A 144,179-nucleotide genomic window follows, 5' to 3' on the forward strand; every position below is an offset into this window, starting at 1 on the left:
AAGTGCTGGAATATTAAGTTACCTACCTAATCTTGAAAAACTTAAACTTTGACCTTTCCATAGAGATAAACACAAATTTGTGCAATAAAAGATAAACTTAATCAGTTCTTTTTAAATTATTCATATGTAGATTTATTTGTTTCAATTACTTTTCATTGTCCACCCATGTCTAGGTATTATAAGGTACGAATATCATAATAAATTTGTATGATGCTGCTTATATGGTTTTTATATTTTAATTCCCATATTTGCTTAAAAACCAGTATGTCAAGGTTATTTTTTATTATTTCATAATAAATTGCTTTTCTAGTAAAAAATTCGGTAAAAAACGAAAAAAGTTGGAAATAAAGTGTTTTTATATAAAAAAAAGAATGCAAAATGAATTAAAGAATTAAATAAATAAAAACCCTAAGGTATGTATAAAAAGTTAGAGTACTACTGTATATGTATATTAAGGTGGCCCTTATTTTGCACTTTTTGGATTTTCGATATATATTGTATTTAATTGTTTTTCAATAATTGATTCTTTAAAGAAGTAGCATGTTGAATTCAAGTAGAGTAATTGGAAACATTTTTTTTCTTTTAATCGAAACAAGGCACTCCCAACTTTCATTTTATTAAAGAAACAGCTTGGGGGAAAGTGGGGCTACATTTTTTATCTCCATGGAAAATGAAAAATATAATAATTTTTAGAGATTTATAAATTTGGGCATATCTTCATAACGGTTTATGGTATCCCCATAATTTTTCTTAAAACTATAAGTGTACATTTCATCTTAAAACATTTCTCTACAAAACTGCATCATTTGATTTTTAAAATTGAGTGTTTGAAAAATTTACTTTTTGACACCAAAATCCCTCTGTAGAGCGTAGCCGAGGATTATTCGAATTTTAGTTATTAAAATGGGCCCTTCAAACGATCCAGGGGCAGGGGCTCAAAGAAGGGTACTTTCGACACGTAAAATTTTTAAACACGTGCCATTTTTTTCGCTTCCCATCCGATTTAAATATTTTTCAAAAGCGCTCGGTTAGGCCTTGAAAAAACAAAAACATATTTATTTCTTATAATTTCCGAGTTATAGGCATTTCAAAATTGAAAATTAAATTTAGCCATACCTTGAGAGTAATATCAATTATGAATCCAAAAATAAACGATTTTCAATTTTAAATTTAAAAAAATAGTAGATTTTTGCAGTTTTTGGGTAAAAATTCTTTTTATTAAAAAACAACTTTCTTTAAGAACATACAACAATTTTATATTTTTCTGTAAGGTATCCTTACGGAGAAGATTTCTGTTTAATAAACATGTCCTATTTTTCGAATATGTCCCCATACGTACTTTGGAATTTTACCTATTTTTTATAAAAATTTCAACTTCGGGCCACATGTTCTAAAATCTCAAAGCTGGGATCAGAAAACGGAAAGCAGCTTTGGAAACCTTGACATATTCTCTACTTATATCCAAAGTATTTTCCCAGCTCCGAAGGAAATATGGACCCTATAGCAAAATTGTAAAAAATAAAATTTTTCCCAAGTTATTTTGACTTTATTATTTAGAATGACAAATTTAAAAAAAGTTGAAAATTTCATAGAGTTTTGTTAATAAATAAAGATTTTATTACATATTATAAATTTTTATAAGATTTCAAATATTAGGAACAGTAAGCAAATTTAAAACTCCGTACTTCAAAATACTGCACTTTCCAAAAAAATAAAAATCTTTTAAATCGGATGGGAAACAAAATAAAATGTTTAATTTTTAAAAAATTTACATGATGAAGGTACCCTATTTAGAGTCATTTTCCAACAAATTTTGATTCTGCCTCAATGTGCGCTGTTATTAACATTGTTTGTAAGTATAACAACATTAACTGTTAATGCTACTAACATATTAATATTGCTAAAAGTTCTAGAAATAGAACATTCTAGTTTTGTCCTTTAGATAGTTAATTCATGAAACTACTAGAAGATGGCACTGTGTATATAAATAGTAACAGACATTGTATTGTAGGCGATGTTAGATATAATATGAACTGTGTGTTCCGTAAGTGTGTATATTAAAACCAATCAAATGTTTATGTAAATTTGAATAAATAAAGAGTTGTTACAATTTTAAACTACTAAACTGCTTTATTTGCAATTAAAAGAATTAGGTTTATTTAAAGGAAATAATATCCACGGTTTTAAATAGGCAATTTACATCTACTAATAGTTTTGTGACCACAGATAAAGTGTCCTTGACATTTTAAATTACAAAACATAAATAACTGTTAAGCATTTTTTAGAAACAAAAACTAATTTTTTCAGTTTTTTTTTTAAATTGGTATAAAAACAAATTTTGAAAATGTAGAATTTGAGAATGCATGAAATTTTGTGATGTTTTTTTTTTGTATCATAATTTTATAACAATTTGTAAAACTATTTTAAATTGTACCCAAAACTCGAAATTTCAAATAATATTTGCCATTTTTAAACATTGTCCGATTTTGCTCCAATTTTTAGTATTTGGTTTTTAGATAACGAAAAACAATTTTAGACTTTGGGAGCATCGAATAAGTGCAAAATAAGGGCCAGCCTAATGTACATGGAAATGTATTTATACACAGCATTTGTATCATTGTTTTATTCATTTGTTAATACGTATGTAAAGTATTGAATTTTTATTTAATTTAATTTCTTTGTTTTGTTTTATTATATTTTATTTCTTTTATGTTTAGAATTTCAACAATTACTTGTCGCATAGAAACGGCTTTTTGTTTTGTTTGTAGGACGGTTGTTATAAAAAAGAAGGAAAATCAGGAAACTATAATTGTGTGTGTAATATCTGTGTGAAAGTAAGTGTTTTTTTTTTGTTATTTTATACCATAAATTCTTAATTATATTAAGAAACTAAATTATTTTAGAAATTCTTTTCTTTTTTACATTTTAATTTATTTAAATTTAGTTTAATTTTGGTTTCTTTGTTTGTTATTAAATTTATACTATTTTAATTTGTTTATTTTTAAGTTATTTGTATTTATAATATTTATAATTTTGTTTCTTTATTTCAATATACCCTGATATAATTATGAGTGTTTTTAACTTTTGATTAATTATATTGATTTATTATTTCATTCATATAATTAGACTAGATTTTTCTTTTGTTACTTAATTTTAAATAAGTTTTATATATTCTGATTATTTGTTTTAGTTGTTGTTGTTTTAGTTTTTCCTAATAAGTCCCATTTAACTAAATTTATTTATTTCATTTAATTTTATCATTTGTACAGTTAATTTATTTTATTTTATATTTTTCATAACTTAAATCTACTACTCTACTGTTAGTGTGTGGATGTGTGTTTCATTTGAAATATTCTAGTATTTACAAAATGTTCAGTTAATTTAATTTTATTTTTTATTTTTCATTATTTATTATTTTGCTCTTGATTTTTTCTCAGATATAAATCTTTATTACCAAGACAGAAAACATTTTTATTATTATAATTTTTTCATTTTTTTTTTTTTTTTTGAGAAGGAATGAAAAATCTAGAAAAGAAAATTCTATTAAAATCTCTGCATGGGGCTCATTAAAATGTTTGTGGTTTTTAGGTTTAAGTTGTTGTTAACGTTTAAAATTTTCCTGAAATTGAGAAAGATTGTTTGTACTCAATCTTCTGTCAATTTCATAAAAATCAATTTTGGTTTTTTTCTCTCTTTTATGCATCATGCTGAATATGGTGATGATGATGATTTAATTATGATGCATAAATTGTTAAACTTTTCATCATTTTTCTTTATTATAAGTAGTTTCTCTTTTTAATGCAGAGATTTTTAAAAGTTTTCTTTTCATTTTCATTTTTCCTAGATTCAATATTATTAAAATAAACAACAAAATAAATCAAGTAGTAAAAGTTTAATAGTCATTATTAAATTTAGCTTTTCTTTATGCACTCACTCACTCTCTTTTATGTTTGAAAAATGTTATTTATTTTCATATTACTTGATATCGCAGCAGACTTCTTGCAGTTTCGTAGGCAACAGTTAGTTCAGCCTTCATTTTTATTATTTGTTTTTTTTTTTTTTGTAAAAAATCCTTTTAAAATATTTATGGGAAATAAATATTATTAAAACAATAGTAAAAGATTACGTTGTCTCAGTGTGGTAGTGGATAGCTTACCACACCGAGTGGAACGTTCACTAGAGTGCACCTTAATTACCAAAAAATTGTGTACCTAGGTAGGTTAACTTAAAACATTTTTATTGAAGAAGAATTTAAAAACTATTTAAAAAAAATTAAGGTTTTTTGCTCATTGGGGCCACACTCAAACCGAGGATATAATGCTTATATGGCATAATCAAAACATATTTTGCGATTTTCATCATAATCCATGCTTTGGGATTTTGCAACAAATCTGCTAAATAGGAAAATTTAACACAAAATTTGTTATATTTGGAAGCATCTGTGACATTTCTTATGTTAAAACATTTCTTATGTTAAAATAATCTCTGTACTTTTGTCCAGGGGCTAACATTTTTATGGGGTTTTTAAATAAAAATCGATCAAATTCAAAACTCCTACAAAATCTGTCAATTCCCAAAAACAAGAAATAAGGCGTTATATAAACAAATAAAAATTATTGATGTCTAGTAGAATAATAAGTAGTCTTTTCGTAAATTTCTCATTATTTTTCAAATAGTTATGACCGATAAAGTCCAATTTCGGGAGTACATTTGTATGGGGGCTAGGTGAAATAATGGACCGATTTCAGTCAGTTTCAATAGGCTTCATACCTAGGCTGAAACAAATATATGTACCAAATTTTATCAAAACTGCGACCTGGTCTTTGCGCACAAAGTTTACATGAACAGCCAGACGAACGGACATCTTTTAATCGACTCAGAAAATGATTCTGAGTCGACCGGTATACTAAAGTATTTATGGTGGGTGTTAGACCTCCACACTATTCTGGCGTAGGGTATAAAGAAAATTTTTGGTTTGGGCTTCTATTTTATTTGAAATTTTAACAGAAATTATTAACATACGTTAGAACCCGAAATCAAAAAAACAAGTACGAGAGCTATATTCGGCTGTGCCGAATCTTATATACCCTTCACCAAATTATACTTCAAAATACAAATTTTAAATAACTTTAGGTAAACAAAATTTATTTTTTCCAAAGTTGTTTTTTTTAATTTTTTGTATGAACAAATTTTTCGAATTGTTATTTAAAATTTTTTTTTTTAAATTTACATATTTTTTTAAAAAATTTGTTTTTTTTTTTATTTTTTTTCTTCTTGTAAAAATAGGAAATTTTTCGAAAGCATATCTGACAGAATTATTGAAGATTTGGATCCCGAAAATATCTGGGGTCTTCAGATGGACAGACGGACATGGCTTAATCGGAAAACTATATTGTGGAAATTACAATCGGAATGACAAACATATATATATATCCTTCTCACGAAGATGAAGGGTATAAAAATCTACCAAAAATTAATAAGAGATATTTTATCTCTCTGTAAATATTTTCATGTGCTATCTAATTATAAAATTCTTGACATTCATTGAGTTTGGTAGGTCCGAGGTGAGCAAATTTCGGGGGCCGCCCACTAGCCACCATTCCAACCAAAAATCCATGTAAATGCAACTCAGTATTTATTATGTGAAATATTGCCAAAAGCTAAAATTTTCTGTAATTTTTAGAAAATATATTTCGTTAAGACCTGTTAAAAAACCTGTTTGTCAATAAATCGAAAAGTCAAAGAAAACCCTGATATAACCTATTTCAGAATTCCTAATTAATGAAGATGGCTAAAATTAATTCTCATCCACTTGTTATACCCTACACCACTATAGCGGGGATTGTATTATGCATTTGTGATGATGTTTGTAACTCCCAAAAATATTAGTCGCTCTGTGGGATAGGCACCAAAGTAGTCGCAGTTTCTTTCCACAACAAGTGAACTCATGGAATCAGTTCTCAGCGTTCTGCTATCATGGGCCAGGGAAAACAGTCTAGTTGTCAACCCTGCCAAAACCGAACTGGTTCTTTTCACCAGGAGATATAAAATTCCAGAATTCACTGATACTTTTCTGATGACTTCAAGCCTAATTTTGGACTCTAAGATATCGTGGAAACGTAATGCTGAGAGTATAATGAAGAAGGCATTATGCATATGTAAGAAAACCTTTGAGAAGAGATGGGGTCTTAAACCATATATTGTACGCTCGGTCATAGGACCTATTTTGAACTATGGGGCTCTTGTTTGTTGGAGAGTGGTGGACATTACGACTCACCTTTCTATTCTAAACAAGGTACAAAGACTAACATTTCTTGCAATTACTGGTTCTATGAATTCCACCCCTCAGGCCAGTCTAGAGACGATTTAAACAGTAGAGCGGACTGAAGAATGATCGTATTGGTCACGGCACAATCCTACAAAAGATAGGCAGGCCAATCATGGGGCAAGAAATGGACTACTACATAGTACTTACACCGAATTTTGATAGAACATTTAAAATCAGAATACCGATCGCGAACTCTGTCTTAAGGGACGACATGATCTCAATCTACAGTGATCGTTCAAAGAAGATGGGCTGGGTAATTTTCTCAGATGAACTGGCCCTTTTGTTGTCTCTTCGATTACCCGATACCTGCACAGCCGCGAGAAGAATCCGGGAACTGAATCTCGAAAAGTTGATATAGGTTCCAGAACATGATTGCATCCGGGGAAATAAAGTAACTGATGAATGTGCAACCAACAGGTCGTCTCTAGACGTAACTCCTGCGCAAAAGGATATTCACACTCCCTTGGTGACCGTATCGAAATTAATAAATGAATGGGCTTTGAGAGAGACGGAACTCATCATCACTTGTAGAATATCCAGAATGCTCTGGCCCACTCTGACAGAGGATAGGACCAGGACACTTTTGTCTCTTAAGGTAGGGTCACACATGGCAAATATTTGCTCAAAAAAGCGTAACCACTTTTTTTAGCACAAATTTGTTTGACGTGTTTACTAGAGTTGGGTTGTTCATGAACGAACAAATTCAATTGAACAATTCAGTCAAATTAACAATGTGAAGTTGTTCAATCATTTTGTTCTTTTTATTCACTTTATTCCTTTTGGACATCTGTCATTACTGTACATATTTGAAATTTATATTTTGAAAATGCTTTTAAATGGGATTTATGTTGTTTGAATTTTGTATAATTCCTTCTTCTTTTATTTATTATTAAAATCAAATTCTTTTTCGTTTTGTTTACTGCAAAAATATTAAGAGAGCATTAAGAGTGCATTCACTTAGTTCAGTCAAACACCACAGAATAGAAGTGAACAACTGAACAAAAAGAACGAACTTGTTCATTTATCCATTATCTCTCCTTGCACCCAAACAAATGTCCTCCCAAAATTGGACTTTATCGGCCATAAATGCTTGATATATTTAGATATCCACACAAATTTTTCCACAAATAAGTTCTATATACAAAGAAATCATTGTGTGGGGATCGATTCATAAGGGATCATAGCTCCAATATAAGGCCCATTTTCGAAAATTACGTTAACGAGCATAAACTCTTAAAAATGTTGATATGCTAATAAAATTCAACAAAAATAAGCGATCACCATGAAGATCGGTCCATAAATGAACATAGCTCCCATATATGGTCCACTTCCGTAAATGACTTTAACGAGCATAAACTCTTAAAAATGTTGCTATGAAAATAATATTCAACAGAAATAAGTTTCATATAGAAATCAATCACATATAGGACGCACTTCTGAAAATCACTCACGAAAATATATTATCAAAATTTTACAACAAAAATGTTTTTGCTTATTAACTCAGAGTAGGGTATTTTATGGTCGGACTTCACCGTCTATACTTTCTTACTTATTATAATTTAGGTCAATAGTAATCCTTCAAGGCTAAGAATAATTAATACCACAGAAGAGTTAAATCTGTTCTGTGGTTTTCTTTAAAATAAATTATTTGGATTTTTTAGGGTGTTTTATGCAACAGTAAATATATTCTAAATGCAATTATGAGACATAATCGCCCAGAAGTTCTTAGCTATACTGTCATAGTTTAAGTAACCAGCTGGAAAATTGGTCTAGAAGATGTCTAATTAAACACTCAAAAAAATGTACTCTAGCAATGAAGGAAAGGGAAAAGGAATTTAAAACAAAGAGCGGAAACTAGAAAAAAAATCTCAAACATAAAAATTACTCAAAATAATGACACATACGAGTGCGGTTTTTGTTTTCATATAGATTTTTTACTAATGTATTCTCAAGCATTACGTTTTAGACAACTGAGTTAGGTCTTTGGCAAGAGAGTTTGCGATGTTTGTGCATTGATATATGAATTTAACTATAGAATATGAGTTGAAATAATAATCACTGACTTGTGTTTATAGCTAAATACTATTTAAATATATAATAAGGATATTAACGAATGATTCGAAATAAAAAAATTAAATAACTTAATCAAACATATTAAAAGTGAGTGTGCATACATATTTTTACATTGAAATTCATTTTCCATAAATTATAATAAAAATCATAAGTAGTTTAGTGGTTTATTTAGATATGATAAATCAATCGTTGGTTTCATTATTATTCTTATTTTCATTTACGAGTATTATTAGATCATAAATGACTTACGTTGGGTCAAATGATATGTATAAATTTATATTGCCACTGAATAACCAAACTGCTTGCATCTACGGTATCATAAAATAAAATATAAATTGTAATTTAAATGTACGAAATACATATAGAAATAAAAAGGCGATTTTAATTTATGGTCCTCTCTATGAAAAGAGGAAAACTAACTAAACACTTTAAAGCATACTGTAAGGGGTTATCATAGTAAACTTAATAATTGTATTTGAAATTGTTTGCCGAAATGTTTCCTTTGATAACAACTGCAATGAAATTAAAATAAAAATATTCTATTCCCCTATTTCAGGCCTTGATAGAAACTAAACTCAACTCTCTCATTGAATGAAAGTTGAAATGAAAAAAATATCTACATAAAAACAGTTTAGTTTCTTATTGTAAGACTCGTATATATTTGATTTAAATACATAAATAACTTGAATGCAAAATTAAAAATTAGGGGACTTATAGATTTATTTAGTCTACTTTGTAGGTTCTTCATTTCTTTCCAGAAAAGCCCAACCCCTTAAGTATGCTTAAACATAAACTTTAAGAAAATGCTAAAATATGTTTAATGAATTTATTTTATAAATATTGTACTTGTATACAAATTCATAGTTTCTATGCTGTATTGATTATATTTTTAGATTTCTTTTCGCTATTTATGATGTTTATAAAAAAGTTAATAATTTTTTTTTTTTTTAAAGATTTTGAATGTAATTATTATTTTGTTTGAACATTAGAGTTTGGCACAATTACCATAATTTTCTTTTTATTTTGTTAGTTTTTTTTTCTTTTGTTTTTCATATATTATTTAACGGACTATAAAATTGCATTCAATTCTGAATTTGAATGCAATCATCATTTAGTATAATTTTATTTTATTTTATTTGATTTCTTTTTACAAATTACATACATTTATACGAGTAAGTATATTGTACATTTTGCATGTCTTTAGACCATATTTTCTAATAGAAATAGAAAATAAGAACCAAAAAGTTGCACAGCAAAGTAAGAGCAGACTGAATTTATAAATATTTGAATGAAATAAAAAAATGTACCTTAAAAATATGCCATGATTTGATATCGATTTGTTGTAGCAATTGTAGTACTAGTGGTATTTGTAGAAAAGGTAAAATATCGTTTTTTTGTTGCGGCTTGTTCGTTCTGTATGCTGATGACATCCGTTGGAATGTTAATCACCCTATATGCATGATTTTCTTAAAAGCCTTACGAAACTCCGGATTGAAGATGGTGTAAATGACGGGATTCACAAAACTATTGATGTAGCCCAGCCAGGTGGTGAATATGAAGGCTGTTACGCCGGGACTACAATCTTTGTCGAATTTTGAACACATTGCATCCATGATGTTGCAGGAGAAGAATGGCAGCCAACAGAAGAGAAAAACACCTTTTAAGGAGAGAGAGAAAAAAATTGTTATCACAAGAGTAAATAATTGTATAATTTAGTTATACTGGTTTTAGAGTGAGAGCATTACTAATAAAATGTAAATTAGGGTGGAACTTATTTTGCAATTTTTAGATTTTCTATGCTCCTAAAATTGTTGTTTACAGGCAGCAGATTTAATATGAAGTTTACAGTTTTGGTTAAAATTTGCAATATTTTCCAAAAAATTAAATTAATTAAATGAAACACAAATAAGTATCATAAAGCAAGAAATCACGCGAACTAATTCCATGGTGAGCAGTCAATAAATGGTCGTAGCTTCCATACAAGGCCCTCTTCCGAAAATAAATGAGCAAAAATCTCATAAAAATTTTGCTTTCCAAATAAAATTCAACACAAATAAGTTTTATATAGAAATAATCACACAACCATATATCCCATATAAGCCCCATTTCCGGAAATAAATTATTGAACTTTTTAAAGAAAAAAATCTTTCTGTACGGAATTATATGCTTGAGCTTGACCGATTGTACTTTTTTACAGGTTTTGACTACCGCTTGATACTTTAGTATATGGAGGATTTAATGTTAAGTGTACCAACTTTTGAAATCGATGTCTTCCGGCAAGGTTAGTCCTACTGGACAGTAATTCAGACACAAACAAAAGTCAAAAATTATTACAAAACATTTATTTTGATAGATATCCCAATCGCATCCCACTCAGCAAGAAAAAAGCTCTTAATGGAAAAGACTTTCTTTTGAGCAAAAAAAAAAATTAAAAAAGGGTAAAATTTTGAAAAAAAATGCAACAAAGGTTTTGATTTTGCAACACAAATCAAAAATTTAATATCTTGAGTTACAAAACATTGTATTTTGATATAAATCCCACTCGCATTACACTAAGCAACCAAAAGGCTCTTTAAGGAAAAGACCTAAGTTTTCTTTTGAGAAAAAAAGTCCATATTTGAAAAAAACCTCAAACATTTTGGTTTTTGTTACAATTTTCGTTACAATAACAAAACTCATGTAAAATTTATACATAAAGCACATACAATTATCTGAATAGGAGCGAATTCACTTAATCGTGTATAAATTCGAAAAGGATCCTTCGATTTTTATGACGGATATCTCATTTTGTTCCTATTACATGTGGCTTTGCGATAAAGCTATAAATCTGAACAATTTCTGTCCTTTTCGATTTTTCATAATTTTTTTAAAACAAAAAATAGCTATTTTCACTTAAAAAATATATTTTTTGCTTCAATTTGTTATTATAACTCAGAAATTACTGAGCCGATTAAAACGTAATATATATGTATGTGAAAATTTGTACATAGCATGGGGAAAACATTTTCAAAATGCAATCATTCAAAAGAAGAACATTAACTAGTTAATTTTATATATATATAAAAAAAAAAATTAGTGAAAAGAAGCGAATTCACTTAATTGTGAATAAAAACAAACGATCGATTTCTAGGATCGATATATAATTTTGTTGATATTACATGTAACTTTCGACAAAGCAATAAACCTGAACAATTTCTGCTATTTTCACGTAAAAAATATAATTTTTGCTTCAATTTGTTATTATGACTCCGAAACTACTGAGCCGATTAAAACGTAATATATAAACAGATTGAAGGTTATATAAATTTGAACTTTTCTAAGTTTACTTTAATAATATCGGACTAACCCTTTTAGAGTTATCATAAATTATGTGGAAAAACATCTAAAAAAATTTTAGAAAAAACTTCTCCATAGAATTTAAAATTTGTATCATATTTGTACTACTGGAACCACAATACATCAAAATTGTGTAGTGGTTTAAAAAGCCTCTCAATTTTTTTCTATTTTGTTGCCCTGTGTTATAGATCAATTTAATCGAAAAAAATTGTCTGGCTTTTGGTTTAATTTTGTGATAAAAAATTCCTGGGAATGAAACGATTTTTTAATTTCCTCCCGGGAAAGAAAAAAGTCCTGGAACCCTATTAGATAGTCATGATGCATTAAATCTATATAATGGTTAGTCAAGCCATTTTTTTCTGTTGACCTGTGTAATTAATATTACAAAATAAAATTAAATTAGACTTTTGCATATTCATAGCTATTAACCATTCCTGACTGCTAAAAAATATTAATTTTAAAGCAATGTATACTTTATTGGCTATTGTATGTTTTTTTTTTTTAAATTTCCTTTCAATGTCGGTTAACCGGTTTTTTCGAAGTCGGTTAACCGAAAAACTGGTTTTATAAAAAGTCTGGCCCAGAATATCAAGAGCGTCCGATTCTACAATATTTACACCATCCATAAATACAGATGCCCTATTCGCACAACACCTTTCAGAAATTGTCAGAAGGTCCCGATTAAGGGAATCATTCATGTTTTTCCTCATTGCCAAAATCTCTCACAGGCTTCGACTGTAACTTAATGAATATGAATGACAAACGTTGCTGTCATCTGCTAAATAATAGATATGGTTGATAGTTTGGCGTAGAAGGTCGTTTAGAAAAATAAGGAATAGAGTAGGAGAATAAATAAGTAAAAGATATTTGAAATTTTTGAATTCCTTGCTCTATCACTTGCATGATTTTAAATAGCTTGAAAACAATTACCTTAAAGTTAAGTCTTACAAAAAGAAAATACTTTTGCTAATCTACTTAAACGTTTATCGTTATCGTTTCCAGTTTAATTGAGTTGAAAAATTATGCAAACACCAACAATAACTTTTCTGTAGAAACTTTCGCACATCATGACCAATATCCACAGTTTTCATAAATAGAAACATACTTAAGAACAATGTCGACCGACTTTAAAACTGTTTCTTTAATCTATCCCATTAGCATATTTTCAAACATTAAAGGTAAAAATAGCCTGCAGGACAACAAAAAATACCAGCCAGCTAATGTGTCCTGAATTTCAATTTTAAATATGCACAAAGATCCTATTTTCGCTTCAAATAAATTCCATTTTCTGCCACTTAAGCATCATCGTCATGGCAACAGAAGTTGAAGCATCCTGTTTAATCTATTTGAAAGTTGACAAAACAACAACAACAACAACAACAAAAATAAGAAAATAATAACAATAAATAAATAAAACAATTAATAATTTATATTGTCATCCCGTAATGGTGTTACCGTCAAGTGTCAACATGCAATAAAGACTTTTCATTTCGTTTCACTTCAATTTTCTATTTCTTGACATTTCACTCCACCCCACTTTCATTCATTCATTTTGTCCATTTCACTTTACATTTGTTGTTACATTTCAACTTCAACTTTAATTTCCTTTTGGCAAAAAAATTTACTCATTTCTTTGTAGGAGACACGATTTCTTTGTTATGCGCTTGTATGGGTGTTTAACGAAGGCGTTTTTAAAATTAATTTGATCAGTAACCAAACATCCAAGATTTCGAACAACATTTTATTTGAGGAGCCGCAGAACAATAGTTCTTATCTACGGATACATCTAACTGACATAAGACCACATTAAATGTTAGGGATGTTTGATATAAAACCACTTTTATATCGGAAAAGAACCTTTTGTTAAAGAATAAAAAAGTACGTTTTGTTAAAAAAGTAAGTTAATTTAGCTTTCTTCAGATATGGGCCTATGACATATTAAGAGACAATCGTCATAAAATATCGTGCTTTGATAACTATGTATTTCATATTTAGTTTGGTTTAAATTCGTCTTAATAACGATATTTACAAGAGTTTTATGGTAGTTGTAGTTATTCTCGGAAGTGGATATTATATGGAAGCTATGGGAAATTATGGACTGATCGTCACAAAATCCAGTAGTATGATTTTTTAATACTGAAGTGTGTAAAATTTTGGTCCGATATCGATATTTTTAAGACACTTATCTAGGATAATGTCTTTTTCGGCACCCAAACATAGCAGAGTTTAGTGATTTCTTTTTACAATGAACTTATTTTTGCTGAATTTTGTATGGCTACTGATATTCTATAGGCATTTATGTACTAAAGAGACATATTTCGGAAAGTAATTTGTGTGATTTCTGGGAGAAGTCATGAACTGATTTTGATCTAATTCAGCTTATACAGCTGATCCTTCTACCATAAAAACTATGTGTGCAGCATTTCATGGTATTATCAAATGTTGGTCCACTTGACTGATTTTCCAGTTTTTATAAGTTTGTCATTCCGTTTGAAATTTCCACAATATAATTTTCCGACCCTATAAAGTATATATATGTCTGTCCTGTCCTGCCTGTCTGTTGAAATCAAATTTCCGAAGCCCCAAAATAACTTACATACACGATTCATACATCAATATCTCCGGAATTCTTCCGGCTTGGTCGCTATTTAAAATAGAGAAAATCTGTCCACAAATGGCTGAGATATAAGGAAAAAACCAGGACAACCACGATTTTTGACCTACTGAGTCATTAATACAGACAATATGGATATCTAATGATAGATATATCATAGACCTTTGCAACGACGTATATAAGACCATAGTAAGTTGGACCTACAATGAGTCAAAATCGGAAAAAATATTTTTTAATCAAAATTTGTTCCACCAAAATTTTTTTTTCGCAAATACACTGTTCAACAGCATAGCGACGCAGAATAGCGACGCTATAATTCTGAAAGGGCATGTTGAGTAGATCATTTTTGTAGAATAAACTTATATTCCAGCTGGTCTGATTTTTTTTTTTACAGTTGGTCAAAGTTTTAATTTTTTGATCGAAGGTAGCTTTATACTAACTGAAAAAAATGTTGTAAGATAATATCTGAGAGAATTCTTATTATCAGAGTTATATTGTGGAATTTTATGGGAAAGATCTTGAACTCCTATCTCCTCTCTTTAGGGGTTAATTTGACCTTTTTTTTCGAGAAAAAAAGTCCTTTTAAAAAGGACATTTAAGGAATAAAATATTTTATGAAAATTTTTGTCGGAAAATTTCAGTGGGGGTCACCAAAGATACAAAGTCGTAAATAAAGCTTTTACGCTTAATTAGCAAAAATACACGGGTCTCACATTTTTTAAAAAAATCCAAGTAGGATCTGAATTAGCTGAAATTTAAAATATAAATAGTCCTTAAGGAAATCTGCAAACTATGTAAGTTATCTCTTTCAGTCAAGAGATATTTAGGTTTATTTATTTTTTTAATTCTGCGGGAGTACAGAGGTTCGAATATTTTTTTTTAAATATCATCTATATTTGCGAAAAAATTTTGAATACAATAAAAACAACTTTCTAACAGATATCTTGTCCCTATAAAAAGTTACACGCATCCAAATTTGGAACATGAACAAAATGGCCATATTTTTCACGTTTTTTCCAAAACACATTTTGCATGGAATGTATAAAAAAATCTTAAAATTTTTCAAAAGGGAGCAAGGTTTGTGGAGCTCCTGATGAATAAATGTAAGCTTTTTGTATGAGTAGTTGGTATTGGTGAAAACTTTAGGGCTTGAGGCTTTACCTTAGAAACTAAAAAAATTATAATATAGGGATTTTTCATGAACAAAAATACAAAATTTGAAATTATGTATAATTTTAACAGTTAATGATATTACAACTTCCTTTAATCAATGGCATTATAATTTTCTACGCCTTTTATTTTCAAATACCAAAATTCCTAAAACGGGGAAAATGTGTTCCATAAACTGAGCATTTTTAAAATCATCATTTATTTATTGTATCTTCATTATTTAATGAACTAACAATAAGTGGTTCAAATCGTATATCTAATAATTATTATTTAATTAGTCCAACCAGTGCCGGACGAAAAAATTTTGTATTCATGGTTGTTTTGGTTAAATTGGAATTCTTCCTTCTAGATTAGGTCTGCTGTGTCCCTCCTTCTTAATCGAGTGTGGCCACGGTTATCTAATATGTTGCGGGCCAGCGGGTTTGGGTGAACTTCAAGTTTTTTTAAAATATTTTTGTACGTTTTTCGAGATTTCAGTTTTTACAATGGGCACGTTTAGATCTTTGTGTATATTCGCGTTTTTGATATACCAGGGGGCAACTGTGATCATTCTTAGAAACTTGTTTTGGCGTCTTTGGATTTTTTCTTCATTTGACGCTGAGGCCGTGCCCCATAACTGTATGCCATAACACCATATCGGTTTTATGATCATGTTATAAAGTAGAAGTTTACAATCTAAACTAAGCGTAGAGTTTCTGCCAATAAGCCAATTAATTTGAATTGATTTCAATTTCATTTGAGTCAACTTTGCATCTATATGACTTTTCCATGTAAGGCGACGATCGAGATGTATTCCGAGGTATTTCACTTCCGATTGTTGAATTATTGTTTGGTTATTGATATGAATAAGGGGGCATGATTCTCTACGCAATGTAAATGTAATGTGTGTACATTTTTGCTCGTTGACTTTAATTTTGCATTGTTTTAACCATTTTTCTAATTCAAATATGTGGTTTTGTAAGTAACGAGACGCTTGTTGAGGGTTTTCATGAATGCTTAGAATAGCAGTATCATCAGCAAATGTTGATGTATGAGTGCGATTGTTAGTTGGCATATCAGATGAATACATCAAATATAAAAAAGGTCCCAGGATACTGCCTTGGGGGACTCCAGCTTCAATGGGTTGTGCAGTACTTAAAAAGTTTCCCTCTTTAACCTTAAAAGTTCGACCAGTTAAATAGCTTTCCAACAGCTTATGTGTGTTTGCGGGGAAATTTTCACTCAGTTTGTATATTAATCCAGCATGCCATACCTTATCAAACGCTTGAGAGATGTCGATGAAGAGTGCGGAACAGTACTTCTTTTCTTCAAACGCTTTTCTCACCATATTTACAAGTCTATGGGTTTGTTCGATAGTACAGTGTTTTCTTCTAAGAGTAGCTCCATAAGCATCTTGTTGCTGATCTTGTCCATACCAGGCGCTTTCTTGGGATTTAAATCAACAATAGCATTTTCGATATCTCGAATCTCAAAACGAATCGAATCTCATGTTGGAGCAGCCGTACCCCGCTGCTCCAACATGGGGTGCAATAGGTGGCAACTCAATTGCCTCGTTTGATGTGTTCGGTGTAAATACTTTTTTTAAATGATTAACAAACAGATTACCTTTTTCTTTATTATAAAATAACTTTGAACGTATTTAAATAAGATTAGTCCTATACTAACGTGGAGCTTATTTGAGGATTAGTGCTTTGTCTTTGTAGATTTTTTTACTCAAATGTAAAATTTATTTTTTAAATTGACAAAGTTTGGATAAATCTGGGGGCGTTTAAATTCGTTTAGGTGAGCCAAGTTTTACTTTATACGCTTTTGCATTAGGTTCTCTTTTCGGATTATATTCATATTTTATATTGTCCCGAAGAACATTTTTGTTTACAAAAGAAAAAATATAGGGACTTTTTGGGAAAAAACTTAAAAAATTCGGCCATTTTGACATGTTGCTACATTTGATGCATGTAAGTTTTTATAGGTACGAGATAAATGTTATTAACTTGTCTTCATTTTATTCAAAATTTTATAGCAAAGATAATTGATATTTAAAAAAAATTTAACCGTCCGTAGGCTCGCCATAGCTAAGAAACCAAAAAAAGACCGAGCATAATTAAAAAATAAATAAAACTAAATATCTCTTGAATTAAAAGAGATGTTATGTGTATGTTTTTTGTAGATCTCCTTAAGGACTTTTATATTTTAAATTTCAGCTCATTCGAATCATTCTTGGATTTTTGACGATTTTTTTAAAAAGTGTGGGACCCGAGATGGCTAATTAAGAGTAAAGCGCTATGTTTACAACTTTTCTATCATTGGTGACCCCCACTGAAATTTTCTCGAAAAAATTTTCGTAGAATATTTTAATCCTTAGATGTCCTTTTTGAAAGGACTTTTTTTGATTTTCTCGAAAAAGGGTCATATTGACCCCTAAAGAAAGGAGATAGAGGGTTAAGACCTTCCACAAAAATTATCCCTATAAAATTCCACAATTCAACTCTGACAATAAGAATTCTCTCAGATATGAACTTAAAACATTTTCTTCAGTTTGTATAATGTTACCTTCAAACTAAAATTAAAACTTTGACCCTCTGTTAAAAAAAATTCAGACCAGGTGGACTATAAGTTTATTCTACAAAAATGATCTCTCAACATGCCCTTTCAGAATTATAAGGTCGCTATTCTGTTCCAAACAAAAAGTCTGAATTTGTTGGACAGTGATATTAAAAAAATTTAAAAAAAAAAACAAAAAATTAATTTTTAAAATTAAAAAAAACTATTCGAAAATTTTTTTTTCCAAAAAATTAAAAAAACATCTTTGGAAAATAAATTTTGTTTACCTAAAAATATTTAAAATTTTTATTTTGAAGTAAAATTTGGTGAAGGGTATATAAGATTCGGCGCAGCCGAATATAGTTCTCTTACTTGTTAATACCAATCTTTTCGGGAAGATTGTATCCTCCTACGTCCTTTATTCGAGACCCTATCGTGCCTTTAACAGACAGATGGACGGAAATAGCTAGATCGACGTAGAATTGTATAAGGACCCAGAATACGTATAAATTTTAGTTGTACTACCAATATTGCGATGACAAAATTATTAATGCAAAAGTTTCCCATAGCTCTAGATGATCTACTAAAATTCTACATATGAAAACTTTAAAATATTGTTACGAAACTGCATTATCAAATCGAATTTAACGGTTTGGAATATTTATTAGGTTTATCAACATTTCCATTGCTATAAACTTCTGTTTATCCACAATGTTGATAACACATTAACATTGAAGCATTAACATTAACATCTAGAAATAGAACGTTCTAGTTCTGTCCGTGAAGATAATTCATGCAGCTGCTGGAAGGTGGCGCTGTACACAAATAATGGCAGCGGTTGCATTCGGTTTAGCTTATCATAGACGCTGTTAGAATTAAAATCAACTGTATTACCAGTGTATTCTTGGACCTTTAAAGGAAATAAACAACCCTTTTCAAAAGGTAAAAACGTAACAATATGTAGTTAGTCATACAAAAACACTCTTCATTAAATTAATTTCATGTATTTTCATTAATTAGACATTTAAAAATTAACAAAATTGATCATATATCCCTCGTACTCGCACACAAGCGTAATGTTGCAAATACGAGTAAATACTCGTACATACATAAACAAGTATTGTCATTAAACTTACCCAAAACAATAGCTAGAGTTTTTGTTGCTTTTCTTTCCTTTTTGGCTGACGTTTTTTCACGTTTCTTTTTTGATGCTTTATGTACCTTGTATATCGTAAATCTGCTTTATTAATTTTTTGTAGATGTGTTTTTTTGTTGTTGTCGTCGTTGTTGTAGTTTGAATACCCAAGACCAAGTCATTCACAAGGAGATGTCAGGAATGCGGAAAATTATGTTGAAGAAGGCGGCAGCGTATTTAATGTCAAAGCCAAACAGATTATTTTACCAAAACAAAACATGGATGAAAAAAATAGACAGAAAAAGAAACCAGAAAGAAACACACAAAACAGATGAAAATTAGACAAACAAAAATTGAAAATACTAAACAACACAAAAAAAGTTTAATCATTTAAAAATAGAACAAACTTTTTTGTTGTGGTTTGTTTGTTTTCTTGAGAGGAGGGATGGGGGGAAAGAAATGTTACAAGAGAGATGATGATGACATGCGGTTAAGATGGATTTGTGTAAAACCATATACCCACTGACATTACCATTGCCGCTCTACTACACAAACCCCTACCACCCTAATTATCATCGTCATCATCATCTCCTGCCTTCTTAACCCTCGTCAGTGGCACTAAACCACCAGGTATGTAACTTGGCGTATACGTAACGATAGTTACTTAGTTACACACACATTTATTATAATAATTTTTTTCATTTCATTCGGATTTTATTTTATTTTTTTTTGAAAAGAATTTCAGTTTCATTTTCTTGTTTTCTGTTTTCTATTTTACCTGGATGCCTGAGTATTTTTCTTATCCTTGCGAGAGGATGTTTTCGATGTTGTTGATAGGGTGGAGTCGTTGCGTGCCAGCGTCATGGCTTCCTGTACACCGTACCGCATAAAAGATAACGGTTTCATGGCAGCACTGTAAAAATAACAACAATAACGAGAGAATAAAACAAAATTCATTAAATACTCAGGCAGCAAAATTCAACTAAAAACACGTTGATTATTCACATAAAAATAAAAACTCATAATAAAATGAAATAAAGCAAAATACCCCCGTACCCGTACGTAGGTACGTACATTCGTACACCTACTAAAAGTCGTTACATTTTCTGTTTGGTTTAAAGTTAATACGAAATAATTGTTGTGGTAAGCAAATTTAATTACGCGAAATAAGTAAAATACTACGGATGCTGCTACCATCCTTCTACCCTTACCACTGCTACTGTGCTACATTAAATAAGAAATTAACTGGAAGCATTCTTATCAGTCTGCAACTTGATAAGATTTCAAATTATTATTATTTGCTAAATCTACACGACTTAAGTATATTTGCGTTGCTATAAGGGAGAGTATTAACTCTAACTCTCTCCTTTTCTTTTTTTTAACAGATTATCGGATGTTTCTTAGTGAGATGAAAGAAATTCTATAGGTATCTTTAAAATACAATAGGAATTGACAGATTAACGTATAAGCAGAAAATTTATTTGTGGTGATGTTTGTTGACAGAAGTCAAAATTCAACAATGTTAATTATTCTGCTAATAGATGTGTGATGTGATGATAACACTACAGAATAGTGTAGCAGTTCTAAATGGTTCTAAATCAGAGATAACCAAAGCTAAAACTGTATTTGTGTTGGTGAGCGAAGGAGAGCTCCACTGAAAGAAAAATTTAGTGAACTAAATAAAAGATGTCAATATTTTTAAATAAATATTTAAATTGTGTAAAATATTTTTTTTTGCTATAAAAATATTAATACACCCGCTTAGCATGTTCATTCGTCCCTGTCTCAGTGACTAATAAATCAATGACAATAAGCTAAACGTATTGTTAGCTTGAACAATTGTGCTATGAAATGGGCATCTCTGTTCTAAATGAAAATAAGGGATATAATGTCTCTATACACGCAGAGAAAAAAATATAGTTGGGCATGGTTACTGTAACCATTTCAATATTGTTACAAGTTTTTTAACAATATTATAGTCACAGTAACCATTTATATGATTGTGGTAACCATAATATGGTTAATTTACGATTCACATGGTTGTATCAACCTTATATATGGTTACAGTAAACAAATATATGTTTGTGACAACCATTCATATGATGAAGGACTTATCATATTATGGTGCTCTCGGCTTAAGGCTTATCATAATCTGAGAACAACATATTATGATAAAATTATTCATCATAAATATGGTTGCCACAAACATATATTTGTTTACTGTAACCATATATATGGTTGATACAATAATGTGAATCGTAAATTAACCATATTATGGTTACCACAATCATGTAAATGGTTACTATGACTATAATATTGTTAAAAATCTTGTAACACTATATAAATGGTTACAGTAACCATGCCCAATTATATTTTTTCTCTGCGTGTATAAAATTAAAAACCGAAAAGGTTTTTTTTTAGAAAACCGGTTTATTCGCATAATCGCATTTTCTAGCTGAAGAAACCGATTAACCGGGTTTCTATTATATGCGGTATTATTTCAGTTTTTCTTTATTTTAACTAGAAAAAAATCGATTGTAAATAATGTGTATGCATTCGTACATTAACCGACATTGATACGATTTATTTTAGAAATTTCATAATGCATTTTTATATTGTCACCTAAAATGCTAAACAACGTACCATCAAAAAATTCGAAATTTATTTTATTATTGATTACGATTAACTACATATTACATATGGGCAATTCAATGTCATCGTACGTGACATTTGTATGCCTATGGAGTGGAATGGAATTTCAAAAAATAAGAAAATTTGAAAAATAATTTGGTCTTTATGTTCCAATCCGAGAGTACTTTATTTTAAAAAAATAATAAGAACTTTTGAAACACTGTTGTCCAAAGTATCGAACGAAATAAGGGTGGATCGCACGTGACATAAAACGGAAATAATTTTGATGTACATGTAGAAATATGCGATAATTTGTGAATCGTGCGAGGAGAAATATACATACAGTGCTGGCCATCAATTTAAGACAAATACTTGAATTTTTTTCATCAACTGAATTTTAAGTGCGATAGAGCCAAAATAAAAGGATCTCTAAGGGTATGAAATTTATTATCAATGTTTCTAGTTTCTGAAAAATGTTTGGAAAAATCGGTAAAACATATATGGACAAAGATATGTAGAAATACGTTGACCCACCTCAGCGAACATCCGCTGTTAATAGCATGATATGACCGAAACTAATGGAACTAAAAATACGAAATTTGGTCCGAATATTTTATAATAATAAAATTATAATGATATAAATGTGAGAAAATATGTTTATTTAAAAAAAAATTTTTTGTTCAAGTTGTAGAAAAATTGTATGTGTTCGTGGTGAATATGTATGAATTGACACAGTCGAATAAAACACACTTGTGTGTTAAAACAGTCCTCATGCATACATATTTGTGGAAATATTTGAAAAAATAATTAACAATCACGTAGAATTTAGCAAACAATTTTTGTCTTAAATTCCTGGCCACCACTGTATATTAGGATGGCCCTTAATAAACTAAACTTGGATTTTGGCCAGTCTTGTGAATATTGGTAAACAAAATTATCCTCAAAATTTTTTTTTTGTAAATCGGTTGGTGTTAAGTCGTGCCCAAGCCCTCTGAAGTTTTGAAATGCATTTACATGGAAAAACATTTTTTTTCAGGTTTTGTAAAAAATTCTACTAAAAAATTACTTTTGCAATTTAATTTAAAATAATAGAAATGTGTACCTACTTAACGTTCCAATGAGACATTAAAAACAGAAATTGGTTAAAAATTGTTTTTAAAATATTCCCAGGCCACTAGAACAAGAAATGTAGGAACTAAATTAACATATTTTGAGAAATATTAAAACTAAAAGCATATTTTTACTTAAAAAATATCCATATTTACTTGTATATGAGTTTTTGGCTTCGTAGGATACCGTTAACCTGTTCGCAGGTATTACCAAAAAAAATATTTTTTTAAAATTTTTAAAAATTTTGTTTTTATATTGAGAATGTAATAGAGAATAAAAATATGAAAATATCTCCTATAGTTTTCCGTACCTGCGATTTAAATTTAGCAATTTTCAAAAAAAAAAAAAAAAATATTTGGCCATATTTAAGCGATGAGCTCAATTTCCTTACTGTTATTAATTTTAAGTAGAACCTATTCAGAATATTATAGTCCAGATAATTCTAAATATACTCAAACCTTAAATCGTGAAGGTCAAAGGTAAAATTTTTCAATATTAGGAATTCCTAATTAAAATATAGCGAAAAATGTAAATTAAACCTTAATGGCACTTGGGGTTTAAATGTTCTAAACTTTTGAAATCATAAAAAAACTAGCCAATTACAATAGTGCTGATCAAAATTTGATTTTTAAAGGAAGCAAACATAAGAATATTGTAGTAGTAGTAAGTTAACCCATTTTAAAATTTTGATAAAATATTGTGTTTATACCTGATTTTTGCCCTAATAACGTAATTAATATTTCGTTTTTAATTTTTGAAGAATAAAATTGATTTTAACCCTTTTGTCTACTTTTGATTTATTAAATTTAAAAAATATCTTCAGTTTATTCACATTGATTGTATTTGCCATTAAGGGTTAATTTCCATTTTTGTGCTGTTATTATAAATACTAGACTTCATGTTATATTTCTCTTAAGTTCCATAAAAATCGGCCCAAAATATATAACATTTCGCTATCTTTCCTAAGAAATTCCTAATATTGAAAAATTTGACCTTCACGATTTAAGGTTTAAGGTTTTTTAACTTTTGTAAAACTTTCAGGGTATATTTAAAATTATCTGGACTATAATATTCTGAATAGGTTCTACTTAATATTAATAACACTAAGGAAATTGTGCTCATTCGCTTATATATGGCCAAATAATTAATTTTTCTCGAAAATTGAAAAATTTAAATCGCATGTACGGAAAAACTATAGGAGGTATTTACATAATTTTATCATATTTTTATTCCCTATTATATTCCCAATAAATCATTGATGAGATGACTGAAAATTTCTGAAATTTGTTTAACAAAATTTTTAAAAATTTGAAAATGTAGTTTTAAAACTGTTGCTAAAAAAAATATTTTTTTTTTTGGTCATACCTGCGAATAGGTTAACTGTATCCTACGAAGCCAAAAACTCATATACAAGTAAATATGGATGTATTTGAAGTAAAAATTAGATTTTATTTTAATATTTCTCAAAATATGTTAATTTTGTTCCTACATTTCTTATTCTAGTGAATATTTAATAACTTTAAATTTTTTTAACCAATTTCTGTTTTTTATGTCTCATTAGAACCACAATTACGAACACATTTCTATTATTTTAAATTAATAACAAAATTTTTACAAAAACTAAAAAAATTTGCAAATGCATCTCAAAACTTCAGCTTGTCTTTACCCCAACCGATTTACCTAAAATTTGTTCAGTATGTTTTTCTTACCAATGTTCACCAAACTGGAGAGGGGGTGAGACTGGCTAAAATCCAACTATAGTTTATTAAGAGCCACCCTAATATATATACACAAAACCTAAAAAAATACCAAATATATATTCGGTTTCAATAAACAAGTCAAAATCACGAGTCTTGTTTATTTCATACTACATGCTAATTGGGAGATTAGTTTTCACCAACATCTTAGCCTAAAACATACCAATTAAATTTAAAAATTAAATGTAGTCAGTTTAAACTATTAGTTATCTTGAAAAAAGTTTCAAGAGTTTTTGGTTTTTCAGTCGTGGTTGTCATTCTCGTGGAATTATCCATATGTTATGATGAAGTTAGCACTATTAAAAGTTTCTAATAAAATATTTCATTATTTTTGCTATCACTAAGATGTAGCTAAATTTAACTACACAAGTTTTTATGGTTAAATTTATAATTTCTAACATTATCACCTATAGTTATTACTACTTTCAACTTAAGTTTTATTGTTAATTTTATATAAAATGAAAAGAAAATGTTTTTAGCTAAAACAGTTTTTAATAGTCAATTGCATACCTTAAAGCATGTTCCCTTTTTGGCGAGACATCTCCCGTGTTACGCCTACTGCTAATGGCCGATCGTTGAAGGGTCCCACTAGCCACCGGACTGTCTGGAGGTGTTGAGTCTTCCGCGATTCCTGCAAGGACATCGTCAACGTTTGATGGTGCATAACCAGAATCATGATTACCATTTGAATCCGCTACCATTAGTTGGGGTTGGGATGTTATTTGGGCCACCACACTGCACCGCCAATACATGGGCCAAGGCAAAGAAAGAGTCATCATTAACATCAACACCGCATCGTCATTGAACAGCCAGAGCGAGTCATTCATTCAAACAAACAAGCAGTCATCATGACATCAAGGATAAATGTATAGAATTAAAGTGAAAATAAAAAAAACGAAAAGGAAGCGGAAACGGAAATACACGGAAAAATATAAATAAAAATTAAATATATATTTATTTCAATGTTGTTGTTGTTTACATACATATATTCCTATTTCTGTTTACACACAATAACAATTCAATAGGCAACGAAAAATAAAAAAAAAAACAGACATTCATCATCTGCACCAATTCAATGAATTGAATATTCGTGCAATAAAATATACACATACACTGACTCACGTGCATATACATTCACACAAATAGAAACGCACACAACTACCAAGTAGTATTTGCGCGTGTATTGAGTATTAATAAAAGCAACTTACTTTCCCGTCTCCTCCACAACGGTGGCAAGCATAAATTCGGTGGATTTGTCATTGACAATCACATGGCAATCGTCAATGTCAGGCGATATGGCATTTTCGTCCTCTTCTTCATTTGAACCTGAACCTGTATTCGTTGCCGGTTCATCGGGCATTATTCGCACACCACCCTGCCTACTGCTATCCAATGCAGTTTCCGCTAATCTTCGTGTTTGTGCAATATTTTCAATTACACTTCCGCCCGTCAGCTCAGAAATGTGAGGTTTTCGTGCAGCACGTTGTTTACGGGCACGACTACGCAAGGCCTAAAAACACAAAAATGTTCATTGACAAACAAAATGGAAAAAAAAACTTATTTCAAGAAAAACACACAAGTATTTTATTTGCCTGTATGTTACAGAATGTTCGAATGCCTGATTTCACAGAAACACTTCATGCCAAAAGATTACACATGTTCGTTCGTTCAAATGCAACCAAACCAAAAATAAATAACAACAAGTAAATATAATGTAAAATAAAACCGGAAAATAATCTTTTCTACACGCAGTCTGACATTCAGATTTAAATTTAAACGTTTCTACTTTATATACAAAAATATAAGAAGTGAAAAGGAAAGTGTATAAATTTTATATCTATTACAATTAAATTTTTGGAATATTACAGTTTCTGGACAATAATACTATACTATAATAATACTAATACTATTTCTTTATATGAATTTTAAATTCACCACATATATAGATCATACTGTGAAGATCTCCATGATGTCTTTTTCACCATTTTGACCTTTCATCAAACTGTCAAGATTATACCATTTGAAAACATTTGAATATCTAGATATATTCCAGGAGTCTTACTTATATAAACATACAGTGAGCCTCAAAAGTGAGTCAACCCAAAAATTATTTGACTTTTTTAAGATAATGAAAATCCTAAAATCAATTAAAATTTAAAGGTTTCGGTTTATTAGAGATTGGGTTGAATAATAGATGTCAATAGAAGAGATAGTTACTTGGAATAAGGTAGCTAAGCAGTTAATAACTTCGATTCGTTTAAGTCGCTGTATCCGGATGGAATTTCACCGGCAAAGTTACAGAACATACGGAAATCTTCTTACTCATATTAATATGAATGTTTTCTTTCGTGGTTGGAATTAAATTTGTCAGAAGGAAAAAAGATTTGAGTTTGATTGTAGTTTTTATTCGAGATTCCTAACGGATTTCAATATAAACAAGCCTCCTGGGTCTGATGGTATACCAGCACTGGTCTTGAAGCAGTGTTCTTCGACACTAGCTCGACCTTTTCAGCACTTTATACCGTGTCGGCAAATTTCCTGTATGTTGAAAGGTTGCTAATGTAACGCCAATTCCTAAAATGGAAGAGGGTAACAACCCAGTAAATTATCACCCAATAGCAATTTTTTGATATTGGGCTATAATTTGATAGATATTGATTTTGATGTCAGTAATAACTTCTCAAGTTCAAGATTAATTCAGGAGTACCGCAAGGTTCAGTTCTTTCTCCTACTGTTTTTTATCTTTCTAAGCGACCTTCTAAGTCAAACTGCCAACACTATCTATTCTTCTATTATAGACCACACCTGTCGGAGATTGTGGCAATGACGCAAAACATGAATTAATCCATTAATAGGGACCTTGTGACAATATTTGAATGGGGTTGTTCGAACTGAATTTACTTTAGTACACGCAATACTCAATGTTGTATATTAACACACGACAGATCATTTTGCTTCATCTGTTTTTATTGGTGGTGTAAATATAAAAGAATCAGATGCTCTTGTTGTTCTAGGCATGAGTATTCAGTGTGATGTCCGATGGACAAAACAAATTTGTAGAAGGAGTGTAGAAGGAAGCATTCAAGTGCCTTGGTTTTCTAAAACGGTGTAAGAAATACTTCACTCCATCTGATCTCCTTATTATTTACACCACTTATATCCGACCGAAAATGATATACAACTCTCATGTATGGGCCGGTGCTTCGAAGTCTATTTTAGAGCTATTCGACCATGTACAGGAGAGGACGAGACTGTTCTACTGATACTACAATGGAATGTGTTTTGCAGAAATTAGGGAATTCGTTCCCAAACTCGTACTTTTTTACGCAATACACGTTCTTCTTCGCAGGCGCATCCATTCGTGGTCGAATGGACAGCGGATCGAACAACGCATTATAGGGAACATTCGTTCTTTAGCTGTAGTGTATGTATGTCTTTCCTGTATATCCTCCCTATTTACCTAGTTCCAATACAATACAATGTATTGCATAAGTTGTGCTGGTCCAAGCAAAAAAACTACAGCCTCAAAGATACTCTTGGTGCGAATTTTGGGCCAACGGCATCATCATCATCGATCTCAGCCAATTTCAGCAGAACTGCGCTACGTACCGCACTATTTAACCTCGCTAGACTCGTTCTTGCAGGACTTTTTAAAATTGGAGGTCTATGAAAATAAGCCGTAATCGGCCAATATCCTAAAAGTCAACCTACCATAGAATATTGCTTAGATTCTGTCGGATCTACACTGCAGATTCTCTGAAGATTGGACCTCTGATATACGAAGGCGCAGCGGATATTATTTTCTATATATAATTTCATGCATGGGGCTTTCAATTAGAAAATGAATTGCGTTGATACTCACAAGCAGCTTATTTTATTCCCTTTCAAATTCGAAAACATACAAAGTAGAAATTAAACGTTAAAGTAATTTAGATATCGACTTTCAGAGTTTTATTGAAGGAATTTATGGCGAAAGATTTCTTGTTGAAATTTTTAGTTAAAATGACAAACTTCTTTATTTTACATAAAATAAGGGACTGGGAGTCAAATGGTATAATACAGATCAAGTTCATTTCACCGGGTACAAAAAAGTGCTTGCACTTAATGTTTATATTCATGGACACTGGAATATGTTAGGCTATATCGTTCCCAGACTAGTTTGGAAACTGATCGAGTATGTGAGGGATCGGAGAAACACATATTATTCACTACTGCACTTCCCAAAGTATCAAAAGCTCTGTTGCTCAAGTTAGAAATGGATGGCACCATACTGCTCTTGGCGTAGGAAGAACCTAGTGTGAGCATAATTTTAGGGATGGTAACTGTTTGGTATGGCCCACAGAGGGATGTCTTCATACATTTTAGTGCAAAAATTATAAGGAGTGGTCGTAGAGCATTAAAATTTGGCACCAATAATTATATGGACCAAATTAAGAAAAAAATTTAATTTTATCAAAATGGTCCACGCTCACTGCCCATACAATCCAAATCGACTTTTCCGCATATAATTTTTTCTATTCAAGCAAAAGTATAGAAATTTGGCACATACATTTTTCGGTTACGCCCACCGCCCACGAAAACCATACATATATAAAAATTTTTTTGATATTTCGTTTATTATTCGACAAAATATGTTAAGTTTTCATCCTGTTCCGAAAACTTCCGAGAACTATTTTTTTTATTGAAACAAGATACTCCCATCTTTCATTTTATTAACACAACAGCTTGAGGGAAAGTCCCACTTTCATTATTTTTTTCCATGGAAAATTAAAAATATAATAATTTTTAGAGGCTTTAGATATGGCCATATCTCCGTAACGGTTTATGATATCCCCATATTTTGTTTTTGTATTTATGGAGAAATGTTCGCTATTTTTCAAATATGTTAAAGGTAAATTGTATTATCAGGAAAATTATATACAGTGTAAGACAAAAATGTGTAAATGATGGTCATATATTTACACTTTGTGACACCATTTTTAAAGTGCAATGTTTATAAAGAAACGTTTTGTGTTTTTTTAAACAATATTTATTAAGGATATTTTAGGACTAAATAAATAAAATATTTCCTTAATTATACTCCAGTAATCTAAAAAAATAACTGCAACCCATTTACACACTTTTGGCGCAGATTACTAAAGTAACTTTTTTAGTACTTCGAATAACCTGCTTTCGCGTCAATGGCAGCCTGAATTCTGGAGGGCATACTCTCCACCAGTTTGCGACACTCTTCTTGCATTATAGATCCCTAGATATCATGGGAGCGCTCCTAGAGCTGAGTTGTGTTTCTAAATGCATTTTGATAATTATAAACGCGACGTTTTAGAATTCGCACCAAATTCTCAATCGGATTTAAATTCTGAGATTGTGGGAGTCAATCTAGCAATGTAATTTTGGCGGTTTTTAAAAAATTAAGCGTCTTTTTAGACTGATGTTTGTTGTCGTTATCTTGTAGTATCACAGTGTTTTCAATTTGTCCACGCCAATCATTCAGACTATCCACATCTGTTGTCTTGATAATGTCTATATACATTTCTGCATTCATATTACTACCAATTTTATGGAGTTTTCCTACACCTTTCGCAGAAAAACAACCACAAAATGGCAATATTCCACCACCATATTTCATAGTCGTCATAAAATCACGGTCTTTTAATGGCGCATTTCGTTTTGGTAGTCATATTTTGGTCCATCAGTTCTAAAATGGTTAATTTTCGATTCATCTGTACAGATAACTTTTTCTCAATCATCAAAGGTCCATTTCTTAAAAAAATTTACAAATGTTAGTCGAAGAGACTTGTGTCTTTCAGTTAAACGAGGTTTTTTAACAATCTTTATTGCATAAAAACCACATCTTTTGATTTCTCTAAGAGATGCACGTTTTGAAATCTTAATTTGGTAGCATGAAGATAGTTTTGGTTGTACCTCACGGGGACTATTTTCTTCTCCTGATGCAACTAGACGTTATACAGTGAGACCATCTTTTAACAATAGAATTGAATTCCGTCCACAAATTGGTGCTGGAAAAGCCAAACCACATATATTCGCTATGTTCTCAACAGATTAAAAGAAATATTGAATTTGGTGGATATTTTTCGATGGGAGATACCATTTTTCAGCTGCTCGGTAACAGAATTTGCAACTTCGGTGATAATCTTCTTCATATTCAATATTCCTTAAAGAATTGTAAATTGTTAACTAGTAACATGTTTTAACTAACTGTCATTAATGAAATTGATTAAAATTGTTCTTTTTCTAAATAATAATAACAAGTTTATTTATCTTTAAAGAAAATGCGACAAAATTGTGTAATTCAGTTTTTAACTTTTTGATATCCTGGTATTTAAATGCCATTACTTGAAATTAATTTTTTTGTATTGCTATACTTCACTAATCATGATCTTCATATTGTGTAAAAAATATTGTCAGATTGGTAAATGTTGAGCATAAAAATTCAAATTATAGATATTTCCAAATTTATTTACACATTTGTGTCTCGTACTGTATATATATAAACCACTGACTTGCGTGAAAATATAAGTAAATTTTTTATTTTTAAAAATAAAATAAAATTTTTCTTAAAACTATAAATGCACATTTTATAGTTTTAAACATTTTAAATTGAGTGGTCGAAAATTAGGGTTTTTGACACTAAAATGCGTCTTTGTGGTATTTTAGTGTCTTTTCTGTACGACAATTAATTTTCCATTGTACAAGTTTAAAATGCCTGATTAAACTAATCCACGTCGAACTGCCGGATATCAGGGTTTGAAAACCGGAAACACGCGAAAACTTTGTTACAGAAACAAATCTTAAAAGCCGTATAGGATTCGGTATCGTAGTTGCTTAAATAAATATATTATGACCTATGGTTCCAAGGACTTATAGTTTAAATTTCACAAAAATTATAAACAAATAGTCATTTAAATTTCTTGCGAATGTGTCCACCTCATTGATACCCATATGCCAGCTGGTTTTGCGGTATTGTTTTATATTTTGTTGGTTTCGTTTAGTACTTACTCGTATATAAATTTATAGAAGCTTGTGAAATGTGTTTCCATAGAAATACAGATCCTGTACAGAGTACGATATTGTTGTTATTGTTAAATTCATTGTTGTTTTACTAAATACAATATAAATTGTACTTGGGTATGGGCTTTGTTTGCAACTAAACCAAAATAAATGTATATTTTTGGTAAATATTTTTCTCGTTGCAGTCAGATTTGTTATGCAAACATAATTTATAGATAATAGAATTTGGTTTTGAATATTAAAAGAGAAATAGAAATAGACATACCCATGCACACACTGTTACATGTTAAATATTTATTTGCAATATTGGGTTTTGCGGTTGTCACATTGGGCTGCACATAAAATATGTTTTGGGTAGAGTTGTTTGACAATGACAGGTAATGTTGTTTACGTTTTGATTTGTAACACTTGAGATAGCATTGATTTCAATACCAACATATAAATACAATATATGTACATATTTTCAAATATTATGGTATCAAACCGAAAAGGTCTTCTGAATTAAGGAGATGCAAATTCATTTTCGAAATCAAATAAAGAAAATCAATTTTATCTCTTAAAGCTCAATTTGAACAGGCACTACATTAGGGAAGATAAGTGCTTTAGTTAGGATACCAACACGTTCTTATTCTAATTGCATGAATGTAACATTGAAATTCACATGAAATGCTCCAAAATAAGTACTCAAGTGTTAGAGAGTGGTGGCAATAGCTACCTGTCAATTTTAATCATCCTGTTGATTACACGATACCTAAACCCGTTATCGACTTAGGCTTTATGACGAATATATCGGAAAGATGCAATTATGACATAGGCTACCAGACTACTGTACACAATTCAAGCTCAAATAAGCTATAAAAGTAGCCTCGAAACAAATTCAGTATCAAGCTATATCAAACAGGGATATCCACATAATTACCGGAGATCGTCCAGGAGATAACGAAACATTCATCGATTACCCTTATATGGGTTCCTAGACATGGAGACATGGAAGGAAATTACTGACCGAAAAACGTACAAGAATGCCTGATGTCTCTAGAGGAGATATCGGTGCATTCATTGATTAATTCATATGGGTTCCTAGACATGGAGACATGGAAGATTATAACAGAGCTGATGCAATTGCGAGATGTGATATTGGCTTTCCGCTCTTGAGGGGTAAACCACTAATTTCCCATAAACTTAATTTAATTGGAAAAGCGAATCCACTTACAAGGAGACAAGAAAAATCTGGTTCTATATTGATTTGCAGAGAACACGACTTGCAATAAATCTGCCTATAATCCATGTATGAAACCTCAAAGCAGTCATTGCTAGACAATGGAATATTCATCAGCTGGGATCTCTGTCCGGAATTTGAGGATATGCGTAACAAACACTTATTGACAAAACCTATATATTCCAATTTAGATTAGATCCACACCTTTATTAAAACAACAGGATGACTATTGGATGACGGCGGATAAGAGATATTGGTCACATGGTTATCATAAGAATTTGACATGCGCAAAGAAGATGTGTTGCCGAGGCCAAGCAGGGGTGCGACCAGGGCTCCCCAAATTAGGACACCTCGAGTATGTTAAATTTTTAAAACGATCAAATTTCTTCGTCTGATTGCATAAAATTTCCTAAATTATATATTAATTTCCAGCAATCGCACAGTGTGGTAGATCGCAAATCTAACTGGACAAAATTAATAAATCACGTTGGGTTCACTTCTCACTTATGAATCATATAAAAAATGAGTTCAAATATATAAACGATTATAAAAAACCAACTTTTTTTCGCAATGTATTTTGGGAGTTTTTACCCATTCTTCAAAAATTTTCTTTCGTGAAAAAGTAGATGTCATACTGGAAAAGTGAAAAAATGTATGGCGGTCGCAAAAATGCGCAAGATGTTTTTGATTTACCTTAAAGTGAACACTTGACAAATTAACCCAAATATAGTTTTACAGCGGAACTATGCGGAATAAACAGCTCTAACTCTACTTGAAAAAAGGAAATATTTTATTTTTTCCAATTTCTGATCTTTTCACAAAAAATAGTAATAATGGAAATAATTAAATGAGAATTGTTGAATATTTCCTTGAAATAAAGCTTAATAATAATATAAAAAATTTATGACAATAAAATCACCGTAGCCTTTTTAATCATAAACCAAAGTCACACAAAAAATACACTTCTCTTTGAAATCTTAATGTACCTGTTGACAACAACTGAATTTAAAGCTTAGTTTTTCCTAATCGGAGCTAAAAACCAAAAAAACAAAACATGAATTACAGTTCCCTATTGTATTGAGAAGCTCATTAAATGATCAGAAGGAATGTTGCCAGACATTTATTTTTTAATTTTGTCCAGCTAGATTTGTGATTTACCACAGTGTGAATCGGTTGCATTAATAACAAATTTCTATAGAGATTTCAAATGTTTTATGGCTTGGTACTAAATCAGTGGTCCGCACAAAGAGAAGAACACTAAACATTAGCAAGTGTACTGTAATGGAGCATAACATGAACTTTCCCTTTTTAATAATTCAAAAGAATTTCGATCGCGTTCCTGTGGACTATGTGTACCAACCACGGTACTAAATGGTTTTAAAAGTACTTTTCAACGTTCCCTCGTACATAAACAATGGGGCTAATAGTCAGTCAAAGTGACAGACAGACATAAGGTTATAAGGACGCACTTAGTTGTTATACAAACACAGATTATCATGCAACAACGACTACAACCCAATGTGTATATTACACAATGTATGTAAATGCTTTTACAAAACAACAACTACAACACAACAGTTACAATGAGAGGAAGGCGGGGAGAGATATAGAGAGATGGAGCTGTGTTAATGTGGTTTATGTCAGAATCATTGTTACTGTGATGATGTTGCTGTTTCTGTGCTAATCTTATTACTTGACTTTGCCAGTAATTGTATCAATATTTATGGCAGTCAATAAAAGCTAAACAAAACTCAACAATAACAACAAAATAAATAAATTGAAGCTGAGAATAAAAGCAACAATTTGCCTAATTTACTATCAATACAAATATTTTCATTTCACTTCCTTTCCTTAAGCTCATCATCAACAATACAATACATTACACCTCAACTTATATCTAAGGTTTTATATACAATAGAGTAAAAATATCCATACATACATAGTTAGTATAAAGAAAAAATATAACAATTTTACATGTAATAATGGTTGATGGCGGTGTAGATGTCAGCACATCCTTCACAATAGAACAGCAAACTTACCTTAAATATATTCCAATATAAAAATACCATGATTATGCAGGGTATATAGAATGAACTTAACGATGAGTAGACTATAAAGTCTGTGTTGTAAAACATACACAGACTGGGATCACGATCTGGTGTATTGTTGAGACCTAAAACTATGGGTGAACCAATGGCGGCTGATATTGCCCACACCATGACAATGGTTAAACAAACACGTCGACTATTCCGGTGTTTGGCATATTTTATTGGTTGTGTCACAGCAATATATCTGTCAAATGATGAAAAAATAAAACGAAAACGCAATTACACAAACATACTACATAACTTTACAAACACAAAAAATAAAAGGTGACAGTTTATAAAAAAACAAAAAAAAAAAATGTGAAATAAGTGGAAATTATTTTCATAAACACAGACTCATCATACACACAGCAATGTTTACACAACTCTCATTCATCAGTTTGATGTCCTTGTTATGGAATGCATGTCTATTTGTGTTTTTGTATCTTGTCATAAAATACATTTAAATGCGTATAAAAAAACTTGTTTCATACAGTGAGTGTCAATATTGGAAAAAGAAAATTATGCATTAAAGACTACCTATTGTCGCAGGCCGAACCCCCGATAGAGCAGGGCAAAGACAGATGTTCAACTTTTTCTTCCTGGTTTTCATCATCGTTGTATGAAGTGTTCAGTCTCCTAGCATGCGCACCTATAATCACAGATATCAAAACTCGCAGCCTAACCCGTGATATCCCTGTGAGGTACATTGACCTACGGACCATGTGAGCCTCGATATCGAGCAATTTGTCAGATTAGACCATCTAAGCTGAGCAGACTCAAAAATTTTTCGCTGTATGAGTGATTTACAGCAGGGTAGCGGTGAACCGACCAGAAATCGATCTCATCAGCTTGCAGATGTGAGCTTTTTTGATCAGTTCATCTGCAATAGCATTGCCAAACACACCAGAGTGACCCCCAGGTTAGAATGTCTCGCCATATCGTTAAGAGATAACCGGAATTCATGTACTAATCTGAATGTCGAGTAGACACCAGAATGTCGAGACACAAAATAACCTATATAGTCTGTGTTGTAAAACATACACAGACTGGGATCACGATCTGGTGTATTGTTGAGACCTAAAACTATGGGTGAACCAATGGCGGCTGATATTGCCCACACCATGACAATGGCTGAAATCTCAGCATGAATTACACAACATTGATTCTGTAGCCTAAAAGACACCCCCTTTGAAAACGGGGAATATAGAAGACATCATCCACCCCACCCACAGACTTGGAGCCATCTGTATAGATGGCAAACGTGTCCCTAGTGGAAGGTAACTCGGCCGCATCAATATAGAGAAGTATCTATCAATAAAGGATAAGGGAGTGCTGTAGTCAATGTTCACAGGGAAATAAGATACACATCCCAAAATAGATACATGGCCGGTACAACCAGACCACCATATTCCTACAGTGCTTTGTGCTTTGCCTGACCGCCGAATTTATGGCCAATTGTTTGGCCATGAGTTCAGCCGGTAGCCAGTGCACCATAACAAATAAAACACATTTAGTGTTTTATTCGTTATGATGTGCATAGATTCGCAGGATTCTCTCAATCATCCTATAGTAGGTGGATTTACTTAGAGACTTCCACCATACTAGTGCTCCATACATTAGTATGGGCTATTTCGCATTCCTAGCGCTTATTCCCCAGGTCTTTCCAATGGCCCATCTGCAGGCATAAATAACGATAGCCGCCTTGGACACTCTCGCTTGGATATTCGGGCTCCAGGATAGCTTAAAGTCTAAAATGATTCCTAGATACTTCCCACTATCCAAGAGCTTAAGTTCCACTCCGTTAAGGAGAGATGTTCTCGAAAAGCGCACAAACTTCGTTTTCCTATGATTCACACAAAGTCCACTAGCAGTGTTCCACTAGCTAAGTGTACTAAGTGACGTTTATAGGCATTATTATAATATATCAAGATGTTTCCCAGAAACGTCTACAGCAACATCATCAGCATATGCTACAGTTTTACACTTCATGGAGTCTAATTTCATGAGTAGTATATTAATGTGGCGAAAAACCCCTCCCTGTGGAGTACAACGGTTCGCTAGAAGAAATAATGACTCTATTGGTCAGAAGTTTACCTAAAGATAGTAGCAGTCTCCATAGAAGAAATAATGACTCTATTGGTCAGAAGTTTAGCTATGAAGCAGATAATAGACTGATCTATATCCGGTCCACCTTAAGTCGAAAGAATCGTCTCTGGCGTCACATTGTTGAAGGCCCCTTCAATGTCCAAGAAGGTCACCAATGCAAATTCGTTGTGCTCGATTGATTTTTATACAAATCCCAGATCTACCCTTCATGTAGGAATGCTCAGACAAAGAAAGTCAGTCAGGATCAACCAATAAGCGAAGGTGCAGCTCAATTTACCTCTCCATGGTCTTCAAGAGGATGAACGATAGACTAATAGGCCTTAGTGTAGTATGACAAGCCTTCCCTAACATACAGTACAGTACATCTGGTCCAGGACTCCGGAATATATGGCCGTATATATACGAGTCAACCAAGGTATGATTAAATCTCCTTCCGTTGCATATCAGCGGTATTTTATCACTCACTGTACTTGCAATTGTGCCAGTGTATGTTTGTGTGGGTTCACATTTCATTTTTTTTTCCTTTCAATTTCCATTTTATGCATGAATGTGTAAATATTTATTTACAAGCACATTTTTTATTCTCTAGTATCCACAATCACACACCTACAGACGCATTTAAATGTTTATTCAACAAGACTGAATAAATAAATAACTAAATATGAAAATACATACATAAATACATATAAATTAATATGAACATGAACGTACCTGTCGACTGATATTGCAACTAAATTAAAAATCGATGAAGTGGAACATATCACATCCATGGCTATATAAAAATCACACGCAAAATATGGTAAGCCCCATGTAACATTTACCTGTAAAATACAATAGAAAAGAAATTTCACAAATAAAATATCAGAAAATATTTTAATTTATTACTTATGTGAATGTGAACTATGTGAACAATATGAAATAAAATATGAAAAATACTAAATTCAATAATAAAGAGATACAGATATGAAAGTATGTAAATATGTATATATAAATTTATGTGTTTATATTAAGTAGTATTGCTTGCATAAATATACCTATACATAATGCAATTTTATGCAAAATATCTCATATTTTCTTTTTAGTTTTATACTTATGGAATAAATTTTTAATTTAAGTCATTTAAAATGAAAATAATAACCTGTAGTTTACGTAAAGCAATGTAGACAATAAATTGTCTTAATATAGACAATTTTCATTTAAAACTTTCAATTTTTCTAGAAATCCCTAATTAATTGTTAAATGTTAAATTAATTTGTGTAATTCTTCAACAGAAATTTCAAAAAGTAAGAACCACGAAATATTATGATATTATGACACAATGACATGATAGGAAGAGACCTTGTGAATTGACCAAATATATTTAATTTCAATGTGTAATTTGTTTATATATTAGATCACGAATAAAAACATTCATTCAAAATATCGATTAAAAAAAACGCACAAAAAACGTACTTTTGAATTTTGTTTTTAAAAAAAATGTACTTTTTTTGCTTTATTTTTTAACAAAGGTTATTTTTTCGATATAAAAATGGCTTTATATCAAACAGTTAGATGTATCGATTAATAAGTAAAAAACTTGTTGCCATTTTCTGGTTCATATTGTTTCTTGAGGGTGTGGAATAAATAAAACTCAATTTCCCAAAAATTTAAATGAGCAAAAAAGTACCTTTGTTCTGCTCTGCGGCTGCTCAATTAAGGACTGATCGTTGCAAAATCTCGTAGTATAATTTTTGCATAAATATATCAGATTTATAAGATATTTATATATGTATCTTTGTTCGAAGGTGGACCTTATATGGATGCTGTGAGCAATTATGTACCGATCGTCAAAAAATTCGGTTCGTCGATTTTAATCAGGGAAGCGCAAAAAGAGAAATTGTAGTTTGTGTGCATGTATGGGTTAAAAATAAAAAATTCGCAACAACATCAAGCAACAGAATGAAATATTTGTATTTTTACGCTCTATTGTTTGCAACTAAATGAGTTATTTGTATTTTTTACGCTCTTGCTGTGTGTTTTGTTTACTTTCGGGTTGTGTACGTGTAAATTCACGAAAATGTTCGTAATCTCAACAATATGAACGCCCACCAATGATTTTAATATATATGACGACTACAGATGTAAACTTGATAGTGATATTCATAAGAAATTTATCCGTATTTTAGTGAAAAAAACACATAAATGGTATTGGCTCCTATAGAAGGTTCACTTCTCAGTGAATAGTATTATATGGTATAGGCTTGACCGAATAAGATTGGTTGGTTCGTTTACGTTTTACTGCTTGCGAACAATCAAGATGAGTCGAAGGGACAAGACCAAACTAGTCGTCATATGTAATGTCGTAATGTATATCAGAATATCGAGTTTGTTAGACCCAACCTGTAGCAGTAAGATATCACTTTAGGTCATTAAGGTTAGACCCGGCTACCACACCAATGTTGGTCAATATGTAGTTGCTCATGAATTTATGCCTCTTGACACTCAGTGCTGGACATTCGCAGAGAAGGTAGAAAATCGTTTACTATTTTTCCCTATCCTTACAGCTACGACAGTGGTCGTTAAAAGGGAGTCTCATCCGATTTGCATGCTTGCCTAGCGTCCAGTGCCCCGTTAATACTGCGCCGTTAATACTAAGTCTAAGTTACGCCATTGGAAGAAAGTGTCTGAGATCCATAAGTAAGAGTTGGACATACTATAGCCGTATATATACACATTTAACTATGCAGGGACTAAGTCCCCATTTTTTACCAAACATCTTACGAAAGATGTATTAGGCCACCGTTGCCCTCTTCATCCTATGTTGAGTATTCAGTTTCCATGATAGTTTAGAGTCCAGGATACCTAGATATTTTTCATTATTTAAAAGGGGGATTTCGTGGAACTCACCCCAAGACCACTTTCCGTGGCTCAGTTTTCGAGCAACCCTAAGTGGACATAATATCATTAATTACATCCGGAAACAATCCTGATACGAGTATCACCACATCGTTCGCATAATATAGTTACATTATTGAAAGCATCCCCTATATCCAGGAAGGCTGCCATTGTGTATTGTTTAAATTCGGGAGATCTCTCTACAAATCTTACGGTTAAAGATCTGAAAAATGTATTTTAAATAATTGATGGAATATAAGTCCAAGAAAACTAGAAAATATCGTAATCGCATTCATCACCATCAATTGAATATTTTTTTGATTTAGGGGTTATACGGGGGTCAATTATGGACCGATCCTCACAAAAGTTGGTAGAAAAATTAAGGTTCATACAAAACTTATTTACGTCCAATTTAATCACGATATTAATTACACTATACAACAAAATCAATTTTTTCCAAAATTACAAGATCCGACCAATAAATTTTGATAGAGAAGACAAAAAAAAGACACGTGTATCGGCTTTTTGAAAGTTTACATCTGAATTTCATTTGAGGGGGTTAAAGTTTCCCAACTCTGGCACATTCTTATTATTAATCGACGTAAGAAACCATGTGATACTTACATTTTAGGTATAAAATGTGTTCAGCAAATGTATGTAAAATGTTACAGAGAACATTTTTTTAGAATATATTAACCCTCTAAATCCTCAAGGCATGGGTCTTTGTTGTCTTTCTTTTAAAAAAGAGCAAAAAACACCATTAAAACAGTGATTTAAGGGGTTAAAATGTTCCGCAAAAATATTATCCGTGAAATTTTACTATAATTCCCTGAATACATCAAAACGGAAAATTCAACCAGAAAGTCAGAAATAAGACACAACAAATGAGAAGCCTAGGGTTAATTTCGCATTTATTAAGAATTTTATTTCAAAGTACCCCAAAAATTTGGCAGTAATTTTGGATATGAATATTATATTAATGAATATTAATTACGTTATTTTAACTCTAGGCAATTCCACTTCATTACCATACAATGTCCAGCATATTGCAAGTTGTAATAATGGCCCTAAGAATGTTTAAGTAATTTTTTGAGGGGACCTTGAATGGAAACTATTAACAAATCATGACCGATTTTAAAAGTAACTTGTACAAAATCATGATTGCCGCATAATCAGTATTCCGGGATGAAATTTGTGTTGGTGGTTAAGTGAAGTCATAGCCCGATATTGCATATTTTCAACACAACTAACCTTATCAACTGGGAGTATTTGTGCAAAATTTCAGCTAGCTCCTTTGGATTGGGCCCTATCGAGTTTTTAACAGACAGACGGATGGACATAGTCTTAGAATTTAATAACACCCAGAATATCGTCCCCTCAATAAAACAATAATATATAAGCATATACACCATTATTATTAATCTACATAACTGATTCTATATGTGAGCAAAATTTGGTGAAATTCTACTTCCATAAAGTGGGTCAAAAGATCAATTGAAATAATACTTTTGTTCTAGATGTCTACTAACACACAAATTTTAAACTCAGTTATTTCGAAATGGCAAAAAAATTATACACTTTTGTTTTATTAAGGAGACGATATATACTTTTATAGGTCTGCGAATAATTTGTCGATGTATTACAAACGGAACACATCGTTTGTAAACAAATGGCAGTAATCAAATAAGAGCAAATGAACAACGTTTGAGCAACAAGTATTTTAGGCAATAGTACCAATCAATAACATTTGTATTTTTAGATAAACAGAACGAAAATAATTGACCTTATCATTTTGACACGCACCTTATGTGGGCAATAATCAAATATAGATCGATTTGAGAAATATATGGTCTTTTGTTGTCGATGATCCCATGCAAGCATCATTTATTTAACTCACAACACATTGCAAATTTAAATAACTGTCATCCAATGTCTAATAAAACAATTATAGTATTTAAATTTTAGCATTTTCTATTTAATCCTGCTATATAAATATATTTGAAAATTGAAATTAAACTAAACTAGGTTTATGTAGGATGTTGGCATTATCTGCTTTGCAAATACATATAAAAGATTAATTAATTTCATAGAGGGATTTTCCAGTCGTATTTTAAATTCTTCATGTACATTTATTTACATATTCATACCTAGATATACAATTTCAGCACGTTTGCTAAATGACATTTGAATACCACAAATGGTTATTCATTAGAATAACGTAGAAATGTTGTTTTTATAATCCTATTATCTGGCATTTTTTTCAACATTTGATTTTATAATTTGCAAATGGAAATCCGTTTTTAATCATTTATATAAGACTTTTTTTCTAAATGTTGTAAAGCAGCGTCACAAATTAAGTTTTGCATTTCCATGAGCCCATTTAAATACTAGAGTATTAAGAGCATTTGAAGATATGGAGTAGTTATAATAAGGGAAAATCTATCGTCTTTAATATTGTTTTAGCAAAAACTTATTTTGGAAAAAATAGGATTTATTTCTCCTATGTATGTATATGACGGGTTTGTTGCGGCGAAATTCATCAATTTGATGGATAAACAAATCCGTTAAAACAAAATCAAATATTTTCATCGCAGCGAGTTGAGTTGAAAAAATAGCATAAAATTATTTACACATAAATAAATTCGTTTGAACATGTGGAAAAACTTTGCGTGAAACAAAACGATGATGAAGCATAAAATAATAATTATTAACCAAATGTGATTGACAGTATTTACAATTAACTTTGATTTTTAATACTCTTGTATCATTTTACTTGCAAGTCTGTTGTATGGCGAATAATTAAATTTGTCTTATGAGCTGCTTAAAATTCATTCTTATAATGCACATTTTTAATTGTGCTTGTCTATCAAACAAGAATGAAAAACTTCATAATGATGATGAAGATGAAGATGGAAATTGTGTCTTTTTATCATCAGTTTTCTCTGCCTCGTTAAGAAATATTCGTGTGGAAATTTTTGCAAAGAAGGATAATATGTGGAATTTTGTTCTCTATAGCACTCTTGTATGCTTTTTATATTCGCTGCCACAATATAAAATGTTTTACTAATAAATTTCTTTGGGAATAAAGCGGAAAAATACGTACATTTACGAGGGATGTCTGAAAGAGATTCTTTAAATCTTTGGGATGATGCTTGTCAACCAATACAATAAGATCATCATAATTCTCGTTTTTGTCTCCATTACCACTCATGGGAGCATATGGCTTCCACAAAGCATCTCCATATTATACGATTTCTTGCAGTTGTTTTAGCATCTTTTTTTTAGGATGTTGCCATTAGATCCAGTCTGATGTTATTTTTGACCTGTATCAGTTTCGGTAAACGGTTGGTGTTCCAGCTAAATAGATGATTGGACTGCAATAGCAGGTACTAGATGGTTGCCTAGAAACAACGCACTCTGTGTATTTGGTGTAGTGGTGGGTTAATCTTTGATTCCTACCTTTGCCGTGATGTTATCTTCTTTTCCTGGCAGAGGCGTGGTCAGGGGGCTTCTTGGATAGATAGTTTGGAGGGGAGTTGAAGCCACTTTATTTTTAAAAACTCGAAAACCATGATAAACATTTTTCGTCCTCTGTCAGGGATCGAACCTGAGGTACTCGGTTTTGTACGCAAGCACTTTAAGCATTACTTCAGAAAATACATTAATTTCACAAATAATATTAAATAATTGATGCGGATCAGAATTTTATTACAAATTAAAAATTCTTTTCAGACTGTACTCTTAAATGCAAGTACATAAAATCATGAACTTATTAGTATTAGGGGGGCTCATATTTAGCACTTTTTATACCCTACACCACAATAGTGGGGAGGATATAATGCGTTTGTGCAGATGTTTGTAACGCCCAAAAATAACACCCACTAAGAATCACTTTCTAAGTCGATTATACGTGCGTCTGTCTGGTTGGTTGGTTGATTCTATATGTGGTCAAAATTTGGTGAAATTCTACTTCCACAAAGTGGGTCAAAATATCAATTTAAATAATACTTTTGTTCTAGATGTCTACTAACACAAAAATTTTAAACTCAATTACTTCGAAATGCCAAAAAAATTATACACTATTGTTTTATTAAGGGGACGTTATTACAACATTTGAAGTGCAAAAATAAAAGTTTAAACCAGGGACCCGAAATAACTGTTATTTTTTTAAGTAAGCAATTGGTTATAGAAAAAATAGGTCCGTAATAACAATTATAAATAGTAACTCAAAAAAATGTTAGTCTTTGATAACCATTATGAAAAATTTTAATTTTTTTAGGTCTTTGATAACCATTATAAATGATTTTTATTTTTTTTTTTGGTCTTCAATAACCATTATGAAAGATTTTTATTTTTTTGGACTTTGATAACATTATAAAAAATTTTATTTTTTTGGTCTTCTATAGACTACAGCCATTACAAATATTTATACCCTACACCACCATAGTGATGTAGCGTATAGTGCCCCAAGGACGAAGCCTACTGAATTTGGTTAGAATCGGTCTATTATTTCTCCTAGCCCCCATACAATTGTCCTATAGATATCTATACCAAATTCAGCACAAATAAATTTTGTTACGATTGGTTCATAATTAGTCGTAACTCCCATATAAGGCACACTTCCAAAAATCACTTTAACTAGCTTAAATCTCTTAAAAAGTTTGGCATTCAAATAAAATTTAACACAAATAAGTTTCATATATACAGAAGACATGTCAAATAATTTCATGCCGATTAGTCCATAATTAGTCATAGCTCCCATATATTGCACATTTTAAAAGAAAACTGTTTAGAATCATATATTCTTTGTTCTTAAGAAATTCTGAACCGAATTACCGGTACCGTGAAATAACTCCCAAATAAAATAACTCCCCACGAAAAAATGAAGTAACACCCAACAAATTTTCCGTACAACTTGGGACTTGTGGCGTATATATATTCTAACATTTAAAAATAAAAATTATAAATATTTACTTTACATAATATTACTTTGTTTATAAAATATTTTTATAATCACATATTCATTGAATTTCATGTTTAATATTTTCATTAGTTTTTAAATTTGTTTTTCATTCTTGTAAAAATTTTGAATTGAATTGTCATTGTTAATAAATTAAGTTTTTATAAAAAAATAAAAAATAAGTGTTTGAGTTTTATTTATTCTAACTAACACATTAAACCACTAAAATTGGTGACCCCGTAAAGAAGAACAACAAATTTATCGCTAAATAGTTCCGAAGATGAATTTGCATCGCTTCCACCGGCTAATGAAATAGCTCGAGTTTCAGTCAAGGTTCCGCCGTTTTGGAGGACGAATCCTGCATTATGGGTCAGGCAAGTTGAAAGTCAGTTCATCACCGCTGGAATCACATCAGATTCAAAAAAAATTCATACTATTGTCGGATCCATCGAAGCTAATGTTCTATGTGAGGTAATGCAAGCAATTTTGTCAGTAAGTAGTGAATCTTTAATCTGGCAGACAAAATCGCCGACACGTCAGAATCTTGGGAAGTAAATGCCGTATCCACATCATCTATATTGACAAATAGTGCTATAGAAAAGAAAATTGATGCACTTACTAAACAAGTTGCAGCTTTATCTCAAGGTAAAAGTCGTCCAAAGAGCCGTGCTCGCAGTCAACATTCACGCACAAGAGAACCATCACAAGGTAAGAAAGCAATACCCTACTGCTGGTATCATTTTAAATTTGAAGAAAAAGCAACCAAGTGTGTTCAGCCATGTACATTCTCCACCGCACATTCTCCGGAAAACCACTAGGCTCCTCGTCCACGGTGACAGACGAGGCTAGCCGAGAACTTTGTCGCCTTTTTCTGCAAGATCATATTTCAAAATTTAAATTTCTTGTCGATACTGGCGCCGACGTCTCTGTATTTCCCGTCACTTCTTCTCTACTTCAACAAAGTCCTGCACCATTAAAATTATTTGCAGCAAATAAATCAACAATCAAAACTTTTGGAACAAGATGTCTTACATTGAATTTGGGCTTAAAGAGAAACTTTCGGTGGACTTTTATTGTGGCTGACGTTGAAAAGCCAATAATTGGTGCCGATTTTTTAAGCCATTTTGGATTATTGGTAGACATAAAACACAATCGACTAATTGATAATTTTTCACAGTCACAAAGCAAAGGATCTTTATATACAGAAACTAATCCTTTGACTATCAAATCAATCCAAGAAAACACATATTTTTCATCATTGCTTCGTATAGGGAGTTATTTCATAATTTTTTGTCGGGAGTTATTTCATAATGCAATAACTCCCAATGAAACAACTCCCAATGACATTTTTGTTGGGTTTTATTTCATTTTATTTTGGGAATTAGGAGTTATTTCACTGTATTGGGAGTTATTTAATTTTTGTTGGGTTCTACTTTGCAAAAGCAGAACCCATAAATATCAAAAACTGGCTTCACTCAGAAAAGGTTTTTGCATTTCTGAGTGAAGCCAGTTTTTGACACATCCCAGAGGAGTAAAACTTTGCGCTACGCTATAGGCCCGCAATGCAAAAAATTTTTGGTAAGCGAAGAATAATTTCACTTTTGTAGTTCCTTTTTTTAGATGGCATAAATAAATTGCTTCACATTCGGAATTATTTCATTTCTATTGGGAGTTATTTCTCTTTTTTGGGACTAATATTTTTAAAATTATGAAACCGCCGATTATTGGGAGTAATTTCATTTTACCCTTTGGTAGTTATTTTATATTTCAAGTTTGGGAATTATTTCATTTTTGATGGGAATTATTTCATTGGGAGTTATTTCACTGGGAGTTATTTCATTTGGAAACTATTTCACGGTACCGAATTACCTTTCTCCGTCTATTTTAAAATACAAAAAAACAGGTCCATGCGACCAAAAAACTTTGTTGTTACTCATAAGGTTTACAGAAGACCAAAAAAAAAATTAAAATCTTTATAATGGTTATCAAAGACTTAAAAAAAAAATCTTTTATAATGGTTTTGATAACCAAAATAATATGGGTTATTTTTAACCAATGTCTCTCAGACATTAAGTGTGTTCGCATACTTTCCAGTAAAAATTATCCAGTAACTTTAATTTAGAGCATAAAAATACATTTACTCTCAATCTAAAAAAATATCCAAAAAGTACGCTAACAACAATTTGTAAAAGTTGTATTTTATTATAAATAAATTTAAAACGTTTGTTTTGTGTTCTTTTATTTATTTTCTTTGCAACACTTGTAAATTGTGTTAATTTTCAAGTTTTTAAAAGTAAACGAATGAAAACCAGTAACTTCCTTCCAGTGATAATTTGTACAAATTATTACAAATTAACTTACAACATTTTTTTCGATCAAAAAATTAAAACTTTGATCCACTGTAAAAAAAAGTCAGACCAGTTGGACTATAAGTTTATTCTACAAAAATTATCTAACCAACATGCCCTTTTAGAATTATAGGGCCGCTATTCTGTTCCAATCAAAAAGTCTCAATTTATTGGACAGTGAAATTTCTTAAATGTGTATTTTGAAGTCTCTCAGCCTGCTGACCAAAAAAATTGATCCACCCTAATACATATATTTGAGGAGCCGCAGAACAAAAGGTACTTTTTTGAAAATTTAAAAATTTTATGAAATTGATTTTTTCTAAAAGATTTCAACCCAAATATTATAAAAATACCAAAAAATCAATTTGTAAAAAAAATCGAAAAAGTTCTGCGGCTCCTCATTTACTGAATATATATGGTTTTACTTAAAGAGAAAAATCTGTCACGTACGATATTAAATCTTATTTATTATAAAAATCATTATTTTTAAGAAATTAAAAGAAAACCTAATACCTCTCACGATTCACAAATTATCGCATATTGTACCTCAAAATTACTTCCGTTTTATATCACGTACATATCGTACGTGATATAAAACGATATATACACTTATTTCGCTCGATATTTTGGACAACAATGTTTCAAAAGAACTTTTTATTATTTTAAAATATAGTACCCTCTGAATGGAACATAAAGACCAAATTATTTTTAAGACACTCTTATTTTTGCAAAATCTATTCCACTCTATAGGCGTACAAATGTCACGTACGATGCCATGGAATTGTCCATATATCAAGTATTATCGGATTCACTTAACTTAAACATCTATGACTAAATAAAATGTTGTACAAATTGGATATTTTTTAAAATTTATTTTTTTTGAAAAATGTTATAAACGATGACGGAGAACAATTTTAAAAATTTCAAAAATCGGAAATCGCAAAAGTCGAAAATAAATGCCACCCTAATGAGCATGTATTAGTATGACTATAATTTGTGTGTGCTTGTATGTATTTGAGTTTTATGAAATAAAAAAATAATAATAAAAACAACTAATTAAGTTAAGAAAGTTTTCGTGTATGTTGTGCTTTGTGAATTTTTTGCCTCTTGTTGTTGAAAATGTGCGTGTTTTTTCCTTTTTTCATGGCTTTTACCCGTATAATAACTCACATTAAATACTAAAAACACACACATCCATATAAATATGTATAAGTATGTATTTATATGGATGTATGTATATGAGTGTGTGTTTATAGGTAAGTAGGTGTTGGCCTTGTTCAAGAGCTTCTATAACTTTGAACATTGGCAAAGCTCAAAGGTAAATCCTTAACCTAGACCATATACATACATACTATATAAGACTTAAAGCGAATACTTCAAGTCTGTAGACACACACACACACAGTTACACAAATCTAACACATGTGTATATTTACACCTATATCCGCATTTACTTAGTATGAAAAGAAAATTTTTATCACACAAACACATACAAACTTGTTTATATGTTTGCATGTATAATTTGTATATGATGTTAGATGAACCATGAAAATGTAGTCTCGTACACTCATTATCATAAGTTTGTAATAAAATATAATAAAAGATTTAGAAACAGTTGGCCCCTGAGAATTTACTTTCAAAAAACTCTCGTATCTAGTAATTTTCAATAGCATTCAATTGTTATATTTGCGAATGCTTTAAATTATATGTGTACTTATTTCCATATAGTTTCAAATTTAACAGAAAATACTACATCATTCAGATTTTTATTTCGAAATTTATTGGAATTGTATTTCATTTCTGAACTCATATTAAAGCTAAAGAATCGTAGATTTCAAAGCTAGTTCATTGAACACCGTTATTCACCAAAACAAGATATAACAAAGGCTATCACAGAATGTAAACAAGTTGGTGAACCATCCTACAATGCTAAACAAATAAGAAAGTATGGTACGGAAAGTACCCTACACTAAGTCAAAGTGCAAACATTTTTTCTTTTCAAATTTCAATAATTTATTTCTTTTTGGAAGCGTGTCTTATATGGCAGCTATGACTAATTACACTATACAACAAAATCAATTTTTTTCCAAAACTACAAGGTCCGACCAATAATTTTTGATAAAGCAGACAAAACAAAAGACACGTGTATCGGCGTTTTGAAAGTTTACATCTGAATTTCATTTGAGGGTTGGTTAAAGTTTCCCAACTCTGGCACATTGTTATTGTTTTAGCATAAGAAACCACGTGATCCTAACCTTTTAGCTATAAAATGTGTTCAGTAAATTTATGTAAAATGTTACGGAGAACATTTTTGTAGAATATGTTAACCCTCTAAATCCTCAAGGCATGTTTCTTTTTGTTCTTCTTTTAAAAAAGAGCAAAAAAATCAATTAAAACAGGTATTTAAGGGGTTAAAATATTCCGCAAAAATATTATCCGTGAAATTTTACTAAAAGTCTTTGAATACATCAAACGGAAAATTCAACCAGAAAGTCAGAAATAAGACACAACAAAAGAGAGCCTGGGGTTAATTTTAAAGTTTAGCGTAAAACAAATAGTTCAAATTTAACTAAAAATCTCTAATATCTCTATTATTTTACCTTCGATATAGCACATCTCAGCTATAAGCATTCTTCATGGTCGTACAGACGAACATCACTTAATCGACTCAGAAAGTGATTCGGCATTTTTTTTCCTTGGAAGGGTCCCTCTAGTCATTTATTAGGACTCTCAAATATTTCGATTCATATATCCTGTATATTCAACGTTGCGTTAAGATGGGAATTTTTCTTACTGATAACCAGGTTTTTCATCTTTTTGAAATTTTATCTAGAATCGTTTAAAAAAAATCAAAGCGATTTGACCAATAGTTTAGTTTCTATTGAGATTTAAATGTGTTTAAATCTGAAAAGGTCCCTGGGACCTTTCAAAGCTATCCGACCAATAGTTTAGTTTCTATTGAGATTTAAATGTGAAAAAAACGGGAACGTGTGAAAAGGTCCGCTGGGACTGATACTGAAATTTAACAATAGTTTTTTAGGCTTTTTTCATATAAAACTCATAAAAAATTAATAATGTTATAAAAGAAAAATTTTTTTCTAACATTCATTATACATGTATAATTTAAATTATAATAAATCAAAACAAAAAAATGTTTAAAAAATGTGTTTTCATATAAAATTACCTAATCCATATATCTCACTTATACGTGCAAGTTCTTTCATCAGATTCTGTAGATCGAATTTACTACCAGTTAGTAGCGTGGTATCATCAGCATATGTATCTTATATTATTGATGTATTTCCCATTTACTTTTATCCATATATTTTATACTTCAATTGTCTCTTGGAATAGTTTTTCAGAATATATGTTGAATAATAGTGGGGATAGTATGCAACCCTGTCTGACTCCTCTTGAGATAGATATTTCGTCAGTTTCTTCTCAACAGTCATTAATTCGTGCAGACTGATTCCAACATAGGTTTTAAATGTAGCATAGTTATTTCTCATGTATTCCAATAGAGGTTAGAATTTTCATCAGTTGTTATGTTTGACCTTATTGAAAGCTTTCTCATAATCGACAAACCATATGAAAACATCTTTCTGAGCATCGCGACTGAATCCAAATTGCGATTTTCCTATAGGATTTGATAGCATATTCCAAATCCTACGTGCATATTTAGCAAAACTTCAATTTTCTGACATTTTAGACTTCTTTGTTTATCTCTCAGTATTTATCATAATCCTTATTTGTATGCATACATCTTCCTTCCGTAGCTTTCGAGCATCGTCTGTAATCCATTCTTCTGTTCTTGTTGGCAGTCGATTTCATAGGATGTTCTTTGTTGTTTATAATGTTTTTAACATTGTTCCACAAATTATCTATGTCATCTACGTTCATATCTTCGAGTTGTGTATTAATTCGGTACTGGATTTTGTTTTAAATTGTTGGATCATTAAGTTTTTCGATATCAATTCTGAGCCGAGCTTTCTTATCCGTAACTGCCAGTTTAGTGCGAATATTTGAAACTAAGAGAATATGATATGATGGAACATCTGCTCTTTTATAATTTTCGCATTGAAATCACTCAGTATAAGTGTTAAGGAGTGAGATCGAAAAAACTTTAACACACGGTTTTCCTTAAAACTTATATTTGATTAAGTTACCTTTGTATGTCAGTTATTACGTTTAATGTCAATTATGTTCAAATGAGTGACGAGAAAAAAGTGCATACTAAAATTATTAAATATTTTCAACAAAACCCAACTTGGTACTAAAAAAGTTGGCCAACCAATCAAAGGTCTGCCGTCAAACTGATGCCACTGTTATTAAACAGTATCAGGAGAACTTGTCCGTTTCAAATATTCACACTAAACTGGCAGTTACGGAAAAGAAAGCTCGGCCCAGAATTGATATCGAGAAACTTAATGATACAACAATTAAAACAAAATCCAGTACCGAATTAATATACAACTCTAAGATATGAACGAAGATGACATAGATAACTTGTGGAACAATATTAAAGACATTATAAACAACAAAGAACACCCTAGGAAATCGACTGCCAATAAGAACAGATAAGTGGATTACAGACGAGACTCGAGAGTTACCGAAGGAAGAAGTAAACATAAAAATAAGGATTATGTTAAATACTGAGAGATAAATAAAGAAGTCTAAAATGTCAGGAAATTGAAGTTTTGCTAAATATGCACGTAGGATTTGGAATATGCTATCAAATCCTATAGGAAAATCGCAATTTGGATTCAGTCGCGATGCTCAGAAAGATGTTTTCATATGGTTTGTCGATTATGAGAAAACTTTCAATAAGGTCAAACATAACAACTGATGAAAATTCTAACCACTATTGGAATACATGAGAAATAACTATGCTACATTTGAAACCTATGTTGGAATCAGTCTGCACGAATTAATGATTGTTGAGAAGAAACTGACGAAATATCCATCTCAAGAGGAGTCAGACAGGGTTGCATACTATCCCCACTATTATTCAACATATATTCTGAAAAACAATAGGGATAAAAGTATATATGATATTTATGCTTATGATACCACACTACTAACTGGTAGTAAATCCGATCTACAGAAACTGATGGAAAGACTTGCACGTATAAGTGAGACGTATGGATTAAAAATCAATATGAAAAAGGCGAAATACATGGTTATTAGTAAGAAAAATTCCCATTTCAATGCAACGTTGAATATACAAGATATAGAAATCTAAATATTTGAGAGTCCTAATAAATGACTAGTGGGACCCATCAAAGGAAAATAAATGCCACATAGAGATGGCGAGAGATGACTTTTTTAAATACAACAAAGTATTGAACAGTCACGACATCAACATAGCAACAAAAATACGCTTCAGAAAATGATACATTTGGTCTGTTATATGGAGTAGAAGATTGGACAGTTAAAGACTCGGATGAAAGAAAAAAGGAGACCTTCGAATTGTGGATATACCGCCTAGTTATTAAAATACCATGGACTTTTTTTAAATTTGTTTCTTGTAAATGAGGAAGAATTAAAAGATATATATATGTGACCCTATTATTTTGTCCACAACTGTATACCCTCATTCACCATTGGCAATGGTGGCTGTGAATTGATATGTTTTTTGAGTGTAAGCAAACAATTTGTAAATTTAGGAGAGCACTAGTATGACTTTAATGTTTATTTAGATTTTTAAATTATTTTGTTGTTATTTTCTACCTTATTTTTCTCATTTTACTTTCACATCATACTCGTATTACGTATGAAAGCAAAAAAAAAAACATAAAAACGAGAATAATATTTAAATGAAAAACTTAAAAATAATAATAATAAAGTTTGTTAAAATTTGTAAACGTGAGAGCACATTTGACAGTATGTATGAGTTTTCCTCCATTAAAGTAGTAGGTACTTGTTCATTTTATACTAACACACAAAAAGTATTTATAATAAAAATACAGGCATAAATGCAAATTTACTCATGAGTGTATAATAGGGTGGAACTAATTTTTCAGTTTTTGGATTTTCGATGTATTTTTAAGAAATAAATTTAACACATTTGTGACAAAAAATTAATTTCCTCATACATCTAAGTATTTGAAACAAGAATAAATGTCAGACAATGTTTAACACAAAGCTCGTAACTTCAAATTTAATGTGTAACCTTTAATGTTATTGTCTCAATTGTGATTGTTCTTGTCAACAACTAATGCATTCATGAATTGTTTTTTAAACAAACTGAAGACTAATTCTAGTTGGGAGTACGGACTGATTTTGTTGGGCCATCCTAATGTATATCAGTTTACTTAAAAGGACGTTTTCTAAAAATCTGTTACTCAAACAAACATTCTCACTCATTTGCACACAGAGTCATTTATAATTTTGCGTAGTAACAGACTGGTTGGAACGTTGTTACACAAACACACATATATTTCTGAACATACATATTTATGGATGTACACATTTTTTTTTAATATTTACATATATACATCCTTTGTAATAATTTAAACATGTTGCTTTAAGTAACGGGAGATATATGAGTGGATGTGTATCTTTTATACACTAACAGAAAAATTAATTTTTTTTAATAATTAAGATTTTAAACTAAATTAAAATACCCGTTTCCAATATGATTTCTATATATTTATGACAAAGCAATAGTTTTCTTTAATTCATAAACCTTATCAACTCTTATTTTCTAAACGGAACTCTCATATATTCAGGTGGATGCAGTTCTCATCAATTTCCTTCAGTTTCAAAAACTCCACTCTCCATAAACTAACTTGTCCTTGAAGGACTAAATACTGAGAAAAACTAACTACATCTGCACATAAAATTACTATAATCGGTATTAGTATTACATCAAAATTTTTGCACATATCATATATCACAATTGTTAATTCTTATTTAAAGAATGGGGAAAATAGAAGGAGACTTATAAAACTTGCTAAAATTTACTATTGGAATAATTGGAAAAAATAAAAATTTTTGTAAAATATACGCCCTTTCCTATATTCCGATATTAAAAAATGTAATATTGGCCACCACATTCTGAAATTTTGTCTTTGCTATAAATACTTCCTATTGTGATTTCCTCTTTTTGTCAATCCTTTACATGTATGTGTAGCTTTTCATTTATTTTTTTTGTTAAAAATATAAAACTGTTAAATTCCATTATATTTTAAAATAATTCTACAAATTTTATTTAATTTAACACAGTGCACGGTGGTCAATTCCGCCCAAAAATCCATAACTTCATTATTTCTTCATAAAAATGTTTGAAATTTGGTATTTGTATTAAGAATAACATAACCGATCGATCGAATGTTCAAATACAGGGCAAAAAAGCATGGATGTTCTAAAAGTATCAAAAAAATTGCATGTATGTGGCTGAAATTTAGTCCAAAAATAAAGAATAAAATATGTAATCAAAAAAAAATTGGTCATTCAAATTTTGGATTACATATATAGGGTTTGGCCAAAAAATCATGGACGTTTTAAAAGTATTGAACAAATTAGGTTATTCATAGACGTAAGTTACTCTCAAACTTACGTCTAAAAAAATACCAAAAAAAATTTCAAAAAATGAAGGCACTGAAATCGTTCTGGTTATTGGAATGACAGATAATTGCAGCTGAAATTTATAGTACTTACTCTTGATACTTTACAGTATTAGATGTAATTTACACTTAACCTCTAAAAGTCCCTTTTAATTTGTTCTGGCCTTTAAAACTTTTATTTAATTTAGTTTCTATAGATTTAAAATTAGTTCCTAATCACTTCACTTTTATATAAAAATAACACGCAAAAACTCCGTAATAACTACGTGGAATCGTTAACTGCTAACTGTGTTATAAAAACATGTGTTAGTTTGCAAAAAAAAAAACTTTAAAGAAAAAAGCACAGGCTACTTCGATTCAAAAGTAAAAAAATCACATTTTTCTAATATTAAAATGACAAGAAAAAACCTTTGAATTACAGCACTATAAATAACCATATTTACTTTATCGCCAAAATAATAATGATACTGTATATTCTGAAGTGTTAAGAAAAATTTACCATCAACATTTTTTAAAAATTAAAAAAACAAAAAAAAAATCATTTTTGCCGGAATTTACCACCGTGCAGTGACACAAAATTTTGAAAAAAATTTGTACATTTTTGTTATTTGTATTGCGTATACTTGTTATGAGTGATTAATATTTTCATACGCTCTGTGGTCCTAAATTCATTCGTAATTATTTTGTAGCTTTTTTATATGGAGGGTCTATGCTACGAATTATATATACATATACCTTAGCCAAAATTTGGAACACAATATTAAAATTAAACATTTATCAAAAGTTAATTTAAACAAAATGGGTTTATATTAGAGTTTCTAAAAAAACAACAGATAAAATTCAAAACCGCTGTATCGGTTTAAAAAAATTTAAAACCGATCGATTTCGGTTATTTTCGGGTTTGGGATTGTTTCGAAAATATTATGATATTATAGACACATTAATCATTTGATAATATAAAAAAGCTATAAAATACATTATATTTGAATTCAAATATGTATAACAGTTTTAACGGCTGGTTTAAAGTTATATCATGTTTCTCAACCTTTCAATTTCTGCAAGCTTCTAATTGTGGTCAATGTTGTTTACCGGCCAATTAACAGCATTTAGCATAACTTTGGATATTATTAACATATCTGCGGAACATACAACATTGAATAAAAGCTTTGAGTTGATCATTCTAGAAATAGAATGCTATTAGAAGGAAGATGGCGCTGTATATAAATAGTGGCTACGATTGCAGTCAGTGTTTTAGTTTTTAGAAATAACATCAACTGTATTACCAGTATATACTTGTACATATAAGTTGTGTAATATGAGTGTGTGCATTAAATAAAAGTGACTATTTAAATTGTCGTGTAAATTTTTTACATGAATTGATAACACTTTATAGAAAGCTTTCCAAATATGAATTGCCTCGCATAAAAACTCTGCACTTCGTATTCATAATATCGCTTGTTTCAAAACGTAAAAATATGCCTTCAGAAAATTATATTTTCACAGTTAATTAAATGCTAAATTAGAAGAGTATTGTGTATCGGTGTTTTGAAAGTTTACATCTGAATTTCATTTGAGGGGGGTTAAAGTTTCTCAACCCGGAACATTCTTATTGTTAATCGACATAAGAAACCTTGTGATCCTTTCATTTTAGATATAAAATGTGTTCAGCAAATTTATGTAAAATGTCACGGAGAACATTTTTGTAGAATATGTTAACCCTCTAAATCCTTAAGGCATGGGTCTTTTTTGTCCTTCTTTTAAAAAAGAGCAAAAAACACCATTAAAACAGTGATTTAAGGGGTTAAAATGTTCCGCAAAGATATTATCCGTGAAATTTTACTATAAATCTCTGAATACACCAAAACGGAAAATTCAACCAGAAAGTCAGAAATAAGACACAACAAAAGAGAGCCTATGGTTTTAAAAATTTAGCATGAAAAAATAGTTCAAATTTAACTAAAAATCACTAATATCTCTATTATTTTAAATACGATGGCAAATTTGGATAGGAAGTATTCATTAATTACACTTTTTTAGCTCCAGGCAATTCCACTTCATTATCATGCAACTGAGTGCCTAGGTATGCTGCATGAGAGGGAATTGCTTTCATTCGCGTCACAGTGTGTGCAGTTTCTTCGCGCTGTATTGTCGGGCCATACTTTTTTGAACAGAACGGGCAAAGCGTTACGGTTATTGGAGACCGTAACTTGAGCATGCTAAAAGAAATTTCTCTGTGTGGTTACAACAAGATCAGCTCAGCTGTTCATGGCCAAATTACACAGAAAATTAACACCTTTTTGCTAAGATGCTGCACACGCATCAACGAGTAGAGCGGGCATTTAAATTCAATCATCTTTAAGGCTAATTAAACTATTTTTAATACAATCCAATGGGCTTTCAAATGAAAAAAGATTTAATAAATTTCATGCATTACAAGAAATTTTCTTAATGTAGCAAAATACTCCAGCTAAAATATATATGTAGATATGTATATAGTTTTTTAAATTTATTCCGTGATTTTTAGTTTATAGCTTTATATAGTTTCTAATTTTAATTTCACTGTGCACCATGTTAAATTTTCCATTTGAAAGCCTGTCAAACTGATTGATGAGTATCTTCTCTCAAATTGAAGGAAAAAATATCAAAAAGGGTAAGAACGAAATTATGCATTTAGTTTATACTTATTGTTCCATTTGTAGGAGAATTAAGAAAAAATTTAAAATAAGTACATTTGTAACTGTAATATTGTATGTTCCCCATACATATATGTTAGTAATGTCCACAGTTATGTTAACTGCTGTTAAACGGCCTGTAAACAAAATTCTTCACAATTAGAAGTCTTCAGAAATAGAAAGGTAAACATGATGCAACTTTTAACTAGGAGTTAAAACCGTTATATTTGAATTTCAATACAATTTCGTAACAATAATAATTGGTAAATTATTCTGAGGTCTTTAGTAGTTACAAGGTCTTCGGTTTTAAATTAAGTTCCTTAGTGTTCTGATCTTGCTTCTGCTTGTGTTAATCCAGGAAAATGAATATAGAATTTTATTTCTAATAATACTTTGAATGTAACCAGAATAAACGAGAAACTTTCTCCCTATAAACGTTCTGATAATGCTATTTTTTTAGTTTTCTAAATTATTTAGCTTAGAAACATAAAATTATACTGAATAGACCTAGAATGGCAAAAAATGAAGGCACTTCTAGTGCCTTTTTGTATTTACACCCTACACCACCATAGTGTGGAGAGTGGGTCAGTGCTGATGTTTGTAACATGCTAAAATATTGTCCGAACACCCACCTTAAATTATACCAAACTGCTCAGAATCTCTTTCAGAGTCGACTAAGGGATGTCCGTCCGTCCGTACATGTAAACCTTGTAATCAAAGTACAGGTCCCAATTTCAAAGATAATTCGACAAAATTTGGCACAAGCTTTCCTATTGTCCCAAGGACGGAGCCTATTGAATTTGGTTAGAATCGGTCCATTATTTCTAATAGCCCCTATACGATAAGCCTAACTCGGACCACCAAATTTTTTGATATTCGGTCCATAATTAGTCATAGCTCTAATATAAGGCCCCCTTTCGAAAATTACTTTAAACAGCATAAATCTCTTAAAAATTTTAGTATTCGAATAAAATTTAACACAAATAAGTTGTATATATACAAAAGTCATTACACCAAATTTTGTAACGATCTGTCCATAATTAGTCATAGCTCCCATATAAGACCCTCCTCCGAAAATCATTTTAACGAGTATAGATTTCTTAAAAATGTTGGTATTCAAATAAAATTCAACACAAATAAGTTTCATATTTATAGAAGACATGCCACCTAATTTTAAAAGAAAACTATTCTTCTCGGTGTAGGGTATCATATGGTCGGGCTTGACCGACTATACTTTCTTACTTGTTTTATTATGGAATCATGTAAATGTTTTAAATTAATGTATAAAAATAATTGTACTGCTTGCAAATTTTATAAATCGTGCTTGAATTGTTAAGTTACATTAAATTGCACTATTTTGTTTTATTTTTAAAATTCCTTTAAGTATCGGACTAAATGCTAGCTAAATATACGTAGATGCCTGCATATGGAAATAGTTTTGACATATGGAATTTGATCTAACGTTCGTTGTCGAATTATTTAGTTAGTTGTTCATACATGATTAATTTGGATGGATATGATTTTTAAAATATTTTTTCTACAAATTTCTATTATCGCCATTGTAAAGGTGAAGGACATTCCAGAAATTAAATAAAGTTTCTCAATGACACTCTATGCATTTGAGTTCTATAATGAAACTTTTTTTAATTTCTTTAAGTGTAATAGTGTGAGTTTTTCAAATATTGTACATAATCCTACTGTGTTTTAATGTGTTGAAAACTTTTGTTGCGTGCCATTTAATTATTCTAAATATTCCGGCGGATGTCAGGGCAACACATTTTCTATTGCCTGCCACTCATGTAACAGAAGTAGGTACATGTGGCAGTATTAGCTGGACGTTTATGTGAGTGTGGAAAGTATAACAAGCATTTTATGCAAATTAGTTATTAACGTTGGTTTTAGTTTAAACAATAATAAATATTGTATGTATTTAAAATATGGAAAAAATATACAAAGTAATAATAATAATAACACTATATATAAGGTAATAGTACTTGCTGTTATAATTGTAATTAAATATAATAAAAAACATTTAAGTGGAAACAATGTACGAGCAGCAGTTAAGTTAAACTTTAAACGACGAAACAGTTAAAATATTAAAATGATTTTTAAAAAACTCACAACCATTTAACCGTGTTCGTTCTTTATATTTTGAATACTAATTGTTGTTTAAGTGGCATCTTAATATTTAAATAAATGATTCATTTTATAAGTCTGCATGCATGAATGTATTTTGTTCGCTCACACGGACGGACATTTACGTACGTGAATATGCATGTTTTAGTTTTGACCTTTTCAAATATTCCATTTTCAATGCCAAATTAGTAGATACAATTTATGTGAAATGTGGTTGTTGTTACTCACTGTACAACGAAATACCTCATCACGTTTCGCATATGGATTGAAGGTAAAATGGCAGGTTATTTTTTTTTTTAATTTAAACAGTTTTATTTTGATTAAAATGTATTTTAATTAGATTTTTTTTTGTTAATAATCTATTGTGTAGTCATTTTCATGAGTGATTTTATAAATTTAATCTGTTTTATAAAGTGGCAGCAGTTAATTGACTTAAAGCGAAACATCGATGTGAAATTGAGTGCACTGATGATAATGATGATGCTGATGTTAAAGTGTATAGTGGCAAAATTTGGCAGCATCAATTAAGTTTCGTTGGCTTTATTTAATTGAACATTTTTAGCTGGAGTTTGTAATAAAATGAGAGTGTTGAATTAAGTAGTGTCTTAATTGTAAGGAGACATTACATTTTAAGTAAATTCACTGCTAAGGATTTCATATATTAGCATGCAAAATGTCTATTTGAAATAAATAGTGTAATTAGGTGAAACATTAGTTTAGTAGATGACTACAAATTGAATCCAGAGGAAGTTTTTACACTCTAATTTTATTAACTTTGATCAATAGTTGAATATTAAAATGCACAGTGATGTCAAGACAACTAAAATATTGTAATATATTTATATGTAGGTTTGCACTATAAATGTGTTTGTTAATATGTATCTAATTTGGAAATATATTTATAGTGTAAAACAGGTAAGAATGTTTAGTCGGTCAAGCCCAAACATATGATACACAACACTGAGGTTTTATAAACAGGTTTCATTTAAAATTCAATTTCGGTTAAGAACTTGAAAAATAAATCAAAATAGACTTCCCAAAAAGTAGCACTGTTTCAAAAGTCATTAAACAGTATAAGAATGACATGAACATTGAAAAAAAGAAGAAAAAAAGTCTAACAGATTTTGGTAAGGCAAAATAATTCGAACAACTCTATCGAAGATTACCGAACACTTCTATCAGAAAAGCAGCTCATAAAGTTAAATGCTCTGAAAGTTTTGTGCGCAGAGCCAAAACTAATGCTGGAAGGAAGTAGAATAAAGTTAAGAAAAGAACGAGCGAAAATATTGAAGTATAATTTTATAAAAAAATACACCTGTTGTGGGATGGATGATGAAATTTATGTACTGGTAGACTTTTCACAACATCCGGGTCAAGATTTTTATGTGGCTGATGGGCGACGTAATGTTTAAAAATACTACCAGACAAAAAACAATCAATATTCCCCAACAAGTTTCGTGTTTGGGAAACCACTTGCAGTTGTGGCAACAGAAGTCAATAATTTGTGTCAACATGCACGATAACAAAAGAAATATTTATTATGGAGTGTCTACAAAAATAGCTTTTTTTACCTTTCATAAAACAGCACAGAGTACCTTCGAATTTCTGGCCCGATTTCGCATGATGCCACTATGGAAAAAGGCCCATGGGTGGTATTGAAACAATAATGTAAATTTTGTACCACGGGAGGTAAATCCACCCAACTGCCCAGAACTTCGGAATGTAAAAAACTAATTAATGAACACTGGAAAGTGGGGTTCTGTAGTTGAAATAAAAAGTCGACCTTTTGACTTTTTTTGATTTTTAAAACTTCTTTTCGAATTTTTGACTTTTTAGTAAAATTTTTAGTAAAAATTTTTCGACTTTTCATTTCGATTATTTTCGATTTTCCAACTATTTTCGACTTTATTCAACTTTTTACCATTTCTTGTAAAAAATACATGTTTTCTACATTTAAAATGAAATATACTTATCAAGGCTATACCGAGTAATATACCAATATCTTAATGTTTAATAACACAGACCAACACGAAAAAATATAACCATATACGGACACCAGTACGTGATAAAACACAAAACAAAAAGACCCATGTCTTCCAGTTTTGCCCAAAGTCATGAACTTTTTTATGGGCCCAAAGATTTGGGGCCTCGGTGTCATTTTTGAAAAAAATCATTTTCTCAGTCTCATATATTGATTTACTCTCTGAGGCAAAGTTGTAGCCTTTATCATAAAGAACATATAGAATCAAAAATTCATCCTTAAGATCAAAATCATAAAAAACTTAAAAAAAATCAATTTTTTACCTTTTTTCCCCGGTTCAGGTCCATAGGTAGCAGACCGTTCAAAATTCAAGGAAACAATCAACTACAAAAATGTACCTAAGATCTCAGTAAACAACTTTCTGGAACATATAAACTTCCTAGGAATGATTCTTAACACCGTTTAGGTAGGTCAATATAAGTTAGTAAGAAAAACTAAAGGAATTAAGTATTTTGGGCCATAAACTATTAAATTATTATAAATTAAAGCATATTTTTAGGCAGCTTTAAACAAATTTATTTCGAATTTGATCTTCAAGATGAAAATTTTTGATTTTATATTTTTGTTTTTTATGACAAGGGCAACAACTTTGCCTCAGAGCCCATAAAAAAGTTCATGACTTTGGGCAAAACTGGGAGACACGGTACTTTTTTTCTTGGTCTTTTATCACGTACTGGTGTCCGTATATGGTTATATTTACATGACTTAGAAAATTACACACAGTCGATTTTAACAAATTTCAAAAAGCCTTGCAATGGACCAAACAACGTATGTAGAAAATTTGGTTGAAATATCTTTAAAACTGCTATCAGTACATTGAGTACAATGGACAATCTGTCAGTCAGCCAGCCAGACAGACATCGTTAAAACTACTCAGAAACTGATTCTGAATTGATCGTTTGGGCGTTACAGATAAACGCATAATACTAAATTATTTTGTCCAGATTGATTTTAATTTAGAACCACATTTAAACAGAAAAATCAATACACACAAATATGTATATAAAAGTTGTAAGTATTAAAATCATCCAATTTTTAAACTATGTGCATGCAGACTCAATTTTCTAAACTGGTTTTCAGTAATCTTTATCTATATAATTCCTTTTATGATTGCACCCACTGTGTCAGTTATGTGAAATAGAATACAAAGTTTATATTATTGAAATTTATTACAAAACATTGTTGCGTCTACATATCAATGTAGACGCAAAATAAATAATCATTTGTCTGGCATTGAATTAACTTTTCGTATAACGTTGTACATGAAATGAAATTGACGTTACTTAAAGTCATAAAATGAGATCATTTTCATCACGCACATTTTTAACACTAATCACTGCTACACAAAAATGTCATAGAGAAAATTAACAAAAACAACAAATATTAATGCTCAATATCTATCTAGATTTATTTCTATATACAGCAAGAATTCTACATACAGAGAAAAGACACATAAACATGACAATATAGTAAACTATCTATTTAATAATAATAATAACAATAACATGTTCATGGTCTTAAAGCTGGTGATAATAATTGTCAAACTCATATTTCTAGTATGTATTCTAACGATATTTAATTTGATTTTTCTGTATTTTCCATTATTCGTATCAGTTACCCCAAAGAAAATTTATATCTTTCATAAAAATTTATGAAAATGTCAAAAGTTATACATACACATTGTGTAAATATATGTATTTATGTCTAAAGACTGTTGTTAATTTATACATAGACATGATGTAGATACATACATATTTATTTATACATGTGCAACAGCAAGCATGTTGCATGTCCTGCTGCTAGCTTTTATTCTATATAAATGTACAATCTATAAAGTCAGTTTACTTTATCCAGCAATTTCGAGTTAGATTATGTTGTTAAAGTTCATTTGTATTAAATAACTTTATTTGTTGCTAAAACTTTATTCATAAAAAATTTAAAACAATTTTATAAAAATATAAAAACAACACAAACTTTCTTTCTCAATAACTCTGTGTAAGTATGCAAAAAAAAAAAAAAAACAAATGCAATAATGAAAAAAATTCAATGAAAATTTAAATTAAATCATTGAAAGTTTATGTTTTATTTTAGTCTTTGGTGTTGAAACCGAATAAACAAAACGAACATATTTTTATTTAAAATATTCATCCTCACTTTAACGTTGAATTTAAAAAAAAAAATAAAAGTATAAGAATCATATAAAACTGAATGTATGAGTAAGTATGAGAGTGTATTAGTTTGACGTAAACTACTGTTAGTGCTATCATCTGTCACATATCAAACTGAAAGGATCCCCAACACAACTACTCATTCATATGCACACACTCTCACTAACACATGCCATCAAACATCAAATAACCAAACTAAAGGCATTATTTTATGTGACAAGTGTACACAAAATGCCAAAAAGTTATTTTCACCCCTGCAGAAGTGCAAAAAAACAACGAAATATACAGCACACAAGTACATAAGTTACTATCTGTTGTACATTAGGGCGATACATAGATATCGAAAGTACGCATTTAAATTTTATAAGAAATTTTAGTTTAGCAAAAACTGCTTCACGATTTGACACAATATCAGCAATTGTTTGAGGTCAATTAGGTTAAAAATTATATAATAAACCGATCTATCCACTGGTGTACCTCAGAGAGGCAATCCAAGGCCGCTCCAGTCTCACATCAATGAATTGGAGAAATGGCTTCTCAAATTGAAAAAAAGTTTATGCCACTAAATGTGTTCACGTCACACAGTTTTTTAATATCATATAATGATTGGTCAAAAATAGAAAGAGTTGTCATACAGACATGAAATTTGGCACACTTACTTGAACTGATAAAAGAAATCCAAAATACTAAAAAAATTAAAAAAATAAATAAAAATTTATGAAATTTTCTACAATAAATTTCTGCAACATTTTTAACGTTTTGACCAAATTTGGATGAATTCGGAGCAAGAACACTACAGGATCAAAAATGTCCTTTTTCAAAAAAATGTAAATGAAAAACTTTTAACATTCCCAATATTGTTTCCGAATGGGAGGAAGGCCACACAGTGTTTTGAGCTTAACTAAAAATGGTTAAAACTTATGTAGGAATTTAGTTATTTTTTTTAAACAGAAAGGAAAACTGTTTATTAGTTTTGAAGTTATATCGGCTCAAATTTATAGTTTGTATGCAACATAGTGAATTTAAGGAATAGCATGGAATTTCTACATTTGGTTATGATAGTAAAATTTAATATTTTTTTCTAACGGTCGCTAAAAAAATTATTGAAAATGCATGTCTAATATATAATTAAATTTGAAACGCTGCACAGTGGACGTAGTAATTTTACGCCTACCACCCATACAAATGTTAAAATCAAAATTTGAATATTTATACCATACACCACCAGAGTGGGGAGATTATGTTTGCTGATGTTTGTAACGTGCAAAAATATTGTCGCAACACCGACCATAGGGTATAACAATCTGCTCAATATCACTTTCTGACTCTATTAAGCGATTTCCGTCCGTCCGTCAATGTAAACCTTGCAATCAAACTACAGGTCGTAATTTCAAAGATAGTTCGACAAAATTTGGTTCAAGCTTTTCAATTGCCCCAAAGACGAAGCTTATTGAATTTGGTTAGAATCGGTCCATTTTTTCTCTTAGCCCCCATACGATTGCCTTATCTGAAAATAGTTAAGCTCTCATAAATATCTTAGTTATATAGATATCCAAACCAAATTCAGCACAAATAAGTTTTATATAAGCCGAACTCACACCATAAAATTTTTTTACGATCGGCCCATAATTAGTCATAGCTCTCCGAAAATCCTCCCTTTAAAGATTTTATTTTTATTCCGTTATCATTTTTGACGAGGTGGTCCACTTACCCTTAAAATCGGAAATGCCCTGGGATACCTTTCCTGTGTTCTTTAATTATTTTATTTACAAGAGGGTAATACCTTTCTTCGCGCCGAATGATTTGTTTCCCGTGGTACAAAATTTATAGTGGGATGATGTGAAATTGGGCCAGAAATATGATGGCACTCTGTGCTGTTTTATGAATGGCAAAAGCCTTTTTTGTAGACACTCCGTATTATGTATAATTTCTGTGTTTATCATGCCTTATGTCACAAATGATTGGCTGCTTTTCGCACAAATGCAAATAGCTTTCCACACACGAAGCTTCTTGGCAATTTTGTTTGGTTTTTGTCCGGTATTATTCCCCGTCCATTAACCACATAAAAATCGTGACCCGGAATTTGTGAAATGTCTTCTAGTATATAAGTTTCATAATCCATCACACATCAGGTGTATTTTTTATTAAAATTTTACCTCAATTTTTCGCTTGTTATTTTGCTTCTAAGTTCTTTACCTCATTGCGATCTGAAACTTTATGAATTTTATACGACTTGTCTTTGACTCTGCGCCCAAAAGAATCAGAGCATTTGCGAGGTGCTTTTCCGATATAAGTGTTCGGTGCTCTTCGAAAGAGTTGTTCGACTTCTTTTGCCTTACCAATATCTGTTAGACATTTTTTTCATCCTGATCCAGGTTTTCTTTCAATGTTATATTATTTAATACCTTCTGAAACAGTATGACGGTGAACCAAAACTGTCGATGTGTATACTTTAAGGTAGGTTTTGGACAATAAATTTTGGAAGTTCCAAACATCAGCACAAACGCATACCCCACTATATTGGTGTAGGGTAAAATTTGTTTTAGAAGCAGTCATTTGGGATTATAACATTTATTCCTAAACCAATTTTGGTGATTTTCAATACGAAACTATTTAGAAGAATAAGTAGCCTATACAAGGGAATATTTGCCACATTCAAAAGATATTTATAATGACCCATAAAGTACCAGGAAACAAAATATTCTCCTTCTACCAGTAGATAGTTTCAACCAGTAAAATAGTTTTTTATAACCCATTTATATTCTCAATTCACACTTTCAACCTTCATGCTGTAATTTATCACAAGCTTGAGAAATTAAATGCAAATTGATGATTTGGAATATATTTGTTTCCATTTTAAATCTGATTCAAATCTAGCTGTACAACATTATTTGGTGATATTTTTATATGATTTTGGGATTTCCGAATCCAAAAATTGTATTTACAAAGCTTTGTATTTCGTAGATATCGAGTTGCACTAGGCTCTAGGATTAGGTTAGATTCCATGGGCAGGCACTCATCAAGCAGCTCACTTGGATCCATTCAAAACTGTTCCCATTATGATACCCTCAAGTTTGTTAGAGCCGAGCAATGGCAGGATATGTGGGACATAGTGTCCTCCTCCAAATACAACAGTCGATAAATCACAGACCCATTCTTGCAATTAATGCAAACAGGCCTTGTTTCCTCACTACGGAATTCTATAAGTAGATTCGTCTTGCCGGCGTCGTAAACGGGTCAGGTCGATCTCGCTGTAATACAGGTGGATTCATTAGTCCACCTGGTCTGTGCAGTATTATATAGTTTCTGCTGTACAACCTTCTTACATTTTGCAAGGGAAATACCAGAAAAGGGAGCAATCGCCTCTTCAGCTATCATCGTTCCCCTTCTGGCCAATTCGTCTGCTCTACAATTACCCTGAGTTCAATCATGTCCAGGTACTATATAAGCGCTTTGCCATAACTGCACAAATAAGATTTACCCTAACATTACATATGTTCATATTTTATATGAACAGTACTGACGAAAATTGCAAAATTTTACAATCGAATATAATTTTTTTGTAACGATTCTTGAATTAAGCGATTCCTATATAATATAACATAATATCATGAAAATGTCCGCCGCGGCTTTGCTGCGACAGTGATGTTTCTTTCCATGACCGATGGTATGGGTTATTTTATCTTTGAGAGCCGCTGTGGTTTGTGGCTTATTCGTATAGACCTGCTATTTATGGATCGATTTTGCAAAATTCTGCTGAATGTTCCATTTTAAAATCGCTTAAGTTATATATTCCCTGCAATTCTAATAAGCAGAGGAAGTGAAAATATTTAATATTTCCAGAGCATATTTTGGCCATATTAACAATAATTCATATTTGTGTGGTAATCTTGCCTGTTATAAAGGACACTTATCTTTCACATAACTGAGTTGTATAAATTTCTTTAATATCCAACAAATCATAAATACTTAATGGAATTATTCACACAATGTTTAAGTAATCACATTGAAATCCTAAATATCTGTCCACCCATATGATTTTGTTTTTATTTTTTTCATTTGTCTTTATCAGCCCTTACGTAGATACATTTGTACACATTTGAGTTGTGCTGTCACATTGTAATCTTAATTATTAATGTGAAATGAAATAATTTATTTATTTATTTTGCACATCACTGTAAATACCTATGTACATATGGTAACTTTTTTCCTGTCAGATTTTCACTTTCTTTGGACGTGTTTTTTTCCACATTTGAAAGGTCTCTTGTTTTTTTTACCAAAAGAAAAAAAAGTTGAAAAAAAATATTCAATCAATCAACTTGAGTTGACAGAATACATTTGCATAAATCATCTGCGCACGAAATATTTTCTTGTTAAATGCTGATGTTTGCATGTGTGAATTTTTATACAATTTGCCACTAAATATATGTACATTCATACAAACAATCCCATCCTTATGTACATATGTATGTATGTGGTGTTGCTGTTTTCATTGTTGGCAGATACAGCAACAATAGTAACAACGAAAAGATTGACAACATTTAGCATACAACTGGTGTTGCCATGTATTGCGAAAAAAGAGTATAAATCGGATTTAAAAAAGTCAGAGTGTCATATTCGGCTGTGCCGAATGTTGTAGACCCACCATCCATGGGGATTTGAATCAGTTATGATCCGAAATGTAAAGAATTTGATAGAGTGATTAATTTGTAATTAATAGAGTGATAATATTTGTCAATAAATAGTTTTTTTGTTAGGCCAAGTACGCTACATTGTGAATACCGCTAATGTTGTTTTATTATTTAAAAAAAAGCTTTTTGTTTTGAATTTTTTTATACATTTTGTTGTTTTAATTTTTTGAAATATATTTTTTTTATTTACATTCTTTTATTTGAATGTATATGTTGGAAAAAGTTTCGAAAAGCTTTTTTAAAATATTTCTTAGTTGCGGACCACTCTGTGAAACATTTGCCGAAAAACATTTCTAAATTCTCTTTTGAAACTGCATTCGTGTTCACACAGTAAAGTTCCTGCTCTTCAGTTTTTGACATTTCTATACGAATAAAATGGATGACATACTTGACAAAAACTTCATGTACTTGAAACAGAGTACCCTTTTCCATTCCTCTTTCATCAACAAACTCAAATGTTTTGCAGCAAATGTTTCACAATATGGATGGGGACTTATTGTACGAAAAAAACAAAAGTTATATTTTAAAATAAAGTCGAATTTAACAAAAATTAACTTTAAAATTTCATGCATGGTTAGGGTGATTAAGTTTTAACATTTTTGTTTTCAAAAACCCGAATTTAAAATTAGAAATACTAAACTGGCAACTCTACAACCAACAGAACTTGTGAGCAATACTTTCTATACAATACATATGTATGTAAATTCCATTGAAAATTTGAAGTCACTTTTGGATTCATTAAAGATTTATAAAAATCAATTTGAATGTTCATGTGTGTTAGCATGTAATGATGAAGTACATATAAATTATTGTGAATGTGGTAAATGGATGAATACAAATTTTATGTATAAATATTATATATTTTAGATTTTCCCAAAAGATAATTTCTATTGTCAACGTTAAAAAACAAGTGAAAATTTGATAAAGTCTTCCTTAAAAATAAGTTTGTAATATATAAATATTTCACCAAATTAAACCAAAATTAAACAAATTTTATCCTAGAATCGGACAAATATCTCCAGTGACTTGATGGAGATGACAAGGTGTCATAAACTATTTAAACATTTAGTAAGAATAAATCAGAGATCGAAAATAACTCGTCCATGTACCAAAAAACCCAAATTGTGATTTATACCTTTGTGATAAAAATAAATCACTGAAAATAACATTTATAAAATGATTTTTATTTAAATGGTTTGGTATGACCTTTATTCGTTTTTGTTGTTTTTAATGGTTTGGTGTGAGATAAACAATTCATTTGTTCTTGTTCTTATTAACTGTTACTTTTTCTTTTATTTACATACAATAACATATTATTAGTAATTTTTAACAAATTATGGAAATAATATAATAAGTATGAAGTAATGAAGTCTGAGTAACAGAAATGAAATTTTTTTTTAAATTGTTATTAATCTTTTGATAAATTTTATATATTTAAGCATTGATTTGCATCAAATGAATTTTTGCGATTTATTTTTCATGTTCTCAAATAAAAGTCACATGCTGACCTTTACGAAAAAAATAAATTATAAATCACTCATTCAGATTATTTGTGTTTGTTTCTTTTCTGTTTCTCTCAACCCCAAACCTTAAAAAGTTCTCGAATAAATCACTCTCTCAGTGATATATCACAAAAAATTATTTTTAAATTGCTGCGAATGAGAATTTACCATTGAAATGAAAATGAACCCGTTATTTTCGGTCTCTGGAATAAACAGTTGTAAATACTAATTGATAAATTCCTTCGGCTCTTGTACTATCAAAATCTGTTTGATACCGGACCCGATATTTGGGACCGGACCCGATATTTGGGGGATTCAAACGATCTGCTATTAAGTCATATTATCATAACGTCCTAATATATTATGATGTTTAAACAAATTTTTGTTGTGTTTCAAACAAAAAATGTGTTATTTTATGACAAAGTAATAAACATAGGGTCAATTCACAAGGTCTCCTATCATGTCATATTGTCATAATATCCTAATATTTCACGACATGATATGATAGGAGAACTTGTAATTGACCAATAGTTCAAAAAGTCTTATTATTTTAGAACTTTTTTGTTTGAAACAATATATTAGGACTTTATGACAATATGACCTAATAGCAGACCGTTTGAATCCCCATATTATTGTTTTTGGTAATACTACATTTTTATAGCATCACAATTGGGGTATTCACACGGTCTACTATTTGGTCATATTGTCATAATGTTCTAATATATTATAATAGTTGTTGTTGTGTTTTTAACAAAAAGAAAGTATTATTTTATGACAAAACAATAAACATAGTTCAGATAGACTTATTAGTTAAGAACTTTTTTGTTTGAAACACAACAAAAATTTTATTAAACTATCATAATATACTATTAGGACATTATGACAATATGGCCAAATAGACCGTGCGAATACCCCAAATGTTTTTTTTATTAAATAGTACTGTGATACAATTACTTAAATCAAATCATACGTATATGGCTTGATTAACTAAACTACAAATTAAAAAGGGGCGTATGAATTTGAGAAACTAAATATGAATTTGTTACAGCAACTTACTTAAAAAAATGGGGAAGTGGCATGAGTAAATGACAGGGACGATTTGGCTGATGATGTAAATGTAAAAGCAAAGGAGTACAAAATTATGCAAAAGTTAAACGGAACGCATATTTAAGCAAATATTTATTTGTTTTTAGTTTCATTTTTTTTTGTGTTGATTTAGAGACCTTCGATATGACAAACTAATAACAATAACAACAACTTTTTAACTTGATGTCAAAAATACTCATACATAAACAAACTTATTTTTGCATAGGCAAATATTCATTCCCACATCCATAGCCACAAGGCTATAGATCAATGTAAATACCTTCGTACACTATGCTAATTGTTAAATTTGCATATTTTTGCCTAAACCTGTCTGCTGGTTTAACTTTTATTTCATGCATCAACATCTACTTTAAATTACTGCTTGAAGGTAAAAGTTTTTGTTCTGTGGAAATAAATCAAATATTATTTTGTTTGTAAATAAATGTGTGTGTATTCATTGATGTACATTAAGCAACAGAGATTAGACTGACGCAAAATTTCAAGGCTTTAATAGTTCATTATTGGCTACAACAGAAATCAATGTATCCCTAGTGTCATTTAACAATTATGTGAACTAAGTATGTAATGCTGAGATAAGTCAATTTGATACTTTATACACTGCAGATTCAGCATGAAGTCAGTCGTCACTTTAGTGTCTCTAAATAATCTATGGTGTAGACACTTTGAAGTCTAGTGGAGAGTAAATTGTCACTAAGTGTCCTTTTATAATGCGGATTATACTATTTTTAATTTTTGTAGAGTCAGTTCACTTCCGCCTAGGATATTCAGATGTTCAATTAACTAGTCGCATAACTAACTATAAAGCAAACGCGAATCCAGAGGGGTTGAAATGTTTCTGCATGTAGCGGAATCTGTAGGGTCTGTTGTGTTTTGTGTATTAACAAACCCGTTAAGCCTCTTCACTGAAAACAATTTTCCAATAAAACAGTCGACTACAATTTGCGCGAATGGATGACTGATTTTCAAAATAAATTTGAATAATTTGGTAGCATTTTTCAAGCGTCAATCTACTCATGATTATTTGCCAGAGTATAATGATCATAAATGTTAAAAATTAAGCGCAGTATCAAAGTATGACAGTTAAACCTTTCGTAAGTTTAGACGGGCTTAAAAAAATACTCTTTATAACTATAGATGACCATATGATGGATAAAATAGTTTTTTTTTATTTTAATGATGTTAGTTTTACATTTCAAAAAGAAGAGTCTTTGGAAAATAGGTTGGAAAATTGTTATGTTGCTGTCGTTTAAAAAAAGTGATAGAGAAAAACTACAAGTATTTCCGTACACTATAAAATCCAGCATTATTTTTGCTACATTAAACCCCTGTATATATTTTTGTTCACTTTTGTGTCACTGTGTAAATACAGCAATTATGAGCAACAGTCGGTATATGGAAACGAAGCACTGTGTTAGCATTACCAACACACTGTGGAACATATTTTGAGAAGGCTGCCAAATATCTATTTTTTATGGTAACCGATTTTATAGTAATGTTGCTCAATTGAAAGTAAATACAAGTGAACCTCGGGTACCAAAAAAAAATACAAATCTATTTCAAATATATCAAAGCAACCAGGATGATCCAAATGGGAATTTCTCCGTATTTTACTAAAATTAAAAAATTCTTAGTGAATTTTAATTTTTAAATTACTACAAGTTTTTGGTTTTAAAAGATTTTAAAGGAAAATAAACTTATAATTTAGTAGTGCTTAAAAAATTAAATCTTTGTGTTTGAAAAGGTTCAAATGGCCCGAAAGTCTCCTACATAATAGAGTATAACTCCTTACTCATAACACGTTTGTAGTCCGAACCGCCAAGTTCCAGCCGTAGCAACTATGGAAATAGTTCCATTACAAGTTAATTTTCTGAAGCAGTCTAATAAAATATTTTAATAATTGTGTATTCACTTAAAAAGGAATATTTCAATATAATAATTGCCCACACAATTATTTAAAGAATGCAACTCCAAACTTGTGTCATCAATTTTTCCTTGAATTTATTTATGTTTTATGTGTTTGAAATACTTTTACAGTATTTTTATTAAACTTTAAGATTTGTTCTAAAATTGTATAGTATATTTAGCAAGTAAATAAAATATAGTAGGTTAAGGTCGACCATGTAAAATGTGCATAAATATTTGTCTTTTAAACTTTCAATACTTTTTTCTTAAGTTATTTTCGGAAGTGGGCAGATCGCCATGACATCTTTCTATATGAAACTTATTTATCTAAAATTTTTTGGATGCCAACATTTCGGAAGTGGAAATCCATCCGCACATATAAAATTTCTTGACATTTTGATAAGAACTGAATTTTTGGTGATTTGTTTAAAATTTCGAAGGCTCGAGGCGAGCATCTTTGGGGCTGCCTACTAGTCCCCATTTCAACTACGAACCAATGTAAATACAAATCAACTTAAAAACACCTCAGCCCTGAGGGGTGTCCGTTTAATAAACTCTCGCTTAAATAACTTTATCTACCTATATGAGGCAATTAAACGTGAAGAGTTAAATGCATTACCAGGATAACTACCAAAAATTTATAATTTGGTTAGGTAATTAATTGTTTTATATTCTATGTATATGTATATAAAAGTGAATTTTCAACATGAAAATGTATATATGATTGCCTCAAATTTTCTTTAATTTCAATAGTGCAGAAATTATGACATTTATTTATACTACCTAATTTATATTTCTAAAACAAATGAACAAATATTTCTGTTTGTAATTTATTTGCAAGAAGGCAGTTCCGGTACAGTACATGAACTAGTTGTCTGATCGTTATATTAACCTAACCGTATCTATGTTCTAATAACCATTTATAAAATGGTCGACAGTCATGCTCGAATGCACAGTGGGGCAGAATGAAAATTTTTTTTAAATAAATCTTTGCATTTCTCAACTGCTGCTCCGATCGAAATAAAATTTGAAGTGGGCGCAGCCAAGGAGTATTCGAGCTATTAAAACGGGCCATACAAATGTCCCATTGGCGGCGCTATCTGGGCTGAAAGTAAGGTACCTTCGTCATGAAAAATAATCCGATTTAAAAGATTTTTTTTCTTAAAAAATTAATATATGAGAAAAAAATTAGTTTGAAGAATAAAAAAAAAGGAGGTCTAACATCGTTGCAATAAACATTGAAATATCTATCAGTAGATATCAATATTGTCTATATTAATGACTTAGTAATCCAAATATTGAAAAATAGGGCAAAAATCGAGGTTGTCCCGGTTTTTTCCTTTTATCTCAGCCATTTGTGGGCCGATTTAGTCGATTTGAAATAGCAACCGAGCCGTAAGAATTCCCGATATTTTGATGTATGAATCATGCAAGTTATTCGGGGGCTACGGAAAGTTGATTTCAACATACAGACGGACAGACGGACATGGCTATATCGACTTCGCTATCTATAACGACCCAGAATGTATATACTTTGTGGGGTCGCAAATAAAAGTTGTAGACATTACAAATGGAATGACAAACTTATATGTATGTACCATTGCCACTCATGGCGAAGGGTATAAAAATTAGTTTGGAATAAATGTGGATGAAATTGTTCCTAATATTTCCAATCCTATTAAAATGTTGATACAAATTTTAGTTTTAGAAACTTAATAAATATGTAATAAAATCTTTATTTATTAACAAAAATTTAAATTTTCCATTCCATTTCCAACAAAGTGATAAAAACATATCAAAAGGTCAAACGGAATCCCGCAATTAAGTCACCCTTTTCCTCCAAAAAACAGCAAAATTCTACTATTTTTGAATTTTCAAATTGAAAATCGTTTATAAAAATCTTTGAAATCAGATGGGAAACAAAAAAATGGCATGAGTTTAAATATTTTACATGTCCATGTTCATAAAAAAAATGCAAAAATTTACTATATTTTGAATTTTTAAATTAAAAATTGTTTATTTTTGGATCCATAATCGATATTGCTCTGAAATCTTTTGTATATTATTAATAATTTAGTTGTCTAAATAACAAAAAATACAAAGCGCCGCCCCAGGAGAATTTGAATGATCCATTTTAATAATTTAAACTCGAATACTCCTTGGCTACGCTCACGTGAAATTTTATCCCGATAGGAGCAGCCGTTTAGAAATGCCAGATTTATTTCGAAAAAATTTTGATTCTGCCCCACTGTGCAATGTTTTGTAGGAGATACCTTCGATTCCAACATTATTTTGTTAAATTGTGGACAAATTTATATTCGCCTTTTTCTGCATTTTTTAAAGAAATAAATTCATATCTTCTCTTTGTCATTTATTCGTATGAGTGTGCAATGCATTTACGAACTAATTTCATAAATGTTACTAAGCAAATAAATAACATCAACAATATTTTATAAAAATATTGTAAATAAATTAGTAAAAAAGTTTAACTTACAACTACTATATACCTTGTTTAAACATAACAACTAAAACTAGTGCCTTCAGACTGACCCTGGGTCAATTTTGCTTGCTTTCTTGTAATTGGTTACCTACTTATTTCGATATAAATCTCATCTCATTTCATTTGCTTCTTCATTTGCTTTTACATGCAACAAAGGAAAATTGTATCAATTTTATTTTACAAACAACCTACACTGTGGAAATACTTACTGAGATAAAAATATTGTAGTACTTACTACATTCATACACTACTTAAATACATACAACTTACGTAGTTAAATATGTAGCAGGAAAGAACTTTGCAGTCCTTGTGGTACGTTTCCATTTACTTACCAGAGCATAAACAGCAAACGGCATCACAACTACTGCCACTAGAAGATCCGCAATTGCCAGTGAAACGATGAAATAATTTGTAACCGTTTGTAAGGAACGTTCTCGAAACACAGATAGTATCACTAATATATTGCCAAATAATGTGAAAATTGGAAATACAATTAATATGAGTGCCCAATAATTTCGGGTAACTGCAAGAAATAAAATGGAAAGAAAGAAACAAGAGGAAAATAAAATAAAACAGATTCATTCAAGATGCAATGTTATAAGAAATAAATAAATAAATTATTATTAGTTCTTTTTATCATTACACTAACAACATCAACTTGTGTATACTTATACAATATATTGAGTGTAAAGATTATCATTTCATTCTTTTTCATTCATGTAATTTTCTTAATGGCATTTGAGGGATGGAATTGTTTGTCTTGGTTTTCTTTTCCGGGTTTTCCTTTGTTTCTTTTCTTTCTTGTAAGTGGGTAAGTTGTGGTCATAAACATTTAGTTTATGAGTTTCACTCATTAAAAACACAAAATATTAATACCTAACCCATTAATTGTTTTATTTTGTGTTTAAATCGAAACTGCTTAACAATTAATTCCTTTCTTTTTAAGTTAAGGCCTTTTGGATTTTTTATAATTGTTTAATGATCCTTTAAGTCCTTCCAACTTTTAAATATGTCTTATGAACAAGTGTTAGTTATTAGCTAACAATTAAATTAAGGAAGATTTCTCAATGAATAAATAAGTACAATAGTACATTTATCTTCTTCGGTCAAGCCCGACCATATAATACCCTACACTAAGTAAATGAGCAAAAAAATTTTTCTCTTAAAATTTTAATAATTTATTTCCGTGAATAATTTTTTGAAAGGGGCCTATTATGGACCGATCGCCATTAAATTAAGTAGTTTATCTATTTATGTCTATATGAAATTTATTTCTGTTGAATTTTATGTGTATACCAACATTTTTAAGAGATTTATGCTCATTTAAGTGATATTTAGAAGCGGGCCTTATATGGGAGCTATGACTCCCATATAAAGTCCAATTTCGGAAGGACATTTGTATGGGGGCTATGTGAAATAATGGACCAATTTCAGCCAATTTCAAGAAAAATTGATCAAAATATCTTCAAAATTGCGACCTTTACTTTGCGCACAAGGTTTTCATGGACAGCCAGACGGTCGGACGGACCGATAGACATCATTTAATCGACTCAGGTTGGTTTAAGACTAACATTTTTGGGCGTAACAAACATCTGCACAAACTCATTATACCATCCTCACTATGGTGGTGTAGGATATAAATATGAATGTATGTCTGTTTATTTGTTTGTTTGTCTGTGACTCAAGGGAGTCTAAACCACTGCACCGATCCTCTTGAAGTTTTTACTGTATGTTCCTCTATATATGGAAGATTACTGTTTATTTTGAAAATTAAAGTGGGAGTGGCACCCCCCATACAAAATAAATAATTATTATGGAATATAATTATAAATTAATGGGCGTGGCAGCACACATACATAGTAAATTGTTATTATCGAATATCTGCAAAACTAAAATTGTGACATTCTCTGTATCAGTCTCTTTTATCACTGCATGAAGTTTAACCAAAAATAGCAGGGAGCAGAAGAGGATGTGAGTCTATAATTGCGAGATTCTTCAAACTTTGCCTGAAACATTTTTTTATATTGGTAGGATCGCCTTGAAATTTAAACGATTCTAGATAAAATTTACTTGTAATACATGTGGGGGTCGGGTGGATTTTCCATGGACCATCATGGAGTAATATCAGCTATTTCTTCAATATTTCAAATATAAAAATAAAAATTAAAAAAAAAAATTTGACATTTTTTTCCGAAATCAAAAACGTTTTTGACATTTTTTCATAATGGTCCGTTTTTTTCTTAAAAGAAAGCTTAGATATTTTCCTTGAAGGCCTCTTTGATTGCTTAGTGGGATGCGAAACATAAAATTTTTTACTCCTTTTGCAAAATCAAAAACTTTGTTGACTTATTTTTAAAAATGAACCATTTTTAAAATTTTTTTTTTTGCTCAAAAGAAAATCTAGTGCATTCCTTTAAGAGATTTCTGGTCGCTTAGGATAACCAGTTAACCGAAAAACCGGTTGTTCTTCCAAAATCTCGATTTTTTGCGAAGCGGTTAATTTAAAATGTTGATTTTCGGTTAACCGGTTTATCTGGTTTATATAACTCGGTTAACCGGTTTTTAAAATTTGGGACTAAAATTAATAAATCTCATGTTTTGGTTCATTTTTTACACATTATATCAAACATTTGGTCTGATTTGAAACCTCAACTGCTGATTTACAATATAAGCCTCTTTAGATAAAACTTTTTGAGAATTACATTGTTTCTAAATAGTAGAGGATGATGAGTTTATTTAAAAACTTTTTCAGAATAATTTACACATAAAACAATTTTTGCAACAAGATCGGTCGAGAACTCTTTGAGTTGCAGGGTTTAAAAATTTTACATTTTGGACAAACAGGTAATTTTTCTCATCTTTTTTTCTTAAAAGACAGCTTAGATATTTTCCTTGAAGACTTCTTTGGTGGCTTAGTTGGATTTTGTAACTCAAGACAGACATCTGTTTAATTTTTTTTGCAAAATCAAAAATTTTTTCAATTTTTTTTTGCTTAAAATAAAGCTTAGATCCGTTCGAGATTTTTGGTCGCTTAGTAGGATGCGAGAGTGGATCTATCAAAACAAATATTTTGTAACTCAAGACATACAATTTTTGATTTTTTTTTTTTTCAAAATATATCTTTTTTTCCAAAATGGGCCCTTTTTGTAAATTTTTTTTTTACTCAAAAGAAAGCTTAGGTCTAATCTTTTAAGAGCTTTTTAGTCTCTTAGTTGATATATATCTTATGTTGATATATATCAACATAAATGTAACTTAAGATATACAAGTGTGAAATATGGGTCTCCCTTGTGTGCAATTAAACACACTTTTATAAAGGATTTCATACATTTTAAAAAAACATTATGGAAAACATAGCAGAAATTCAGACCTAATTAAAAGACTTTACAAATTGACACTTTTCAAAGGGCATCGACGTCACAATGAATCATAAAGAGAAGAGTGTGAGAGAGAAGTTTTAATAGATTTTAATAATAATCATGTAAATGATTAGAAATTCCCTCATAACCATCAAAATAGTATTACAAGTTCGGTCTGTAATTATATTGTACATGTCTGCATTTATTTGAAAAATAGACTTCTTTTAGTACTCACCCTCAATTGGACCATCGTAACACATGGATGACGTTAAATTTGTTGTTAAATTGCCATAGTTTGTGCAATTCGTTCGATAATCGAAATTAGTTAAATTTAAGCTATTTGTTGCTGTTGTGCCCGAAACCATATTACTACCATTGTAATTGTAAAAATATTCTCCAAAGTCTTCTAAAAGTAACATAAAACTACTGCCACCATCATCGTCGTCGCTGCCATCGGCTCCACTCCTGAGCATTATGTTGCCATTGGTAAAGTGATGAAATGTTTCATTTTGATTGATGTCCCCCAGTGATTGGTTAATTAAATCATCATTGTCAATAGCGTCTGCTCCAACGCCACCGCCATTGAAACCCACAATGCCATAGTCATCCTCACCCGCTAGTAAAGTTTCCGCACTATCGATCAAAGCAATATCGACATCATTGCCATAACTACTAACGGCCGATGCTGAAACCTGTGATGCTGTGTCGATGACCGAGGATGACGCTGACACGAATGAGGAAGACGACGATGTTGATAATGGCGCTGTTTGAGCAAAGGTTGTGTTGATATTGGGGGCCAGTGTGTCGTTGTCATTGTCTGGAAACAGTGATATAATGCCTTCTATTGTATCGGTGGAATTAAGGCTTGAAGCGGCAGTCGAATCATAGTCTGACGTTGGCGTTAACGACGACGCTGTGATGAGCGAGGCAGATGTGTAGTTGGCGGCATGAGAGGGCAATGACGTCGCTGACGTATCCAGTGACGACGATGAGGCTGATGCTAGTAATGAGGCAGAGGTCCACGTTGTAACAATGACCTCGTTGGCCTCACTTATGCCGGCATCGTCGCCGTCGTTTATACCCAGCATCATGGAAGTCGTTGTGTTTGTTTGATTGTTTTGTGGATTCCATATGCCCACAATCAAATTCGTAACATCATCTTCTCCATCGCCATCATCGTCGAGCGTGGCATCATACAGGCGGAAATAATCATCCTGTGATGTGTCAATAAAATTGCCGGATGTCGGCGCTGAGGCTGATGTTGTCGCCGTTGAATTCATATCCTCCATGGATGTCATTTTCAAAACATAAACGATTCAAGTATTTTTTGCACTTCTATACCTTAGATTTCATTCGTTTTCTTCTGGAGTCGTCACTTTTATCGTTGGGTTAGAATTATATGCTTTTGGATTCAACTAAGATTTGTTGGTTTGTATGTGACTACTACGTTTGATATTGGATTTTTTTTTGTCCTTTTGGAAGTTCGTTTGAATGTGTTTGTTACAACCAAGGCAGCAGCAGCATCAGCAGATGTTGTTCTTGTAGTTGTTTTTATTTATGAGATTGAGTTTTTGCGAGAAATTATTGTGGTGGCAAATCGAAAACAGCACAAGATGTTTTTCTCGATGTAAATGTTGTTTCGAAAGTTGTTGACGCCGCTACACTCCTGACATTGGTGGTGGTAGTGTTGATGATGTTTTCGATAGATTTTATTGTTTTTATCCGGCTGTCGCTTGTAGTCAACAACAACAATAACAACGACGAAGACGACGATAATGAAAGCAATGATGATGGCGACAACGTCATCTTATCAATACAACTTGAATTCGGGCCAAAGTAACTAAATTCGAATTTCATTATGTTGTTGTTATTTTTGTATTTTTAGTTGGAAATGTAGTTGTTTTCTAGCACTTTGTTAACATCTTCGTCTCTGGCCTCGCTCGGTTCCACCTCCTTCTTTTTTTTCTCGCTTTTATTGGTTGTTGTTTGTGTATGTTTTGGATGGTTTTGGAATTTGGTATTTTATTGCTGCTGTTTTCTGTTTGTTGCCTTTCAATGCAGTAACATTTGGTTTTTATTGAATTTTATTTTAACCCCCTTTGGAAGTAACAACTACAACTACAACTGGAAATGAATTGTTTTTAGGTTTTTCACACTCAGCTCACTTGAGCTGCATGTGCGGAGGTGCTGTGGTGGGATTTATAGTTGTTCTCGTATTTCGAGTGCTCTCTTTGGGTTGTTGTAATGTGATTGGCATTAAGAACATGTCGACTAGTCGCACAAAAATAAAAAAAACATTGAATCCAAGTGTTGAAACACCATAAATTTGCCGCTCTTACTTCATCTTTGGGATTTTGGTATCCGAAATGCTCTTAACTGACTTGTATTTCATGTTATTTCGTTGCAATACATGTGCACGTACATTCAGCCAGCCACCCAGTCAACCAGTCAGTCACTCAGTCAGTTAGACAGTCTGTCACTCAAGCTCTTTTGCACACCCTGTCAGCGAAATAAAATAGATAAACTGAATTTATTATTTTTTACTGCTGCTGATTTGAAGTATTTAATCAATATCTGAAATGAATAAAACAAACAGAAGGAGAAAACACTTAAAATAATGTTAATTTTAAAATGTGCGAAAATTTTATTATTTTAGCATGTGATATCTTTGACAATTTGATTAAAAACGTTAAAAACCTTTTTATCGTAACAGGTTAATATGAATTGCATTAACATTTTTATATGTAAGTCTGACAGAAAGAAAACTTAATAATAATCCATCTACATTTAATGAAATGAATAGTCAGTTCTGCAGGCATCAGAATACCTACGGGCACCGGTTTAAGTGCATTTTGTATAACAACAGTTTTCTGATAAGTTTTATATTTGTCTAAAACTAATAAAATTTCCGTAGCAAATTTCACTTTGCTAGATTCAAGCATTTAACAAAATATGTATAGTGATAAGTTCGAACAAAATTGCTCATGTATTTTGACCCAAAACTTTGCCGATTTAACCTATTTCGTTAATTTTTGGACACATTTGTTACGTATTGACAATAACTATTTGTGTAAAATTTCGACGGACTGACATCTTGTATCGGTTGAACTGATTTTGCTCATTTTTAGTACCAAATATATATGAGTAATAGAGAATGCTTGGGGAGAATTGCTTCCCCTAGGTACTTTCCTCTACGCTCTATTGTTCATTTTACAGGGAGAGGGATGGACATAAAGAGTGCGTCAGAAAAAACTTGTATACACTATTCCAGCCAAAACTTATCCTTGGTCCAACAAATTATTATTTTAAAAATATGTCAGATATTATCTTTTCTAAATCATGAATTTTCAACTGTTATTTCGGTATAAAATACTTGAAGAAATACTTTCAAAAAAAAAAAAAAATCTGAAGGTTCATCGTCACACTGTTTCAAAAGCCATTAAACAGTATAATGTAAACTTGAACATTGAAATAAATTCTGGATCAAGAAGAAAAAAATTCCTAACAGTTATTATTAAGGCAACAGATTTAGAACTCTTTCGAAGAGCACCGAACACTTCTATCAGAAATGAAGCTCGTGAAGTTAAATGCTCTATTCATTTGTGCGCAGAGACAAAGCTAATGCTGGGTTGAAGTCGTATAAAGTTCAGAAAGTTCCAGATCACAATGTGGTAAAGAACTTCGAAGCAAAATAAGGTAATGTTCAAGTAATGTTCAAGAATAATACCAGAAAAAAGCAAAACAAAACCCTCCAAGAAGTTTCTTGTGTAGCAAATAGGGTGATCGATTCTTCGACATTTTTTAGAAACCGGTTTTCTGTTTCTTTGAAAAATTGCAATTTAAAACGGTTTCGGTTTTTTTATAATAACCGGTTAACCGGTTTTTTTAAAATATTAAAACGCCTAGAAATAAGAAGGAAAAAAGTTTTATTTATTAAAATAATAGTGATTAAAACAATTTTGATTACTTCTTTTATCCTTCAGAAGGTCTTCGGTTCAAATTTGACTGGCCCATTTTGAAATTAATATTTAATTTTGTCTAAAAGTGAGTGGTTGATATTTTTGATATTTTATGAATTTTATGAATTTTATTTCATTTAAAATGTCAACAACTATGTTAAGTTTTTAGAAAAACAAATTGGCACAAAAAAATATCTATAAACTTGTTTGGACTTAAGATCTTTTTTTAATTACAATTAAGTAAAATGTTTTCAGAGGTTTGGTAGCACTGCAATATATCTTTGGTAGCTCTAATATATATCTGTCTCTTTTCATCATACTTGCTGAACTAAAGTTTTTCTTATCCTTCATAAGGTCTTCGGGTAAAATGTTACCCATTTTGAAATTAAAATTGCATTTTTTCTATTTTTTTTTTTTTGATATTTTATGACACTAATTTAATTTCAAATGTAAACAACTACATTAGGTTTTTTATAAAAAATCTATTTTCAATTTGGGTCAAATTAACGTCAGTAATTTTGAAGACCTTATGAAGGTAAAATAATCTCTTAGGAATAAGTAAAACACAGTTTAAATGCTTTGGAGTATATCGATTTTTTTTTTGTTTATATAAAACTAGACATTGAAAATTATCTTTTACTTGGTGTATTTGTAGGACATATAGAAGACAAAGCATTGAATAAGTTTTCAGGCTTTCCAGATTCTGAATATAAAAAGATTTTCTAAATATAAAAAGTCTTCTAAAATAGTTGAAGTATTAGTTTTAATTTTTTTTTTTGGATTTTGAATATTTTTTAAAGTTTTTAATACACTAAAACTCATAAAAATACACTTTTAGAAAAAACCGGCTATTCGAGGAGAAAAACCCGGTTTCTTCGATATTCGAAATGTGAGCTTTTCAAAAAAACCGGTTATTAAAAACCGCGCCGATCACGCTAGTAGCAACCCATTTGCAGTACCGGCAAAAGAATCCAACAATTTCTGACATCAGCCACTTTAAACACATAAATATATATTATATAAGGATTAATAAATTTGTACAATATTTCAGGGGCCGTAAATAACAGAGGAGTTTTATTTTTCCAGTCAGAAAAAAAAAACTCATTTGAGGAGTTTAATTTTTTCCATCATAAAATAAAAGTCGTTTGAGGAGTTTTATTTTTCCCATCAGGAAATAAAACTCTTTTCGTTTATTTTCTACTTTTTTCAATATCTTTCTTTACTGAGTCTATCTGATATAATGTTTGTAATAATTTATTTGTTTAAGAAAAAAAACAACAATTTGATCCCACTTTTTTTTTCTTTATTGAATCTTTCTTTTTAGAAATTTACAATAAGTATAAGCAATGTCCAACATGAGTGCTCGTTAAATGATTATCTGGCCAGATCCAGTGTTTCCAATCGCCTCAGTCATCTATAACCCTCAAATGACAGCAACTCCCTGGAGAGGGGGTTTGGATGATCCATTAGTTTTGAAATGTATTTTAGACTGGAGAGTTTGATCTCTTCGCGTATTATGGGGACATTGAGATCCCTATGGATATTACTATTGCGAATGTACCATGGGGCACCTTTTATTGTCCTTAACAGTGCTGACTGCTTTCTATGCAATTTTTCAACGTTAGATGAGGAGGCTATTCCCCATAGCTGAATGCCGTATAGCCATATCAGTTTTATAATTGTTTTGTACAAAAGCACTTTATATTCCAAATCTAGAGCAGACCGTGGGCCAATTAACCAGTACAATTGAACTGACTTTAATTTTATTTGCGTAACCTTTGCTTCAATATGGTGTGGCCATGTTAAACGGCGATCAAGATGAATCTCACATGGCTCTGTTCTGGGATTTTGATATTATTTATCTTTATGGAAGGGCAACTTTCTCATCTTAGAGTAAATGTAACGTGAATTTGATACAATTTGATCCCACTTGATTTTATTTCAATAAAAATTTATTATTTTGAAGATAGTTTTACATTTTGGTTCATAACTCTCGCTCGACTTAACCTAACTTCAATGCCATACATTTCTGATCTTTTAATTTTAAAAATATATTGTTACGTTTTAACCTTTTCAAAACGCAGGTTTATTTCCTTTAAATAAACCGTATACTTTTGATTGCAAATAAAAGCCGTTTAGTAGTTTGAAAATTGTAACAACTCTTTATTTATTTAAAAATGTACAACAACAACATAATTAAATAGTCACTCAATGACTGCAACCTCTGCCACTATTTATAACACTGCATAACCATCTAGAAAGCTCTATTTTTACAATGTTCTTTAACTGAATATTCGAGTTCGAATACAGCGTTGCCAACTTACGATCAATGGTCAACTGAAAGCTTTTATTTAATAATGCCAACAGATATGTTACAGTTTGCTATTACAGCACTGTTATTTGAAAGCATTATGCTACTTTTAAATCAGCCCTTAAAATCGTTATATTTGAATTCAAGTACAATTTCGTAACAATATCAATTATAGCAGCACAATTAAAGTTAAATTTTTTATATGTTTGGCAGAAACCACACTCTATACTTTTTTTACCAAAAATATTAAATCAACAATTTTACTCATAACCTTCAAATGCCAGAATATTTATTTGAAGTCAAATTTCCAGCTTTCAGTATATGTAGTTCGCTCAACTCACATTGTTGCCAAAATTATAATGGGTGTCATAACCCGAAACACATTCGATAATGAAATCAAAGTGTGCTAATTGTATTTACTTCTACTTTTTGTAAGTATAGATTTAAATGAATGTTGGTTATATGGCTACAATACATGTGTGCCTATTGTAATACGTCTCATAATTAAGAAAATATATAAATACTCATACTAAATGCTGGGTAAAACATAATAGAACCAATTAAAATGACACAACAACGGCAGCCAATTTCGTGTGAATGTAAAGGGTCTCTATGAATTTCATCTACAATTAGTATGTTCACATTCAGACATTTACACTTATTTCAAAACATACATACATCCTTGCAACATTTACACAAGCAAACATACATAAATACTCGAGCAATTTCATACAGCCATACATCAACGGAAAAATCTTAATGCATATTAAGAGCTAAACATAACTTATGTTAGTTACTCTACTCATACAATCGTACGTACGAGGACGATCTTAAAATATATTAAAAATTGCAGCAAAAAACACTGTACATGAATAATCTATGACCTGCTATCTTTCCCAGGTTTCACTGATTATTGCAACAAAATTATTTCCCTTTGAGCCATTATTTCCCAAAAATGCACAATAACACTGTCCAACAATTTGAGACTTTTAGATTGTATCAGAATAGCAACCCTATACTTCGGAAAGGCCATGTTGAGTAGATAATTTTTGTACAATATACTTATAGTCCAGCTGGTCTTAGTTTTTTTATCCATTTGATCGAAGGGATCATTATACTAAATGAAATAAATGTTGTAAGTTAATGTCTGAGAGAATTCCTACTGTCAGAGTTATATTGTGGAATTTTATGACGATAATTTTTGTGGAAGATCTTAACCCTCGTGCTTCTCTCTTAAAGGGTTAATTTTATACTTTTTCGAGAAAAGCTAAATAAAATCCTTTCAAAAAGGACATTTAAGGATTAAAATATTCTACGAAAATGTTAGCAGAGTTGTAAATAAAGCTCTTTACGCTTGATTAGCCAAATTACACGCCAACTTGGGTATCACATTTTTTAAAAAATCGCCAAAAGTCCATTTATGATTCGAATGAGCTGAAATTTAAAATGTAAATACTCTTTGAGACGATCTTCAAAAAAACATTAACTCACAAAATTTTGTTCATTTAGTATAATGATCCCTTCGAACTGTAAAAAACGCACAACAGATGCACTATAAGTTTATTCTACAAAAATTATCTACTCAACATGCCCTTTCATAATTATAGGGTCGATATTCTGTTCCAAAAATGCTGTTGAACAGTGTAATTGTTTTCTAATATGGTATTGTAAATTTAGAATTGTATTTTTATATTAACTATGTTGTTGTGAACACGATTTCTGGAACAGTTATAATCTTGTTAGCCAATAAATCTACCATAGGTGAAAGGTACTCTTTGAGAAGATCTTCAAAAAAAACATTAACTCACAACATTTTGTTCATTTAGTATAATGATCCCTTCGAACTGTAAAAAAAACTCACAACAGCTGCACTATAAGTTTATTCTACAAAAATTATCTACTCAACATGCCCTTTCAGAATTATAGGGTCGATATTCTGTTCCAAAAAATGCTGTTGAACAGTGTAATTGTTTTCTAATATGGTATTGTAAATTTAGAATTGTATTTTTATATTAACTATGTTGTTGTGAACACGATTTCTGGAGCAGTTATAATCTTGTTAGCCAATAAATCTACCATAAGTGAAAGGTACCGAACTTTATTTCTCGACTTTGAGTGTGGTGTATTGAATCCATATTTAGCTTACGATACTAAATGAGGCACGAACAAGTCCGAATTCCATTTAGATTTACCAAGCAATTCTTTAGAAATGTCATACGGTTCAATTTTCAATTGAGAATTGTGTGTGTTCATAGATCTATACCATCTTAAATATATTTCATAACTTCACACGAGAGATATTCATAACAATATCAAGAATTTGCTTAAACACTTAATCCAAAATTACTTTCCAGAACGACATTTATAGCTTGTGGATGTAATAATTGGTTAACCTCAGTTGCTGAACCTACTTAGCAAAGTCATTTTCAGATTGCGTTCTTAAATATATGTCAACACTTAAAACAGAGTACTTCAGAATACAATGATAGTGTCGCACACACAATCACACTCTCACGGAAACTTATGTTTACGCACCCAAGTAAAATATTCACACAAACACACAACTGGAAATGTATCTTCAAGTGTGTGTATGTGAATTAAGGTTGTCCTTATTTTGCAATTTTTCGATTTTTTATGGTCTCTAGGTCAGCTAACGTTTAAAGGTTGAACATTTTATTTGAAATTTTGAGTTTTGGGTCAATATTTTAAGAAAAAATTAAATGTATTGAAAAATAAAAATCCAATCAAATATTGGAACTTTGAGCCCACATAGCGCCGCCCCTGGTATATTTGCAAGGCCCATTTTAATAACTTAAACTCGAATACCTTGGCTATGCCCACGTCAAATTTTATGCCGATCGGAGCAGCCGTTTAGAAATGCCAGATTTATTTCAACGCCAAATTTCAAAATTATCCAATATTTCCTTTAAAAAATTACACTGTCCAACAAATTCTGATAGGGCATGTTGAGTAGAAAATTTTTGTAGAATAAACTTATAGTCTAGCTGGTCTGAATTTTTTTTTACAGTGGGTCAAAGTTTTAATTTTTTGATCGAAGCATGTCTAAGAGAATTCTTATTGTCAGAGTTATATTGTGGAATTTTATGGGGATCATTATTGTGGAAGATCTTAAACTCCTATCTCCTCTCTTTAGGGGTCAAAAATCAAAAATGACATTTAAGGATTAAAATATTCTACACCAAAGATACAAAACTTGTAAATAAAGCACTTTACGCTTAATTAACAAAATTACACGCCATATCGGGTGTCACATTTTTTTAAAATATCTCCAAAAATCCATTTATGATCCGAATGAGCTGAAATTTTAAATATAAATAGTCCTTAAGGAGATCTACAAAACACATGCATACAGCAAATTATCTTATTTAGTTCAAGAGATATTTAGGTTTATTTATTTATTATACCTTCACCTTCGTGAGAAGGGTATATATAAGTTTGTCATTCCGTTTGTAATTTCTACATTTTTCATTTGCGACCCTATAAGGTATATATATTCTGGATCCTTATAGATAGCGGTGTCGATTAAGCCATGTCCGTCTGTCTGTCTGTTGAAATCAATTTTCTGAAGACCCCAGATAACTTCGGGATCCAAATATTCAATAATTCTGTCAGACATGCTTTCGAGAATTTTGCTATTTAAAATCAGCAAAATCGGTCCACAAATGGCTGAGATATGAGGAAAAAACTAAGACAACCTCGATTTTTGACCTATATCAGGATTACTAAGACATTAATATAGACAATATGGATATCTAATGATAGATATTTCATAGACATTTGCAACGGCGTATATAAGACCATAGTAAGTTGGACCTACAATGGGTCAAAATCGGAAAAAAAATGTTATCCCGAATTTTTTTTTTTTCACAAAAAAAATTTAAAAAACAACAAAAAAATTTAAAAAAATTTAAAAAAAAGAAAATTAAAATAACGAAAAAAAATTTTTCCAAAAAATTAAAAAAACAACTGGAAAAAAAATAAAATTTTGTTTAAAATTTTGAATTATAATTTGGTGAAGGGTATATAAGATTCGGCACAGCCGAATATAGCACCCTTACTTGATTTTTTTAATTGTGCTCGATCTTTTTTTGTTTTTTTAGATATGGCGGGTAGAGTTGTCAAACCGGTTTATTTCCAATTTCCGTTTTTTAACCGGTTTTTACAAAAGGACGGTTTTCGAGTTATTCGACAAACCGGTTTTTTTGTCTCGAATTATTCGACAAAATCGAATATTTTTTAAAATTTATTTTAAGATTTTATTCGATTACTTTTAATAATAATTTTAAACAAATTTTAATACAAAAATGTTATATTTAAATCATCAAACAAATGTTAGCTAACTTTAACAGATTGAAGTCAGAAAACATATCGAGCAAAAAATAATCAGATGGCTTTTTAACGTCACCTGTAATAAATTCGCCTTGTTGTACAGTATGCAGTAACACTTTTTAATTGACTTTTCTGTCAGAACTAAACGAAAGTCATCAAGCTCTGTTTTAGAATATATTGAAAGTGACTCGAAAAATTTTGAAGCTCAGTTTAGTTAAACATTAAAAGAAGTTCAAAATCTACACAAAAGAACTAATATTGCAACAACGAGCAACTTAAAACAAGATTTTAATAATTTGGACAAATACAATGCAATTTTAACAGTTAGTCTTTAATAAAAAATAATTTAAGGAAAAAATACAATTAACTATTATTATTATATTAAAATATCTATTAATATACACCCTTTCTTTTGACTGAACGATTTTTTAATTTGTTTTAATAAAACAAATAATTTAATATACCTCAATTCTTAAATTGCCAAAAACAAATTAAAAACCGGTTGTCCGAACCGGTTTTTGATAGAAAAAACCGAAACACGTTTTTTAAAAATTAAACTTTTTCGAATTATTCGAAAACCGGTTTTTAGAATATGTCGAATATTTGAAAACTCTAATGGCGGGCCTACAGAGGTTCGATTTTTTTTTCAAATATCATCTATATTTGCAATAAAATTTCGAATACAACAAAAATAACATGCTAACAGTTATTTCATCCCTATAAAAAGTTACACGTATACAAAGTTGGAACATGAAAAAATTATTTGCAATTTTTGCAAAACAAAATGGATTTATTTTGTACTAAAAGCTTAAGTTAACGATATGTTTTACCTTTCAAACAAAATGTTTTAGGTCAAATTTTCAATTTCTTTACACTCTTTAAGTTTAAGAGGCAGCAAAACATTTTTTTAATTTTGGTTAAAAATCATCCTAAAGTAGCTTTGCAAAGAACACTCAAGTAAATAAAAATCAATTAAAAAATTTAATGAGTTATGCTAATTTTTGTAATAACTAGACTTATTCGGTTTTTTTAAATACATAGTTGACAAAATTTTGTTTTAATTGAGGAGCATCTTAAATTTAAACTATCGTAACTTAGCCATTTTCCAACCGATTTTTATAAATATTTTTCTGTTTTAAATGCAACACTTATATCTTTCAAACAAAGGAGTAGTAGTCATGGTTAAATGGCTTAAACAAATGTATATTAACAAATAATTACAAATTATTAAATATGTATGTATGTATGTATTTTAAAGAAACAATCTGAAATTAAATATTATAAAATAGGATTATAAGAAATAATTTGTGACAAAAAATAAATTTTCTCGAAATACGCCAAATTCAAATCAATGCCAACGCATTTTAAAGGTACAACCATTAAACTTTTAGATTTCAATCATAATTTATTAGAATCGAAACTAACTTAATTTTTTTAAATTTGAGAATGTGTAAATTTGGGAATTCACATATTTAATTGTATTTTTTCTAGATTTTTTTCTATTTTTGCATAAATTTTCAGAATTTCGTTTTGGAAAACGAATAACTTTAAACCATGGGAGCACCGAAAATCGAAAAAGTCCAATGTAAGGGCTACCCTAATATGCACATACTTACATACATAGTGATGTATGTATGAATGTATTTAACCGTTGTCATAAAGCTTACCAATCATAAAAATGACAAATAAAATACATCGGAATGGCTATGGATGTGAACGTGAAAGTGGAAATGGATGTGGAAGTGGAAAGCTCTATTGCGTAACTGAAATTTCTGAAAATGAATTACATGCCTGAGTATTCCTTTATTAGAGGCCCATTACTGTGGCTCTTTTGCATCGTTCGTTCGCTCATTCTTTCATTCGTTTCTTGTTTTTGTAGTTGTTGTTTTTGTTTATACTTTATTTTATGTGTCAGTTATATATACATACAAAGGTAGCTGTACCCAGTAGTAATTGTCACTAATGTCTGACCACTTCACTGACTCTAATTTATATATTTTGGGTCATTTGACACATATGTACCCTTTGTAGCACAGAAAGAAGTCAATTGCTTACTTAATTGTCTCTAAGTTATCTAGCCAAAAATAATGTATTGGAGAGCTGTCAGATTAAGTTTTTTTATGCTAATAGACTATCTATGAAATGTCTTTTTAAATTACTAGTTGATGTCAATTAGCACCCGTACATGTTAAAATAACTAGTAATGTAGCCGAACAAGTAACCTGTTAGTTAGCTAGTAAGGTAATTGTCTCTATGTAACCAATATGTGAATCCTATGCATTGACTACTTTGGTCTAGCTATCAGACAGTTTCATTGTAAACCAAAAAAGTCATGCACTTGTTAAAATACCTAGTCACGTAGCTAGTTATATAACTAATTGTCACCCTAAATGATAGGTAAAATCACTAGTTCCAGAAAGTCTCCTAGTACTGCTGGGTTCGTTGTGAATTAATTTATATATATGTGTGAGCACGAGCAGGAATTTATACGTCTGTCCTTTATTGAATTTGGGATTCTCGTAAATGAGTGACTGTTACCGTTGGCTGGCTAGAAAGTACGAGTCGTACAAAGAGTAGAGTGATATTTATACGTTTATTATTGCACAGTGTGTTAGAAAATAAAAAATAATGGCTCATAAATATATGCATGTAGAGTTTGATCATAAATTTCCGAAACACTATTTTAACACAGATTTTTATTGCACTATCTTTAAGTACTTGTGAGAGTTCATAAAACTGTTTTTTTTTTATTTTTGTTAAAAACATACATATTTAACAACTTTACAGTTCATTATGTACTCTATAATATAAAAATATTTGTTGATCGTACTATTAGGCAGCCAAAACTACATTTACACTATCTGAGTATATGTCGTAGTTTAATATAGATTAAAAGCGTATGGCAGAATAATGTAGCCAATTTTTTAGTTATCTACTCTTTTACTCTACCCTCTTTTGAATCAGCTGATAATCAAATTAGTATCCGAATGCGTCTTAGTTGATAATAAGAATATATAATGAGTGAAATCGAAAAAACCTTAACAGATGTTTTGCATTAAAACTTTTAACCCAAGTATTATTTGATGTACTTGGTCAAGCCCGACCATATAATACCCTACACTAAGTAAAATATCAAAAACAGTTTTCTTTTAAAATATCAATAATTTATATTTTTGAGTGATTTTCGGAAGTGGGCCTTATAGGGAGCTATGACCGATCACCATGAAATTAGGTCGTGTGATTTATGTCTATATGAAAGTTAAATATGTGGCATTTTGTGTGTATACCAACATTTTAAAGCGATTTATGCACGTTAAAGTGATTTTCGGAAGCTATGACTAATTATGGACCGATCGTGATAAAATTTGGTTACATGAATTTTGTGTATATAAAACTTATTTGGAGCGGAATTTGTGGAGATACATATATAAATTAAACATTTATGACCGATAAAGTCCAATTTCGGAAGGACATATGGGGGCTAGGTGAAATAATTGACCGATTTCAGCCAGTTTCAATAGGCTTGGTCCTTGAGCCGAAAAAATAATATGTACCAAATTTGATCGAAATATCTTCAAAATTGCGACCTGTACTCTGCGCACAAGGTTTACATGGACTGCCAGCCAGCCAGCCAGACGGACATCGTTTAATCGACTCAGAAAGTGATTCCAAGTCGATCGATATACTTTAAGGTGGGTGTTAGACTAATATTTTTGGGCGTTACAAACATCTGCACAAACGCATTATACCCTCCCCACTATGGTGGTGCAGGGTATAAATACACCTGCTGCATAACGGATGACGAAAAGTACGAATGGAAAATATTTCGGAGCTTGCGGGTCAATATTTTAATATTGCTGGTGCTCGAGGAATGTTGTAGAAAAGATTAGGACCCGAAGCCAGACAATTTTCCCAAAAAGTTCTTGGCATGATAAGCAATATGCAGTTGCGGCTAAAGAAGCCAAACATTTGTTACAAGGGGCTCTATAAATGCTGACATTTACATCAAGGATATTTACAAATGATGATGCTTCCATTCATAAGACTTCTTAATGTGACCACTTATTTTTGGCCTGATTCGGCATCCTGTCATTATGGTAAGCAAGGTCTTGATTGGTACAAGAACAATAATGTGGTATTCGTACCAAGATAGGTAAATCCTCCAAACTGACTGGAACTAAGGCCAGTAGAGAGATATTGGGGTTTTGTTAAAAGAGAATTGAAGAGCAGAAAAAGGTGTCAAAACTGAGGGTTTAGTGCATAAAATAAACACATAGAACGGAAGGAGAGAGTAATATATGGAAAAAATACTCTCTTTTCACACATACGGGTGATACAATAACAAAATACATGCAATACATTCTCATGAATTAGGTTTTTGACAACAGACTTAGGTTTTTGGCTCTCAGTTAACTATCTAGTTGTTGTCTATGGTTTCTGCTTTATTAAAAATTTTTCGATCTAACTCTTACAAGTTATATGTTAATTAGAGCTATATTCGTTTTTCCCTTTAGTATATGTTGCTAAAAAATAGATTGCACCATTACAAATGTATAACGCCTTCAGTTTCATGCTTAGGAATTAGAAATCAATTAAAACAAAAGTCCGATGTTGACCCCCGACTTTCTCTAATGTTTATTCGGAAAGCTTGTATTTTTTTCCATCAGCATTTCATGCTTAGTGCAGTTCGGATCAGTACCTATAAATTTATTAGTTTATTATTAGTTTATTTACTTTTATGTCGTGGGGGTCTATATTTCCCACTTATAATAGCAAAAGGGGAAGACTCCTTTTTCTGAAATTGTTCGTTTCATCCCAAGTAGGTATATTATATTTTTAAATCAATGAATATGCCCACTGTACATCATCTTAACGGGTGACTGGTTGAGTGCGTGTGCGAATTGGTTGTTCATACGTTCGAGAATATGTATATAAAACACCGTAAATATGTGTGTGTGTATGTTTGTATGTAGAGCAAACTCATTGAAAGTTGCCCGCAGTATGTCGTATATTTCAAATGATGACTGCTTTTAAGTTAAGTGTATCAGAGTGTAAAAAGAAAACCAAAATATTGTGTAATAATAGAAAAAAAAATAAAAGAACATATTTAAATGGTAAAATTGGAAAAGCAACAAAATCTATATGAATGATGATGATCATCATCATGATTGCCCACCACTCCATCATCTTCGACATCGACATCAACGTCACCCCCATAATGTGTAAACTTTATACACTTTATGTATGAAATACTTATATATATGTATGTGTCTGCATGTATGTGGAATTGTTTGAAGTGTTGAAAATAATTTCCTTTTTGGTCGATTTTTTTCTACACTTTAATGCGTATAGAAATGGTGCGAAGCTTTTACCACAAGTTTCCGTTTCCGTTTGAGTAGCAACAAAAAAAGAAAAAACCAACCAGCTAAGGAAACTTTTTCATTTGTAGCTGTGTTCAAAATTCTTTCAATGCACGCACGCATAAACACGCACATTTACACACAAATCCATACTTCACAAACTTCAAACATGAACTTTTAATACATTCATACTTTTTATGCCAGGATTATACAGAATTAAATACACTCACACGCACACACATACTTTTTATATTAATACCACTACAACTACTGCAAACAGAAAGGAACTGTGACAATAAAGTGCCCGTCAAAATTATAAAGTCACGTACGTTTCGTTATGTTTATCCAAAAGTACATATAATATCGATTGGTACTATTGGCTAAAATACTTGTTGTTTAAACGTTGTTCAGATAAGAATCCTTTCCTCTCATTTGATTAGTGCTAACACAACTTAAAAAAAAAACAAATTATCAAAAAAAAACAAAATTATATTCGGCTGTGCCGACTCTAATATACATCTAGTTTTTTCTCAGATTTTGCTTATTTTTAGTTATGTACGCCAATTTTTGAATTTCGCGGCTCTTAACTGAAAGTGCAATACTGCTCCTGTCAACAGGCATCTGTCAGATGAGTCTTGTAAAAACATGAACAAGCTGCATCATTCAGTTTATGTTTGACAGTCATTGGTAGCAGACTACATCGAGACTTGAGGAGATATTGGGAACAAGTGAATTTCGTCTGCTCACTATGGAAACTCTGCATTGTCAATTTCAATGGTAAACAAGTAAGAAAGTATCGTCGGTCAAGCCAGACCATATAATACCCTACACTAAGTAAATGAGCAAAATCATTTTTCTTTTAAAATTTCAATAATTTATTTTCGTGAATGATTTTCGGAAGAATGCATTATATGGGAGCCATGACTAATTATGGACCGATCGCCATGAAATAAGGTCATGGTATCTATGTCTATATGAAAGTTAGTCGTGTGGAATTGTATGTGTATCCCAACATTTTAAAGAGAATTTTGCTCGTTAAAGTAAAAAGAGCTATGACTAATTATGAACCGATCATCATAAAATTTGGTGACATGATTTCCGTATATATAAAACTTATTTGGAGCGAAATTTGTGTAGATACTTATATGAATTAAACATTTATCACGAATAAAGTCCAATTTCGGGAGGACATTTGTATGGGGGCTAGGAGAAATAATGGACCGATTTCAGCCATTTTCAATAGATTTCGTCTTTAGGCCAAATGTACCAAATTTTATCGAAATATCTTCCAAATTCCGACCTGTAATTTGCGCACAAGTTTTACATGGACAGCCAGACAGACGGACATCGTTTAATCAATTCAGAAAGTGATTCTAAGTCGATCGGGTTACTTTAAGGTGAGTGCTAGACTGATATTTTTGGGCGTTACAAACATCTGCACAAACGCATTATACCCTCCCAACTATAGTAGTGTAGGGTATAAAAAGTGGTTTACTGAATTTCGTTGTGGCCGTACAAGCACGGAAGATACCGAATGTTCTGGACGCCCAGTTGAGGTTTCTAAACCCGAAGTAATAGCAAAAATTCACAATATGGTGTTGGTCGATCGGAGTTTGTGGAAGCCATAGGTATATCACATAGCTCAGTGGTTTAAATTTTTAATGATCACTTGGGTATGAGAAAGCTTTCCGCAAGATGGCTGCCGCGTTTGCTCACAATCGGATGCATAAAACGGTACACACAGGTGCAGTTTCCGTGCAGGATCCATGAATTACGGTCTTCCGACCTATTCATCGGATTTAACCCTCAGTGACTATTTCTTTTATCTAAACCTGAATAAATGTTTCGGTGAAAATTGATTCGATTTTTTATCACAAAACCTGTGTTTCATTCAAAAAGGCATGGCCTTTTTGACACACCCTTGCATCTCAGTGCCATGAACAAATGGGGTTTGGAAAAATCTTGTAACGATTATTTCTACTTTCAAGACAACTTGTAAATATATTTACAGAAAATTGCAAAAAAGTTTTAAAAAATATCAACTTTTTGGAGGTTTTTTTGATTTTAATATCCAACATTTCTGATCAATATAGAATATTTAAAAATGTTCATTCCCCTAAGTATTTCCCTATAGGTCCGTGGATCGTGCTTTCAACAGACGGTCATACGGATGGATACACAGAGAGCCTCTAATGATTTTTTTGATTTTTTAAAGTCATGAAAATCTTATAGTCCGACTTAAACTCTTTTTTAGAACCGAATCTATTATTCACAAACAGACAATTTTAAATTGTAATCGATGTATAGATTTTCATTATCTTAAACAAAAATCAAATAATCTGTAACTAGATCGACTTAGAATTTTTATAAGGACCCAGAATATAGATACTTCTGATATGAATATTTCGAGGACAAAATTTGTTAGTGTTCTAAGCCTTTTATTCCGCCAGTCATTCAAAGTTGTAATTTTCAGCTCTTCAATCGAATTATATCAAATGTTTTCAGAATAAACTTACAGCACAAGCAGTCCCCACATGTTCTCCATAGAACTAGTGAACGCGCTGGTAATTCCATAACAATAATCAGGTCTTCCTTGATTTGGAAATATGCACTGTACGTTATTCAAAAACGATTTAAGAAAACTCTTAGAACTCCAAACTCTTAATTTAGGTTGAAGGAAACCTTATCTGTATGGTTCCACTAAAAGTAATTTTCACCGCCATCGAAAATTAATATTAAAATTTAATATCCTTTTCGTGATCTTACAAAACAAATTTCTACAATAAAAGTTTAAATTTCTATACTCTGAATTGCTTGCAGATTTACTAGCACTGACCTTTTGGATAAACAGAATAAAGAAAATGTAACCTTATAATTTTGACGGGCACCTTATAAGTCAGTTGAAGATACTGAATGTTAAAAGGAACAAAAACAACAACTACTGCGACGATGATGGTAATAATAACACAACAACAAATGTTACATTTGAACATTAAAGTCGAATAATAAAACATCATTTGAGCCTTATTAGTGATTTCTTTATATATTTTTTTTCTATTTCTACTTTTTTTTATTTCATTTCCATTTATTATTTTATTTTCATTTAATTTTGTTGTTGTTCTTGTTGTTGGTGTTTTTCTCCCCAAGACATTTATCCGTTCCGAATGCGGCAAAAACGTAAGTGCCAGCATTGAGTAGAATATAAAATGTATTGTACCATAAAATTAGTTTAAGCGACAATTTATTACTTTAAGACGCTTTTTACCAAGTCAATTTGTGTACACTTATTTTTTTGCTTTTTCTCTTATTTTTCTACTTCTCTAATATTTTATTTGTTTAACTCATTTTAAGCGCGAAATATTGGTAACAAAAATAAGTGTTACTTAAGTATGACAGTATTAATGCGATATAATAATAAAAAACCTTTTAATACTCTACTTTTATATTTAGCTGATACTTTTAGTGAAATGAGAGTGGAATAAATGCAGAAATAAATTTTAAATCCATATTGTTAAAGAATGCGAATGTGTAATGTATTAATTTGGAGGGCGTTTTGTATATTTGGGTGGCACTTATTTTGCACATTTTTGGATTTGATTTTTGAACTTCAAATATCTTTTTAGACATTTATATTCAAACAAGTGCTTTTGAATACCAAAAGGTGCCTTACTCCACTTCATATTGATAGTTGGTAATGTATATAGCACCAAAACAGTAACCAACAATAATTGTGAGTTACACCACTTTTGCACTGACGGCCTTCTACAAAAATAAGAGAGATTATATTGTATTTACTACATACATAACCACTTTGTCACATTTGCCACACTTATCATGTGGCCTCTGTACATAATACAACTATGATTTAGAATACAACTTTTGAACTTGACCGACTTTAATTTTTATTTGTATTTGAGCGAATATTCCCCAGTTTATACATTGAAATTAATACATACAAGTTTATTTGCATATGTACATGTGCACTTGAAATATTGTATTTATTTATTTGAGTTATAAAACAGTTTACTCAACTAAATATTTATATGTTCATATCTGAATATTTAAATAAAATCATATCGTGCAGCGGCTGCAATATTGACACAATGCAAAGGTTAATAGTTTAGGTAAAATAAAATGAAGCCCAAATGAATAAATATCAACAACGGAACTAGTGACGACTTTAGGTCAATAGAAATTTGCAACTATTATGTGCAATTTGTTTTTTGGAATTGTCTCATTATAGCAGCCAGTGAACGATATACACTGCGTCCCATAACTATAAATACAAAATACTTTTGTATATTTTCTCAAGTTAAAACAAATGTTAACAGTATTACCTGTATATCCGAAATAAGAATGAAGTTAAATTATGAAAAATAATAAAACAATTCAGTTCTCCTTTATTATACTATTTAAAAAAATATAACAAAATTATTTAGTGTTTCACAACTATAAATACAAATAACTTAAAATGCAAAAATTCAAAGAAAAATGAGTTTTTAATAATGTGTAAGCCCTCCATTTTTCTGGATCAATTCGAAAATTCGATCAGGCATACTGTCAACAAGTTTTTTTCTTATATCTTCAGTTATTGATTTCCAGGCATCGATAACGGCTTCTTTAAGGTGAAAAACGGTTGCATATTGACGATTTTCAGCATAAATTTTACGTGATAATAGTCCCCAAATGTTCTCAATCGGATTTTGATCTGGGGAACATGCGGGCCATTGAAGTACTTCGATATTTTTTGAAGATAACCATCCCTTTGTCTGACGACTTACATGAACAGATGCATTATCTTGTTGAAAAATATAATGTTGTTCATTACTGCTGTCCAAAAAAGGCACAAATTTATCTTCAAGTAATTTTATATACTCCGTAGAATTCATTTTGGTACTTGGAAATGCCAAATCAAGCATACCGTCTGCACAAAAAGCTCCCCAAACCATTAATGAACCGCCTCCGAAATTTCTTTTTGAGAAATATCGTGGTTCTTTGCGAAGATCTCTCCAATAGCTGTTAAAACCATCTGGACCATCAAGATTGAACTTTTTCTCATCGGAAAAAATCACCTGCCAATAGACAAAAGTTCAATTTAATCTTACCATTAACAAGAGTTATTGACTTACCTTGCTCCAGGAAGTTTGTAGATTTCTTTTAGCAAATTCAAGACGTGCACTTTTGTGACGAGGTAACAATCTTGGCGCGGACAAGAGTTTTTGACGGACAATGGTCTTAGAATTCTTAAGAAGCCTACTTATGGTTGATTTCGACACATTTACTTGACACTCACTTATTATTTGTTTGAGACTCTTCATTGAGTTGCTGGCGCAATTTATTATATTTCGCTTGTCCCTTTCAGACAGCTTTTTTTTTGGGCCACCACTTTTCTTTTTACCGTAAGAGTCCGGATTTTTGGCAAAATTTGTGACTACCACATGTGAACGGTTGATTTTTCTAGCAATTTCTCGAAAACTTAAATCATTTTTTAAATATACTGAAATTTGACCTTTTTCAAAATCGCTAAGATATGGACCACGCGGCATTTTACTTAAAATTTTTTTAAATTGCAAAATAAAAATAAATAACTGTTTTATTTTCATGTCTTTACCATTCTTCTTCGTTTATCACAAAGAGTAATTATAGTTATGAAACACTAACAAAATATTAATTCACAATTTCTCTCTTAAAAAAATGAAGTGGTATTTCAAATTTTAGAAAATAAGAGATCACTTAATGTACTCTTAAAAATAATTAAAGGTTTAATAAATATTGTTCTAACTTTAAAAGAAATATCAAAAATAAAGTGTAATTATAGTAATGCAACGCAGTGTATAAATACTTATAAGAATATGCAATGAACGGTATAAAAACATTTTTTAACAACTGCCACTAGTGGTGATATGTGTTATACATATATCAATAAGTTCTTCATTTTGTGTACACATAAATATATTTATCTAAGTATTTATGAATATTCAATGGTTTATTATAGAAATACAAATTCAAAATAAAAGTGGTGATGTACTTTAAAATTTATTTAATGGAAATGAAAATAATAATTTTCTACATAAGACCTGATTGATATACAAAACTAGTAGTTTCAAATCCAGTTTAAAGTACTTAGCAATATTCTGCGTAGCATGAATGCTAAAACTGAAAAAGTTCATTTGTATATATAAGAATTCGTAAGGTCGAAACGAACAGTAGCAACATCTTAAGCGAGCTTTACACATACGAGCGAATAACAACAAAACCCAGCAGTTGTGGAAACTGTCCACAAACTTTATCTTTAAAACCGTTATCAGAAACTATTTAAAATTAAATTCCGTATAATTCTAGAAGTTAAGTTAAATCTTAATAATGATTGATTATAAACTTTGTGATGATTTTACCAAATGTTAAATTGAATTTCATATATAATAAATTTGACTTCATTAGTGTATTTTTTTCTTAAAATTTTACTTTATTAATCATTTCGTTAGCTTAGTGTACAAAGTCCTTTTCAGAAATATTAAAATCCATGATTTGAAATATTTTTGAAATCTGATAATGGAGTTTTATTAATTATTTGGTATGATTGACAATGACAAATAATCACAGCTAAGAAGAAGTGCGTTTGCATATTACAGGTCCTTTTATATGAAATTTCATAACGTACATTTCTATCTGATAAAATTAAAAAAAGATTTTCAAATTATATAAATTTAAATTCTAAAGCAAAAACTTAGTAATGACTTGCAATTACTGAACAACTTACTTTTCAATGACTACTTCTTACCGCCTGCATTACTTTAAGTAGCTTGGTAATGACTGACATTTAATCTGATTGATAGTACTTCTATAACAAATTCATAATTTAATTATACCCTACACCACCATAGTGGGGAGGGTATAATGCGTTTGTTCAGATGTTTGTAACGCCCAAAAATATTAGTCTAACACCCACCTAAAGTATACGGATCGACTTAGAATCACTTTCTGAGTCGATTAAACGATGTCCGTCATTCCGTCTGGTCGGCTGGCTGGCAGTCCATGTAAACCTTGTGCGCAGAGTACAGGTCGTAATTTTGAAGATATTGCAATGAAATTTAGTACATATTATTTTTTCGGCTCAAGGACCAAGCCTATTGAAACTGGCTGAAATCGGTCCACTATTTCACCTAGCCCCCATACAAATGTCCCGAAATTGGACTTTATCAGTCATAAATGTTTAATTTATACATGTATCTCCACAAATTCCGCTACAAATAAGTTTTATATACACAAAATTCATGTCACTCAATTTTGTTACGATCGGTCCATAATTAGTCATAGCTCCCATATAGACCCGCTTCCGAAAATCACTTTAACGTGCATAAATCGCTTAAAAATGTTGGTACACACACCTAATTTCATGGTGATCGGTCCATAATTGGTCATAGCCCCCATAGACCCGCTCCCGAAAATCACTCAAAAATATAATTTATTGAAATTTTAAAAGAAAAATGTTTTTGCTATTTTACTTAGTGTAGGGTATTATATGGTCGGGCTTGACCGACCATACTTCCTTACTTGTTTTTATATAACTCTATTTGAACATTTAAATGATTACATTTTTGTTAATTCAAATTGATTTAAATTACTTTTTCTTCAATCAGTTTCATTTAATTTTTTAAACACAATTTCTAATATATTACTTATTTAAATCCAAAAACTTATCAGTGTTGTGCAAACGAATTTCCAATACAATCACAATATGGAAATCAAAATAATCGTAGTTACATAAGCTCTCCATTGGTGTATTACACTCTATAATTTCATTGGGTTATAAAACAAACATTTTAGTAAAACTAAAATACAATATTTCACGAAAAAAATTATTTTTTTGTCTAGCTTTTTTGTGATTAACATTATTATTGTTTTTGTTTATTTTAAATTTTGGTTATTACATAACAGAAATAGATACAACTTATTTTGAGGCCACCCTAATGTATACTTGTTATGATTGATAAATATCACTCATACGTGCACGTGATTAATATGAAAAATACTGAGAAAAATCATTTGCTAAACGGATTTTTGCTGTCATAGACCCTTATTATTAAACAACATCTTTAATCATCTAAAACCTTTTAAATAATCACGCCAAATTTGATGGAATTCAATGCTTTGACACAGAAGTTTTAGTGTAATTAAAATAATTAATTCGATTGAGTGGCTGTGTGTGACACTTAACATAAAAAATTAACTTGCATAAGACCTGCAAAATTATTTCAAAATCATTGATATATTCACTGCAAACTCAAAAAATAAAAAAATAGTTCAAAAATATGGGCAATTCCACGAGAATGACAAACACCTTTGAAACTTTTTTTCAAGATGATTTGAATAGGAGAAAACACTAAAATGTTACTATGTGAAAGTATTTAGAGCTTATTACAACATTTTAAGGGCAAAAATAATTGTTTACATTGTTTAGGCTGCCAGTTAGCATGTAGTATGAAATGAATTTGACTCTGATTGTTTTTTTGATAATATCAAATTGTTTTTTGAAACCGAATATATACATGTTCAGTAGAGGGCAAAAACTGTTTGTGATTACATTTTAAGAGAATTTGAAAATCCGAAAACATCATATTAATCAAATTCCATTTGAAAATATATTTACATTGTTTTTCTTTAAAATTTTTGCAATTAGTGCAAAATAAATCAATTTTTTGAGTTAATACCATTTTTCTGAAACTTCTCGATATTTTTTTGTGTTATTTTATCAACAAAACAGTATCAACTCAAAATACAACCAAATTTAAATAAAAAAATTTGATTATTTTTAACTTGACTAAAGGCTCAATTCAAAATAATTCATTTTTTTATGAAAATATACGATGTATTTCTATTTAAATTTTTGTATTAACTCAAAATAATACCTTTTTGTTGATACAAGGTAGTCACTAATTATCACGAAAATGGTATCAAATGTGATTTTCAAGATGAAACAGTAATCGGAATACGATGAAATTTTTACAGTAGATAGATATTGATGTTCTTAGTTGATTTCTTGCAAAAAGTGAATTTTTAAAAATTTTGAGTTAATACAGTATTGTTGAACGAGTGCGATATGTACATATTTACTACATATTTTTACAGAATATATCATGGCAGAATCAACCAGGTACAATTATTAGAAAGTATGTTCTCAATTACAATTTCCCTAAATGTCAATTAAAAGAAAATGAAAAATATCAAAATGAAATGTCTAAGAAAAAAATACATTAAATTCACGTTTTTTGAAAAAATCAATTTTGAAAAGTTTTTGTTGAAACAAAATTAAGAAAAAACGCGCACAAACCAAATGAAAATATAGATCCATAGTTTGACATTGTAGGGGTAAATATTGACTACTCTCCCTAATAATTGTACCTGGTTGATTCAGAGGTTTCATATTTTATTTAAAATAATTAACATTATGCGGTATTTCATCAATATATGTAAATGTTAAACAAAAATAAGAAAAAACAAGTAAGAAAGTATGGTCGGTCAAACCCGGCCATATAATACCCTACACTAAGTAAAATAGCAAAAACATTTTTCTTTTAAAATTTCAATAATTTATAATTTTCAGTGATTTTCGTAAGTGGGCCTTATATAGGAGCTATGACCAATTATGACATCACCATGAAATCAGGTCGTGTCATTTATGTCTATATTAACCTTCGCTTTACCAATACCCACCCGGGTGACCACTTAGTTTTTATTGGTTTAATATTTTTTTTAATTTTGTTTCGATTTAAATGAAATTTATACTCACTGAACAAATTTTAAAGTTCTATGGAATTTAATAGCAACATTTTAAACTTTTTATAAGGTTTTTAAATTTTTTAAAATTTCGTTCGTCGCATTTATTTATAGAAGTGTAGTGTCACCCGGGTGGGTATTGGTAAACCATGTACATAAAAAACCTTTGGTAAAGCGAAGGTTAAAGTTAACTATGTTGAATTTTGTGTGTATACCAACATTTTAAAGCGATTTATGCACGTTAAAGTGATTTTCGAAAGCGGCACTATATGGGAGCTATGACTAATTATGGACCGATTATAACAAAATTTGGTGACATGAATTTTGTATACATATATAAATTAAACATTTATGACCGATAAATTCGAATTTCGGAAGGACATTTGTATTAGAGCTAGGTGAAATAATGGACGGATTACAGCCAGTTTCAATAGGCTTGGTCCTTGGGCCGAAAAATTAATATCTACCAAATTTGATCGAAATATCTTAAAAATTGCGACCTGTACTTTGCGCACAAAGTTTACAAGGACAGCCAGCCAGACGGACGGACATCGTTTAATCGACTCAGAAAGTGATTCTAAGTCGATCGGTATACTTTAAGGTGGGTGTTAGACTAATATTTTTGGGCGTTACAAACATCTGCACTATGGTGGTGTAGGTTATAATGATTCGTTCATATACTCAGTGTAGGGTATTATATGGTCAGGTACGAGCTACTATACATTTTTACTTGTTATGCATTTGTCAAAAGGAAATGCTATGGATTGTAGTAGAGCTAATGGAAGTGTTACGATAGAACTTTATTAAAAACTGACATCAACATTTATTTGGGATTCTAAAATGCATTTCAAATAGCAATTTAACTTATTTCGAATTGTATGTGCAAAGAAATAAACTACATACATATTAAATAACAACATTTATATAAATATTCTATATATTTTACCAAGTAGTATTTTTTTTTTTTGTTTATTTTGCATGTACACAAAAAAGATACTTTTTGTTTCAAAATTTAATTAGACAGAGGCTGGTACATACAAACTGTTTTCATAAACTCAATATAAAAGTTTAGAAAATTAAGTTTTGCTACGTGTACAAAATTAATAAGAGAGAAAATTAAAATTTTCATGAAAGCATTTCGTAACATTTTCGTAAAGGTGTGTGTGTTTGATATTTACCAAGAAATTCGTGTTTATAATCAAGTCCTTAACATTTCTAAACTTAAATTTAGCTAATTAAAATAATTTTGTGGCTAAAATATGTAATTTTTCCAACAATTACCCGAAAAAATATTCAACTAAGAAATTTATATAAATTTAGTAATCTCCTAAGATTAATTAACTTTTCTCTTGTGCTAGGAATATTGAAAAAAAAACAACTTGTTTTATTCTCATATTCCGGTCCAGTCCTTGGAGTGTAATAAAAATTCGAAGAAAATTTTAATTGAGATCAATTTAGGCGTGGGAAAAGAATCTGTAACTTAATATTTACATACATATATTGTATATACATATAAATAAATGTATTATCATAAGGACAATGACTTTTATTGTTATCAAATAACACTAAAGCTTGAAATATATAATGAAAAACATACTTGTGGATGCGATAAAGTACTAAGTGTCTATGCATGTTTGTTAACAGGATATGGTTTGAATTTCAATATTAATATAATGGATAATAAATACCAAAATATTTCGTTTATACAGACAGACACAGAACTGTGCCATTGTATAACAATGTACATAAAATACTGTCATTTATATCTTCATCTTCATACATATATTTATTTATCTATATGTTTACTAGTAGCAGAATATTTTAAGATACATGCTAATATATGACATTTTCAGGAAATTTGTTCTAAAGTTAATTGTGTCCTTTAAGTTTCATTTGACCATTATCAGTAGAATACATTAAAAACTGATGTTGTCTGTTTTTGAGGTCAACATTTTAATTTGTTCAAGGTTTGAGAATAAACAAAATTGTGTTTTGTCTTTCGATGGAGGAGGTAATATTAAAATTAGGAAAAGGATATCCTGTTTACAAGTGGTTATTAATTGACAACTTGTAATGGATTAAATTACAAATTGAGATAAGGATACCAGATAGTATCCGTCATAAACAAGTAAGAGTGATATACTTGGCTGTGCCGATTATTATATACCCATCACCAATATAATACATTACATTATATTGCTTATTTTAATGTAAAATATAAGGAGTGAGATCGAAAAATCACACGTTCTTTCTTAAAACTTTCAACCCAATTTTTTCTGGCCCATGTAAGCGTTCATTGGTGAAGAAAATACAAAAAGTACCATTCGATTAAAGAAAAAGTACTTTTTGGTACCCCTAAAATTCACACTCACTTAGGATTAATTTCGTCTCTTAGTCCATTGTCATATAAAATTCAAAAAGTACCATTAGATGAATAAAAAGTACCTATAGTTCAGTTCTCACATTTTACCTAAATATTGTACCTTATTCCTAACACAAACTTCAATCAGATACATATCAGCTAACTTTAATGCTGATAAGTGAAATAATTTAAAATATTAAAAAAAAGTACCATTAGGAGAAAAGTACCAATTTCCCTTTTCTTCCTTAAAACAATTGGTAAAATTTAATTCAAATACATTTCTGTATTGTGGTGGGAGCTCATAATAAAATATTCGTATGTCAAATTATAGAAAAACATATTTTATGAAAAATTACCAAAAATAAATACAATTTTTATCCCTTAAAGGTTCAAATACATAGGGTGCAAAAAAAAGTACCAAAATACAGTTTTTACCCGTTTTCTCCCCTAAAAGTTTCGAATTTCCAAAAAGTACGAAACACCTGTCAGCTTATTTTTTAAATGGAGTAACATGCTATTTTAAGTTTTTTTGTATCTTTATTAGTTTTGAATATATAAGGTTACCGAATTTACCCGTTTTTACCCTTTTTTACCCCCTAAACGTTCTCAAAATATTACAATCCGTGTTAATGTGCCCAAGAAAAAATATGTTTTAAAAAAAGTACCAAACTGTTTGGCACCTTGGCACTTGAGTTCCAAATAACACCCTGTTAGTTAATTTTTGTACGAATCCAGGAACCAATGTTAAAAAATTATCAAAATTGGCTTAATAATTTCAATAAAATGTATTTTCCCGATTTTATCCCCTTTTTGGTAACTTTTTTTATCCCCATTGCTTTGGTAAAATTTAATTCAAATACATTTCTGTATCGTGGTGGAAGCTCATAATAAAATATTCGTATGTCTATGTCAAATTATAGAAAAACATATTTTATGAAAAAGTACCAAAAATAAACACAATTTTTATCCCTTAAGGGTTCGAATTTCCAAAAAGTACCAAACTGATATTTTTTATTTTTTGTTAATTTAAGAATAGGATTTAAAATTTGTTTCTATGTTTATTGGTTTAAAAGATACATAGTTTGCAAAAAAAGTACCAAAATACAGTTTTTACCCGTTTTCTCCCTAAAAGTTTCGAATTTCCAAAAAGTACGAAACACCTGTCAGCTTATTTTTTAAATGGAGTAACATGCTATTTTAAGTTTTTTTTTGTATCTTTATTAGTTTTGAATATATAAGGTTACCGAATTTACCCGTTTTTACCCTTTTTACCCCCTAAACGTTCGAATTTCCAAAGAGAGGAACCCACAGTTAAAATTTCGTGATTCTAGCTTCAGCCGTTTGGGCTGTGCGATGATGAATCAGTCATTCAGTCAGTCAGTCAGTAACGTTGCTCTTTTATATATATAGATGGGAAAAGGTCATAGCTATCAATGGTCAATACCTTGTATACATTTATTTATATTTTACAAATATTTCAAAATAAAAGCTAAAAATTAAAAAAATAAAAAAAATCCCGCATTTTTAAGGCATACACCCAATAATAAATAATATCGTAATCGACTGTCAATGAAACAATGTACTACCCATTGTTTGGTGTAGAAAAATACAATAATATGTATATTTTAATAATATCTTCCTCAAATTTTTACTATTTGTTAAATATTTCTAATACGAAATTCATTGATAAGCATTTTAAAAATAATTTTATATTTAAAAATACTCCAACTCAAAATCAATTCGTTTAAAATGTATTGATTCTCAGAAATCTTAAGTGTTTTATGCAAATACTCGTACAAGATTTTATGTGCAAACAGTAATTTTTTTGCTAAAGTGTTCATATATTTTATTTATATTTATATACTCATATGATATTTAACAAAAAACCATAATCATTCATACATATGAAATGTAAAAAAGATGAAAAGTATACAAATTTATTGTATTATAATATACATTTATACAAATTTCTATAGACTTAATGGTTATTGAAAATATCTGTTTCTTGTAAGTTTAAAAAAATATTTAAAAAATATATAAAGAATATTGTATGCATTGATATTAATATATATTATGTATGTATTGATATTTTATATATTTTTAAAGTACATATACATAGCTAAAATAACTCACATAAGCAAATATTGTATAAGGCAGCGAAATCCTTTCTGTATTATTTTATGGTCAATAAATATTGTACATATAGAAAGTACTATCGATATTTTTGCTTTGCTTGAATTTGTAAATATTAGAATACATAACCCTGACAGCATTTTCTATTGAACAAGTAACTAAATGATTACATGTAAGAAATTTTTTTTCTTATGTTTGTTATTATAACTCCAAAACTATTGAGCTGATTGAAACGCTATGTATAAACGGATTAAAGGTTATGTATTTCAACTTTTCTAAGTTTATTTTAATAACATCGGCCTAATTCTTTTTGAATAATCATTAATTATGTGGCGAAACTTCTAAAAAAATTTAAAATTTTACTTAAATTTTTTTTAAAAAGAACCTCTCTCTCATATTTGTACTACTGGAACCACAATACATCAAAATTATGTAGTGGGTTAAAAAAAGCCTTGCCTTGTATTTTTAGTATACCCAGTCGGCAAGAAGTATGTCTTCAGTTGTTTGTGCTTCATGGTTTTCAGTAGTGTCAGTATATTTGATGGTTCTTTCTTTTAAATTAGCTAAAACTTGAATTTGTTTTTGGCAATTTTCTTTTAAATTGGCAACAGTCTTTAAACGAATGTTTAGAAGATATCTTATGGTAATTAAAATTCTATACTGACTAGCATCTGGTATGGATGAAACAGTTAACTTTTTGAGCTACCATATATTCGACAGCAATTTTATAACATAACTATATTTAATACTCCAATTAAAGTCATTCAAATATGATATTTAGAAGAACTAAGTCAAAGGACTGAATAAAATATCTCAAGAAGATACGTTTGGTAGACACATAAACAAATTCACTTTCAAATGCTGGCAGGGATATATGTAGAGACTAACAATATGGACATTTCTGTATTTATACAATACATAGTAAAATAGTATGAATAAAAGAGAACTTGTGTATGAAACAGTGGTATTTATTTAAAGCAGTGCTTCACAACCTATTTTGTACCATGGCCTACTTTTTTATTTCAAATTGTTCCGTATCCCCCTTATTACACTACTCAAAAGAGCCCCTCCTGTAAATTATCGTTTTAGTATAATTTTGGTACTCCGGTCACAAATATTGCAAACATTTTAAAATCATATGGCCAGTTTTCGAGATAAGTATGTTTTCGAGATTGAAAGTTTTTTAAAATTATTAATGGGAGAATCCATATCAAAACGCACAGAAAACTGCTATTTTCGGAATTTACATCTTCGATCTTAATGAAATTTACCAAAGGGTTCCTAAAATCAATGGCTTTTTCATCGAAAACCCTTTCCGTTTCAAAAATATCGCGATTATAAATTCATATAAAAATTTAAGCAAATAGAATGCAGAACACAGTTGAATCAATTTCAATTTTTATGATAAAACACAGGTGCCTACATTTTTATATGAATTTATATGAAAAAACGTACTTTTAATAACACAGTACAACACATGATTTTGGGACTTTGGAAAGTAGCCCCAAAAATAAGAACTTCTGCATCATTAGTTTTGTCAAGTTGGCTGCCGTATTAATTTAATGGCCATACGAATTTTTTTTCCTCAAGGTGGATTTTTATCACTTTTTCTATATTTTAGCACGGTTATATCTCGTATACCGTACGGAATATCTCTTTTGTGGCTGAAGCAAAGTTGTAGATATTGAATAGTAGAAGTAGTATTGAAAAGTACGCAATTGTCAGAATTGAGTCCCAAAGCAATGGACTGAAAAATATTGTACTGTGTAATGTTTTTCTTAATAACTCCTGAACTAATCGAGTCTCCATCGAAATAGTAGAGAGTATAGGTGTCCTCATAAAGTCTTCTTTATTAATTTTTAACACCGGGATCTTTGATATTTTTTACATTGAAATATATACTCCGAACCTTTTGGAAGTAAACAATTTTATTCACACCATTTTAAATACAATATCTTTGGCTTTAAAATTGAATCAAAAATTATGTTGGACTTTGAGTAGTTTCAATGTTGTAAGCAATTATGTGTCTATAATTTTAGACAATTTTAACAAATTTTTCCATTTTCAAATCGCGATAGTTTTACTTCGGAATGAGTTTCCTTTGAAAAAGTCACAGATATGAGGAACATATTGAATACATTTTGTATGTGGTAAATTTCTTAAAATCGTCACTCATTTTAATCAGATTAACAACAAATGAACATAATTAACATCAAAATCTCACTCCTTAGTTCGTAACCTTAATAGTCCAATCAACTAAGCGTTTTACTGCGGAATGAAAGATAGTGAAATGAAAATATAGTGAATAACTCCTAAACCAGTAGGTCGTTTAGGTGACCTTTTACCTTCAATATCTCGAATAGGGGACACGTACATTATAATTACTTTTATGACGAATGATCATTCTATTATAATCCCTATTCGAGATATTGATAGTCAAGGGTCACCAAAACGACCTACTGCTTTAGGAACATAATTATAAAATGATCAAAGGATTATCCTCTACCAACTTTAATTGAATTGAAACATCACACCAAACTCTCATATGGGCAATTCCACACATCGTATGTGACATTTGTACGCCTATAGTGTGGAATAGATTTTGAAAAAATAAGAGTATCTGAAAAATAATTTGGTCTTTATTTTGTGTTCCATTCAGAGGCTACTATATTTTAAAATAATAAAAAGTTCTTTCGAAACATTGTTGACCAAAATATCGAGCGAAATAAGGGTATATCGTACGTGACATAAAACGGAAGTCAGTTTGAGGTACATATAGAAATATGCGAAAATTTTCGAATCGTGAGAGGCGTTATGTTATGTTTTCTTTTAATTTCTTACACTAAACGAAATATTTTTCCTTTACAATCCGTCATATTTAAATGAAAACAATCTCTGGATGATTTTATAATAAAATTTAATATCGTACGTGACATACCGTACGTGATAGATTTTTCTCTTATAATAAAACAATATATATTCTGTAAATATATGTATACAAAAACTAAAAAAAATAATAGAAAATATACATTCGGTTTCAATAAACAATTTTATAATAGCAAATAAACAATCAGAGTCATATTCATTTCATACTATATGCTAATTGCGAGTTTAGTTTTAACCGAAATTTTAGCCTAAAACATGTCAAGTAAATTAAAAAATTTAATATATTGTCAGTTGAAACTATTATTTTTGCCAATAAAATGTTGTAATAAGCTCTAAATACTTTCACATAAGTAGTAACATATTAGTGTTTTCTCCTATTCAAATCATCTTGAAAAAAAGTTTGAAGGGTTTTTGGGTTTTCAGTCGTGGTAGTCATTCTCGTGGAATTGCTCATATACTATATACCTAAAAGCTCGTGTTCTGTTTTAATTAATTTATTGTATTTGTAGTTTCATCAATTATATTAGCAATGAATAGCTTTTAAACTTGTAGGACGCATGACAACCGAGATATGAGTCAAAAACTGATGATTCTGACCTTTAAAATAGCGAGTAGCGAACACGTTATTTATGGTGAGTTTTTGTACCTTAGGTCTATGTAAATTTTTACATTTCAATATCGACTAGTCTGAAATATAGTTATTTTTATATTTGCACGCAGTAGCTGAATATCGATTTTCTAGAGGTCAATCCTAATTCTCATAATTCATAATATTTGAGCAACATTAACATTAAACATTACTATTCAGATATTTCACATAGACTGCTTAAAACTCTGTTGCAGCTAGTTTATGTACAAGTCGGCGATAAAATTCAGTTGCTCAAAAACTAAAACTAAACATAATTCATAATTTTATAGTTACAAAGCAAAATCTTGTTAGTTATAACTGGTTAGGGGTATAATAAAAATGTAATTCTCTTTTGCACACTTAGTTATAATTTGTCTGCATCTTCAAGTGCGAATAGTTCTCGAAAACAAGAATAACAACGTTTTACCATAAATTTCACTAGAAACATAAATTTTATTTCTATATTTCCCTCTAAACTAAACCACTGTGCAGCTGCTAGATAGCGATAAGAAACAGACACAGTCATTAAGCATCTTAACTTCTTAATATTTTTCTGTCGTTTCTTATTGACAGAAATAATTATGAAGAGACAACTTTAGTAATTGCACGATACTTACGAGTGTCTTTAATAACATTTCCATTTGAATTTCTCTACTTAATGAATAAAAGAAACGAAAGAAAGAGAAACCAAAATGAAATTAAAACCATCAAGTACTAAGTGCAAGTATTTACTAAAAAAAAATGTAATTACAAACTTTATGGCCACTAATCCGATGACGAAGCTTTTGATATTTAAACAATTTTTGCCAGCAAAATATATAGAAACAGAAACAACTAATCCATCATACAACCACCATTTAGCAAACGTTTGCCTTTCAGTTAAACAACTGCTTAAAAAAATCAACAACAACAACTATATGACAAATCAATCACAAACAACAAGAAACAACTTGAGTAAGAGGCGTTTTAGGAAGAGGAGGAGGACGAGGAGGAAGTGAAAGTAAAATCATTTAAATTTATTTAAACATTGTTTAGAACTTAAAACGGTGTAATTAAATTTAACTCTTTTAACTACTCACCAAACAGCTTAAAATACAAGTAGAAACAAATCGTTTCGTTTTATGAAACTATTATATTTGGTTTGTTTTGGGTGTGTTGTTGTGGAGGAAATAAGCAGGAGGGGTTAATTAAATCTGTATAAGCAAAAAATGTTATTTACTTTTAATGAAACACTTAAAAATATCAAAGAATCTTAAGGTAAATTGGTGTAAAGGGAAATTTACATATCACCCATTTTCGACCAAATAATCTTTATGTTTTTCGAGCTCAATGGGACAGTTACTACACGCAGAGAATAAATATAGTTGTACATGTTTACTATAACCATTATAATATTTTTACAAGTTTTCGAACAATATTATGGGCACTGTACTTATACACTGGTGCATATTCCTATAAAGGCATACTACTTTAAAAAAAAAATAATGTAAAAATTAAACAAGAACATATTTAGGGGGATACAAATTTGTTAATTAAGGCCCTAATTTTGTAAATCACTTCACAAAGTGATATTTATATGGAAAGCAAAAACAAAATTTCAAAAATTTTAAAAATTTGTTTTTGTTTTATATACAAATTTTGTACATAATGTATATACAAATTTTGTATATAAAACAAAAACAAATTTTTAAAATTTTTGAAATTTTGTTTTTGCTTTCCATATAAATATCACTTTGGTGACGTGATTTACAAAATTAGGGCCTAAATTAGTTAAGAAATATTGTTAACAAAAAAAATTCATTTGTACTTTATCTATTTTTTCTACATAATTTTCGAGATTAACAGCCATTTCATTTCATCGGAATGAATTTCCTCCCAGGCTTGTTTAATTTTTAGTTTCAGCTCTCTCACAGTCATTATGCTTTCATTTTGGCCACTATTTGCATAAACTTTACGGAACATGTATCCCCACAAGTTCTCCATTGGGTTTAAGTCAGGAATACAAGCCGGCCAGTCCAACAGAGGAATGCTATGTTCATTAAACCAAGATTTCGATTGCTTAGAAACATGGATTGCAGCATTATCTTGTTGGAATATGCAATCTTAATCCATTTTGCAACCATAAATGAGAGAAGAGCATCTTCCAACAGTTCGTTATAAATCGCACTATTCACTTTTGTCGGAACAAAACATATTTTCGACTTGCCAACTGCAGAAAACGCTGCCCAAACCATAATACTGCCACCACCGAAATTATGTTTTGACATCCGAACATCGTTTGATCTCAAATCGTGCCAATAACATGAGTCAGGACCGTATAAATTAATTTTTTTTTCGTCAGAGAAAATTACTTTTTTCCACTTATTTCATATATTTTCTTGCGAATTTTAAACAATTTTCTTTATGGTGCTTTTTAGAATTGGTTTACAAAATGTTTGCAACGTGTTTTTTAAGTCACTGGAAGATTCAGTTCTCTTCTTGTTAGTTTTGTATTTCCCTTTGTAGGTTTGCGAACTCCATAATTTTGACCTTTCTTCAAGAAATTTCGCACCACACTTTCCGAACGATTGATTTTACGTTTAATTTCTCTATTGGAACATCATTGGTCATACGAATCTTCCACTTAAAATAGCACCAAGAACATTTTATCGCATAATTAAGGCAAACAACAAGAATAAGAAAAAAACTTGTTTACTTTCAAAAAGTACCGTTAACTTGTCTCTCATTAAAAAAGTTAAATTTTGCTTTTGGATGAGGACAACAGTGCGTTTATAGGAATATGCTCCAGTGTATATGATAACATATTACGATATGCGAAAAAAATCCTCGTACACCCTCTCATATAAAGTATTTCTGCAAGGCAGTTACGAAAAAAATTTTTATTTTTTTTCCCGAACCTAGGGGTCGCCTTTTACATTTTTTGTTATATCTTTGGCATTTAGTGTCGGATCTTAAATTATGATATATGAATGTTATTGTCAATGTTTTGCTCTAAGGGAAATTGACCTGTTTATATCCCGTTCTAGTATTTATCTACCACACTTATTTTCCTACCACCCTAAGTCATAAAATTAAAGCTCTCAAGAACTTTTGCTAAATTCCCTCAAATTCAGCGAAATTTTGAATAAACATTTAGAAATTTTCAAATTCAACATTCATCTACATACATGACAGTGACAATCATTTGTATGGACAAACAGTTTTGTTTGAATTTTGAGGGATGCCGGTTAAACTATTGTGACACTAGGTCTAAAAGTCTAGTGCCAAAAATTTGTGCCAAATCGGATAACTTTATTGGGAAGCGCATCGATGTCAAAGATCTGATATATGCAAATTTTACTATTTATGTATATGAAATTTGTGAAACTCGTTAACATTCTGCATTATTTGACGATTAACCCTTATATCTCTTCTGCATCAAAGTGACCTACAAACTATGCAAATTAATAGATACTTTTATTTAAATACAAGAATTACAAAAACAATTATTCTAGTTATCTATGTAAAGATACATACAAATTTTAAGACTGTTCGCTCTAATAATTTGTTTCATTGCGCGCAAAAGTTTTGATGGTTTAAAGTGGAATGTTTAAAAGATTCTTAAAAATACTGCATTTTCTTAGTTGCAATTAAAACAAGTAAGAAAGTATAGTCCGTCAAGCAACCTTCAGTCTCTTATCGACCAATCCTAACAGTTTTTTGTGGGAAGTCCAATTGTGTTTTTCTTAAGTGTGCTCTATCTGACAGCTACATATGGCTCATTATGGACCGATCGCCGAAGAATTTTGTAGTATGATTTTGTAGTGATATCGCTCAATTATTAGGCTTCTTTCTTGGGTCAATGAAGAAGGGTGTGCTAAATTTTATCGAATTATGGACGGACATCGCATAATCGACAATCAGAAATTGGATTGCTGATTATGCGATATCCGTCTTCCATGCCCGTACTTCTTCATTAAGCAGACTGGTATACTTCAAGGTGGGTTTTGGGAAAATATTTTTGCACATTACCAACATTTGCCCAAACCCAAAATACCCTCCCCACTTTGGTGGTGTAGGGTATAATGATACCATTTCATAAAACTATCTCACTAGTACAAATTTAAGTAAAAGCTCTATCTCACACCACATCCTTCAAATATTTGTTTATTGATTAAAATACCTAAATCCGTTTGAAATAGAACCTTAATTAAGCTCCTTAAAACTAAAACATACAATTAATTGTTGTAAAACTTAAAAGAGATTTAAATATGAAAGAAAAAAAATAATGATAATTTTAATATTTATGGATGTTTTTTTTTTTTTTTTTTGAATGATGGGAGACTGTCTGTGTTGATTTTCTCAAGGATTTTCTTTCTCTCACTCTCTATCATTCATTCTCTATTTTTCAATAACTTGAAAATCATTATCATATTTCCATCATCATTTTTGTCGTTATTATGACAATTTAAAAATGATTATGATGGAAATCTGACGACGTTATTCGTGTTTTATGACATTCTTAGTTGTTGTTATTGTTTTTCATCGCCTAAGTTGGAATAGAAATGCTGACAAAGTGTTTTCCAAATTTTTTTATTGTTGTATGACTATTTATTTCTAATAATCATATTGTTTGTTGTAACAGTTATTATTATTGTTGTTGTTGTTGATGATGATGATGGTGTTTGTTGTTTTCTTTTTGTTGGGGAGGTTATTATTAAAATATCATGACTGAGTCATTATTTTGGCCCCATAATTAATAATTTGCAAAACAATAACGGCTTAAAATTATAATCCAAACCAAAACCTTCCATAACAAACCCAAACTGAAATAAACCAAACCAAATAGAACTGACAAACAAACCATTGAATGGAACAACTTTAACCACAATAACAACATAACTGGCAACAATAATTTCTGGCAGTCCTTTTTGTTTTTTTTTTCTCTTTTTTGGATTTTTTGTTCCTTTTGCTAACATTTAATGACCAGCAGCTGTGTTTTATTTTAATGAAATTTCGAATTGGAAATTCCAGTAAGAATTTTACCAACAAACATCATGTAAACTGAAGGGTGTATAATGCGCCATATTGTTTTGGCTTTGTATTTTCTCGCATATTTTTTGTTTTTGCTTTCATCCTTAGGAAATCACCGAAAATAATATTTTTTTTTAGACTAAAGAGTGTACACGAACTGATTTGTGAAATAGTTTTTTCCAATTTTATTAAGAATTTATTGTTGTATTAGTAAAATAGAACTCGTTTTATGTGAAAGATCAATCGCATTGGTATGAAAGTATTTTTAAATTTTTCGTGAACAACCTTTTAATATTTTTGAAATGCAGTCGAAATAGGCTCGTATATATAATTCTCAACAAAACGATTGTATAATTTTTATAACTAAAGACCTGGTAAAGACTTTCACACAAACAAAGGCATCCCCAGCCATGTGATGGAGGATATTTTTTAAAACCACTTAATACATTCAACTGTAGCAAGTTGTATGTGCTACATGGTGAGGCGTTGAATGTGTTTCAATCTTTTTGTGCCACTACAATAAGTAACCGACCATACCGACAACACTGAAATAGGAAAAGCAAAAATGGCTGGCATACGCCGCCATCCGTAACTACATTTACCAGTTGCCAGCCATCGTCATCCTCTTCATAGTAGGTAGAAGTAGAAGTAAAAATAGTAGTAGTTGTTAATGTTTTTGCTATGTATTTGTTGCTACATAGTATACAGGAAGGAAAAATATTATTGTTAAAAACTTTTGCCATTATGGTAACAAAAGGGAAAAAATTCAATTTGGGGTTTGCTTTTGCTGAATAATGACAATCTAAGAAGATTTTTTCTTTCTTTATCATACTACTAGTTTATAACATACATACATACATACACACAAAGGATCTAGGAAACGTTTACTTTTATTCTATTTGTCCTCCCTAAAATAAATCTTTACTTGTTTTTCTTTTCCATTTTTTATATATAAATTTTCTAATATTTATTATTTTAGTTTTTTTTTGTGTTTTCTTCGATTTTTACAACGTGAAATATTTTAGAAATTCTCGTACCAACAAAGCCACTCAACTGTGTTTGAAAGTTTAAATGCCGTTTTGTGACATCTAAGGCCCTAAAGATTTATTTATTGTAAAGACAATGGACATTATAAAGTAATCCTCAGTTTTTTTTTTCAATAGCTGTTTCAATGGAATTTTTAAATTAAGATGCTTTTTAAAGGGATTTTTTCTTCATGATGAGATGTTCTGTTGCTTTTGGGGGTAGCGTAAAGAGAAAGGAGCTTTTAGTTTTTGAAGTTTAATTTTAATTAAAATGAGTTGGTAACAATGTGACACATATGCCTCGAAGTATGCTATGAACAGAGATTCGTTCTCGTATAACGAGTATGAAAATATAAGGACTTTTAATAGGGATACCAGGTTCGAAAAAAGCTGGACATTGGGTTCTAAAAAGCTGGACAAATCAAAAAAAACTGGACATTAAAAATATGTCCGAGAAAATGATAATTTTGGTTTTGTGTAATTTTTTATACCCTACGCCGCCATAGTGGGGAGGGTATTATGCGTTTGTGCAGATGTTTGTAACGACCAAAAATATTAGTCCCACCTTAAAGTATACCGATCGACTTAGAATCACTTTCTGAGTCGATTAAACGATGTCCGTTAGTCCGTCTGGTCGGCTGGCTGGCTGGCTGGCTGTCCATGTAAACCTTGTGCGCAGAGTACAGGTCGCAATTTTGAAGATATTTCGATGAAATTTGGTACATATTATTTTTTCGGCTCAAGGACCAAGCCAATTGAAACTGGCTGGAATCGGTCTATTATTTCACCTAGCCCCCATACAAATGTCCTCTCGAAATTGGACTTTATCGATCATAAATGTTTAATTTATATATGTATCTCCACAAATTCCGCTCCAAATAAGTTTTATATATAGAAAATTCATGTCACCAAATTTTGTTATGATCGGTTCATAATTAGTCATAGCTCCCATATAGACCCGCTTCCGAAAATCACTTTAACGAGCATAAATCGCTTAAAAATGTTGGTATACACACAAAATTTAACATAGTTAACTTTAATATAGACATAAACCACTATTTAGCTGGACAAATTAAATTTTAGCTTGAAACTGGTCAGGCATTAAAAAATCTGGACAATCCAGCCAAGTCCAGCCAGGCTGGCAACTCTAACTTTTAAAGATATTGGGCCATTTTAACTATCATTTAGGATGACAACTATCAACATATTCTCAATTAAAATTATGATGAGAATATTGTCAGTGTTATGGGCGGGGATTAGGGTTCCTAGTTTCCCGGACTATTTCCATTCCCGGAAATATTAAAAAAATTGGTTTATTCGCTTTTTAATAATAAATTATAACAAAACCAGTAACATTTTTCAAATAATCTTTCAAACTTCAATAATAAGTCAGAGTAAGTTCAATCAGAATATATATGTCAAAAAATTTTAACCAATATTATTGTCATTATTTTCGCTAAATTTGAATATCGATATAAGTGTTAACATTAATCATCTCAATAATTCAAGAACTTAAAAGTTCAATATGTGTTTAGTCAACCTCCTAGAAATGCCTATTTTCAAGCTTTAAATGAAAACTTTTCTATTTTTGGTACACACAGAACATAAATTTGATTGTGTTAACTAATTTATTTATTTCTTGTGACTGAAAAATTTTAGTTGGGATTACAAATCAGAATTCTTCTGTGTCAACAGATTTTCTGTTGCTAGTATCGAAGAAATTTATGAATTTAAGTGAATCATTCGATTGGCAATAAATCACAACCAATCTGTTTTATTTTTGCAGAAAAAATACTGTAACTTTAAGTAGAAATCTTATTAAGAAAATCCCGAAAATTCAACAAAAATATTCTCGGATATTTTTCTCGTTTAGGAACCCTAGATAAAAGCAAATTCAACTAAAACCAGTATGTACAATACTATTCACAAAAAGCCTTCGATTTGGAATATGGACACGACTTAAATCTATATACCCATCTAAATCTATCAAGATTATACCTAAGACATCTTAGAGTGGTCATTACTAAAGGAGACAACTAAACATTTCTCAGTCACGGTGCCTTATTTGGTGACTTACGACTTAGAATGTTTGTTCAACAAATACAAAATCTGTCTCTCTAGGTAAGATTCCCTTCATTAGAACAACACAGGCATGGTTCCTGATCAACCATTTGGGGGTGGGGAAAATAAAGTAGAATTTATTTTATATTTTTCTCTTTTTCCTTTTATATATTAAAACTTTTCGGTTTTGGAGGGAAGAATTTCCTTTTTTCACAACAGGAAAATGCCAACAGTCATTGACGAGTGATTCGATATATATTAAATATCACAACAAATCCTACTCTTGAAATGAATGAAGCTACGTTTCACAAGTCTGCCAATTAAACCTAACCTATCATATCGATATCATAACGCCAAATATTTGTCAGCAGACTTTTGTTTTTAATGCTGCCGCTCAGCCTACAGTAGTGCTTTTGTATTTTATGTGTTGTGGTTGTGAAGAATTTTGGAAAGCGATGTATTATTAACCTATGTGTGTTCCGTGTGTTTGTAGCCAATATTATAGAGGTAAATAATTTGTTTCCATAATTTAAAACTCCTTTTTTCAAAAAGCCAAAAAATGTCTCTCTCCCTAAAACGCAATTGTGGTGAGGGTATACTGGGTTTGTGCAGATATTAATAGCGTGCAATAATGTTGTAACAACATCCATCTCAAAGTATATCGATCTACTCGGGATCATATTCTGATAAATTTATTTTAATTACATACATATGTATGTATATTTTCTATTTTACATTAAAATTCATTTAAATCTGCCTAAATACATAATTTAATTTTATTCTAAAAAATTATGTGTAACTAAATGAACAATAATTGTCAAAAACGAATTAATTCTATTTTTACAATTAAAAATATATGCTTTTGTGGTAGAAAGCCAATCCTATTTGATTTAACAAATTAAATATAACTAGAAATATTTTAAAATATAATATTACATAAAATGCATCGTATACCAAACAGACAAAATGTTAAACTATTTAATGTTTAAATAAAATATATTCTTAAATGGCTTTAACATTAAACAAATACTAGAAAACCAAATTGAATACAAAATTTTGTGAATTTTATATTTTACTTAGAGTGAAAAGTTGCTAACTCCACTTGGATTTAATGAAAAACTAAAAAATAATTTAAAAAGCAATATGAATATTTAATACAAACCACACCAAATATGAAAAAACTGGAAAACTTAAAAAAGGGACGTAGAACTTTTACAATCTAACCCTACATTTTATATTTTACAAACCATACAAAATTAAAAAAAAAAACTCGCCAACCAGCATGTGTTATCAAATACATTTATAAAGTAAATGCCTCAAAAATAAATAAGACTATTCTAGGGAAAACATTTTAAAATAAATAAAAATTTCATAATAATGCATGATTTTATTTTACACTCAACAATAATAATGGATTTATGTTGTACAGAAAAACAAAAACAAATATAAAAATAAAATCTGTCTATGATAAATTTTCCCATCATATTTGGTTGAAGTTTTCCCCTTTTTCTGTTTTTACAATTTTAGAAATTATTTTTCATATTGTAGAAAAAAAAAACAAAATAATATTAATGTCACAAAATGAAAAACCATAAATTTAATATACGAATATTTTTCATTCTGTAAATACGAGTGCGTATGAGTGATATTTATTATATGTATGAATAACACAGATACACACATGAGTGTATTTGTATTCGTATTTTCGTGTTTGGACAACCTTGATATTCGAATCAGATTTAAACAGCAGAACGTTAAAATTAAGTAACAGCAAAACAACAGTGCTACAGCGAACAAACTAAAAAGTCAAATACGAGCAATATCAAAAGTTTATATCAATGTTTAGCAAAAATATAAAATTATTCTCGCCCAAAAAAATATTACAAAAATATGCGAACAAAAAGTTGAAGTATCAAAACAAGAACAACAAGTATAAGATAATAATGTAAAATACATCGTGACATAATATTAAAAGCTTTGTTGTTTTCTTGCTACTTTTGTTGCTTTCTGTCAGCGCATAAAAGTAGTAGAAACAGAAACAATAACAACAAATTTTTAAACAATACAGATTTACAACAAAACGGCACAGAACGTAGCGAAACTTATAATAAAAGAACTTATTGAAACAAAAACTTAAATACGTTTTTATGCGACATTATAGTGATAATATAAGTATTTACTCCAGTCGCATTGCAATTTTTAAAACTTAAGATAATGTAATAAGTATATTCATGTTTAATCGACCCAATTCACCTATAGTCAAGAGCTCAAGAATTAACACAAATTAGTGAAAAATATCGAATTCTTCAAAGAATAGAAAGGCGAAAAACGAAAAACAGACGGACTTGGCTAGACTGGATATTTTGTTCTAAATTGCTTTGTTTTTCTTTTGTACCGAAAATTTCATCTCTCTAGGTTCTTTCCTCTGGACCCTATCGTACCTTTAACAAACAAATGGACATTCAGCCATATTTTGTTAATTTTTTTTCGTTAGACAGATTTTCCCATTTTCAATCCCAAATATTTCTGAACAATATAGAATATTTTTAGAAAATTTCATCCCACTAGTTCCTTTTCTGTATAAATACCTTTGTGGGAATACGACCAATACCTTGATGTATGCACAGAGAAAACAGATTCGTGATAGCAACCGAATTGTTGCCAATCGAATGATTCTATCTTAGTAACCGAATTTTACAGTTGTGGCTAGGGTTTTTAATTTCCCGACCTTTTTTGATTCCCGGGAATCGGGAAATTTTTTTCTACATTCACGGTTACCAGGCTATTCCCGAAAAATATAATGATACTGTAAATTAGGAATAGTATAGCCAAATTTCGTATAAAAACTTAGTGTTATAATTATTATATATCAGAGCTTTGAATTAATTAATACAATTTGAGCTTAATTCACTAAAATCTTCATCCGTAATTAAAAAATATCAGCCTTTCATTCCATAAATCCATTCCCAATATTTATTTTTTTAGATTCATTCAAAAGCCTTTGTTTAAACTAAATTAATTTTGAAGTTAATTAATATCAGAATTTATTCATACTTTGAATGATTAAGTTTTTGTTAATTCAAATTGAGTTAACATTTTTTTCTTGATTCAGTTTTGTTTTTATCATTTACAAAATTAATTGAAAAAATTGACTTAAGCCTTTTTGTAATAGATTTGAATTGAAGAAAAATTTAATCATTTAATACATTTTTGAAGCTATTTTGTTACGGATTTGAAAAAGAAATTTTTAGAAATTAGAATGATCCAATAAGAAATAAATTCTATAAATAATCAATTATCTTTTTAAATTTTCATACGAAATCTAGAGTTGGGTTGTTCATGAACGAACAAGTTCAATTGAACAATACAGTCAAATGAACAATGAGAAGTTGTTCAATCATTTTGTTCTTTTTATTCACTTCATTCTTTTTGGTCGTCTGACATTACTGTAGCTTATATTTAAAACGCATTTCAATGGGATTTATGTTGTTTGAATTTTATATAATTCCTTATTCTTTTCTTCATTATTAAAATCATGTTATAATATGCCAAATTCTATTTCCAAAAGCAACTGACCTGTTCAAAACGAACAGGTTTACTGCAAAAACATTAAGCGAGCAATTGTTCATTCACTTAGTGCAGTCAAACACCACAGAATAGATGTGAACAACTGAACAAAAATAACGAACTTGTTTATTTATTTGTTCTGAACAAAAACGACCAATCATTAAAAAGAACGATTATGCCCAACTCTACGAAAAATCATATATAAATAATACATAATAATAAGCGGTCTGTTATTGCCGAGATATGAACAAAAAACTGTAAAAAAACATTTCATGGTTATTTGGTGAAAAATCAGTATTAAATTCCCGGGATTCCCGACTAAAAATCCCGGGAATCGGGAGTTCCCGGGATAAAAACCCTAGTTGTGGCTACAAAATTTTAGAAGGGATAACAAAAGATTGGTTGCTTCAACTGAAATTCTTCTTTATCAACTGACTTTCTTTTGATAGAACCGACAAATTCTATGTGTGCAACCGAATCATTCGATTGGCAACAAATTCGGTTGCTATCACGAATCTGTTTTCTCTGTGTGTATTACAAACGAAATGACAGAATCAACATATCTTTTGCATCCAACGGACCTGAATTTCTGAAAATTAAAGGCTACATATTTTGTGTACACTTCACCATGAGTGGCAATGACCACTCATCATGAATCTTACATCAGCATACCGCTATGGTCTCGGTTTGTTTGGTCGTTTGGAAAAAACAGGACAACCTCGTTTTTTGACGTATATTTGATCTATATGTGGATTACTAAGTCATTAATATAGACAATATTGTTATTTAATGGCAGATATTTCAAAGTCTTTTGCAACGGTGTATATGAGACCATAGAAAGTCGGACCTATAATGGGTCAAAATTGGGAAAAAAAATATCTCTTAACCCGAATATTTTTTTGCACTAAAAAAATTTGTTTGTTATAAAATTTTTTTGAAAAGTGACTATTGTGCTGTTTTTCTATAGCGAACGAGTACTTTGAGTGGAAATTTAACATGTGTTTTGTTATTGTAACAAAAACAAAATTCATGTAAAACGTCCACTCAAACCGCTCATTCGCTATAGAAAAACAGCACATATAACAAAAAAAAATACAATTTTTTATTTAATTTTTGGTCTACATTAAATGTGTAATCTCGAAGCGAAATTTGATATTACTCAAATTTTCAGCGTTTGTTTAGACCCCTTTCACACTAGGCAATTTACTTGCGTAAGTCTTTTGTGTTTGTGGATGACAGACGTAATGTCGGGTTAAGTAGAAGAAACTTTTGCATGCTATTTTGTTGTTGGGCAAGATACTTGCGCAACTAAATTGCCTAATGAGAAAGGGGTCAATTTTTGAAAAAGTCCAATATAACAGGTTTTCGTTATTTGATTGGCCTCAAATTTTGCATCATTCAATTTTAGTTACTCAAAGAACCATCCAAAGCAAATCATGTTTTTAAGAGCAGGTCAAATGTACAGCTTCATTCAGTTTTATATAGAAAAATAATAACAAACTTTTATTTAAGCTCTCCTGGCAGTTGGTACTCTTTTATTTGCTTCTTTAAATACAAGTATATGTCTGTTGTTCTATATATTGTATTTTTATTATTATTTTTTTTTAGAAAAGTTGCCATAATTTTATTAAACAACAACTACAACATACAATGCAATAAAGTTTGTTACTGCTGTTGTTGTTTTCTTATTTGTACTATACTCGTTACAAACAAATATTATCAGAGAATCAACAGACATATTCCCACATTCCCACTAGACAGGATTTGATTGGACTAGAAGTTTAGAAGCACACACATACATACGATACTGACATACATGCTCATTAGGGTGGCCGTTATTTTACACATTTTGTTCGACAAGGCTCCGGACATTACCAAATTTTTTAAATATTAATAGTTGTTAAACATTTTTTAATCGGCTTTTGTTTGTCTTTTATCGAGGATAAAATTTCAACAACACATAAATAATTCAGAATAAAAACAATGAAGAATATGAAAAATTTCGAAGAATAATCATAATACTTCAAATATATTTTTTAGGCATATCTATGTATGATCAAGTGTTCACTTCTCTATATTTTTAACATTTTTGGAAGTAGGCAAGGTGAAGCTCCTGAAGTGTAAATATAAGCTTCATATATAAGTTTTTGATATTGTTGAAAACCTTAGGACTTGAGGATTGATATTTTAGTGAAATAAAATGATTTTGTGTTGTCTTTGGACGTTAAAAACTAAAAAGATTATTAGAAATTTTTTCTCAAAAAATGTTTCAAAACTGGCCAAGTTTGGATAGGGCTAGGAGCACAATGTCCGCTTCAATGAGTCAAATTTTACTTTACACGTTTACTTATTAAGTCTTTTTCCAGATCATATACAAATTTTATATAGTCCCGAAGAAACTTTTTTTTCTATAAAAGAAAAAATATAGGGACTTTTTTTGGGAAAAAAACTTAAAACTTAACTTTTTATAGGGACGAGATAATTGTTATCAGGTTTGTTTTATTTTCTCTAGAATTTCATTGCAAATTTACGAGATATTTAAAAAAAAATATTCGTATATCAAATACGAAAAAAAATCGAGTAAAATTAAACCTAAATATCTCCTGAACTAAAAGAGATAACCTACTGATATACTTTTTAAATGTGAGACTTTTAGGGGCTACCTACTGATCCCCAATCCGCCCAAGAAGCTAAACAACTGTAAATCAACTCGGAAACACCTCTGTCAAGTAAATAATACATAGAAGTGTGGACTTGATCATAATATTAAATTAACAAAAAATCTTTGTTTTAGCATCAAAAAATAGTAAACAAAATTTTAAGGTACGAAGTGATCTTTATGTGCTATTTAGAATTCATTTATATGCTCACAAGAGTTGTTCGGCTACACCGTAGCTACAACTTTGCTAAATATTGTTAGTGAAATATTAGGAGTCCCTGGAAGTTATTCTAAAAAAAGTTCTTCCAAATTTTTTTCAATAAAAGGACACGAAAAAGCTACTTTTTGTGGCAAAATATTAACAGAAATTGTTTGGTAGACTCTTAGCTATAGTATTGGCATATATCGTTAAGCGGTATCACCAAGTCTGAATTAGCTGTTGGCCAATATCTGATGACATTTCTTTAGGACCATAAAAAAATTTATCGCAAAATTTTTTACTACCCTTTGGTAGTAGAACCGAGCTTATACTATCATGACCGTGTGTTTTTTGCACTGTGCAACTAATTAATATAGGATGAAACTGAACATAAACAAGTTTTATATGAACCTAAATTTTTCTATTAATTTTTGAGAGGATCAGTCAATAATTCCTATATCAATAACAATATATAAAAAAAAAAATATTGCCACATGGTTGGAATATACGAATCCATACAGCCGAATTTAGCATTCATACTTGTTTTAATTCAAATTCTTTCGTTTCGTTCGATTTGTTAAATTTGTTTGAAAACATCGCCCAACAAAAAGAGAAAAAATCGTTAGACACTAACTGGATGATATACATCTGAATCTATAATGTAAATGGAGAAAAACTGGATTTTCAGTTTTTCATTTCCTGATCCTCTATCCTTTTTAAAGGACTTCAAAAATATTTAAAAATACTTCAAACAATGCCAAATTTGATGGCAAAAGAACAAGAAGAGTTGTAAAATATTTTGTATTATCTTTATTTTATCCTCTCAGGATCAAAAGATGTCAAAAATGTCCTTTAAAATGTGTATCCTTTAAGATTGCCAATAAATTCCTTTTAAAAAAGTAGTGCGTTAAAGACGCAAATATTCTATACTACATGTCAAAGTTTCATCCTTTATAAATATAAAGTTCAAATTAAAACATTAAAAAAAGTTTATTTGTATACAAAAAAGTTTTATTAAGAAAAGTGCAAGTTTATACCCTACACCACCATAGTGGGGGAGGGCTGATGTTGTTAACATGGAAAAATATTGTCCTAACACCCATCTTAAAGCATACCAAACTAGTCAGGATCACTTTCTGAGTCGATTAATTTGGTTAGCATCGGTCCATTATTTCTCATAGCCCCCATACGATTACAATGTTTGAAAATAGTTAAGCTCTCATAAATATCTCAGTTATATAGATAATCAAACCAAATTCAGCACAACTAAGTTTTATACAAGCCGAAATCTCACGACCAAATTTTGTGACGACCGGTTAACAATGTTCCATAGCTCCCATATAAGCACCATTCTCGAAAATTTCATAACACAATCCAACACAAATATGTTTCATATATATGCAAAGCATCTCACCAAATTTTGTTACGATCGGCCCATAATTAGTCATAGCTCCCATATAAGGCCCACTACTGAAAATGTTGGTATTCAAATAAGATTTAACACTTTTCACAACGGTTTTTGTTATATTTTTTTCGAGTGAAAATAAAATATAAAAAATCAAATATTGCAAATTTAAAATATTATTTAACACATAAGTAGTGAAGTTAGAAAGATAAAATTTTCAAGGATAAAAATTTGAAAGGACATATTTGACATCTTTTGATTTTGAAAATAAAAGTAATCTCTTTTTGATCATTTGACACCAAATTTGGCATAGTAGGATAAACAGAAGTATTTTAAAACATTTTTTGAAAAATGTGCTCCTTTGAAATTTGTAAGTCCTTTTAAAAGGACTGTGTTAAAACTGTGAAGGCAGTTTGGTTCCATTCAATCTCTAGTTTCGGACTTTTATCATCTGGTTCGTGTCTAACATTCAGTGTCACATGGTGTAATATTGCTACATAGACCCAAAACTCAATACTTCAAATAGAATAAGCAACCTCTAAAAGTTATCCGACAATAAGACTTTGGGAGCATCTATAATTGAAAAAATTCAAAATAAGGGCCACCTTAATAAATACATATACTGACACACATAGATGCTCGCACTTCCTTCTGTACAACTTACTGTCCATGTTCAACTTAAATAAGGATATTGTGTTTGAATGTGTGTGTGTGTGTGATATGTGTGAGTATAAGTGTTTGTTTATGCTGTGAATGTTTGTATAAGATGTAGTTAATAACAGTAGCCAGTGTTATGTTTGTGTTTTGTGTGTATTTTTTTCATTTTTCTCATTTACATTATAGATTTCATTACTTTCCCTCCACATCTCAGCCCTGCCGATCTAATATCCTTAGCTGGAGTCCTTTTTTTAATTAAGTTGCGTTAGAAATTAGTTCTAAGTTTATCGTATAAAATTGATTTTGTTGTTGTATATTTTCTACAATTCTATCCTCCCTTGCTCCCTCCCAAACACATTCATACACATGCTCTATTATTGCTGCTACTGAGTTGATATTTTTTTTTCACTCATTTCCATTATTAACTAGAGATGAGACAAAATAAATATTTTATCCAATTTTATTTCAATTAAAACAGTATAAACAGCTATTTTTTCTGATGTTTCTGTAGTTGTGCTTTTAGTGAAAGTGTTCTGGTTGTTGCTGTGGCTGATGCTGCTGCTGCTGTTGTACATTGTTGATGTAATTAATTAATTTAGAAATGTTTAAGCAAAATCACCAAAAAACAAACACAAAACATATAAAATGTAAAAGAAACAAACTCGTAGAACTTAATCATGATTTTGAATAAAGTTTAGACAAAACAAAAAATAATTCAAAGACTACTTTATAAAGTGGATAATAATAGTAGAGAATAATAAATAACACTTAAAACAAACACAAACACATCATACACAATTTTCAATTCACTTATTTATTTACTGAAGTCTAGTCTGGACTGTCTTTGTTTCTCTTTAATATTATGTTGTTAAATTAGTCAAAAGAGTTGCTTTTAATAGATTTACATAAATATTAATGAAACTGAATCAATTTATAGCACAAAAGCTATAAATAATTTCCATAGACTTAAATTAGATTTTTGGTAGCTTTCTTTAAGATTTATAATTAGATATACACAAATTTAAAGTTGAAAAAAAATTTTAATTAAAATGAGTTTTTGTAAAAATGGTCTGACACATTTAACACATTATAACATGATACTAAAAAAAATCATAAAATTTAATACAAATTTCAAATCCTAAATTTTACATTTTCAACATTTCTTTTTAAAGAAAATTTAAAAAAATTAGATGATTTTTTCCTGATTCTAATAAATGCTAAATGAGTACTAATAAGGCAAATTGATTCTAGAAAAGACATTTCGTATATTCTAAGGTATAAATTTGCTCTCTGGGACATTTTTGAATCCAGATATAAAAGGGTTAACAATATCTTTGAAATTTAGAATAACAGAATTTCAAATTAGTAACACAAAGAAAGAATCTAGAATAAAATATTAGACTACGAAATGTATTGTAATGTTTTTACCTTTTAAAAACGGTGGTTTATTTACTTTTACCATTTACTTTTGATTGCAAATAAAAACAGTAGTTTAAAATTTGTAACAGCTCTTTATTTATTTAAATTTATATAACAATATAAATAAAGCAGTTGATGTTTACTATAACAGCGCCTATGATAAACTAAACACCGACTGCAACCGCAGCCACAATTTATATACAGCACCATCTTCCTTCGAGTAGATTCATGCAAGATCTACTTCTACAATGATCAACTCAAAGACTTTATTCAATGCTATATGTTCCACAGCAATGTTAATAATATCCACAGATATGTTAACTGTTGTTAATCGGTCGGTAAATAACATTGTTCACAATTAGAAGTCTCCTGAAATAGATCGGCGGAGAAACACTGTTCATCTTTAAACCAGCAGCTAAAACTGTTATATTTTAATTCAAATACAGTTTCGTAACAGTATTTTAAAGAAATAAATTTAACAAATTTGTTATTAAAAACTAAATTACCTCGAAATCCGCCAATTTCAAATCGGTCCCACGCTTAACCAGAATGGTTTCAACTGTTAAGATTACCATTTTAAATCCTCATTTAGCATTTGTTAAAATCCAGAAACAAGTGTTTAATTTTTTGAAAGTTCGTTTAAAAAAATTTTGAAAATGTAAAATTTGGTATTTGAAAAAAATACATATAAATAGTCTCCTTGTAGAGCAAAAGACTCTTATAGCTTAGGAGATATTCGCATTTTAAAATTAAATTTTCAACATTTTTACCCACCCTACTCCAGTTTTTTCATAATAGCGGGTCCAAATATTTCCCGATTTTCTCCATTTTGTCAAATCAAAAAAGAATTGTTTAAAAATCGTGACTGACTCCAAAGCTATATATATGCATTTTTATATATTTTTTATGTGTAATTATTTTGAATTCGGAAACCAAACGAAGAAATAAGATCGTTTTAAAATGTAACAACCCGAGATGTCCTACTTTGGGACCCCTGGCCGCGCATCAAAGCATAAACTCGACAACACTTCCTCTTTACTTGTGTCAAACTTCATTGAAATCGTCTAGAAGTTACATATTTATTTTCCTCTATTTTATTTTTATACCACTGTGCGATGTCCACTGATTTTTATGAAAGGGCCCATCTTGTGTAGACCATTTTTGTAGAATAAACTAATAGTCCAGCTGGTCTGCGTTTTTTTTTTTTTTTTTGTACAGTAGGTCAAAGTTTTAATTTTTTGATCGAAGGGAGCATACTACTAAATGAAAAAATGTTGTATGTTTATATCTGAGAGAATTGTTATTGTCAGAGTTATATAGTGGAATTTTATGGGTATAATTTGTTCCAAAAATGCTGTTGGACAGTGTTCTTAATTTAGTTTTTAAATATTGTTACGAAATTGTACTTGAATTTTATATAACTGTTTTAACAGCTGGATTAAAATATCTCTCAAATAGCAGTGCTTCTCAAACTTCAACATGTCTGTGGGTATTGTTAACATTGAATAAAAGCTTTGAGTTGAGCATTGTTTGTAAGTATGGCAATACTAAATGCTCTAGAATTCGAGTTTGAAGATCATTATAGATATAGACCTTTATAGATGGTAATGCAGCGCATATAAATTGGCCGTGAGAACCCCCATTAACACGAAGCGTGGTTATGCGTTATCTAACAATGGCATCAAGATGAAAATGTTCTTTATCGCTGAGGATATATTTTCTCGAAACTGTGGCTGCATTTTGTGAATTATAGCAAATCGTAAATCATAAAACGGAATACGAATTTATTTTAAATATTAATTGCCCAATTCACAATTGGTGTTGTAGCATTGTATCGTTGTATGTCGTAATTTTTTTTATTAATGTTTTGTTTTTGTTTCGAAAAATTTGTTTGAAAAATATCTATGACATACAACGCTACAACACTACGACATCAATTGTGAATTGGACAAATATTTTAACAAATGTTGTTATTAAACTAAATTTATTTTTAATATTTTTGCTCTGATGTTTAATTTCAACAAATCTGGAAATAACTTAGAACTTAAAAACAACAAGAATTAATTCTTGGGTGAAACAAATCGAGTTAGGCTTCCTGGGTGCCATATAATGTCGCCCATAGGTATAAAGTTTCAAAATTCTAAGAATAAACTTGTCAATACTTGTGTTACAAATACAAATTTAAGATGTTTAACATGAGTTTGAGTCTTGAATACATCATTTCCCAAAAGCACTTTATTAACATTAATAGATCTTGAGTTTTCTTTTTTCTAAGTAGAATTCAGTGTCATCTAAATGCTCTTATAATTAAGGCACTTAAGTGTTCATTTAATCAAATAAAATGTATATTTTTTTTCACATGCAAGCGGATGTTTTAACGTTAATTAGATTTCTTTCTTTTCGATTTTATTTTTTCCAACGTGATACAGTAGATAATAATACATTTAACATTTGGATAATGGAGAAATGAAAAAAGGAACTTTTCGATTCTTTTCACAACAAAAACTTAATTTTAAGGCAATGTATTATTATTCCTTATTCGATATATGATTACTTATTAAGCACTAGCTGCTGATGCTATCAGCTCTGAACTGAAACGTAATACTAATAATTTCAAAGAAACCTGTTGTTTGTTCTAAGAATCTTGAGATATAAAAAATTATGCAAATGAAAAAAAAATAAAAGGTTGGTATGACCTTCTACTTTGCATGTATTAGACAAAACAAGGACCAGAATTGATTAGTTTTTATAGGAATATTATTTTTAACTAATCACAATTCAATTATTTCATGGAATAAAACTCATTCATATACAAACACATTTCTAGTAAACGTTTAATAATTCAAAAAGAACACATTTATGTAACAAGTTCTCAGAACTAAAATGTAATTTTCCCCAGTATAAGATAAGTAAGAAGCATGCTATTAAATAATCATAAACATTTTGCTGTAAAAATGCCTTAGTTCTCATTAGGTACCAAATTATGTTTTCTAATCTAAGATATATTACATTTTAGTTTTCCTCACCAGTATTGTCCTTTTGGGAAATATGCAATTAACTTAATTTTATTTGAATTAGTCTTTATTAATTTATGTATTCATACATATATACAATTTTTCTTGTCTCCCAATTTAATAACAAATTACAATGAAATTTAATTAACCGCATGTGTAGTTCAACCGACAATGATGTCTTGAGAATTGTTCCCATGTACCGCAACAACCCACCAAGTTCTTATTAATAATTCACCACACATGTACTGTTTTCTAGTGGGACATTCTGTTCAGAAGCATGTTAGTAAATTTAGTAAAATTATTTATATATTTATGTATTTTTTAGGAACTTGTATTAGGTTATTAGAAAATGACAAGGTATTTTATATAGTGTCCATTAACTAATAGCAATGTTTTATTGTGGCAACAGGTTTACTCTAACGAACTTATTGTCGCACTAGGGGACGGAACATGATCAACTATTCATTCGAATATCAAGAGGAACTTGTGACAATGCACAGTGGTCCAAATGCTCAATCTAGCAGGAAAAAAGTCTTTTGAAAAGCCGTATCGACATAAAACTTTGTACGTTTATATATTTCATCAGTATAAACAATCTGAGAAAAAATAAAAAAAAAATTGTTTGGGCATGTGAGTTTTTGTATATACATTTTTTCTTTGTGGGTTTGTTTGAAGCCTATAAACGGCGAAACTGCTGGACCGATTTTCCTGAAATTTTCACACCGTCATTCTGTATGTGTGGAAGGAATTAAAGGATGCCATTTGAAGTGTGCGAAATGACACGCCAACCTTAAAAATAAAAATACATCCTTGTAATGGACATGTTAAACTCTAAATGAAATAAAAATCGTTGAGGCAAAAAGTGGCAGCTAATTTCTTACACATTAAAAAGCTACATATATATTACGATTTGAAATTCTAATAGAATGTGGACATTGCACAAAAATTTCACATTTAAAACACACATGTACATAATTGCATTTTTTTTTCTAAACAAAACATATTTTATGAAAAATTTAAACAGTGATTTTTACTTTTACCTTTGTTATATTAATTACACCAACAAATTTTTTTTTTAATTTTTCTTATTATTTTTTGACGACAATTTCACTTGCACTGTTAAATGTCGCTTGAGATATTGATTTAAATTACTTTTTAATGTTTGCCTTTATTCTGCCTTTTACCCTTTTTTGGGTTCTTTTCTGAAAAAATAGAGGCATTTAATTTGTGTGCTTTTTTGGTAAAAAATAAAATATCCACAACAACATCAAGCAACTGAATGAAATGTGTGTATTTTTACGCTCTTTTGTTCACATTCCGGTTGTTTGACGAAAATCTTCGTAACCTGAACAATATGAACCCCAACCATGGGTATAAAGTGTTCTTTTCAAATAATGTTGCCCTAAAACCCCGAAAATATGCTACATATTTCACCCTCAATTTTATCAAAGGGTTACAAAGGCGCCAATTTTTAAACAGTTTTTCTTGTTATTGTTTTTAAAGTTCGTTTGTGTTAATCAAATTTATTTATTATTTATTAGCCTATGGAAAATTATCCTTACAGGCAATTAACAATTATTTGTATAAATGTAATTAAAAAAACTTATTATAAAAATTATGAATTCAAATAAGCAATAATGTTGCTTTTAATTATATTGTTACTTAATGAAAAATCAATTAACATGTAAAATTTATTAAATTCCATACACATTCTCCTTATTGGATCAGCATTGGCAAAGTTCGCTCTAATAAATTTCACTGATAATGGAACAAAATGACGTGATGGTCGTTGAGGCACATTAAATGAGATATTTTGGATTAAAAAACCGGAACTTACACTACCATTGATTATGTTGCAAATAAATGAAATGTTTAACATTGATCTTCGGCTCTTCAGGGTTGGAAGTTTAATTAAAGCCAATCTTGCAGAATATGAAGGTAGATTTATTGGGTTGAAATTTAATCCACGAAGACAAAAGAGTAGGAACTGTTTTTGTACAGATTCAATAGCGTCAGAATGCTTTTTATATATAGGGTCCCATATTACGGATCCGTATTCCAGGATAGGTCTTACCAGGGATGTGTATAGAGATTTAGTGGCATAAGGGTCATTGAACTCCCTAGCCCAACGTTTCATAAATCCTAGTACACCTCTGGCTTTATTTGCTGTCATTGTTATATGTGAAATAAAATTTAGCTTGGAATCCAGTAAAATTCCCAGATCTAAAAATTTATCGACCATTTCAAGCTGATGTAGTTCAAAAACATAGTGTGCCGGTATTGGATTCTTTCTAACAAATCGCATATATTTGCACTTTTTTAGGTTTAATTCCATATGATTTTCTTTACACCGTGAATAAAACGAATTTAAATCATCTTGAAGAAGTTGCTGATCAAGAACTTGACGATAGCTTAAAAATATTTTAACGTCGTCTGCATACATTAAGACATTGGAACCACGAATAACTTGAGGAAGGTCATTTATAAACAGTGAGAAAAGAAGAGGACCGAGATGACTGCCCTGTGGTACACCAGATGATACCTTTATATTTTTAGAACGAATATTCTTAAAAAGTACAGCTTGTATTCTATTTGTTAAATACGAGAAAATCCACTGTAATGTACTGTCGGAAAACCCCAATAAACAAAGTTTCTTTCTCAAAAGCATATGATTGACTTTGTCAAAAGCTTTGCTGAAGTCTGTATATATCACATCTATTTGCTGATGTTGAAGAAATCCGTGATAAATTTCGGATGTTAGGTGAAGAAGATTTGTTGTAGTTGAGCATCCTTTCTGAAAGCCATGTTGATAAGGAGATATTAAAGTTGAGACTTGATAGCATAATTGTTCAGTTATGATTTTCTCGAATAATTTGGGTATTATACTTAATTTAGCAATACCTCGGTAGTTTTTAATATCAGACTTATTTCCTGATTTAAATAATGGAACAATAAAAGAATCCTTCCAGACGTTAGGAAAATTACAACTCTTTATTGATTTGTTAAATAAATACGTAAGAGGGATAGCAATATTGTCAGCACAATTGATTAAAATACTGCTGGGGATTTTATCAGGACCAAAATTATGCGAAAATTTTAGTTTCTTTAATTCCATGGTTATATTACAAACATCGATAAAGTGTATAGATACTGATTGATTTGAAGATATCGTATATGGGTAGTCAGCAGAATCATTATAAGTTGCATTTGAATAAGTTGTTGAGAAAAAATCCGCAAATAGATTGCTTATAACTGCATCATCACTAGATTCATTTTGGTTAAACTTCATAGATGAGGAGAAGCCAGTTGATTTTCTTTTGGAGTTGACAAATTTGAAAAACGATTTAGGATTACGTTTAAAATTGTATTTAACTTTGTTTATATAATTATTGTAACACGATTTACTGAGCAGAGTGTACTCAGCTCGACAAACGGAGTACTTGAGGTAAAAAAGATGAGAAATTCGAAATCTACAAGTTCAGATGAAAAATTAGAAGAAACTGCGATAAGGACACCACCACTTGTGGACTTGCTGCCACGATCACGACGAAAAATATTAAATTTGTTACAAAGTATTTCGGTATTTAAAAAATTTTCATTGAGCCATGTTTCTGTTAATACTAAAATATGTTGATCAATGTTAAAGCTTTCTATATAAAGGGATGATAGTTTTGTTCTCAAACCACGAACATTTCGATAAACGATAGACATGAAGTCATTAGTTGGAATTAGTTTTTTGGAGCAACAAATTCACGTTGTGGAAGTACCGCGATATTTTGTGGCCTAGGTCTGTAAATATATTCACGAACAAGTGTATTTATAGGCCAGAAATTCGGATCAACTAAGGTTTTAAAAATATCAATGGAAACAGTAATTTTAAATGATGAGATAGATCTGGGTTGGGGAAAGTTAAACTTTTGTATTGAAATATCAGCTTCATTTCCAATTATATTTTTCACGTAGTAGTCAACAGATTCAGTTGTAGTATCGTTTGCCAAGCGGGAAATAAATATTGTTTTTTTAGGAGGTATTGTTTTTGTATTTTTTGATTAAAGCTTAATAAAAGAAAATTGAATAAATGGTAATGGTTTTGAGTTACATATATTGTAATCGTTTAAAATGTAACACATTATGGGGGTTTGTTGGCAACAAATCACATTTCTCTAATTCTATTTCAGAAGCTAACAATTATATCTCAGAAATTTTCATTTGTATTTTAGAATCTTCTATTTGAGTTTAGAATATAATTTTCTGAAATATTATTAATAATTTATGAAATATAATTGGAAAATTCTGAAATAAAATTAAAATTTGGAAGGTATGAAATACAATTGGAAATGGTGTAGAGGAAAATTAACTTAAAATTGTATTAATATGTTTATTTGTTTAGGGAAAATATAGACCATTCATTCTAGAATTATGGTCAAGATATTATGGATGTGACATCCTCTTTCATATTTTAGGTACGTTGAAGCAATCACCTCAAAAACGTTTAATGTTGCCATCCCAATGTGTGTATTAGGATAGATAAATTTTTTGGTCAACAGCTGTATAGCAAAAACATAATCTGCGATAGTTTCCCAAGAAACTATGGGTCTAAAATCAAAACCTAGCTCCCGCTGAGAGACTTCAAAATACACGTTTAAGAAATTTCACTGTCCAACAAATTGAGACTTTTTGATTGGAACAGAATGGCGACCATATAATTTTGAAAGGGCAGGTTGAGTAAATTATGTTTGTGGAATAAATTTATAGTCCAGCTGGTTTGATTTTTTTTTTTTTTACAGTGGGTGAAAGTTTTAATTTTTTGAATGAAAAAAAATGTTCTAGGTCAATGTCTGAGAGAATTCTTATTGTCAGAGTTATATTGTGGAATTTTATGGGGATCATTTTTGTGGAAGATCATAACCCTCTATTTCCACTCTTTAGGGGTCAATTTGACCCTTTTTTCGAGAAAATCAAAAAAAGTCCTTTAAAAAAGGACATTTAGGGATTAAAATATTCTACGAAAATTTTTTCCGGAAAATTTTAGTGGAGGTCACTGAAGATACAAAAGTTGTAAATAACGCCCATACTTGCTTGCGAACAAATTAACCCACCCTAGTGCGTATACTTAATTTTTTAATTAAATAACATTCATACGTAACATAGATATCTTGTCATGCTGATGATATGACTTATATTAACTTTTTATTTAGTTCTTTTTGCATTCAGTATTTGAGAAAACTTAAAAACTATTTGATAAAATATAATTGCAAACACTTAAATATAGTATGTGTGTGTGAAAAACAGTTTCAAAATATTTTCCATGAAAAGCTCAATTCCAAGAACGATTTGTCACTTAAGAAAAGAAAATTTGTTAACAAAAACAAACTAAGAAAACTTACTACGAAATTAAAAATCGTTGAATGCTTTTATGTTGCGATTATATTGTTACATCACAGATTTATATTTATTTAACAGCTTTTATTCTTGAAATTATTGTTGATCTAATTTTTGACAGGTATTACAACATTTACATGTTACTGATTTTTCACAATAATTCCATGTTGAGCGCTTCAATATCATGAGTATTCAAAGGAGATAAAAGTAAATAAAACAGAAACAAATCTATAATGAACAAATATACAGGATTTGACCTTTAAGTAAATCAATCAGATTTCCGTCAATAATAATGTCAGTAATCAATTTAAAGTACTTATTGTTAGTACTTTAATTTTACACTACAAACGGGTGTGTGTATTTCACTTTTTTTTACTTTTTCCTCTTTTCTCTTGTGTTGATGACAGCGAATTTGTATATTCACAGGATTGACAACAACAAGATGGCACAACAACAAAGTTAAAAGTGAATATAATAGCACCAGCTAACAGCCAGGTGGGCGTTGTACGGTACTGAGTAATTGGTTTGGGGGAAAGAAGTGATTGAAAAACATGTTGAGAACTTCTAACCACATTTTTCAATACAATCGATATTGTTGCTGTTACTACTCAAGGCAGCCAAGCCAGCAAGTGTTACTAAATGAATGCCACGTTAATACATTGGGTGTGTAGAATCAAGATAATCTACTGAATAAACAATAAACATTCGCAGATAATTCCCTGAAATTTGTAAATTTGGCACCTTTTTTCCCAGGCTTACAAATACACATTCACCGGTACATGCTGTCACTGTCACAAACAAACTTTGAATGCTGATTTAAGAAAAATGCAAAGTTGGCAAAATTAATCAGGAGGTAAAAATAAATGCAAAAAAAAAATTCACGAGCAGCAAATAAGTATAAAGTTTTTATTTCTTCTTTTTTTGCCTGAAATGTGATGAATTTATATGTATTAAAAGAGAGATACAAAAAAATGTACTTTTTTATAGAGTTTGTACGTCATTGCCACCAAGGATTGAAATAAAGACATTATTTTGTCGTTAAATTTAAAGGTGCTACCGCATAAAGACACGCACTCATTCCCACGGTAAGAACAAAATATCGACTTGCAGATGGCTTGGACAGACAGACAAACAAACAAAAGAAAAATAAAACTAACAAAATACACACGTGTTCTTAAGATATACACGCATAAATATCTACTTACATCTGCAGATGGAGATACAGTTACAGTAACATTACATATTTTCAATGTTGAAGCAAGAAAACAACAACAAAAGTGAATGAAGCAGTTAGTAAGTGTAAGCATCTATGAGTGAGAGAGTATGCATGTAGTGGTAGTTGCAAAATAAACGATAAGATACAGCTAACGATAAATACGACAGTATTCTGATTAAAAGATTACTTTGCCAAATTGAATGTCATTTATTTGTATTTTTCAGCTATTTCTTTACTTTTTGCTCTACTCTCCATTTTGTTTCCAATTCTTAGTAAAATGTCTTGTATATATTGTATGTGTTCGAATGTATATTATGGCGGCCCTTAAATTGGAGTTTTTTGATTTTCCGCATCTTTAAGTTGTAAAATTAATTCTGGTAGCAAATTTTAAATAGAAATGTTTTAAAAAAAAATTATCAAAAATGGGGAAATTTAGCACAATTCTTACTATAATATTAATTTTGTATTCCTCGTATAACTCTTAAAAATATTAATGTTGACAAAAAAATTCCAATTAAAAATAGTTGTTTCATTTTATTTGTCCTTAAATGTTTAAATATAAAAACTTTCAGACATCAATAACCCATTACAACAAAAGAAATCATAAAATTTAATTCACATTTCAAATCCAAAATTTTACATTTTCAAAAAATGTTAAACAAAATTTCAATAAGTTAAGGAATTTATTTTTCAATTCTAATAAACGCTAAACCAGGATTATAATTGCAAATTTGAAAGCTTGTACCTATTATGGGTTAGAGTTAAGACCGATTTAAAATTGACGGATTCAATGCACAAAAATTGCTTGCAGTAAAGGGTTAATTTTTTTAAAACTAGATATAAATTCTAATACTTACGTATTAAATTGCTTACCAAAGCTTATGGTGAATGTGTTCCATCGGTTTTAACGTGCGAGACAAAGATCGCCCAGGCCAGCCAAAAAAGTATGAAGACCAAGAATTGAAGGAATTACTCCATGGAGATTGTTGTCAAACTCAAAACGAGCTTGCGAAATCATTGGTAGCTACTAAAGCAGAAATTTCAAAATGTTTGCGAAATAAAACTTGAACGCTAAAACATGCGATGAAAAATATATCAATTACGGTAAGCTGAAGCGTAAGAGATCATGTGTGAAGTCCGGCCAAATACTCTGTAATTGGTGGGAGCAAAAGCTACTGAAATCTGAGCAGACCATCATAGGGAACCTGTACCAAACACAACTGATTCGTATGAAGCGAGAATTGGCTGTAAAACGACCAGAATATGCGGTCAGACATAAAAACGTAATATATCATGATAATGCTCGGCCACACATTGCAATACCTATTAAAAAGTATTTAGAATGAAGTGGTTTGCAAGTTTTGCCTCAACGGCATTATAGAGCAGGAAATTTTCATAGCTAATAATACGCTTCACTTTGGAATCTTAACCTCAAAATATGAGAAGGTCTTTTGGATCGAAATCCATGTGTGGCCAGAAAGATGGGAAAAGGTCATAGCTAATAATGGCTAATATTTAAAAACACACAGAGGGATTTTGGTGTCAAAAACCCTATTTTTCGACCACACAATTTCAAAAATCAAATGATGCAGTATTGTAGAAAAATTTTTAATGATGAAATGCGCACTAATAGTTTTAAAAAATTTTATTTTATTTTCAAAAAATTTAACTAAAGTTCATGCAATGGTGTTAAGCAAATTTTCTTATATTTTCATGCGATTCAGTGGTTTATATATGTATAATTTGATTTGATATAATCTGATAATACAATTTACCTTTAACGTATTTGAAAAATGTAGCATTTCTCCATAAACACAAAAAAAATTGGAGATATCATAAGCCGTTAAGAAGATATGCCCAAATCTATAAGCCTCTAAAAATTATTTTATTTTTGATTTTCCATGGAGAAAAAATAATTTCCATTTTCCCCCAAGCTAATGTTTTCATCAAATGAGAGGTGAAAGAGTCTTCTTTCGATTAAAAAAAAATTCTGGGAAGTTTTCGGAACAAGATAAAACTTAAAATTTTTTGTCGATTTTTTTTTTTTCAAAAAATAAATACAAATTGCGAAGCGTTTTGCTTGTAGCAGATAGACCCAGAGTCTCTGACTGGAATCGAACCCGCAATAGTCCAGCACACTATCGACTGGTCTATCGGGGACCCTATGATAAGCTAAATATCAAAAAATTCTTATGTCTGTATGGGTTTCATGGGCGGTAGGCGTGGATGATTTTATTGAAACTCGGCATGCGTTCTTCTTTTATTTCAGCAAATATATGTGTCAAATTTCTAGACTTTTTCTTGGATACGACAAATTTTATGCGAAAAAAATGATTTGGATTGTATGGACGGTATGCGGCGGGCGTGGCCGATTTTAATAAAACGATTTGGATTGTATGGGCAGTGGGCGATGGGCGATGGGCGTGGACGATTTTGATAAAATTTAATATTTTTCTTAATTTAGTCCATATAATTATCGGTGTCAAATTTCAATGCTCTCTTATAATTTTTGCACAAAAATGTATGAAGCCATACCTCTATGTGGCGTGTAGCTTTGTAATTAAGCGTAAAGAGCTTTATTTGCAGCTTTGGTATCTTTAGTGACCACCACTGAACTTTGTTGCACAAATGTTTGTAGAATATTTTAATCCTGAAAGAAAATTACATTTAAAAAAAGTTGATCCCTTTTGACCCCTAAAGATCTTTCACAAAAATTATCATCATAAAATTCCACAATATAACTCTGACAATAAGAATTCTCTCAGATATTAGGATACAGCTTTTTTTTCATTTAGTATAATGCTAACTTCGATCAAAAATTTTGACCCACCGTAAAAAAATTCAGATCAGCTGGAATGATCTACTCAACATGCCCTTTCAAAATTATAGGGTCGCTATTCTCTTCCAATCAAAAAGTCTGAATTTGTTGGACAGTGTTTTTATAATTTTTTTTGGAAAATATTGCTGTTTTGAACAAATACTTGAAACTTCAGATCAAATGTGCAACATCTAAATACCCATCCGATTTTGCTCAAATTTTAAGCGTTTAATTCTTAGTCTATACTAGACCTTGAGAGCATGGATAATCGACAGTGTTCAAAATAAAGGTCACCCTAATTTATATACGTATGTGAGTAATCGTTGCTGTGTGTGAGCAAATGTGACTAAAATCTTTTAAGAGTAAATAAATGGTAAGATTGTATACGGAATAAATGAATGAGATGTATCTGCGTCTGAATGTTATTTGAAAAAATGCAGTTTATTTGTTGTTTTTTTTGCAAAGGTTTTCATGGGAATTCAAAACTTAAATGAAGATGAAAAATATAAAATTTCTTCCAAAAGATAATGGTTTCATTACTGGGTTTTATATGCTGCATGAGAATGTCTGTTTAGCAGAATTTATTATTGTGAAATCAACCACTTGCATTAGCATTTAAAGTGTAAATAACTAGTGTGGAAAATTTTGGCTAGAATTGGCAATATTTCAAAACAAATAAAAGAAAAGGAAAGAAGACAAAACCATGTTTACAAAGTAGAATATTATTTTACTCCACATAAAACAACTTTGATGCGTAACCACTTTAAGTTTTTCACTCATAAATACCATAAATATCCAACTTTTGGATATTTAAATACTTAAAACTACAGCCCTTCGTAGAATCGAAACTGTTTGTAAACAGAAGTATCAAACCACAATATTGTCTTAAATACCAATTCCTTGAATTTAACTTTCTTTGCAAACAAACAAAAGCATTTTCAATAATTCTTTTGAAATGAACTGAAATAAATATTAAAGCGTATCTGGTTATTTGCTACAAAGTCCATGGTCA

General features: G+C 30.3%; 1 protein-coding gene across 1 annotated transcript; it reads right to left on the reverse strand.

The window, feature by feature from the left end:
* Positions 1–9,797: 9,797 nt before the first annotated feature.
* On the reverse strand, positions 9,798–79,385 carry Dop2R (dopamine D2-like receptor). Its single transcript, XM_065509428.1, has 9 exons — positions 79,202–79,385; positions 75,940–76,130; positions 37,851–37,960; positions 34,986–35,238; positions 25,904–26,205; positions 25,206–25,430; positions 19,976–20,110; positions 19,199–19,299; positions 9,798–10,058 (listed from the first exon to the last, which is right to left on the reverse strand). Exons 1-9 carry the CDS (start codon positions 79,383–79,385, stop codon positions 9,847–9,849), a joined length of 1,713 nt encoding a protein of 570 aa, XP_065365500.1. The 3' UTR covers positions 9,798–9,846.
* Between the last annotated feature and the right edge of the window lie 64,794 nt (positions 79,386–144,179).

This window comes from Calliphora vicina, chromosome 4 (assembly GCF_958450345.1).
Source record: "Calliphora vicina chromosome 4, idCalVici1.1, whole genome shotgun sequence".
NCBI classification, from domain to species: Eukaryota; Metazoa; Arthropoda; class Insecta; order Diptera; family Calliphoridae; genus Calliphora; species Calliphora vicina.

Coding starts and splice junctions, on each gene's coding strand:
- Dop2R (XM_065509428.1), bottom strand. CDS start 79,385: ATGTTACTTTTAGAAGACTTTGGAGAATATTTTTACAATTACAATGGT. Junction 25,431..25,903: donor GTTGTGGAGGAGACGGGAAA/GTAAGTTGCTTT, acceptor TTGGCGGTGCAG/TGTGGTGGCCCAAATAACAT. Junction 19,300..19,975: donor AAAAATACTCAGGCATCCAG/GTAAAATAGAAA, acceptor TTAATAAAGCAG/ATTTACGATATACAAGGTAC.